General features: G+C 31.0%; 17 protein-coding genes and 2 long non-coding RNA genes across 24 annotated transcripts; 10 read left to right on the top strand and 9 right to left on the bottom strand.

Moving 5' to 3' along the window:
* Positions 1-14,938: 14,938 nt before the first annotated feature.
* LOC107928285 (uncharacterized) lies at positions 14,939-15,975 on the top strand. The gene is made up of 2 exons (XR_001692587.2): positions 14,939-15,044; positions 15,369-15,975. It is a non-coding gene; the product is annotated as an uncharacterized lncRNA (long non-coding RNA).
* Positions 15,976-17,947: 1,972 nt separating this feature from the next.
* Positions 17,948-26,751, top strand: LOC107928270 (very-long-chain aldehyde decarbonylase CER3). Its single transcript, XM_016859460.2, has 11 exons — positions 17,948-18,037; positions 18,143-18,360; positions 18,448-18,683; positions 19,672-19,891; positions 23,376-23,503; positions 23,759-24,015; positions 24,184-24,291; positions 24,647-24,853; positions 24,952-25,062; positions 25,381-25,554; positions 26,439-26,751. Exons 1-11 carry the CDS (start codon positions 17,984-17,986, stop codon positions 26,601-26,603), a joined length of 1,878 nt encoding a protein of 625 aa, XP_016714949.1. The 5' UTR covers positions 17,948-17,983; the 3' UTR covers positions 26,604-26,751.
* A 3,560-nt stretch (positions 26,752-30,311) lies between these two features.
* Positions 30,312-31,473, top strand: LOC107928278 (transcription factor IBH1-like 1). The gene is made up of 2 exons (XM_016859467.2): positions 30,312-30,561; positions 30,722-31,473. Exon 2 carries the CDS (start codon positions 30,723-30,725, stop codon positions 31,227-31,229), a length of 507 nt encoding a protein of 168 aa, XP_016714956.1. The 5' UTR covers positions 30,312-30,561; position 30,722; the 3' UTR covers positions 31,230-31,473.
* A 3,249-nt stretch (positions 31,474-34,722) lies between these two features.
* Positions 34,723-35,300, bottom strand: LOC107928329 (uncharacterized). Its single transcript, XM_016859517.2, has one exon. It carries the CDS (start codon positions 35,168-35,170, stop codon positions 34,919-34,921), a length of 252 nt encoding a protein of 83 aa, XP_016715006.1. The 5' UTR covers positions 35,171-35,300; the 3' UTR covers positions 34,723-34,918.
* Positions 35,301-41,294: 5,994 nt separating this feature from the next.
* LOC107928290 (putative RING-H2 finger protein ATL49) lies at positions 41,295-42,851 on the bottom strand. The gene has a single exon (XM_016859481.2). The coding sequence runs from the start codon at positions 42,790-42,792 to the stop codon at positions 41,497-41,499; it is 1,296 nt and encodes a 431-aa protein (XP_016714970.1). The 5' UTR covers positions 42,793-42,851; the 3' UTR covers positions 41,295-41,496.
* Positions 42,852-54,505: 11,654 nt separating this feature from the next.
* LOC107928255 (RING-H2 finger protein ATL56) lies at positions 54,506-55,304 on the top strand. Its single transcript, XM_041098973.1, has one exon. It carries the CDS (start codon positions 54,623-54,625, stop codon positions 55,160-55,162), a length of 540 nt encoding a protein of 179 aa, XP_040954907.1. The 5' UTR covers positions 54,506-54,622; the 3' UTR covers positions 55,163-55,304.
* A 5,745-nt stretch (positions 55,305-61,049) lies between these two features.
* Positions 61,050-62,408, top strand: LOC107928263 (uncharacterized). The gene is made up of 2 exons (XR_001692585.2): positions 61,050-61,775; positions 62,113-62,408. It is a non-coding gene; the product is annotated as an uncharacterized lncRNA (long non-coding RNA).
* Positions 62,409-64,883: 2,475 nt separating this feature from the next.
* LOC107928376 (protein SUPPRESSOR OF MAX2 1) lies at positions 64,884-68,592 on the bottom strand. 2 transcript variants are annotated; one of them, XM_016859587.2, is made up of 3 exons: positions 67,010-68,592; positions 66,650-66,932; positions 64,884-66,540 (listed from the first exon to the last, which is right to left on the bottom strand). In XM_016859587.2, exons 1-3 carry the CDS (start codon positions 68,173-68,175, stop codon positions 65,005-65,007), a joined length of 2,985 nt encoding a protein of 994 aa, XP_016715076.2. In that variant the 5' UTR covers positions 68,176-68,592; the 3' UTR covers positions 64,884-65,004. The 2 variants fall into 2 exon arrangements, with proteins under 2 accessions (XP_016715076.2, XP_040954906.1); XM_041098972.1 differs by having other exon boundaries at positions 64,884-66,537; positions 67,010-68,590.
* Positions 68,593-84,326: 15,734 nt separating this feature from the next.
* LOC107928256 (diacylglycerol kinase 4) lies at positions 84,327-90,192 on the top strand. Its single transcript, XM_016859440.2, has 12 exons — positions 84,327-84,767; positions 85,097-85,216; positions 85,563-85,700; positions 85,788-85,873; positions 86,090-86,177; positions 86,663-86,738; positions 87,151-87,233; positions 87,347-87,417; positions 87,966-88,043; positions 88,253-88,340; positions 88,937-89,053; positions 89,778-90,192. Exons 1-12 carry the CDS (start codon positions 84,420-84,422, stop codon positions 89,934-89,936), a joined length of 1,452 nt encoding a protein of 483 aa, XP_016714929.2. The 5' UTR covers positions 84,327-84,419; the 3' UTR covers positions 89,937-90,192.
* A 1,222-nt stretch (positions 90,193-91,414) lies between these two features.
* Positions 91,415-93,492, top strand: LOC107928261 (small nuclear ribonucleoprotein E). The gene is made up of 6 exons (XM_016859449.2): positions 91,415-91,606; positions 91,704-91,730; positions 91,854-91,916; positions 92,953-93,031; positions 93,109-93,154; positions 93,238-93,492. Exons 1-6 carry the CDS (start codon positions 91,565-91,567, stop codon positions 93,245-93,247), a joined length of 267 nt encoding a protein of 88 aa, XP_016714938.1. The 5' UTR covers positions 91,415-91,564; the 3' UTR covers positions 93,248-93,492.
* A 3,725-nt stretch (positions 93,493-97,217) lies between these two features.
* On the top strand, positions 97,218-102,033 carry LOC107928386 (TPR repeat-containing thioredoxin TTL1). 4 transcript variants are annotated; one of them, XM_041098971.1, is made up of 8 exons: positions 97,218-98,362; positions 99,534-99,729; positions 100,170-100,354; positions 100,435-100,768; positions 101,116-101,293; positions 101,386-101,477; positions 101,568-101,759; positions 101,901-102,033. In XM_041098971.1, the coding sequence occupies exons 1-7, from the start codon at positions 97,527-97,529 to the stop codon at positions 101,727-101,729; spliced, it is 1,983 nt and encodes a 660-aa protein (XP_040954905.1). In that variant the 5' UTR covers positions 97,218-97,526; the 3' UTR covers positions 101,730-101,759; positions 101,901-102,033. The 4 variants fall into 4 exon arrangements, with proteins under 4 accessions (XP_040954905.1, XP_016715089.2, XP_016715090.2 ...); XM_016859600.2 differs by having other exon boundaries at positions 101,386-101,492; XM_016859601.2 differs by having other exon boundaries at positions 101,568-102,033.
* Positions 102,034-102,430: 397 nt separating this feature from the next.
* LOC107928387 (olee1-like protein) lies at positions 102,431-103,340 on the bottom strand. The gene is made up of 2 exons (XM_016859602.2): positions 103,129-103,340; positions 102,431-102,885 (listed from the first exon to the last, which is right to left on the bottom strand). Exons 1-2 carry the CDS (start codon positions 103,298-103,300, stop codon positions 102,557-102,559), a joined length of 501 nt encoding a protein of 166 aa, XP_016715091.1. The 5' UTR covers positions 103,301-103,340; the 3' UTR covers positions 102,431-102,556.
* An 898-nt stretch (positions 103,341-104,238) lies between these two features.
* On the bottom strand, positions 104,239-108,562 carry LOC107928294 (phosphoenolpyruvate carboxylase). 2 transcript variants are annotated; one of them, XM_041098970.1, is made up of 11 exons: positions 108,312-108,524; positions 107,919-108,131; positions 107,434-107,825; positions 107,281-107,365; positions 106,969-107,191; positions 106,783-106,886; positions 106,622-106,709; positions 106,391-106,545; positions 105,293-106,291; positions 104,837-105,223; positions 104,239-104,750 (listed from the first exon to the last, which is right to left on the bottom strand). In XM_041098970.1, exons 2-11 carry the CDS (start codon positions 108,096-108,098, stop codon positions 104,454-104,456), a joined length of 2,910 nt encoding a protein of 969 aa, XP_040954904.1. In that variant the 5' UTR covers positions 108,099-108,131; positions 108,312-108,524; the 3' UTR covers positions 104,239-104,453. The 2 variants fall into 2 exon arrangements, with proteins under 2 accessions (XP_040954904.1, XP_040954903.1); XM_041098969.1 differs by having other exon boundaries at positions 107,919-108,562.
* A 6,114-nt stretch (positions 108,563-114,676) lies between these two features.
* LOC107928295 (protein LIGHT-DEPENDENT SHORT HYPOCOTYLS 10) lies at positions 114,677-116,489 on the top strand. Its single transcript, XM_016859487.2, has 2 exons — positions 114,677-115,278; positions 116,156-116,489. The coding sequence occupies exon 1, from the start codon at positions 114,734-114,736 to the stop codon at positions 115,271-115,273; it is 540 nt and encodes a 179-aa protein (XP_016714976.2). The 5' UTR covers positions 114,677-114,733; the 3' UTR covers positions 115,274-115,278; positions 116,156-116,489.
* Positions 116,490-120,809: 4,320 nt separating this feature from the next.
* On the top strand, positions 120,810-122,487 carry LOC107928385 (multiprotein-bridging factor 1b). Its single transcript, XM_016859598.2, has 4 exons — positions 120,810-121,056; positions 121,208-121,291; positions 122,057-122,139; positions 122,243-122,487. The coding sequence occupies exons 1-4, from the start codon at positions 120,915-120,917 to the stop codon at positions 122,360-122,362; spliced, it is 429 nt and encodes a 142-aa protein (XP_016715087.1). The 5' UTR covers positions 120,810-120,914; the 3' UTR covers positions 122,363-122,487.
* On the bottom strand, positions 122,455-126,285 carry LOC107928384 (tubby-like F-box protein 7). The gene is made up of 4 exons (XM_016859597.2): positions 125,769-126,285; positions 124,973-125,060; positions 123,371-123,500; positions 122,455-123,180 (listed from the first exon to the last, which is right to left on the bottom strand). The coding sequence occupies exons 1-4, from the start codon at positions 126,126-126,128 to the stop codon at positions 122,604-122,606; spliced, it is 1,155 nt and encodes a 384-aa protein (XP_016715086.2). The 5' UTR covers positions 126,129-126,285; the 3' UTR covers positions 122,455-122,603.
* Positions 126,286-129,114: 2,829 nt separating this feature from the next.
* LOC107928281 (protein DOG1-like 4) lies at positions 129,115-130,758 on the bottom strand. The gene is made up of 2 exons (XM_016859471.2): positions 130,243-130,758; positions 129,115-129,548 (listed from the first exon to the last, which is right to left on the bottom strand). Exons 1-2 carry the CDS (start codon positions 130,623-130,625, stop codon positions 129,251-129,253), a joined length of 681 nt encoding a protein of 226 aa, XP_016714960.1. The 5' UTR covers positions 130,626-130,758; the 3' UTR covers positions 129,115-129,250.
* Positions 130,759-136,705: 5,947 nt separating this feature from the next.
* Positions 136,706-137,497, bottom strand: LOC107928332 (B-box zinc finger protein 22). The gene is made up of 2 exons (XM_016859518.2): positions 137,204-137,497; positions 136,706-137,107 (listed from the first exon to the last, which is right to left on the bottom strand). The coding sequence occupies exons 1-2, from the start codon at positions 137,387-137,389 to the stop codon at positions 136,922-136,924; spliced, it is 372 nt and encodes a 123-aa protein (XP_016715007.1). The 5' UTR covers positions 137,390-137,497; the 3' UTR covers positions 136,706-136,921.
* A 974-nt stretch (positions 137,498-138,471) lies between these two features.
* Positions 138,472-140,302, bottom strand: LOC107928320 (furostanol glycoside 26-O-beta-glucosidase). The gene has a single exon (XM_016859510.2). It carries the CDS (start codon positions 140,125-140,127, stop codon positions 138,583-138,585), a length of 1,545 nt encoding a protein of 514 aa, XP_016714999.1. The 5' UTR covers positions 140,128-140,302; the 3' UTR covers positions 138,472-138,582.
* Positions 140,303-142,518: the final 2,216 nt, after the last annotated feature.

The following is a 142,518-nucleotide window of genomic DNA, read 5'->3' as shown; positions in this document are numbered from 1 at the left end:
TGGGTGAGGATCGAGGAATCTGTTGGTTTAGGTACCTTTGCTCTAAAAGCCAAACCTCATGTAGTGAACTTTAGGAACTTGCCCTAGGTAGAACTATACCAAACCCTAGTAGATTCCTGAATAAGTGCTTTATTATTTCCTGTTTGTGTTGAATTCTATTTTTTATATATGACACTAACTTTTTTTGTGTTTTGTTTTGATTGTATGCCATTTTGATTGCATAGCATTCATCATAAAAGGCGTTGGTTCATATTCGGTTACTAGATAGAGAGCTTATCATGGAAAAGAGATTTCTTGATAAGTTGGAGGATAATGCGACTGTCCAAACTTGGTCAGAGACAACACAGTGGAAAAAAGGTGATAGTTTGGTCGAAGGATATGTATTAGAGTCGTAGGACTTCACTCGTATTAATGTAACCCAGAATCGTCTGCAAGAATTGAAAGAAATCTAGGATAAGTGGAATAATGAGGTCAAGCAGCTTTTTTTACTCTAGCTATGGAGATCTGCCTTATATGCTTGACATAAAGGTGGATAAATACTTGATTCGCGCCCTCGGCCAGTTTTGGAATCCTGCTTACAGTTGTTTCACTTTTGGGGGAGTTGATCTGGTGCCTACAGTGGAGGAATACATGGCCTTACTTCATTGCTCGAAGATTCAAGTAGACAAAACATACTCGAGAGCTGTTAATGTCCCAACCTTTTTGAAGAAACTGATGAATATTACCGGGATGAGTGAACAATGGGTTGTAGCACGGATCAAGTAGAAGGGGGATAGCAAATGTATTCCTTGGAAGAACTTGAAGGATCTAATTCTAGCACACCCAGATACGAAGAAGAAAGTTGATGTCTTTGCCTTGAGTGTCTACGACTTAGTTGTCTTTCCCAAAGCCTTAGGACACATTGATGAAACAGTCATCGATCTCTTTGACCGACTTGATAAGAGGGTTACACCAATTCTGACAATTTTAGCAGAAACTTTCAGATCACTGAACGAATGCCGAAGAGCGGGTGATGGTAGATTCATTGGATGTGCGCAACTCCTTTTAGCATGGTTCTACAGTCACTTTTGAAAAGTTGATAAGGTTTCTTATTGAGTCTTCTCCGGAAATTATTCGCCTTTGAAAGAGATAGTAGCTATACTGAGGCGGGATGATATCTCGGAGGAAAAATAGATGGCAATTCTTCAGAATCTTCAAGAAGAGGATATCGAATGGATAGCTCATTGGATACTTCTAGATGAGATCTTATATAGATGTGGTGATTTCGACTGGGTCCCTCTACTTGGGATTTGGAGAGCTATTGGCTATGCACAATTGCTAGTACTAAGACAGTATAGGCCAAGGCAGTTCGTACCCGTAACCCAAGGACTAGCTTACTGCGAATTCTCGTATAAAGGCGATAGTTACAAGAAGAAGATTCGAGAGATGTCTAATGCTTGGAACCAGACTCGACAGATGAAGAGATTGGCAGTAGGTCCGATGACAACCCCTAAATATATAGAGTGGTGGGGTAGGAGGATTAATGATAACATCCCTGAGCCAAGTCAAGGAGACAGTCAGCCAACGGGAAAACATTTGCGAGTTGTCCCCTCTGAGCTAGAAATTATAAGGTAGGATTTTGAAAGAAGAAATTCAGAGTTAGAAAAGAATATAGAACAAATGGAAGAGGAGAAAATGAACTTGAGACTAGACATGGATGTTCAGAAGCTAAAAACCGAGAAATTAATAAAAGGGAAGGGTAAAGCTGAGGGAGATTTGAATAGTTTGAAAACAGACTATAAGAAGTTGCATTTCTCGATTAGAACTGCCGAGTTGGGGAAAAATTCAGAGCAGTGGTGTCAAGAAATTCAAGAGGAAAATATCAAGGCAGATAGATGAGAAAGGAAATTCTAAGAGGCTCAGGTGCGAAATGAGACCCTAGAGAAGAGTTTGTCAGAAAGCTGAAATGAAAAAGGTGAACTAAAAGCTAAAATGGCTGAACTTGTGAAAACTCTTCATCAATATCGAAACCGTAATTCTGTGATAGAACTAAGAGCGAGATTAGACAAGACCGAGCAAATGAAAAGAACAGTGGAAAAATTAGAAATGACATTACAGAACTGTGAAATGCGGATTGAATTCCTTGAAGCTAGTGAAGAGCGTCAGAAAGAACAGCTCCTCTTTTGTCAGAACCAAGTTAGAAACAGAGATCTCTTTGTGGGAGAGGCTGTGGCTCAGATCGAGAGGTAGCCGATTACTTACAGACTTTGGCGGTACAAGCTGATATACTAAGTGTAAAGTACGAGCTGGAATCAGACTAGGGACAGGAGTTAGCTTCACTACTTAGGAAAATTAAAACTTTGAGTGTTAGGGCAAAGCCATATATGTAATCTGTTTTATGCAAATTTTATTTTCTGGTAAATTTTTCTAAATGGAATTGAATCAAAATCGACGCCTTTTTGCATTCATTTCATGCATTTGCATTACATTATATCATATGCATTAAAGTCCACCAAAAGATCCTATATGCATTAAAGTCCACCAAAAGATCCTATGGTTAAAATCATTTCAGTTTATCTGAAAACCGACAAAAAACTAACCAACCAAATATCATTACGGTACCCGAGCTCAGATAAAAGACATGGACCAAAGATTAAAAAAACTTGAACAACTTCAAAGTGAGATGCAAAACCAACTGCAAACGCAAATGCAAGAGCAGCTAGCTAAGATCCAACAAGACATGATGGACAAAATGCTAGAATCTCAAAGAAACATGATGACCCAGTTGACCCAAATATTGGCTGGGAGAATAGATAAAGGAAAATGCCCCATGACCAACCCTGGTGAGGATAATGAGGAGTTACTCTATCCTCCAGGTTTTACTCCACCAAATATACAGGCCCAACCTGAGATGTATCGGCAGAGACCATTCGTCACAATTAGGCCTTAACAATCTCAGGTTGGTGCTTCGATGCCAATGAACTTTCAGGTAGATCAGGTTCAAATCCAGGAGATAACCCAACTAATCTAGTTATCCCCGATTTTGATGAAGTGGTAGAAAAGGAAAAAGCAAAAGCGAAATTACCAAAACAGCTAGAGGACAGGTGTAGATGGCTGGAGGAAAAATTCAAAGCAATGGAAAGTGCTAATGGTCATCATAGAATTGACGCTTAAGATCTGAGTTTGGTTCCAGATTTGGTTCTTCCTTACAAGTTCAAAATGCCAGAATTTAAAAAGTACAACGGGACCAGTGATCCTGAAGCTCACATCACCGTGTTTTGCAAACGGATGGCTGGATACGTTAACAATGACCAACTACTAATACGTTGCTTCCAAGACAGCCTGGTGGGGACAGCGTTCAAATGGTACAATCAATTGAGTTGTACCAGGATTAGTTCGTAGAGGGACCTAGCACAAACATTCATGAAGCAATATAGTCATGTAACGGATATGACTCCTGATAGAATTACTTTACAAAACATGGAGAAAAAACCTAGTGAGAGTTTTAGGTAATATGCACAGAGATGGAGGAAGGTTGCCATCCAAGTTCAGTCGCCGCTCCTAGAAAAAAAATTACGATGCTCTTTATCAACACGCTAAAAGCCCCATTCATCACACACATGCTAGGAAGTGCCACAAAAAGCTTTTCAGATATAGTCATGAATGGCGAGATAATTGAGAATGCCATAAGAAGTGGGAAGATAGATGCTACATAAAGTAACAAAAGTTCAGCCTCGAGGAAAAAAGAAAACAAGGTGAACAACACGAGTACATACAAAAAGGTTATTCAAAATCGATTACGGTAAATCAACCAGGAAAGGGGTTTTCCAATCAGTAAGGTTCATCAAGGCAATAATTTGGTACAAGACAAGACAATGAGAAGCTCTAGTTCACGTCAATTTCAATGTCGTATAAGGAGCTATATCAAAGTTTGTTCGATACACACGTCATTTCCCCTTTCTATTTCAAGCCCTTGCAGCCTCCGTACCCTAAATGGTATGATGCAAATGCACAATACGATTATCATGCAGGAATTACGGGGCATTTTATAAAAAATTGCACTGCCTTTAAAAAATTAGTTGAAAGGTTCATCAATATGGGTATTGTCAAATTTGATGATTCATCCAATATGAAAAATCCGCTACCCAATCATGCTGTTAATGGGAAAAACATGATGAGTAAAGCTATGAGGAGAAGAATCAAGACAGACATTGCAAAAGTAAAAACTCCTCTGAGAAGGGTCTGGAAGGAGATGATTAAAAGGGGATTAATTGTTTCAGATTCAGAGAAAAGATGTGAAAAGACGAGGAATTACTGTGAGTTCCACCATGAGGAAGGGAACGAAATCCAAGAGTGCAAAGAATTCAAAATCCTAGTTCAAGGCATGATGGATAATAATGAAGTGGAATTCTATGAAGAAGTCAAGGAAGAAGGAAGTATATGTGCATCCGAGTCTACGATGAAGGTTTTGAAGGTAAATCATCCTATGGTTATCATTTTAAGACCAATGAATAATGACGCCGGAATACTAGTAGCACCAAAAATCATAATTCGAAAACCCGCAACCTTCCTTTACAATGATATCAAGAAGGTCTCGTGTAACTATGAGTGCAATGTAACCATCCCGGGAAGAGAGACTTCAGCCAGTGCTTCGAAAGAAGATCAGGGTATAGGTTCTCATACACGTAGTGAGAAACGTTACGACGTGATAAGTCCCCAAATAGAACCTATAAAAGGACATGCAATGACAGAACAAAAGAAATGAGAAGCAATCGAGCCTGTTAACGAGCCAGTAAGAGAGGAAGAAGCCAAGAAATTCTTCAAATTCTTAAAGCACATCCAGTACAGTGTTGCGGAACAGTTGCATAAATAACCAGCTCGCATATCTGTGCTAGCTTTGCTATTGAGTTTAGAAGTATATCAAAGCGCGTTAATAAAAGGGGAAAGGATCATGTACTGTTAAGATTTGTGGACGCTGTGAAAGATAAGAAAATCTTGGAGGAGCTCAATGAGGGTATTTGCGAAACGTGTGCCAGTGGTTTCACAATGGCTAGACAGATTATGAGATTCGGGTACTACTGGTCCACCATAGAAGAAGATTGCATCAATTATGCTAAGAAGTGCCATAAATGCCAAATTTATGGAGACAAAATGCACGTACCTCCTTTACCTCTTCACGTTATAACTTCTCCATGGCCTTTCTCTATGTGGGGTATGGATGTCATCCAACCAATATTACCGAAGGCTTCTAATGGGCATTGTTTTATCTTTGTGGTTATTAATTACTTCACTAAATGGGTAGAAGCTGCTTCATATGCTAATGTCACAAAGTCAGTAGTCAGCATGTTCTTGAAAAAGGAGATCATATGTCGATATGGAATGCCTGAAAGAATTATATCTAACAATGCGTTGAATTTGAACAATAGCTCAATAGCGGAGGTCTGTAGTCAATTCAAGATCAGACACCATAATTTGTCATCGTATCGCCAAAAATGGATGGTGCAGTGGAGGTGGCCAACAAAAATATCAAGAAAATTGTGGGAAAAATGACGGAGACTTACAAGGACTGGCATAAAAATTTACCATTTGCCGTAATTACTTATTGAACATCAATCAGGACTTCCACCGGGGCAACGCCTTTCTCCTTGGTTTATGGTATGGAGGCAGTTTTACCTATTGAAGTTGAAATTCCTCCTCTCCGGGTATTGGCTGAGCTAAAGTTGGATGAATCAGAATGGATCCAATCTCGATATGATCCGTTGAACCTAATAGAGGGAAAAGGCTAAAAGCTATTCACCACAGTCAGATGTACCAGAAACGAATGATGCGAGCCTACAACAAAAAGATTCATCCCAGAGAATTCCACAAAAGGGACCTGGTGTTGAAAAAGATCATTCCTCTACAAAAGGATTTTAGAGGGAAATAGGTGCCAAATTGGGAGGGACCTTATGTTGTAAAAAATGCATTTTCTAGAGTAGTATTGATTTTTAGCGAAATGAATGGTAAAAACTTGCCTAATCGTATAAAATCAGATTCAGTTAAGAAGTACTTCACTTGAAGAAGGGGAAGAGACCAAGGTGAAAACCCGCAAAGGGCGCCTTGAGACCAAAGGGGATTTGAGTTGAAAACTTGAAAAAGGCGGCTTAAATATTGATCGAAATGAGGCATGCGGTGATCTTGCTATACCTGAATTAACAGGAAAGGGGTATGCGACGTCTGGAGCATCGACAAAGCACTGTAGATCTCCTAAACACATGACAAACTCAAAATGGTTCTTAGAAGTTTGTACAGAGAAGTTCAAGCTGTAATATCTAGGGCACCTAGTCTTCATATTACTTGTATTGGATTTGTCATTCTTGGAATACTTTATTCTTTTCAAGATACGTGTTCCCAATCAATTCCCTTTGTATTTTTATTTTTTTGTATCATTCTTGATAATTTATTCATTCTGAGCTATGCTCCAAATCAATTTTATTCTTATCCAGTGTTATGATCTTTTGCAAGCATGTTGCATTAGAATAATGATTAATGGACTAACAACACTTTCATAAAGGAAGTTTTGCATATTACTCTGGAAGTTTCTAGATAATACAAGAACTTGAAGTAGGACTATTGTTTAAAACACACTAGGTTGGAAATATTTGAGAAGGATGAGTCTAAATTAAGACTATCCCTTCGGATTTTGTTGGCAAAATATTGATTGAACAAAACGAAAAATGTCGTGTCGACGATAAAGCTTAAATGAACAGACAAGCAATGATTGCCAAGCAATAAAAATAGGTTTTCTTGTAAGAGAAAATTCTACATTGGTACGACACCCTAGGAGTGGTGTAAATGACCAAAGTGATGGGAGAGAGGATTCACATCCTATACTCCTAAATTAGAGTGGGAGGAGGATGGTTCAAATTTTATGTCTCAAAATTATAGTGGATTGAACCTTGAAGATTACAGTAGGGCAATCCGATTAAGTAAAGATATGAGTGTTACCAACCGGACAAGATAACATTCTGACGTGTTGGTAATAAAGCCTTATTGAACAATGAGCAATAACAACTCAAACATTAAAGGATTATTTTCATGACATTTTGCATTCATGCATGTACATTTAGTTAGGAGATTTTGATTCATTCCGATCATAACATCCTAATCACTAGGTATAAATAGGCCCATGAAAGGGATTCTACAGGTCATGTTCCCCAGAGAACAGATCGGTGAAACCACAAATCCTACTTCCCTGAAGTTGAAGTGGAGTGGATTGAAGACACCAGTCTTATCTCCTTGAAGTTGCAGTGGAGCAGACTGATGGCAGCGAATCTTATTTCCCTGGCATTACAGTGGAATAGATTAAAGCTGAAGTGGAGCAGATTAAAGCTAAAGGTAGCGAATCCTATCTCCTTGGCGTTATAGTGGAACAGATTAAAGCTAAAGGTAGCAAATCTTGTTTCCCTAGCGTTGCAGCGGAGCAGATTAAAGCTGAAGGCAGCGAATCTTATTTCCCTAGCGTTAAGACTGAATACAACAAATCCTATCTCTCTGACGTTACAGTGGAGTGGATCGAAGTGGCAACTCATATACCTTTGAAGACACAGTGGGTTGGAGTGAAGCTACTCACCAAAAGAAGTCAAGACTCGACAAGATCGGGCAAAATTGGCCTTGTTAAAGTCTTTGTTTCATTCCCGTTACACGACAATTAGCAAAGAGGGGTAGCTGTACAAACCCAAAATTTTCCCGGCCCATATACAAATATTAAAACCAAATAAAATATATAATGATAAAAGCCCAATTTAGCCCAAATCGTTTTAACCCAAAACTCACTAAACTAACCCAAACAGCCCAAATAACAAGCCCAAACTCAGTATGGCCCAAAACAATTTTTTTTTAGAAACAAAAAACCCTAACAGCCTAAATCTCTAGCCGCCGCAACAGTAGCCAAAAATGCACCGCCCTTCGCGCTCAATTGTTAAATGAGGAGGGACATAAATTGCAAATAATCCCAAAAGGAGATATTTTGGGCAGCATAAGCTGAGAAAAATCAGGAGAATTGGTAAAATAAGTGTAAAATGGGAAAATAACAAATTTTACTAACATAAAAATAGGACCAAATTGGAATATATAGAATTCTCTTCATATTTTCTTCATTATCACCAGCCAAAAAAGTCCTAGGTGTTTATTCAAGCTGGTACTTCATAATTTTTCCACCAAGTGAGTTAATCCTTGCCTTTTTCTTGTAATTTTTGTGTTTCTAAGACTTTTACAACTAGGTCCAATTACTAAATTCATTAGTTTTTGATTTTATGAATGAAATTGAAAGTTGCTATGAATATGTGCTTGAATTTTATGATGAAATAGAATGAAATTGAAGCTTTAATTTGTTTATGGGATGATTTTATTAGGTAATTTCAATAGAAATTGATTTGTAGGACCTAATTGTGAAAAAGTTTAGAATTAATATCTAGTGCTAAAATTCTAATTTCCAAAGGTTATAAAGTAGTTTAAAGTGATAGAATAAAGTGTTAATTAAGAAAAATAAGCTCAATTGAGAGGTTAATTGAGCAGGGATGAAATTATCATTTATTGAAAGCTTAGGGAAAAATGGTAATTAACATCATGCACTAAAACAATTTTGGACAGCAGCAGTAGTCTAACTTTGAAAAATCACCAAAAATTGTAGATATCGAATTAGAGGATGAATCTTATTGAGTCTAGTTTCTTATAAAAGAAATGTGTAAGCAATGGAATTGTAAATCATGAGATATAATAGATTTTGTGAGACAATGTCAGAATGAATTCGGGTTCCCCTGTTCTGACTTTGGAAAATCATAAAAATTTGGATAAAAATAATTAGGGGCTTAAATTTTTATGTTTAAAATCCTTAATGAGTCTATTTTCAAAAGAAACAAACGATAACATCATCCAAATTATGTGCAATGAGATAATTAATTTTTAGCAAAGAGGGGTCGGAACTGTTAAATAGTGAAACAGGGGAAACTTTAAAGAATAAACTATACTTATTGGATAAACCAAAAATTCTGAAAATTTTATGGTAAGAAGATATGTGAGTCTAGCTTTGGGAAAATTAGCAGATCTTAATTTGGAGTTCTGTAGCTCAAAATATAAATAATTTAGTAACTATGACTCAATGAGACAGCTTTGAATGCACTATAAATAATAATGGAATTATAGAGAATGTTAAATATGAACATGAAATGTATTAGATTAATGATTAAATTTATTTATTTAGATCTAGAAAATTCAAATACGAAGCTAGATCGAGGAAAAGAAAAAGTTCGAGATTAGTAGATTTTTGTTTACGAACAAGTATCGAGGTAAGTTCGTGTAACTTGAATTATATTCTTAAATGCTTGAAATGTTTGTTATTGATGTGAATATGATTTGAATGTTCATTATATGAAAATTGATGAAACATTGATATATTTGATAAAAAGGGGAAGAAATCTCGGTTGAATAGAAGGAAAATTCGATGGATCTCTGAAAATGAATTGACGGTAAAAAAGATCTAGCCCGGACGGGTGATCCTATCCTGATATAGCCTTCCTGAAGAATATGTGGAAAATGGATTTAGCGTAGACGGGTAATCCGAATTAGGGTCTCAATTTAGCCTGGACTAGTAATTCAGATCCAAGCTCATTAGAGTAATTGTCATTGCAGGGGATTTAGCCTGGACTGGTAATCCCGCTGTAAGGATGAGGTTCGCGGGGGTGTGCTCTTTGAAATGGAAATGTGCGCACATGAATATGAATTGACGGACCCGGATTTGTACACTAAAGTGTACCCCTGAAAATCCATCGAAATTTCGAGAAATTCAACGGGATAAATATGGAAAAATAACAAGGAAATGGAAATTATGGTATTGATGAGCTCATCAATCATGGTATATATTATTGATACATGGAAATTATTGGACTAATTTGAATGTTGAGTTTGTGCATGATAGGGGAATAATGTATTGAATAGGTGTATGAATGTTTATTGTATTGTATTGAAAATATTTGGTAAGTATAATTCTTGTTACATGAACTTACTAAGCACAAAGTGCTTACCCTGTTTCTTTTTCTCTTGTTTTGTAGTGTTAAGAGCTCGGAGGTCGGATTCGGTCAGAGACGTATCACACTATCAACCTCAAGATCTCGGTATATAAAGAAACTTTATTTTGAAAATCAATGGCATGTATAAGCTAGTAAAGTAAATGTTAATGTGAAATGAATGTATGGTTAGCCATTGGTATGGCTAACAAATTTTGGTTTTGGTATGTAATGAGGTTATCTTATGAATACGTTAAATCTATCTTGAAAATATGTTGAAATGGATTGATTGTGTTGGATTGGTCTCGGTTTAAAATTGCAGGGAAGATTAGATATTTATAAAGGGGTTATATTGAGTTTTTAAAAAAAAACTTTGGGATTTTGCGAAAAATTTCTTATGGTTTTGATTTAATCTCGGTTTGGTCCCGATGTATGTTTTGGGCTTCGGAGACCCATCTAAGGGATGTCATGACATGTTTCGATAAATGAATAGTATTTAACTCGTAATAACGAAAAATTTATTCGGTAAAATCAGGTAATGCCTCATACCCTATTTCGGCGACGAATATGGGTAGTGGTTTTATAGTATTAATGTCGAAAAATTGAAAATTCGAAAAGAACTTTAAAAATATGATCTTTTTAAAATCACTCAAAAATTTAAGGAATGGTGTATTTCACATTAATCAAGAAAAAGAGTTATATTTCGTGGGTTAGGACACAATACCTTTAATCCCGATACGAGAATAAACACAAAAAATTTATTTATTTTTTAGAAATTTTGATTATCTCGGTTTTAGAAAAGACCATATTCTGTAAGTTAGAAAACAGTCATTTATTAATCCCGAGATTATTTTAAAATTTTTTTTGAAAAGTGGTTCGTATATTCGGATTTTTCAAAAAATCGAAACCCCGTAAGTTAGGGAACGACTTCTCGAATTCCAAAAATACGAAATATTATCTTCGTTTTTAAAACTTTATATTTTTGCAAATTTGGATATAAAAAATATGTGATATTTGATACGCTATATGAAAAAAATGTTAAATTACACGATGAATATAATAACATCAATTTACGAAAATCAAATAATATATACTATTTTAACATTAATAAAAAAAATAACAATGGTAATAAAATCAAAGCATGCATATAAAAAGACAACACCAATAAAACAACAAATAAATAAGTAAAATAAATACATAAATATTGAAAAAGGAAAATAATTTGTGAAATATTGAAAGTGGGAAAAATTAAATTAAAATACAAACAAAATCTAAGTACACAATTTGAAATAAAATATGCAAATACGTGAAATAATGGAAACCATAAACTAATATTACTAATGATAATAATGATAATAATAATAATGAAGCTCAAGAATAAAAGTAAAACAAAATAAAAGCAACATTAATCGTGACAATCATGATAAAAATAATAAAAATAAAAGGGTAAATAAATAAAAGAAAATAGATGAAACACAACAAAAAATAATTAAAACCAAAACAGAGATAATAAGGAGACTAAATTTACATTGTAATAAAATTAAGAGGACTAAACTAGATTTTAAAACATAAATTCGAGGCAAACCTGAAATAAATAAAAGGGATAGGTACCCAATAGAACGCGCAAATGACAAGGAGGGGCCAAATGGACAATAATCCCCACCCTCCAAAACACGCACTTCCGATATGTACCAAAATGAAACAGGTGCAAATATTACGGGTAAAATTAAAAAAGAAAAAAATAAAGAGGACTGAATTAAAACAACCCAAAAATGCGGAAGGACCGAAAGCGCAAATAACCCATCGCAACAAAACATGCGGATCCTTCCCCTGGGTCCGGTCTACGCGTGGGTAAAGAGGGAACTAAGGCCAAAACGGCGTCGTTTTGGCCTCTGAGCTTAAAACTCAAAACGGCGCCATTTTGATATGGGTATTTAAGCACAAAATTTTTTAAAAAACTTCATTTCATCCCCTTTTCAAAAAAAAAAAACTCAAAAACACTCTCCCTCTCTCTCTCAACTGCCCTCTCTTCCGGCCAAGCTTGGCCGGCGACGGTGCCACCATCCGCGGTGGCCGAAAAATAAAAAAAATATTATTTTTAGGTATTTCAGACTCCCGACCCCAAAAACTACCGATTTTCATCGGAATCGGCACCTCCCTCACGAAAAGGTACGATTTTTATCCTTTTCTTTTTGTTTTCTTTTAAAAAATAAAAATAAATAAATAAGCCGAAAAAAAATTTGGCACAACTACCTTTGAAAACGATCTGTATTTGAATTGATTTTTCTCCGTTTTCTTTTGATTCATTCGTAACTCCAAAAACATAAAATCGGGGCTCTTTTTATAGCCCGAAAATACCACTTATTTCTCTATTTTTTCTTTTTTTTTTACATTGTTTTTTTGCTTTTGGACTCTCCTAGCCTGTTTTGGACTCTTCTAGTAACTTTTACACCTTTTTCAATTTAGTCATTTTCACTTAATTGACTACCCAAACATTAAAATTTTCTAACGAAATTTTAATACCATATTACTAAAATTTCCTAAATATTTATAAAAATATTTTTGACTCGGTTTTATGAGATCTAGGTCTCGATACCTTATTTTTACCCAATTTCTTCAATAATTTCTTTTTCTAACTAACCACTAAATCGGTTAAATTTTTCTATCTATATTTTCATACGATTTTCCTATCATATCAATATTCATGCAAAAATATTAAAATAAATTTATCTTTAAATCAGATTTGTGGCTACGAAACCACTATTCCGATAACATTGAATTTAGGCCATTACAAAGACATTAATTAATTGATCAGGTGCCAATTTTGGGCATGACGAGGGTGCTAATCTTTCCTCGCATGTAACCGACTCCTGAACCTATTTTTCTTGAATTCTGTAGACCAAAATTATTGTTTTAGTAAAATCAAAATGTTTTATTAAAACGATTGAATCGCAAGGTGATCCGATCACACCTAAAAAATATCGGTGGCAACTCCTTTTTTTTGTTTTCGTTTTTCAAAATCCAAGTCGATCATTTTATTAAAAAATGGTTTCGACATTGGTCACATAAATTTATTCTTTGATGGCTGAATATGACAATTATAGATCATATCGATTCACCAACTGTATGTCATCCAACACCAAATTAAGGATCCCTTCTCAATTGGACATTAAAATGATGTTGAGATGATTGAGTCTACCTTCTAAACCAGAAAATTAACAAATACCAAAGGGGAGAGTATAAATGAAATTTCAAAGTCTCATGTGTCGAAACTATTTTTTTTTGAAATTTGAAAAATGGGTATCGATTTTGAAAATGAAAATTGGGAGTCGCCACCGATCTTTTATTGTGGTGTGATCGGATCACCTTGAAAATAATTTTTAGGTCTGCGAATTTTGAGAAAATAGGTTTGGGAGTCGGTTACGCACGAGGAAGGGTTAGCACCCTCGTGACGCCCAAAATTGGTACCGAATTGATTGTTTAATGTCTTAGTGTCGAAATTTTGAAAAGATTCTAAAGTACGATTCTTTTAACCTGAATAAATTGAATGATAAAACACTCTTATATAAAATGTCACATCCAGTGAGTTAGGGCGCAACATTTTTAATCTTCAAAATTAAGTTTATTTTTTAACTTTTAAAACCTATGCATTTTTGAGAATGATATTTGATTCTTTAGGTCAAATGAGAAAATCGAAACCTAGTGAGTTAGGGTTCGATTTCACAAAATCCTAAGTATCGAACATTGCCTTTATTTTTACTCGTTAGAAAAATCCTCGTTTCGAGAAAATAATACGTCATATCCAATGCGTTAGGACACAACGTGTCAAATTTCCAAGAATGGGTTTTTATTTATGTGTTTTAATTAAAGAAAATTTGATTATTTAGATTCAACGAGAAAAATTAAAACCCAATACGTTAGGGCTCAATTTTCTCAAAGATTCCAAATTTCGAGTATTGCCTTTATTTCCAAAATTTTCCTTTTTTTATGAATTTAGGTAAAAATTGATGTAATGTTAAATTTGATGTATGAATAAATGGTTACGTTAAAAGATGACAACAATAAGAAAATACGAATAACAATTCAACACACATGATGGCAATAATTGCACAATATACATTACTTTAAAACTAACTAAAAATAAAATAAAAACTAATGGAATGAAATAACATAACAACAATTTAAAATAAATAAAAGATCAAAAAGTAAATAATACGAAAGGTTCAAAATTAGCAATGTAAAAATTTAACATAAATAAAATATAAAAATAGTTTGAAATAAACAATTTTAAGCGATTTAAAATAGACATTACACAAAAAAGTTTAAAAGAAATGATATGTAAAAAATCTAAACTAAATCATATACATAAAACAGTCTAACATGAATAATATAAATAAAATGTAAACCGTTTAAATAATAATAATAATAATAATAGATATACAAATTTAAATGAAATAATAAATAACAAGTTAAAGGATTAAAATAAGGCAAATTAGGGGGCTAAATTAAAACTAGGACGAAATTAAACGGATAAAATTAAAAAAGTGAACAAAGGATTAAACTGAAAACGCGCGGAACAAAAGGGGACCGAATGGGTAATAACACCCAAAATCGGACACGTGTCCGTCTTTCAGAGTATCAGTGGATCAAGGACCCAATTCAAAACCAGACAAAATTATGGGGCCAAATTAAAAATAAATAAACAAGCGGAAGGGTAAAATCAAAACAAATCAATAATGCGGAGGAGCCAATGGCGCAAATATCCTATTTAACGAAAATGTGCGGATCCTCCCGGGTCGGGTCACACGCGCGGGTTACAGGGCCAAATACGACGCCGTTTTTGGGGCCACTGAGAAAGATCTCAAACGGCTTCGTTTCTGATTCAATATAAAGCAAAAACAAACCCTAAACTAAACAGTTTTCAGCCACTTTGGAGGCCATAGTCGCAAGGCTCAGAGGGGAGACCTCTCACCTTTCGCCAGACTCCGATTACGGCGGAGTTAGCGGAGGCGCGGCCACCAGGTAAGCCTCTCCACCTCGACTCCCCCCTTTTACCCCTCTTTTATACACGAATAATAATACAAAATAGAAAAGGAAAAAAAAACACAGACAAAAAAAGGAAAGACTACCTTCAAAAACACTTTGATTTTTTTTTTCTATTGATCTTCTTTTATTTTTTGAGTTTTCTACAATATGCGTGTGCCAATACAAAGGGTCTTTTTTGGTTCTTATATCCTTATTCGATTAAGAACCGAAAAAAATCAAATAAAATCAACAACGAAAATATAAAAAAAATCCTCATTGGCTTGCTTTCTGTTGTATTTCATTTGCGTGTCCTTCTTGCAGGTACGGCACATGGGGGCGCGGACGTAGCGTGTACGGAGGCGGCCGTACTAGGGTGTGCGTGGCTGGGGCAGCAACGGCCGCTGAAGCAGACTAGGGTTTCTTTGTTTGCACTTTAGCCGGGCTAGGCTAATTGGATTTAGGTTAGGCTTGGGCTAGGGGTTTTGGGGTAATTGGGGTTAATTTTGGTTGGGCCACTTGGGCCTATGTATTTGACTGTTTATTATTTTTGGGTTGGTTGGGTTTGGGTCACATGGGCCCCAGGCAAAAATGAGTCACTACATCATGGTTAAAGCATTGAATTAATTATCGACGCTAAATCTAGTGACTCATAATAAAAAAATAATTAAAAGGCAAATTTTATTTAAAAGAAAATAAAAATAAAACAAGAATAAATGTTTGGTAGCTCAGGCCTTCCTGTTCATTCACCTAATGTTTACCTATATCTTATAATAAATAATCATAGTAAAACCTAAATCCTAGAGAGTGAAGGAGTTTAGCACCTCCGAGGACTGGAATTAGGGTTGGCAGGGCTGTATTTAGATATTTATAATTGATAAAATTTTAAATAATAATAAAATTGTACTTTAGTTTTTAAAAATGATAAAAATTTAATTTAAATTTTTAAAAATTATAAAAATATAGACTATTAAAATAATAAAATTACCATTTTATTATTATAAAAAGATATAATTTAATTTCGATCCTCCCAAAAAAATTATCTGACTTACCCTTGACACCTCTTTTGCTAAAAAAGAAAAACCTCAAAAGATACGCAAGGATAAAATAAATAAAGGTAAAGAAAAAACTTTTCACTTGTTATTAAAGATGAATCTAATCTAATCTTAATTAATTTCTTAAAAATACATCTTCCCAAATAAAGGTAATAAAAATAAATAATTCTAAATTCTAAATTCTAAATGTCAAAATTAATAGAACACATGTATAAAGTTAATTAAAATAAACAATAAAAATATGTCAATTAAGCGCATTACTTTACTTACCAGTAAAGAAACCTCCAAAATCAGTCCATTATCATAAAATTTAAGATAAACTATGCTTAAGGTGATTAAATTATCAATAAGTTTACGTTTCGGTCATTTAGCTACTTCAAAAAGTTAAAAAAGGGTCACTGAACTAATCTAAAATTTTTATTTAAGTCATTGAACTATAAAAAAAAGTATTTAAGTCGCTGGGTTATTAAAAAAAAAATTTGGCTAACGAGCTCCAAGTGACGATTCGATAGCCGATACATTGTATCAATAACCATCGATGAGTAAAAGAACATAACTTAAATCCAAGTTGATCGGATTATCAGTGCCAGAGATTGGAGAATAAAGCTATTTGGATTGATGCGCAGATTGGTGATATTCAAAGTTATTTCATGAAAAAAATGAACTGTAGAAGAGAAGGGAGGGAGAGCTTTCGATTGGTGCAGATGGTGCAAATAAAGAAGGTCATACAACGACGATTTTAATAACACAATGACTTAAATGAAAACTTCCGAATAATTTTATAATCATTTTATAATTTTTTTTTAAATTTAGTGACTAGAGCATAAACTTGTTTATTATTTATTGAGGTCGTATGTAGTATACCTAAAATTTACATTAACTATGCAAACTTATGGTGACCATAATTGTTGAGCTCCCATCTAATATCCCCTTCTTCCCCAACCATACTAGCCATTAATGAAATTTCACACAAACCATACAGCTGTCCCTTGTTGAAACCAATGAAAATCGAAAACTCAATGATGCCATCTTACCCAACTGTTTGGTACAGTACCAATATCATATAAATGTTAAAATTTTTAAAATAAAAACCAATCTATAATTGTTTATTTATTCAATATCATCCTCTAAACATAACTTACATGAATCAAGTCGATGTACGTCACCTAAACCGTCTTTCTTTTTGGGATAAATTAACATTTAGCTCACAAACTTAGCATTTTCCCCAATTTAGTCCTTCAACTATTTTTTTTGTCCACAACAGTTCCATAATTTGTCAACTTTTCCCAACTTTGGTTTATATTTATAATTTTTATAAAAAAATTAAGAAATAACGTGACATAGTCTTAGGGTGTCATATCATCATAGGGATCAAAATTAAAATTTTTTTACCAAGTTTCAAGACTACACGTTAGTCTCGAAACTTCTCAACTTGTCCTAGTTTTGGCCCATATTGTACCATGTCATTACAGAAGAAATTATAGTTTTTATTGAAAAAAATTAAGTGATGACATGGTACAATATTAGAGTGTCATGTCATCATAGGGATCAAAATTGAAAAAAAATGTCAAGTTTCAAGACTACACATCCATCTTGAAATTTGTCAACTTTTCCGAGTTTTGGTTCATGTTGTACCACGTCATTACTCAAGAAATTATAATTTTTATAAAAAAAAATTTAAGTGATAACGTAGCACAATCTTAAGAAAATTTGCCAAGTTCCAGGACTAATGCAAACAAAAATGGTTGTCAATTCAGGTACTAAATGTTGAATTATCCCATTCTTTTATCTGTCATCACCATTTTCGTTTCTCCTTGCAGCTATAAAAACCCTCAAAGGATTTCAAAAACATAGTGAGCTAAACAAAGCAAAAACAAGTTAAAAATGGCTAAAAAACCTCTTTCAGCTTGGCCATGGGAAAACTTGGGGAGTTTCAAGGTACGGAAAAGGAAAACTATATTGTGTTTAAATTTTTTTGTCATACAATACGTTCAATATTGATATCAAATTTTTTTTCTTGGAAACTCTTTGATAATGGCAAAGTATGCGATGTATGGTCCATTAGCTGCAAATGTTATGTATTCATGGATCTATGAAGATTCCTATAAGCATCCATGGTGTGTTCATATACTCATTATATGTGCTTTGAGAGGTTTCATGCACCAACTATGGAATTCTTACAACAACATGCTTTTCCTTGGAAATTGTCGGATTAAGCAACAAGGAGTTGAATTCAAGCAGATTGACAATGAATGGGACTGGTAAAAACAAAACATTAAAAAAAAAACCATGAAGTTTCTGTCTTGTAATAATTCAAATGATTTGATTATTATTATTTTTGTTTGAAGGGACAATTTTATACTTCTTCAAGGTCTGTTAGCTACCATGGCTTGCCTGATGTTTCCGTCCATGGATGATGAGTTTCCAATATGGAACACAAAAGGGTTTATTACATTGATGTTATTGCATGTAATGGTGTCAGAGCCATTGTATTATTGGATGCATAGGTTCTTCCATGGAAGATACCTTTTCACCCATTATCATTCACTTCACCATTCATCTTCGGTGCCCCATCCCTTTACAGGTCGGTAAAAAAACCCGATTTTCTCTTCGTTTTGATTTCCATTTAAGTTTTTTTAATATGAGATAATTGTAATTTTAGTTTCTCCTAAAAATAAATATTCAATTTAAATCTTTTTAATCCTTTGATTAATTTAAAAAATTAGGTTAAATATGCCACAAGTCCCTATACTCTTTGTAAATTAGGAATTTAATCTCTTTATTTTTCAGATTTTAAAATTTAGGTTCAACTGCTAACACTATTAAATTCATCTTCATTACAACTTCGTATATTTTAGTTACATTGCCACCAAGTAGACCTAATCATGCCCAAAGGTCCGCTCGAAAAGTGGGAGAGTTTGAAAAAAAATAAGGGCTCGGAAAATGGGATTGGATAAAAAATAAAACATGTTTTCTAAATGGGCTGGTCCTGGCCCTAATCAGCGTAAACTTTCTTTTTTGCTACTGTTTTGCGACCATTTCACTATTATATTATTGTAATTTCGTTGTTATTATTTGAATATTATATAACTCTTGTTTTATTATTAATTTTACTACTGTTTTAGAGACATTTGCTTGTTAAGTTGCAACTATCTTAGTATAATTTACTTTTTTAGTGTATTTTCAAATTGTTGGGAAATAATTGTTTTAATGTTTTTAGTTTATTTGATGTATTATATATTTTTTTTAAAATTACTTTTATATAAAAAATAATCTAAAAAATTTAATCTGGGTCGGCTTGGGTAGAATTTTAGGCCCACTTTTAGGTTGGGCCCAGAAAAAAGGCTTAAAATTTTGCATTGGCCCCGAAGCCGGCCCAACCCATGATCAAGTCTACTACCAAGTGAGTATTTTTTTTATTTTAAAATGCCACACTAACAAATTTAAAAAAAAAAAAGAAATGTTGAGGGATTAAGAGACCTATGATATATTTTTACTAAAAAAAAGAGAAAGCCATCTCCCTCGTAAACTACTTCATGCATTCATTCGCTTTCAAGTTTTTGTTTTTGCAGCTGGACATGCAACATTTTTAGAGCACCTTATATTATCTATGGTGATTGGAATTCCAATAATGGGGTCAATTCTAATGGGAAGTGGATCAACAAGCATGATTTATGGGTATGTTTTGGGGTTTGATTTTATGAGATGTATGGGACATTCCAATGTTGAAGTTATTCATGGTGCAATCTTCAACAAGTTACCTTTCCTTAGATATCTCATCTATACCCCCACGTAAGTAAATTTTACCCTTTTTTCAGTTTAGGGCTTATTACTAGAATACATGTACCTCCAATTTAATATAAAAGTATAACAAACTGATTTTGAACTTAAACTAAACTAAATTTAGATGGCAAAGTATCATAGAGGTTATTGTACTAAAAATCAAACTGTATTTTGCACATTCTACTAAAAAACTGACAAATTAGTTCTTATATGTTAGATTAAAGAGCAAATTGGTCCTTGTGTTAAAGAATCCATCTATTTCTACTATTAAAAATTGGTCTCTGTACTTTGGAATGAGGTACATGAGGTTTAGTTATTCCATCAGCTATACTAGTTTTTAAGTGTATCAATGGATATTTTTTTAGCAAAAAGGATCAATTTGCTCATTTTTTTAGTAAAATGGATAACATGCAATCTGACTCTTAGTACAAGGATCTTTATGGTACTTTTATCAATCTAGACAAGATCCAGACATGATGGGACGTGAGTGGGTTTTATTCTTCTATACCTAATTTTATTTTAAGAAATATTAAATTTTGTAGGATTATATTTAATACATTATTTTTATTTAATTAAAATATTAAAGCATTAATTGTACTTTTTCTTTTACAGCAAATAATGAACAATACTTTTCTTTAATTAAATAAAAATAATGCAACAAAACAGAATTAAATTATCTTTTACTAGTTTATTTATGCACTTATTTAGAAAATCCTTAAACAAAATGTAACTAAAATATATTTTGAGTTTAATAAAACTGATGTAAAAGCTTGTCTAAAATAATAATTTATATATTTGTTAGTGAACAAAAGATGACAGCTTTAAAAAAAACAAAAATTATATTTGGTTTATTGACAAAAATATAAATCTATACACCATAAATAAAACATTTTATAGAAAAAAAAGGACTAAATTGACTAAAAATGCATAACACAAACCTTTTATAAAAGTTGAATTTTAATAAATATATTTTTAAAAATAAAAAAATTATTTCATTTTAATTAAGTGACAATTGCCATATGGATTTGTTTATGTGTTAATATATGAAATATAAATCTATTAAATAGTGCTTAATTTGTGTCTATAATCAACTCATTGTTTTCAATTTTAGTTAAATTATGTTATTAATCCTTGCACTATACCTAAGTTGTTTAGTTTGGTTATTTTTAATTCTTATACTTTTCGCATTTTAAAATTTCAGTCCTATCTAAATGGTAGCTGCTAAATTCATTAAGTTATGATTTTCTCAAAAGTTGATACAATAAAAATATTATCACATATGCAATGCTATATGTTATTTTCTTATTTCCGCATATTACTCATTAAGAAGTCAGTGAATGGATTTAGTGATTGTCGTTTGTGTCAAGACTAAAATTTTGAAATTCAAAAAGTATGAAGATTAAGAATGGTCTAATCACAGAATATGCATTAAATCTACAACTGTATACATGTTGAGCAAACACTGAAATTTCAACAATAAAAAAGTATAAAAATTAAAATTGATCAAATTAAAATACATGGACTAAATTTATAATTGATACAAAATACAAGGACTAATATAAAATTTTGACTTGGAATTAGGTAAGAATTAATTTAGATCCCTTTTCTTTTTAAATTTTTAGACTTGGAAATTAGGTGTGAATTAATATGGGAAGAAAATTTCATTTATAGCTTTAAAATGGGAAGTCGGTTCTGTTATTGCTACTTATTTATACTGATTTTAATTGCATTTAGTGAAATCATTAAGCCTTAAAAACTTTAGGTTCTTTCAAAAGAAAAGAAGGTATAGTTATTAAATGATTCTACTTGAAATTGATGTGAATGTACCAAAGATTTTGCTTTTGTTCAAAAGATTTGTTAGTGGGCAGCCACATGTTGACTTGTTTATGTGTACGGGTGGGGTCGGATTTGAGTTGAGTCAGGTTGTAATTAAATATTAGGTTCATTTGATAGGTTCGGGTTCGATTTAAAAAACGAGCTTAAATCTTTATCCAGGTCCAGCCCAAATTATAGATGCTAAACCTAGGCTAGCTCGTATTAAAATTTATTTTATTTTATTTTATTTAGAAATTTAATACATTAAAAATACTAAAAATATTAAAATAAATATTTCCTAACAAATTAAAATAAATTAAAGAAATCTTTATACTTAAATAACACTAAAATAGGTGCAACTTAACAAGCAAATTCTTCTAAAATAGTAATAAAATTAACAATAAAGCAAGAGTTTTACAATATCCAAACAATAACAACAAAATAGCAGTAACATAATAGTTAAATGATAGCAAAACGGTGAGAAAATAACGACAAAATAACAATTTTTTTTGTTTTTGCAAATTAGGGTTGGGCCCAAGCAAAAATCTTACTTGAGGCTTGACTCGTTTAGAGGTGCCCATGGGGCGGGCCCAACCAAAATTTTAGTTCCGTTTGCTAGGCCCGGTCTGAAAAATGGACCTAATATTTTTCCCAAGCTTGGCTCGAATAAAAATGTTAAAACCCGGGTCGGGCTCAACCTGCCCGTATTAATTTTTTATATTATATTTTAAAAAAGTTATAATACATCATAAATACTAAAAATATTAAAATAAATGTTTCCCAACAAATTGAAAATAAATAAATATATATGTATACTTAAATAACATTAAGATAGGTGTAATTTAACAAGTAAATGCCTCTAAAATAGTAACAAAATTAACAATAAAACAAGAGTTATACAATATTCAAATAATAACAATAAAATAGTATCAACATAATAGTGAAATGTTAGCAAAATAGTGAAAAATAACAAGAAAATAGCAAAAAAAAAAAGTAAAAAAACCAAGGAGAAGCAACAGTTTTTTTTTACATATTTGGGCTTGGCCAAAAAAACTTTACCTGAAACCGATCCGTTTTCTAATGGGTTTTATTTTTTTTGCCCACACCCTCCCACTTTCTGACGGGCTTGGCCCGACCCATGGATAGGTCTAGTCACAGGTACTTATTCAATAATTCATGGATCATAAAACGAATATGTAGGATACTTTAGTAAAAAAGAAAACATCAAATGAATTTCATATATGTATCATACTAAAATTAAAAAGTTATATTCAAATTTGAGATTCAGACTTCATATTTTAATTTCCATTAAAATGCTAAATTTGATTTCTTTTTAAAAGAATTCCTTTAAAAAAATCGTATCAACATGGTACGTTGGAAGGAGTTTTTTTTTTTAATTCACATCAATATTTTAATTGGATAGTCTACAATGTTAACTATTTGGAGAAATCAATGACATTATGTCAAACTATAGGAACAAAATCATAAATTTGAGCATAGAAGGATCAAAATAAAATATATCCAATTAGGCAGGATAAAGCTAGAAATTTATTTTAAAGGGGTTAAAAATTAAATTATAAATTTTTAAGGGGTTAAAGTATAGGTATATCATTGTATTAACTTATTTTAAAAATAAAAAAAAAGTTTATTAATGTTTGATGTTTATGCAAATTGTCAGGTACCATAGCTTGCACCACTCAGATATGGGGACTAATTTTTGCCTCTTCATGCCCCTGTTTGATGCAATGTGGAATACACTTAACAGGAACTCATGGCAGCTTCACAATAAAATTACTTCGAATTCAGGTAAATTTGATTGATTCCTCGCTTAAATTTTAAAAGAGTTTAAGCAAAAATATTAAGTCTTGAGAAATAAATTTAAGTAAAATATTAAATCTATTTAAAATTGGATCAAATTTAATATCATATACATGTCATATTATATAGATTCAATCCAATCCGATCCAACTAATGAGTTCGGTCAATGTTTTAAATATAGTTGGTTTTTTGTATTTATATTCAACATCCGAATACGAATATGATATATAATTTTTAATGCAGGGGAAAATGGGAGGGTTCCGGATTTTGTGTTCCTAGCCCACATAGTGGACGTAATGTCGGCGATGCACATTCCGTTTGTAAACCGATCCTTCGCATCAATACCCTTCTCCACAAGGATGTTTCTGCTACCATTTTGGCCTGTAACTTTGATGATATTGCTAATGATGTGGGCATGGTCCAAGACCTTCCTCCACACTTTCTACAACCTTCAAGGCCGTTTGTACCAGACATGGGTTGTTCCCAGATTCGGTTTTCAGGTATATGCGTAATTTTAAATTATGATTATTGATTTTATTGACGTTTTGTAACGATTCGAAGTTATCGTAGATGAGAAGTTGATAACGTGATTGGTATAAAATAATTAAGAGATGATGTAAGTGCACCCAGAAAAATTTAATGGTGTAGAGCATTGCTTGTTTTTGCAGTATTTCTTACCATTTGCAGCTGATGGCATCAACAAGAAAATAGAGGAGGCCATTCTAAAGGCTGATAGGATGGGGGTCAAGGTCATTAGCCTTGCAGCATTAAATAAGGTTAGTATTTTTCATTATATAAATATATATATCAGTTAGGATTATAATCGAATTATAAATATTTGGAGGTAAAATTTAATTTTATTATCATTTTAATTTATAATTTTATAATTTTTTAAGAGACTCAGAAATAAAATTTCCTGATTCATTTTTTCTTCTTACTTTTGTAAAATTTTTAAATTGGGTATGATTCAGACAACATATTAATAAATTTTGTTATTATCCAAACGCAGTTCGAAATATGACTTATTCTTATGTTCAAATTCATTTTCAAGCTTTTCTTTTTTAATTTAAAAGTTCTCAAACTTTAAATAAATCTTTAAATTTGAGGAATAACCCAATCCTTAATCTACAGAATGAAGCTCTAAATGGAGGAGGAACCATGTTTGTTAACAAGCACCCACAACTTAAAGTTAGAGTTTGCCATGGCAACACATTGACTGCTGCAGTTATTGTAAACGAAATTCTCAAAGATGTCAAAGAAGTGTTCTTAACAGGCTCCACTTCAAAGCTCGGTCGAGCGATCGCCCTCTACCTTTGTCGAAGGCGTATTCGTGTTCTCGTAAGTCTTTTTCAATTTTCTTGATCATCTCTTTTGACACATTTAATACATGTATCATATTTGTATTGAAAATTTATATATATATATATATATTATAGATGCTAACTTCATCGACTGAGAGATTTCAAAAAATACAAAAAGAAGCCCCAGCGGATACCCAAAACTATCTTGTCCATGTGACCAAATACCAAGCAGCTCAAAATTGTAAGGTATGATACGTTGTCTTAGATTATTGAATTGTTTTGATCAATGGCGGCACTAAGGGACTAGCAGGGGCCAGAGCCCCCTAAATTGAGAAAATATCACTTTGGTTATAAATATTAGTAAATGGTAAATTTGTATTTTGTCTCTCAAAAAGGATAAAATTTTAATTTAATCTTTTAAAATTATAAAGATATAAGCTAATACAATGATGAAATTGTATTTTAACTCTAATAAAATTAGATAACTGAAATTTGACCTCAAAAAATAATTTTTGATTTCACCCCTGATTTTGATATTTCAATTATTATATGATCGTGTTGTAGACATGGATTGCGGGCAAGTGGATAACACCATGGGAGCAAAGTTGGGCTCCAAGTGGAACACATTTTCATCAATTTGTGGTGCCTCCCATTTTAGCCTCCAGGAGGGACTGCACTTATGGTGATCTTGCAGCCATGAGGTTGCCTGAGGATGTTGAAGGACTTGGGAGTTGTGAGGTTAGCAATCTTCTCATTAAGCACATCCTAATTTTTAGTAAAAATTATAGGGTCAATTATACCAAAAATCTCGAAACTATCGTCTAAGATTCTAAATGGGTTCATAAAGTTTAAAATATTTTAATTGAGTCATCAAGTATTAGTGTTTTATAAATAAGGTCCTTCCATCAACATAACCATCAAATTAGTGTTAGTTTAAATTTGATTTGAATCATTTTTAAAATTCCTAATCAAATTGTAAATACAAATGTACCTATCATATGGATAATTTAAATTTAATGTGTTCAATAATCAAATGTCATTAAAATTTAGGAGGGCTATTGATTTATTTTAACACGTAAGGTCAAAGTAGTACATGCAATAGGGATAGGCGAATCTAGGGAGCAGCAAGGGCTTAACCCCCTAATGGAAAAATTGCGTTTTAATCCCCTCATAAATGATGAAATTAGATGTTTATATAAGATAAATTGCATATGGATCCCTCAAAAATGAAAAGATTTATGTTTAGTCCTTACAAAAATGATGAAACCATAAGCTAATACATGATAAAATTATACTTTGACCTCCTAAAAATTTATAATTCAATTTCCCCCCAAGAAAAATTTGATAGCTTCGCCCTTGACAATACAGTAGGTACACACATATTTACAATTTGACTCACACCTTTAAAATGCACTCTATGTCTGACTCAATTGCCATTTTCATGTTATTTTATTTCAACCAAAGGGTAAGTAAGTACTTAAGCACTGCTAGTCTTTTGCCACTACATTAATGACTGATTGATAGTTTAATTAGCTAAAACGATACGATACGGAATATTTTGTGCGACCTTTTTCCATTCATATGATTTTTATGTACTAAGTTTTGGTGGATGTTGGGGGCAGTACAAGTTGGAGAGGGGAGTGGTGCATGCATGCCATGCAGGAGGAGCAGTTCATCAACTAGAAGGCTGGCCTCACCACGAAATTGGGCCAATTGATGTTGATAGAATCGATCTCGTATGGGAAGCTGCACTCAAGCATGGTTTCCGGCCTGTGTTTCAACCTTAAACCTTAATAAATAATCGATATTAATGTATTTTGATAAACATATTTGGACAAAAACAATAATTAAGAATTATGTGGGATTTGTATTTCTAAATTCCTTTAAAAATAGGGTTAGTATATACGGAATTATTTAAATTTGGTAATTTATATTTATTTGGTATTAATTTTTTATTGATATTTAAGTTTGGAGACCGTAAGTTAATTTAGTACTTTTTTATGTACCTTATTAACACTTTTAAAATATATTGACGCAACGTTGACGTGACACGAACAATCAATAGCATGGTGGCACATAATAGTCTCACATTTTAACAAGTGGCAAAAATATTTGTTTATCAATTTTAAATATTTTTTCCTTTTTTCCATATGTCAAAATGTGAGGTTGCCATATGTCACAATGCTATTGGTGATCAGTGCTACATCAGCGTATTCTAACTAGTATTAGTTACGTACCTAAAAAAGACATCAAGTTGACTTATGGTTTCCAAGTTTAGCTGACAATTAGGTCTAAAATATGGTTTAGGGACTAAGGGTTAGTTGCCATCATTGTTAAAAAGTGTTTTTGAGAAGATTTAATAGGAGATAAAAAGGTAATTCATTGAAAAATATTTTTCCAAAAGTCAAAAGCTAAAAATTTTGACTTTTTAGCTTGAGTTAAAATCTAAGTTTAAAATCAAGGTTTTGTTTGAAAAGTACTTGTTTACCAAATTTCTTGGTTTGAAATCAAGGTTTGGGTTGAAAAATATATTTCCATCTCAATGGTAAAAAAAAACCTAAGTAGGTACAAATTGTCAAATTTAGATACCTCTATATATATTAACCCAAAATATATGCTAATTTATTTTATTACCTTCAAAAAAATATTTATTATATATATAAATAATATCAATTCCAAACTAATGTTAACATAATGTATTCTTTATCGGAGATTTAGGGATGGGTAAAAGTGTTTATTAGCTGAATCGAGTGGATGCATGTATAGCATTAATATTATACATAATTTCCAAGTTCGATTCAACTCAAAATATAAGCTTTAAATTTTGCTAAAATCCTTTCATATTGTAAATGGTTAACTCAAATCCGTTTAGGTCCGTCCATATATATATTTTTAATTTTAAAATATATTATGTTTCTTTAACATTTAATATGATTCTTTTACTACCGTTATATATATTTTTCATTAAATTCCTAAATATAAACTGAATATTGGAGCCTAAGTCCGACCCGTAATTTAATCACACCTGAACTTTTTGTTTTGTGCAAACTCGTTTTTCAAGCTTAATATTTTGTTTGAATCCTCTCAAATATGAAGCAAACTTTCGAGTTTAGATAGATAACCCGACCCTTAAATATATCTAGAGAAGGAGTGTACAAATTTAAACTCGAAATCATCAATATCAACAAAGACTTAAACAACACAAGTAATACTCTATTTGTATGAGCATAAATTAGTTTGAACATAAGATGTTTATTACAATGCCATGTGCTAACAGATTGGACAATCACCAAGACTTAAACTTTGTTGTACAATAAAATTATGGGCAAGGCAAAATATTCAGACAAGGCATTTGGATAAGTCATATTATTGTGTAAAACTTAAATGATAAAACCCAAAAAAATAAATAAATTGCATGAAAAAGGTAAGTGAGGGGGGCAAGCGTGCATGCAAGCAAGCATGCGCCCTGTGCTACTCTTTAATAACCCTCCCTTGATTTTCTCCTGAACATCCATTGTTTAAAGTAACCATTTATTCAACATGGCCCTACACCTCAGAAACCTTGTCTATGAATATAAATATTGGTTTAATTTTGTCTTTGATCCTTGTACTTTTTGAAATTTAAAAATTATCATTTTATTTTTATTTCTAGAAATTCAATCGTTCTACCAGTTTAAGAATTGATGAAAGTTAAAGCTCAATTGATATCACATATACAAATTTAACTAATGTTAGTTAATAGTGTTATCAATTGGATTTTAATTTTTAAATCAGACAAGTAGAGGGACTAAAATTTTAAAATTAAAAGCCAATGGATGAAATTTCAATAATCCAAAAAGTAAAAAACCAAACAAACTAAAGCTAGGTTTTTTTTTAACGATCAAGTATGCTTTATATTCGTTTTTGTGACTTTTTCTCTTAACAATGTCATATCTAAAATTTAAACTCGAGTACTTTTCTAAAAATACAATATATATTACCATTACACTTAATTCTTATTAAAAAGTAGAGGAAGAACTAAACCATAAATATTCGGGGAAAAATAAAATTAAGGGGACAATAATAAATTAAAAGAATTACTTAGTTAAGATCCTTAATAAACCCAAAGATGACTTATTTAAAGTTTATATTTATAGTAATGTTTTAATTCTGAAAGTATTTTTTTTAATATATTTAAAATTGCTCATAGCCCTTCATCAACCCATAAATAGGAGGATAATGCGCTTCAATGCACTCGAACTCACATCCTCTTGCATTGGTAATAATATCCATACTAATCAAACTAAAACTCAATCGACATGAAAGTAAAAACTAAAAACGCAAAAATCTTGAGATTTTATTCGAAAAAAGAGTTATATTTATTATAGATACTAAGATCTAAATAAGGGGGATATAATGTATATATGTATAGATGTAATGATTGAAGGAAAGAACCCCATGTGGAGACCATGTGGGAAGGAGAGGAGAACGGGGGAGAGGCTTTTAAGTGCTTAACTCCTTTTTTTCATTGCCTAGTCTTTTTAAAACTTTTGGTTTCTCATTTTATACATGATATATAGATAGATAATTATTTTGTATATTGACACTAAAATTAAAATATTATAGAAATGAGTATCTTGATATTAAATTTTAAGACTTAATTACAATTTTTAAGAAATTTAATAATAATTTTTAAAAATTTTGAGGGTTTAATCAAAATTTTAAAAACTTCAAAGTGTTAATGATAAAGATCTGTCTTTGGTTAAGAATTTATTAAGTATATTTAGTTGAATTGATGTAATTATTATTGTAAAAATTAAAAAAAAATGAATTCGAATACATTCAAATATATATATTATTAATTTAAAAATATGGAGGGTTAGGGGTTGTAGTAGGGACTGATTGTACAATAAAAATATAACTTAATATACTTATATGTGTGTATATAAAATAAGGTTAGGTAGGTGGAAGAGAGGTGTTTTTCATGATAACTCCAATTTAGGATTTTTGTTTATATTCGTAACCCAAAGTTTTTTTATCTCTCTCACTACACATAAAAAATGGTGAATGTACCTTGGAAATCACTTTACTATGGGGATCTAATTAAATTAGTCCCTTTATTATTAAATGGCTCAATTTAGTCCTAATATTATTAAAAAGAATCAAATAATATCAAATTAGAATAAAGTTAGCGATTACTGTTTATAATTTTTTATGGTTTCTATAAATGAAATCTTTTATTTGGAATTAAACTGCAATTGAAAAAGTAATTTTTAAGACATTTTTATACAGTAAATGGTAACTCTGTTATAACTGAACTTATTTGATTTTTTTTAATAACATATGAACTAAATTAATCCATTTAATAATAAATGGACTAATTTAATCCAATCCTTATAATAGAGGGACTTTCGAGATACCTTAACCCATAAAAAACCCAATAATAATAATAATAATAGAAACAAAAGAAAAAAAGGTTTTAAAATATATCCCCTAGGTTTATGGGGTGGGCCATGAATTGTCATGTGCTTGCATGTGCATTGTCTTTCCCTCATAGGCCCACCACTTGTTTTCCCATTGAGCAAATAAATGAAGTTTTATGGTACATTCCCTTCCCCTCTCTATTTTCTTGGATTCTGATTCACTTTCTTGGATCTGTTTCACTCTCTCAGACTCAGTTTTCTGATACTTCTCTCATCTCAACAATAATTTCATTAAAAGAAAGCCATATATATATATTATTTCCATAGAAGAAGCTTAACCAAGGTATGTACATGGTAACATGTATAATAACAATCTTAGTCCCTTGCTAAATTGCTACTAATGCCATATTATTGTCTTCTTTGAAACCCTAAGTTCCATTTTTGTTTTACTTTCAATAAATTACAATATTGGTCCTTGAACTTTTGTTTGTTTTTTTTTGTAGGATGCATCTTCCTCATAGTCCACTCAAGCAAGAGTTTGTCAAGAAATGGATAATGGGTCTTCAAAGATGCAAGTTTTCAAACAAGAAGATGAGTATCTTTGAGAGAAAAAAGGCCATAAAGTTATCAGCTGATACAGCCATGGCGTCTGCAAGAAAGGGTCTAACCTGTTGGAGCCGAGCACTCATTTCGAACCCCGACCGGCCGGTGCCGACAACGACGAGACGAGCTTCGTCGGCGTGTAAGAAGATTGTGAAAAGGAGCCGTAGGATCCGAAGGACAGCAAAATGTGGTGCTGCCCGAAAGGGACAAATAACAAGGTCTATTGCTCAATGTCTGGTAAGGAAAAGAACACAGATTTTGAAAAGTTTAATACCAGGTGGAGAGTTTATGAATGAAGTGTGTTTGATTGAAGAAACTTTAGATTATATTACATCTCTTAGAGTTCAAGTTGATGTAATGAGAAGCCTTGCTAGTGCTTCAGCTAGAGCTAGTGAACCCCATAATTAAGAGCATCAATGGTGTTTTTTTATTATTATTTGGTAAGGGTATGGGTCGGTTGATATTAACTGAATATTTTAATATAAACCCTTTGCAACTCCGTCAATGGTAGGGTGTTTTCTTTTTGCTTTTGGAGCCATTGTTAAAATGGAAGTTGGAACCCATTGAACCAACCATTTACATATCAACTCTATCTATCCATGTATGTTTCTTTTCCAATCTTTATATAAACTTAAATTTCATTCTTCAGGAATCGATTCTCTCTTATCTTTTTTAGATTTCAAAATTTATATTCAGTATGATTAACGAAATGATCTTATAAAGAATATGAATTTAACAAAATGATTTTAATAGTATGAACATTTGGATTTATAAGTATAAAAACATATTGTAAGTCAATCTTTCTATACATAATTTTCTCTCCCAAGCACATGTTTCTTATTCATTATATTTACATAGATTTCAACTTTTTCTTCTCTAAAAGTTTATCTGTTTCATATTTAAACGAGACTTTTGACACTTACTGTAAAGGTTTTGAAATTTTGAAGCCTTAGAATCTTTTCTATAAATATTTTAATTTAGCCTTGAATATTTCAACAATTAATCTTAATATATACTTTATTTTAATTATAATTGGAATGTATTTAGAATCAATTTGGATCATTTTTATTCACAATGAGATTTAAAAATTCTTATTATATTTTTAAGAAAAGCATTAAATTATTAATATTATTAGGAAAAAAAAAGTAATATAGGTTTTCTAGATATGATTTGATAGGTCAAATTGTCCTCAGAATCTGTGTACCAAAAAACACCAGCAATGCCATGATTTGATTGATGTCTTCATTAACTTTTTACTTATGTTTCCAACTCAATCCACTCGGGTTTTACTAATCACCCAAAGTGCTTCAAATATATATAAAACATAAACTCTTGTGTTGATTTGATTTGATGTTGAATGTCTCAGATATAATATATATTATATAAAATAATGAAGAATTTATCATGTTCGACTCTTATGAATGCATTCTTCCCACTACTTTTAAATTTAATTTATTGTCAATTCAATTTTTGTTTAAATATTTAAATGATACGAATTTAATTTTTGTCATTTTTTTATTTTTATAATGATAAAAAATTTAAATATTAAAATCTATTTGATTTGCTTGTAATAATTCATTTATTACATAATTATGGTATGAATTGGGTTAATAAATAGTAAAGTCACGTAAATTTTTTTACTTAATGGGAATGATAACTCTCACTGATGTTAATATATATTTTAAATATTGTTGTTTTCAACTGAATTTTTGTCTCATATTTTTATTTTATTTTAAAATATTTATCAATATTTTTTTTCATATGAAGTAAATGTACAAGTTATATCAAAATTTAATTTGATGAAATTTAATAAATTATATAATTCGACTTAATTTCTTTTTAAATTTGACAAAAGTAATACATTATTTTTAATCAAATACATGAAAAAAATAATAAAATGCATGCTAAAAGTGGGAAAATATAAAAAAAAAATGTTAAGGGTAAGATTATATAATAACAATAATTTAATGTATATAACAAATTTCAACAAAGCAATAACATTTATCTTTCATCAAGTGTTATTTAACATAACATTTCTCTTTTCTATTGACTCATCAAACGTGGCGTAATCATATATATACATATTATAAAGTAATACACACAAATCCTTGAAAAAATAATTAATTAAATAATACTTTATTTAATTTTTTATTTATAATAAATATAGAATAACTTAATATATTTTAATTATTAAATAGAATAAAAATGTAATCGTATCAATCATATTTTTCCACCAACTTCACCGCAGCTTATATATATATATTTATTAAAATTTTATATATTTATAACTTAACATTTTTTAATGTTTACATTATAGTATTATATATATTTATTATAAATTTAATTTTTATATGATATAAATTGCATAATATATAAAAATAATATGTTATGTTATATTACAAACTTCAAAAAGGGGTTGGGTAGGGCTCGAACCTTGAATGTTTGAGCCGAGCTCGGTCTATATTTTAAAAGGGCTATTTTTTTTTTGTTCAACTCCACTTTTTGAGCTTAATATTTTTGTCTAAACTCTCTCAAATTTCAGGCGAACCTTCGGGCTTGGGTTGATAGGTCAACCATTGAACCGGTCTACTTTATAAGAGCTATTTCTTCTTCTTTTTTCTTAAGCACGTTAGAACCAATTATCCATGCAATAAATAGATATGTCTAAAATTTGGTCCATGTATTTTAAAAATGCTCCATTAAACAAGCTAAATTTAAAGCCCAAGCTGATTGAAGGATCTAATTGAAACAATACTAATACTATGAGAACTCAATTAAAATGTTTAAAAATTCAAAGATTAATTTAGAATATGGATTGTAGTTCGAGGACATAACATGAAATTAACCCGGAACATAAATGTTTGGTCCTTGCACAAAAGCATGGGACACAAAGTAAAAAAGAAAAAAAAAAGAGAACATATTAAATAAGTCATTTCCAATATCATCATATCTTGAAAACATTGATCTCATATCAATTATATAGTTGAAAATCAAAGTAATGGTTTATTAGGATTTTATGTTCTTTTTGTTCGTCTATTTGATTTGGACCCCTCTTTTAGCAAATTGACAATAATTTTGCTTTCTTGTGACTTGGTCGGGAGACCACAAACCAAAGCCCTTTTTTGATGAATCTAAGTGCTTTCTTAATCTTATATTATGCAGGCCAGCTAATCTTCTTCCATTATATGCATTCCAAATCATTGATTTTGACTCATCTCCCTCTTGCATTTTCTTGTTGTTAATTGGATATATAGATAAAAAGGCTTAATGCTTGATTTACTCCTTAAATTATATCAATTTTTCACTTTAGTCCTTATTAATTTTTCCCAAATCAAGAACTAAACATTGTAGAGCAAAAGTTATAGCTTAAATTCTACTGCTAGCCTTGTACTTTACAAAAGTTGTGGATTTAATTTCTGTACTTTTCAAATTGGTCAATTTTAGTCTCTGTACCTTTTAAATTTTAAAATTTTAGTCCTGACTCAAACAATAACAATTAAATTTGTTTGTTTAAATTCAATTACTAGTCTTGTACTACGCTTAGGGTTGTAGACATTCGTTAATTCATTAATTGGATTTTTAGTGCGTAATATGTGAAAATAATAAGCTGACGTGACATTACACATATGATAACATATTTGACGGATCAGATTTTGAAAATAGCATAACTTAACTTAATGAATTTAATAGTTATTGTTTGGTTTGGATTGAAGTTTTAAAATTTAAAAAGTACAAGAACTAAAAATGACCAGATTAAAGTGCATGGATTAAATCCACAACTTTAACAAAGTATAAGGACTAATAGCATAATTTAACCAAAGTTATACTTACCCTAATTTTTAATGGAATTGTCAATAGAGTTCGAGATCATTAAAGGGTAATTAAGACATTGTAGAGCATACATACATACATACATATATACATACCGAGGATTTTCAAAGATAATTGATAATATGCCTTGACGTTTCCTTTGTAAAAAAAAAAATACATTAAATAACATTGCTTAGCTTAATTTAATTTTCAGAAATATAATCTACTTGGTCATCTCTATATGTTGCTGAAAATGTAGATAATAATACACAAAGGAACAACTGCAGTCATACACCATAAGAGTTTGCCATACTTTTGAGAACACAAACAAGTGACTTCAATCCGATAATGTGCTCGATAGACCTCCGAAACAGCGTCTCCAAATCGGCACCGACACAACCCGGGACTATCTTCCGCAATGTACGGAGATTCCTTCGCGCAGAAATTTTCGCAAACTTCACCTTTTTTCTCATCACTAGGCGGTTCATCCTTGTCCTTTGGTTTGCTTGGTCCATGGACATAAAGCAAGGTTTCCCCATGGTAAAAGGCAAGGGAAAATTAAATACTTGCTTGGGGTTTTATAGAGTTTAGAAATTTATTTTTCACTTGCTTGGGGCATTTTAGTAGTTCAAACTTTTTAAAAGCTCAAGATGGGGTAGATATGGAGCAAATTTGTGATTGAAGACTTATTCAATACTTGTCAGTTGTCACCTAGTGAAACATCACTATATATATATATGCATATAGGGTATTAATACAAACTTGTAATTTCCAGCTCAATCTTATGGTTAAAGAGGTGTAAATCACAAGGAACAAAAGAAGATGGAAGCCTGGAAACTGGTCTCAGGATTTTGTTTTTGGAAGTGAATTTGATCGACAATGAAGCATGGTGCATGAACTTGGAACTGTTTAAATGTTTTGTTTAAAAAAAATTCATTTTCATTGCAGTCCCTCTACTATGTTTAAATTCGAAATTTAGTTCCTATATTCTAATTTGGTAATGAACTTCTATACTTCTTTAATTTGTCAAAAATAGTTGACATCATCTAATTCATCATGTTTAATTGGATTAATCAAGGGTGAAGCTAAAAAATTAGTTTAGGAGGATAAAAAATGTATTGTAAATGAGGAGTCGAAGTGCAGATTCATTATTATATTAATTTGTATAAGTTCACAAAACTTGAAGGGTATAAATTATAATCGCACTTGAGTTAGTGTCGTATATGAATATATTTTATAAAATTTATTTCTAAAATATTAGAATCATATTCAAGTAATTTAGAAGGATGAGGGAATGATATGGCAAGCATGTATGGGCAGGACCATATTCATGTGTTGGTGGTCGGCATGAATGTTTCCCTTAGACCATGTCTCTTCCATCTCAATTTCTCATATTCTGGAATTCTTGGGATTGGTTTTCCACTGCAAAAAGTGCCAGTTTAGCCAGATATTATTCACCAACCAACCATCCAATAAGGGTTTTTTTTTCTTTTTATTTTCCGAAATAAATGTATTTATCATCTATAGCAACGATAATTTTTTGCTGTAAATATTCTTTGGAGAAATAAACGAAAACACCCGACTACATGGTTAAGGGATGAGGTCAGGGAGTGAAGCTAAAAATTATTTTTGGGATGGCTGGAATTGAGTTATGTATTTTTTTTTAAAAGTTAAAATGTAATTTCATCATTTACTAGCTTATATATTTATAATTTTTAAAAAATTAAATTAAAATTTTATCATTTTGCGGGAAAACGTAATTTGACAATTTACTCATTTATAATTTTATAAATATAAAGTAGTCAATGTGATTATATTTTTCCATTTTAGGGGCCCTAGCCCTTGCCAACTCCAAATGAGGTGAACAACCACCCCACTATACCTCATGGTTTTCTTGTAAGAATTAAAATATATTTCATATCTGCTTTACGGTTGTTTCATTTATCAATATGAATTTTTCATGATTAAATATGTCCAAATTCAGATATTTATAAATATTTAATTTTTCTATAAAATTGTAAATTCTAATTACTATTTGCAGCAAATTTGAAATGAAAAGAGATGTCAACCCTCAAATTTTCATTATCTAAATATGCTCTCTTTTTGTTGGTAATGAATTCGAATATCTAATATCATTATCCATTTTGCTTCTTTAAAATTTTATTTTAAATTTTCACTTATTAAATACTTCATTTATAGTACTTATAATGTTATTTAAAGAAAACTAGATCAAATATTATAAAATTTACACATATCCAATTTGCTACCATTTCTTTCTGAAATATGACACAGATCATAGCATGTAGAATCGTCTACTTTTTTCGAAAATTCAGTACCAACTCATCAGCTTGTCTTTTCTCTTAATATATATATATATATTTAATACACAATATTTTTATAAACTATCAATCAACCAAATAATGCAAGAAGTTAACTTTTTTAATGATATATCATCATCTAAATTAACTGATATTGTGTAGATATATAAAATAGAAGTTAAATCAGTGATAAAGAGTTCGATCTTTGTTTTGGGTATAGAATAGTTTTAAAACCCGTGATCAACATCTACTCTCTTAATAAACCTACAAAATATAGAGAATTTATCATTAGACTCGCTTCGATAAATACCTTAAAAAAAAACATTGAGAACAATGTGGTCCTTGGATTGCATATCTTTTTTTCTCCCATTTGGGGTATCTAATGAAAAGCTGCAATGGATTATGTATATCCAAACCCACCCACCCACCAACAAGAGATTGATTGAATGTAGATTCGCCGAGAAAGCTATAAAGCCTATAAGAAATTGAACAGGAGGTGGCAAATCAGATGAACATAGAGGTTTCCCATTCTGGACCTGCATGCAGGGATGTGGTTTTTGGGGTTCAAAGAATGTAGACAGTTGGTGCCAATTAGGCCAACTTGCAATAGGACAAAGCTAGCATTTCATCTACTCAGTACATTGCATTCGACTTCATTTATGATAACTCCCCTGATAGATCTGGTAGTAAAAAACCTGTTTATCCATAAAATTTATTCAAATTTGAGTTTTTATTTGAGCAAATTCATTTGGATATAGTCTGCACTCTGCATATGTGTGATATGGGTATGTCTTTATTATGCGTGTCAATATGTGATTACTAATCCTCTAATTGTAGGTAATAGTAGCATAAATATCTTTATACTAAGAGGCAGATTGTATTTTATATCCTCTATAGATTATTTCTGTTAAAAATTTTATCAATTTGTATCGTTATAAACTGGCTTGACTGACATAATAATCAGACCACGTGTACCTCATGATGATGTATAGAGATTAACTTTGAACAGTAAAAATGGAAGAAATTTTTAATAGAAAATCCAATTTACTCTTTGATCCAATGTATAAAAACTAATTTATTCGTTTTTTAAATAAAAAGAGCAATATACCATCCAAATACTTATACTACTATTCTTGTACCCTAATTGTACAATAGGAAAATACAAATCATCTATGATATGTTATATGATTGTTGATGTTAAAATATCTATGCAGGATAGCTAATTGGATGGGATAGCCTCTAAAATGTTGATATGGTATTATTTTTGTTGATAGAGGACTTGTTCAATGTGTCTTTTTATTAGGTGATACCATCCTAGTGAAGTCATTATTGTCTTAGTGTGGCTAAGTGTTTGGATTAGCTGGGATCTCTTGGCAACTTGATTACTTCAATGGTGGAACATGATTTTCGTTTTTATGCCTTTATTTCACCAAACATTTATTCTCTTTTGTTTAAAAGAAAACTAATCTGGTCTTGGATTGGGTTGCACGTGTTGTTAGACTAAGAAGTCTTGGTTTTTACCAAAATGGCACATCCACTATTAGAGTGTTACTCTTAATAATATATCATTTGGGACTCGAGTTTAACACATTTTTTAATATGGTATTTGTGTTTTTTTTGTCTAAATTAATATATGTATTTGACAAAAGTTATATATTGTGATTCCTAAAGAAAACAGTGTTAATTTTTTTGTGTTTAATTTGTCAAATACAGTTTGATGAATATGATTTAATCTGAGTTTTAAGGTGGATCTAATTGCTAATAATAGTAATTAAATTCATCAGATCAATCATAATAGCAAACTGAAACCTCCATATTGCAAATGTACATGATACAACTATTTACTGATTTGAATTGAACTTTCAAATGATGGAGATTGGATTAGGGTAGCATGCAAGACTTGGACAAATGCTTAGTGAGATGGGCTGAGATTACATTTGTAACCCATGAACTGTGCTTTACTTGGGCTAAAAGGTGAACAAGACTTGCTGAGCATTATTTGGATCAAATTCATTTTAATTGGATTTTATACAACCACCTTAAATTGCTAAATTATAAGAGCATTTAATTTTTTGGGGAATATAAAACCTACATTTTCATAATCTATTCGTATAAGTGAAATTTTTAATCGAATTTCAATTCAATTGAAAATTTGTTAAAAATTTATTAATTTTTTTTTACATTTTAATAAATCTAATGAAATATTTACTTATTAAGGAAAATGAAAGGTATTGCTCCACTCAGAGTTTTGTCTCCCGTACTCTAAATAGAACTCAATCAAGTTCATAAAATTTAAAGAGCGCCTCGGTTGATGCAAATACGACCTACAAACTCATACAAAAAGTGTCAGTATTATTAAAAAAATTAATTTTAAAATTGAATGTTGAACAAAGATTTGCTTTGTTCATTGATGTTTTCATATTTGGGAGAAATTGCAAAAGTAATAATAATACTTGTCCAATTATGTCGGGATCATGTTTTTATATATTCTCGAATGTTGGATATATATTTTACCATTTTCTTATTAGATGTATTTATATTATAATGCATTTACTATTTAAATAAAAAATTATGTAAAATTATATCTATAAAATAGTTTTTTTTTGCAAGATAAATAAAACTGTAATAACGAGTGCATATAACAACTGAAGAACAGGAACGCAAAATAGTTGGACTCGTTGTTGATCTAACCTGTACAAGTTTTTAAATATATAAGAATTATTAGACTTGGTGATATACAGATCAATTACTGTATCAATCCCCTCATCAAAGTAGACAACAAACCAAGACTACTATTAACTATCCAAGTTAGAGATATGTTTAGGGATGAAGTCAAAAATTTATTTTGGAGTGGTTAGCAATAAATTATAAATGTTTTTACGACAAAAATGAAAATTTGTCACCATACTAATTTGTATTCTTAAAAGTTTTAAAGGGCCTCCAAAGCAATTCTATCATATTAGGGGAGGGACAAGTCTACTACAACTCATTTCTAGTTTCACTACCGAATATATTTACAAGTCATTCAAGTTAATCTCTACGAAAGGGATAACCTGATTTGTTTGATCTGAATCAATCCAACTTTTATATATCGGCCAACGTGCATTCATAATATAAGTTATGGCATGACTCGGTTGTTTTGGTTCAAATAATTATCAACTTCGAATATGATAAGTTATTAAATTTAAGCAGTTATAAATACAATTGTAACGACTTTTATAAGAATTTCAACAACTTTTTTAATCAATATTTTTTAATCATTTCTCAGTTAAATTGATGTTAGATTGATATTATTTTAAATATAATATAAATTACATGGTGGACAACAGAACACTTGTGAAGAAGTGTCCATGTCCATACTTCATAATCACTTCCTCTATTTGAGGTTAACCTAAAATAGACATCCAACAACATATGTCCAAATCTAATTTGTTAGCACCATAAATGATTAAATACATAATCTAAAGCTACTCATTGGGGAAAAAATAAATCCATAAAAGGACACCAAATTTGTTCCAAGTTAAGTTCTTTTCTTCAAATGTAATAATTTCTGTTTTGTAAGATTGTGATGTTTGGGTCCTTTTGGATGAGCGTTTATTTTTAGTGTGGTGCGTTTAGTTTTCTTTTTGTCTCACGTTATAGTATCTAATCTCATTGTCACCACCACTTTTACACTAATCACGAGTAATTGCATCACCCCTTCAAAGGGACCCGAAAATTATTCTAGACTCTTGTAACGGGCAAAAAGAAAGCAGACAAACAATGAAGAAATTATCATTAAAAAGAACCCTTTTTTTATCTTTTATTATTACTTTTTACTTTCTTTTTCCTACAACATGATCATGCAATTTTGCCTTCCAAAACAAGCAATCAAAAGTGTGTTTTCCTAATTTATAATTTTGGTACATTAAGAAGGGAAAAGAAGTTGTTTAAGTTTGACATCTGAATTTAATGTTAATATTGATTTGTATTTGTACCCTATACAATAATTGTAAAAATATAATTATTAAAGAATAATTACATTAATTACAATGCTAATATAGTATAATCAATTCATTTTCTAATTAATTTTGTTACTTTAACCTTAATTCTTTTTTTTCCTATATAATTTTTTCCCTCAATCATTAAAAATTAATCAAATTACTTTGTTTGGAAAGGAAAATTATATTAGTCCCTTTTTTTTAAATATAATAATTTGGGCAACAGTTTGCATATATTTTTTTGAAATTTATTGATTTTTAAATATTTTTTTGAACTGGTATAAAGTATGTGAATTGTCACATAAATTATCACATTAATATTGTTAAAAAAAGAAATAAAATCAAAATAACAAAAAGAGGCATCATTAAAAACTAAATTTATCATTATCCTTTGTAATTCCAATCGATTCTTACATTCTCATGTAATAATGAAGGGTGTCTAAATACGCTCATTTCATTACAATTCACTAATTACAATATTTACCCGTACATATAGCTCGCATTAATTATCTTCAAATTTAATTATTATCAATTTTCAAACACATTGTAAGCAACACAATTTTTTCCTTACATGTTTGGGCTAAAGGACGAATGAACAACCTTGTTTTGTCTCCCACCTAACCAAAGCATAGTTCTCCTTGCAAAAGATGGTGTTTTACCTTGTGAATGATCATCTAAGCTATGGCACCTCTGGTTTTCTTCATCAAGCCCTAATTCTTCACTCCCTCCTCCATTTCCCCACCTTGAAGAACCCATCTCAAACACATCATCCCCACCGCCACCGTTCTTCACCTTCAACCTAAACGAAAAGGCCCTCCTAGATGAATCCATTTGCCTCCCTTTCTTCCCTCGAAGCCAAATTTTCGATATTGAAAAGCTTTTTTTGTTGCTTCTCCTAATAGACTTGCTGCCATTATCATCAATGGTGGTGGTCGTAGTTTCAAAACCATTGAACCCTCTTCTTGATTCACAATCACATTCAGACATTGCAAGGTGGTGACCAGGTGTTAATGGCAAACAAAGCTTTTTTCTCGGTGGTTTCTTCAATGGTGTCCTTATTGGTACTTGTAAGAATGAATTTTCATCCATTACATATTCAAATGACCCCATTGAAAAACACCTCCTTGAATCAACATTACTGTTGATACCACTACAACCTTCAATGCCATTATCAACATTTCTAAACTTCCCTAGCTTAACAGGCACAATGTTTTCATCCACCATTAAAGTGGGGTTGGCTTCCACATCATCAACAATGGGTGGTGGTGGCAGCGGCGGTGGTGGGGGTGGTGATGAACAGCTATCAATTATTAAACTAGCTCTACATAAAGGGCAAGTAGAATGAGACAAAAGCCAAGTATCAATACACTCCATATGGAAAGCATGGCTACAAATTGGTAACAATCTAAGCTTATCTTCAACCTCAAATCCACACAAACAAACAGCACAATCAAATGGGTTGTGTTTCAAGCCTATGATGGATTTGTAATGAAAAACAGGGAGATTATCTATTAATGATTGGTCGACACCAGCATCATGGAGATGGAACAGTTGTTGCAACTGTCCTTGAAGGGCTGTCACATGGTCTGAATCACCGGGTTCTCTATTTGAAGGTCTTAAAAGGAATCTAATTAAGAGATGAACCAAACCAGAAACAAAGAAGATGATAGCTAGGATTATGATTATAAGCAATAAACTTGGACTGACCTTGTTTTTGAAATTTGAACCATTGGACTGTAAGCTTTGTGGTGGTGGCTGTAATGGCGGTGGTGATTGGGGAGGAAAGTAAGGTGGTGGTTGCTCTAATGGAGAAAGATATTGGACCAACATTCTTTGCTTGGTTTCATGGAAAATTGGTTCCATTGTGTTCCAAAAAGGGGGAGAGAAAAAGAGAGTTTAATATGTGGTTTTTAAAGGGTAGAAATAAAAAGGTGGTGGTAGAAGACTAGAAGGAGAATTTTAAAAAAATTTGGTAGCAATAATAATAAGTCTACCAAATAGTGGTTAAATAGTGTAGAGTTAATCAATATTTTTTGGTTTAATTATTGTTTTAGTCTCTTTACTATGCTAAAATGTAGGAAAAAATCCACCTACTTTTTATCATTACAATATTGGGCGCAGGGGAAAGGGGAATGACAATATTTGAAATCGTTTCATTCGGGTGTCGAAGGCCAAGAGGTAGGCAAGACTTTGACCCCCGCCCCAAAATGGTAAATTATTATTTTAGTCTCTTAATTTTTTTTAAAATTATAAGTTGATTTAATGGTGAAAATACATTTTGACCTTTTAAAGATGAAAAAATTTCAATTTAATCTCTTTAAAATTTTAAAATAACAAATATATACGAAGATAAAATTATACTTTGACCCCTTTAAAATTTTATAATTTAATGTTGACCCCCAAAAATAAGCTTTTCGCTTCGTGCCTAGAGAGAAGTTTTAACCATGGCTCCAAAGGATTTTTTTTTTCTTTTACAAAGTTAAGTTATAAATGTTTAAACCCATTGGGGTGCCAACAATGGGCTTTAAGCCTTTAACCATTACTTTCTTGTGTTCTTGAGTGTTCTCTTAAATTTTTTACTATGTTATTAATAGATTTAAATAGATAACGATCAAATTCTACTATTGGCCTATGTATTATGCATAAATTGCTGATTTAATCCCTTTATTTTAATCTGATCAATTTTAATCCTTATATTTTATTGACAATCCAGGTCAAAATGATTATAGTTAAATCTGTTAGGCTCTATTATTAGTCTTGTACTCTTCATAAGTTATGGATTTAGTCACTATTTTTTTGTCCCTATTATTTTTTATCAGTTTTAGTCCCTGCACTTTAGTCACGTGACATTTAACTAAGTAAAATGGTTATCAATTTAGACATGATAAAATCAAAGGATCAAAATATGCCAAATCAAAAAGAATAAATCCCTAATTTCATAATAGTAAAGGGACTGATATCATAATTAAACCATACATGTTTGAAAACAAAAACAAATCCATAATTATTTGGGGTGAAGAGAAATTGAAGAAATTACATTTTGGCATTATTTGATGTATTTTTTGGCATGCTGTCTAAAAAGTGAAGTAAATGATGGAAACAAAAACACCAATTTTTAGGAGAAAAGAAGTCTCCACTATGAAATGAAATCATATTTCTGGATTTCGTGCACTACAAAAAGAAGAGAAAGCAAGAAATATTTTTACTACATTTTTTGAATTATATTATACTTTATATTCAATTTTCTTTTTTTTTCCTGCTTTTAATTCACCAACTCCTAAAGTATAAACTTACTTAAATATAGTTCCCGGGGTGGATCCAAAATTAAATTATAATTTTTATTATAGTAAAAATATAATTTTTAAAGGATTAAGGGTTCAAAGTGTAATTTTATATTTACTAATATAAATTTTTTAAAAATTTAAACGTTCAAGATGGAAATGGAAATTCCATTTTAGGCTTTTGGGTATAATTGTTGCAATTATATATGTGGCGTCTCGAATTAAATATAATTGGAGATTACGTTAATTACATTCCAATTCACAGAGGGACTAAAATATGAAAGATAATGTGTTTCAGCGCACTCAAACCCACGATTTCCTACACTAGCAACAATGCTAATGCCAATCGAACTAATGCTCAATTAGCATTGTAATTACTCAGGGACGAAATTAATTGTTTTTTTTAAGAAATAGAATTAAAATTTAATTTTTTTTTACACTTTAGGTGCTAACCCCCTGGCCTGCCTGCTCCTTCTAGATTCACTTCTGACCCTAAATGTTGAAACTATACTCTAATTTAATGAGGAAAGATGTGTGAATAATATATGTATATATATGAGCATGCAAAACGAGGTTTTCTTTGAAATGAGACAAAGACAACTATATTAAAATACGCATGCTGTGCTCCTTTGCAATTCTTAGCCATGAAAGTTGGGTCACAGTATCAAAATATCTGTCATTTTTGCTCTAAAGGTAGAAATTGCTAGAAAATTATTAGATTATTAAAATATATTTTATTATTATATTTAAATAAAAAAATTTGTTGTTAATCCAAATTTATAAAATAATACGACAACATATTAAAATTTATTAATATAAATTAGTATATATTTGTTGAGGGGAGGTTGGCCTTATTTTGGGATAAGTTTTTAAAATGTCGTTTGTTAAGAGTTGACGAACCCCCACAATGATAGAGGTATTGTGTTCAAGGTGTTTGTGTTCGATTTTATCTTCGGGTTTTGTCTCTTGATTTCGTGAAGAGCCCTCGACGAGTTTCCGAAGTGGGAGCGCCTCGCAATTAGTTGAGATGGTATCATTCTTAGCCACTAATGCCATATAAGTAGAATGACAAAACTCGAACTGCCCAATAGATTCCAAATCGATCTGCTCCAAATGGAGCGGATTTTTGTTTGAAAAATGGGTGGGAGGTGGGATGAGGTGGATTTTTTCTTTTTGATAGTGGGTATGGAGCGATTATTGTAATTGTTTGTCCCACCCTGACCCGCTCCACTATATAAAATTATAGTTTTATCTTTGTATATATAAACTATTATAAGGGTAAAAATGTAATAACGTAATATAGAAAAAAAAATCATATAGTTCATGTTTAAATGTTTACTTGGTTTTAAAAATATTAAAAATAAGTAGCAAAAATTAAAATAAAGTGATCTACGGTGGGATGAGGATGGATGCATCCAATATCCATAGAGGTGGTAGTGATTTTCAATATTATATGTCCATAGTGGAGTGGGACGGGTGGTGGAGTAAAACATACCAATTGTGGAACAAAAGTGGATTTAGCAATATTCTCCTTCACTCCGCTCCATTGCCATCTCTACATATAAAGGCATGGGTTCGAACCCCACCAAGACCAAATTTTCATATTTTCTTGGTGGGAGAGGTCTCCCACTATGTGAATCCATCAACGGCTATCCCTAGAGTAGAGAGTCAAAATCTAGGGATAAAATCGAGCACAGACACTCCAAACACAATACTTCTACCATTGAGAAGTATATTAACTCCCGACAAACGACACTTCAATACTTCTCCCAGAACAAACTATACCTCCCCTTAACAATATCAAATATTATATAAATATATAATAATTTAAATATAATTATAACATATAAAAAAATATACAAACACCAAATCTAACTACTAAATTATGTGTTAGATAAATAAGAGTAAACAAAAGAATACGAGTTGTTGAACCAAATAAAATCCATCAACTTTTTCTAGAAACCTTTTAAAGTTTCAAACGAGTAATTTAGAGATAACCTAATTAAGACTTAATGAGTGAGAAACAATATTTTTAAATGAATTAAACTCTGCATGAGTTTGGTTTTTTTTTTTAATAATCCAGATTCTGATTTTTTTAATACAATATCTAAAACTATCCATAGCCCATTTCCAACCCATAAATAGGAGGATAATGCGCTTCAACTCATTCAAACCCACAATACTCCCGCATTGACAATAATGTTCAGCCAGTCGAGTTATGACTTAATTGGCGGATAGCTTACTTTATCTGTATTAGGTTTTAAGTAAAAAAAATTTAACTTCCGGTCAATCTAACTCACTAAAGTAATTTTAAATTATATTTTTATTTAAGATTTGATTATAAAAATATACCATTGTTAATATAAAATTATTTTATTACTTTTTAAATAACAAAAAAAAATTATTTAGATTGATGGACTAAAGTTGTAACCCAAACAACCGGATCATGAACAAATCATAATTAACAATTTTTTGGTCCCATTTGATGTTTTCTTTTTCTTATTTTACTCCTTTTGTCAAATATTAGCTCTAATATACAAAACTAAAATGTCAAAAGGTTAGGGCATACAAAAAAATTTATAGAAAAAAACCCCTCAACCAAATTTTTTTAATGGATAACTTAATTAAACCCCAAATTTCTCCCCAAGCAAGGCATCCAATGGCATATAAAAATAGATAAAGTAAAGCATGCTTTTCACAAACTTGTGAATATAGACTTCTCAAAAAGAATTATCTTAATTTTCTAAAAAAATTACTTAAGAAAAAGAGCTTTCACATGCATTTAAAATGAAAAATAAAGAAAAAAAGATAAGGAATAATTGTCAAGCCTTCAAATATAAACACAACATGGAATGAAAGATTATAGTTTTTAAAATAATATATATAACCTCATATCTACATAGAAATGTTCGTGGGTCAAGTTCAGACCGAGTAATATAAATTGTTTAAGTCTAGTTCGATTTGAATATGAATCTTAATATCTGTTTAAATTTATATTTTTTTATTTAAAAAATTTGAAGATATGATCAAGTTAAGCATCCCAAGGAATTTTCAAAATTAAGCAATCCAAAGTTTTAATTAAAATTTTCAATGTCAATGAAAAAAGGGTACTAGAAGATAGAATAATTAGGAAGGGACAACTAGTTTGATTATTGTTAAGTGTAGGGCCACATGGCTGGTACTACATTGGTTTAAAACTTTAATTTCACACCCAACAAATAACAGGATTTTACGTAATATTTTTTAAGAAGAAAATTATTTTGATAATTTTTATGAAAGTTAAAAATATAATTTTATTACTTTAATAGTTTATATCTTTATAAGAAACTAGAAAGTTTATCCTTCCTTTGTTTTCGTTAATTTTTAGCCTAATTTAAAAATACATGACATAATCACGGGAGTTAGGTGAGATGACAAAGGTCTCTCCTACCTTAACTAGTGGTCAAGAGTTCAATTATTGCCTTGAGTATTGAGTAGCTTTAAAACCCATAGCCAACATCTACCCCTTAATGGGTCTATCGAATGTGGAGAATTAATTTTTGGGCTCACTCCAATAAACACCTTTTTTTACAACATTTGTATAATCTTTTAAGTTAAATTGGTCTATCCACTTTTTAATCGGCTCATTTTCTATTTTTAAAAATTAATTACAATTATAAATTTAAGCGCTTAATCTTTACAATTTTAATCAATTTGGTTTCTGTTTTTTGCTTTAATTATAAAAAATTTTAGAAAAATTAAAATTATTCCAATTCTTTTAGAGAGATCAATTTACTCGATATCATAATTGAGAAGAAGCCTTTTACCAAAAATAAAATTTAACTACTTTTTCTATAAATTAATTACGAAATAAAAATAATACAAAGTGATAATGATATATGTGATTCTTAGATGTGATCATGGCCCGACTCGGCCCGGCCCGACAGCTCGCCCGAAATATGGGAGGGTTCGGGTAAAAATATAGGCCCGAAATATGAGTTTGGGCAAAAAAATGAGCCTGTTTAGAAAACGGGCCAGGCTTCGGGCACCACTTTTTTTGCCCGGGCCCGGCCCGGCCCAACCCGAATATAATAAATATATCTTTTTTATTTTTTTAAATTTTAAAATATTTTAAAATACTTTTCTAAATAAATTTTTAGTGTTTATTAAAAAAATAGGTCGGGCCGGGCAGGGCCGAACTCGAGCTTAGGATTTTTTCTCAGGCCAGGCCTAGACAAAATTTCAGGCTCATATTTCGGGCCGAACCTAGGATACGGGCCGAAATTTTTTTGGACCCAGCCCGCACATGATCACCTCTAGTGATTCTTTCTTCTTCAACAAAATGCGTCAATATAGCTGCATTTAAATCACCTAGACAATCAAAGCTTTACAATGTAGAATTTTAAGTATATAATAATATACATATAATTTCAAATATGACTGTTCAAATATCGATTCATTTGACTCAATGTATCTCGAGCCTACATTAAAGGTTCTCCCAATATTGTCCGAGTATAATGGGTTATATTAGGATATTCTATATGCTTGATTAGCTAATTTTTAATTAGAGAATTAATTGCAATTAATCTAGTACGGTAATAAATTTTGATGGTTTATATTTCAGAAAGATTTGTATATGTTTTGTATTGATAGTTTTTAACACTTATCTGTCCATCGAGAAACTTGTAATTGATAGTGCGTTGAGAGTATTGCTTGATTTACAACTAAATTTTTAAGAAGAAAACTTAGTTTCTAGTACAAGAGTAAGGCTGCTATTTCGGATTATGATAAGACTTAAATCACTTAATTTATTAAATTTTAAAAATAAATTAATTATATATTGAGATAAGGTTCACAAATATAAGAAAATCAAAACCTGTGTTATTTTCTCTTTATTCTTGTCGCAGTGCACATTGAAAATATAGTTATGCTAGATTAAATATTAAAATATTTTGATAATTATCTCGGGATAAATTAACTTTTTTCTAAACTCGATCTTAATTTCATCTCAACTTGACTAATTGAAAAATTAACCCCACCTCCAAACTTTTTTAAAAGAAATCAACCTTATCACGTTGGGTCGAGTCGAAACCCGTGGGTTCCAAGTTTTTCCTTTTTGTCATCACTAAGAGAACCTCATTTGTCGTTTGATAGACGTGTTTGAGTCTTATACAAACAGATGTTTAGTCATTTGTCCTTTGGTAAAGGTGTTTGAATCTTTACATTGACGATTTTGTATGTATATTAAGACAATAAATAAATAAATAAATATTGGGATAATGATTTATTTGGCCCTTCAACTTTATATAAAAAATTATTTTAGCTTTTTTTTAACAATTAAACTTACATTATTTGTCAAATCACTCCAAAATTGATGAAAAATTAAACACTTGTTAACTTTGTTAACTTGACATGCACGTGCATTGCCATATGAATTCCATATCAACAATTAATTAATTGTTTTAAATTTTAAATTTTAAAACAATTATAAAAATTATTTTTTAAAACTATTTTAAAAGTATAAAAATTATAATTTTTTCAAATATTTTTTAATTTAAATATGACATTCATGTGGACTGCCACATTAGCAACGTTAACAAATATTAACTGATTTGATAAACAATGCAAGTTCATAGATTAAAAGAGGCAAAAAATTCAATGAATCGCTAAAATAACTTTTTTATAAAGTTAAAGGGCTAAATAAGTCATTATGCCTATTTTTTTATAGGTGTTTGAAATCAGATTTATTCTGCCCAAAATTTCATCTTTATATATTTAAGATGTCTTAGACAAAAATATTATGTTCGGAAAATGAATTTGAGGAGAAATAAATCTGATTAAAATATAAGCAAAGTTTGGACTCTAACATTTAAAGTCAGAGCACGGGCTAATTCGGCCAATTTTCTAAGTATATCTTATATCACATTAGTAAATGTTGTAATAAAATTAAAAATTAGAATAAGTTATTCTAAAACGGGTTAGAATTAATTATTTACAAATACGAGTGAGCTTAAGTAAAATTTAATGCTCATAGTTGAGCCCAGGGGTGAAGCTAAAAATTTTGTTTAGGGGGGCGAGATAAGGTTATAAATTTGAGGGGGCAAAAACTAAAAATTTTGTATTAAAAAAGTTTAAATTAAATTATTAACTTTTCAAAAGGACTAAAATTATAATTTTATCATTTAATTAAAAATTAAAAATAACTAAATTGAATCTTTTAATTTTGGAAAGAGGCCACAAAATGATTTTTCCCATCGAGTCAAGGGGGACCAAGGCCCTTGCCTGTCTCTTTAAAGCAAATTAACAATGTTTTTAGAAAATAATTAAGATTTTAAGAAATAGACTAATTTAAAAAATAAAATAAAAACGCATCTTACAAAATACGTTTTCGACGAAATATAAGAAAATATCTTATTATACATCATTTGAATGTCAATGTCATATTAAATTCACACCCACCTTAAAGCTGATAAGTTTTTAAATTCCATTAAGGATAAGACTAAGAAATATATTTTAATACACAAATAAAAATTATTTTTAAGATTTTCATTATAAATTTTTGATCATGTAATATAATATCTAAAATTATTTATAGTTTTTGTCTAACCTATAAATAAGAAGACAATACGCTTCAGTATACTTAAATTCATATCTTCCTATATTGACACTAATATCTATATCAATCGAGTTAAAACTTAATCGGTAAAATATTATGTTTTAAAATTTAAAAAAAAAACAGTAATTTATGTTTGATGTGCTTGTCCTATACCTGCTGAATCGAATGCATACGTGCTAAAGGCATATGTTGCATTAAAATTAATATATATCCTGTCTAAATTTTAATACATTTATATATTTAAATATATAATATCTTTTTTTCATGTTTTAATTATTATTTTTAGTATTATGCATATCTATTTTACAATTTATATTTGAGATTCATGGTTACCCTTCTCAACAATGTTGTTTTCAAACTTCGAACCTACATTTTTCTCTTAGAAGTACAATATGTCTTACAATTGCACTCAACCACTTGTTTTAAAATTATTAACTCTATTTCAAATCATACTCTTAAATGTAATTAGAAAATTATCATTAAACCTTAACTAAGCCTTTCATAGTTTTTAGAAATTTCCATTACGCTCCTCAAAACTTTTGAAAATTTGAATTTGGACACAACCAAAATTTTGGGAAATTCTTATTTAGTCTCCAGAATTTTTGAAAATTTTAATTAGACCATCTAAATATTTAGAAAAAAAATCTTAAAGAAGCTTTTTTTTAAAAAAGAATTAATTAAAGCCCCAATTTTTTTTAAATATTTAATTACGCCCCTGTGATTTTTAGAAAATTTCATTACGTCTTTCAAAACTTTTGAAAATTTGAATAAGGCCCCACAAAAAGTTTTGGAAATTCGTATGAAGTCTCCAAAACTTTTGGAAAGTTTAATTAGACCCTTCAAAATAGTCAGGGCAATGCTAGGGGGCTAGCAGGGCCCCGACCCCCTAAAATGGGAAATTTAAATTTTGACCCATTATAATTTATAAAATTTTAATTTAATATATGGTAAAATCACACTTTAACACCCAAAAATGATAAACTTTGATTTAATCCTTTAATAATTATAAAGATACAAAATATTAAAATGATAAAATTGCAATTTAACTCTTTTAAAAACATACAACTTAATTTCAATCCCCATAAAAACTGTTTGGCTTCACCCTTGAAAACAGTTAAAATTTTAATTAAAACCCTCAAATTTTTTTAAAATTTAATTAAATCCCGAAAATATCCGTCACTTATCTTAGGATAAGTCCTATAGTTTCCGGGTGGTTTTGAATACTGCTAGTTGTATTGTAAACGATGTGAAAATGAAATATTGAAACGGTGCATGAATACTGCGTGCCAAATAACCCGGCATGTCAAATAAATTGGTCTAATTTTGTTGCCCGGCACAGTAGTTGTTCCAAAATTTAAACTTAGTCCATCTACTAAAATTTTGAAAAATTGAATGCTCTTACCACATTGATTTACAAATTCTACTCCAAACTGATAGCGGTGTTACTTTTCTACCATTAAAAATGCTGACGTGGACGTGAAACTGCTGATGTGACATTAACTAATATCCTGAACTTGGTCGACGAATTTGTTGGCATTAATGACATGTAATTTTTTTAGTTATATTTTGGCATAAGTTGCATAATTTTTTGAAATTCTAAATTTCAATTTTGACCCAGATACTATATGTTAAATTATGATATTTTCAAAATATTATGCGGTAGACATATTATCACATGTGTAATGTCATATCAGTTTGATAATTGCACATAATACTCATGAAAAAGGCCATCTTATTTCTACTTAATGAATTTAATGACTAATTTTTAAGTGAAGAGTGAAATTTAAGGACTAAAAATGAACGAATTAGATAAATATTATGCATTTTTATTCTTTTTTGTCTTTTTTTTTAATGTGCAAAAATTGTTACGATGTATATACCACATCATTACATATTTAAAGAAAATCACGTAAATTTATTTGATAAAATTAATGAAATTTTTTTTCTTAGAGTTGAAAATACACATTTCGTAACCTAAAGCATTAGAAATGACCAACTTATAATAAAGAGACTAAATTTACAAAAATGAATAGTGTAAGGACCATTTATAAAAATTAACCAAAAATATGTCACTTTCAATGGAGTTGCAAACTTCTTGATTCCATCCAAAGCAAATGGAATCTTTACCATCAATAGTGAAGAATATGCTCATCAAGTATGATGGGAGAAAAAGTAAGAAAAGACGTCCTTTTCTTATCTTTTATATTTAAAATATACCCTCATAATACTCTTTATAAATTTAAAATTTAGTCCATATATTTTTATTTTTGAGAATTCAGTTCTTTTACTTTTCAGATTTTAAATTTAGGTCCAATTGTCAACCCAATTAATTTCTTTTTATTAAATTTGTTGGTGTGACATTTTAAACTAAAAAATACGCACTTTGTAGTTATGTAACTAAAAGATAAATGTTGTAATGAAGTTGAATTTAATAAAATAATTTTAATAACGTTAGCAGTTGGCACCTAAATTTTAAAATTTAAAAAGTGAAGGGACTAAATTACTAGAAATAAAAGTATAGAGACTTATGGTATATTTTAACCATAAATATTGGGTATAGTGGCAAATTATGTTGGAATTTCAAGGAAAGAGTAGAAGAGACAACGCTATAAATACCAAAATGATTTATCTCCATAAACCATGAATCCAAAAATAAATTAAAACCGACATGGATGATACCTTCATTTTTCCAAAAAGAATATTTAAAGTATACCCACTAGAGCCTTAGCTCCCAAAATAGAAAATTTGTGTTTTAACCCTTCTAAAATCTAAAGAGTTATAAGTTAATACATAGTAAAATTATATTTTGACCCTTTCTGAAAATTATAAAGTTTTAAGCTTACAACTATAAGATTTACATTTTGGCTCTCATAAAAAAAATTAATTTAATTTCAGCCTCTCCAAAAAAATTTCTAGCTTCGCCCTTGAATGTAGTTACCGAATATTGAAAGTTGTAAAAATTAGGCATAATAATAAATATAGCCCTTAATGTTTACTCATTCTGTCACTTTGACCTTGATTCTTTTTTTTTTTGATCGCTTTGGTCCTCAACCTTAAATTTTTAGTCAAATTGCTTTATTTTTTTACTAAAAAATTGATTGAACTGTTAATATTTTAATGGCACTGACATGGTAAACTACGTAGCGGTTTACTTGTACTTCATTGCTAACATGGATAGCATTTGAAGAAGTTTTATGAATGTTTTGAATTTTGTCACATTTTTAAAGATTTTTTTTTACTTTTTATGAAGTACATGTAAACTGTCACTCGAATTGTCGCGCTAGTGTTATTAAATTTTTTAGGAATCAATAAACTTTTCCATATTATAAGAAGCAATTTGACTAAAATTTGAAGGTTAAAGACCAAACTAATAAAAAAGAGAGAGAGTAAGGACCAAATTGATCAAAGAAGTAAGCATTAAAGACTAAATTTATTATTATACAAAAAATTATTAAGTATAATGCCTAAAAAAATATTCATCTCTATCCTAGAAAAGGCACACTTTTCAACACTTATCAAGTAAAAAGCCCATAGGAAAAAAATAGAAGGAAAAAACCAAAAAACAGTTATAAATAAATAAATAAAATTATAATTCTAATTTCCTAAAACAATGAGCGCAAAATAAATAAATATTTTTTTTGTTTTCATTAATAAATTAATAAATAAATAAATTTTAAAAAATAATGTTTGACCATATCTTTAGCCCCTTTAAAATTTATATTTAAAGTTCGTTTCTTTTATTTCCAATAATTTCTCAGTTTTCACATTTACCATTTCAATCTCAAAATCCCCAGAAAAAGAAAAAAAAAACCCCACCATGCCGCCGCCGCCGCCGCCGCTACCTCCACAATCCTCCCCAACCGGTGGTTCAACGTCGACGCCGTCGAAATCGAAGGAAAAGTTCCTGTCTTTGATCTTAAAAGCCATAATTATGATGCTTCTCATCTCTTTCTTCTTCCTCATTTTACCTTTAGCTTCTTTCCTCCTCCTCCTCCCTCTTCTCCTCCGCCACCGCCGTCACCGCCACCGTCGTCACCATCTCCATCCCTCCTCTGGGTTTTCCTCGAAACAGCTCAAAAAGCTTCCCCAATTCAGATTCTCTCACGAAACGGAATCCGTCGGGTCGGATTCGGATTCTTGTGTGATTTGCTTAGATGGGTTCAGGCAAGGTCAATGGTGTAGAAGCCTCGTTGGGTGTGGCCATTTGTTCCATAGGAAGTGTTTGGATGGTTGGTTAATCAAAGTTGCTGCTTGCCCAATTTGTAGAACGAGGGTTCGATTTGAAAATGAAGATAATTGCAATTCCGGTCCTTGTTGTTCGAGGAGAGCAGAGTTTCAGGGCTTGTTTGATTTGTAAGTTTATTGCAAATTTAGTCCCTCTTTTTTGTATTATAAAATTGTACAGCTCCCTTTTTCTTAATAATCGTTATGAAGAATTCCTGCAATTTTGATTCACAGTTTGTATTGCTCTTTTAATAATTGAATTGCCTTTTATTTTATTTATTTTTCCTCATGAATATGATGAAGATTGCTGATACCTTTATTTGAATTTTTTATTATTATAATGAGGAAATTGATTATAATTGTTATTTTTTTGAAGTTTCATTAATTTTTTTTAATTTTGGCATTTTGTTTTTTGTTGTGATTATCAAAATTTGAAGGAATTGTGTTTATGTTATTGATTTCATTTACAATCATTTTCTCTTGAAGATTTTATCTTGGTAGCCTTTGTGTGATTATAAATGGTGAAACTACCTAAGAAATCCCTGGATCAATTTACTGTTTAGAAAATTGACTTTATTCTCTTAACTCGAAATAAAATATTCCAGTAGGAGAATCATAAAAAACTTAAATATGATATTATATTGGTAGCTTTTGTGTAATTATATGTGAGAATGAATCTTTACTGTCCCTAATTATCATGCACATGAATTAGAGTTACTCATTTTTTTTATTTTAAATGTATGAAGAGTATTAGGATTGAGAGCATATATTAATCAAATAATAAAATGCATGCATCTGATACATATAGAAGCTCATGATGAATCTCTGTTACATAAATATGCACAGAAGAAAATGTTAGTTAATGCCTCTCTCTTTGTGTTTCATTGTTTTTCTATGATGCAGCGACATTCATAATTAATTCCATCATAAATATTACTTTGATGTGTCCATTTCCTTAGTGTCGATTATTACTCAAATGAGATGAAAAACAAATATGCTAGCCTATAATGGTCCAATTGACATCATAAGCATATCATGAGATTTTTTTCTGGTGAAACAAGCTTGAAATGAGCTTGTTACAATGGGATGGTGGCTACACCCCTCTAGTTCCCCCTTCTTCCTCTCTTCGGGACACAAACATTGTTTTGTTAGGACATGATAAATCAAACCACTTTTGACAAGACAACTATTACTTGTTACGAGCATGTTCTACACTACTGACCTAACGAAGGTACCATGAAAGTGACTAGTAGGCTCTATCAAGAGGTGTTCACCCATAAAAACATATTCTTCACTCCCAAAGAGGAGACTTGCTCATCAGCTCCAACTCAAAGTCCCATCGTACTATGACCCCAAGTGGTACGGCTATCCGCCCAAACAGGATGAATTGTCCTCAATATCCACCACATGTTCCTCCATGTCACCTTTTGGTATCAACACAGCTAGAATTGTCTTAGCAAATTCTAGGATGATGGCTCCGCCTAATTAGTTTCCCCGGCTACACCTCTTTGGCCACAAGCATTGTTTCGTCGGGACTTGAGAAATCAAATCTTGACAAAATAACCATCACTTACTAACAAGCTTATCAAGAGGTGACACATGGTCTAAATAGGTCAAACTCATAAAAATACCTTCCATACCCTAAGGAGGGGCATGTGCAGCTCCAACTCAAAATCCCTCCCTTCCTCATCTCCTCCTACCACCTCAAGTGGTACTACTCTCCGTTCAAATAGATTGAATTGTTCTACTATCTTCCTCAACGCCACCTTTTGGTATCTACATAGCTTAGATCCTTTTGTACCACCATAGGTGAAGGGTGATTGTGCTGCTAGAGGGGGATTCCATGTGTGTGTTTTCACTTCTTCAGGTCGTACTTGACGGTTTAGCATGCTATTCATTTCACATATTTAATGACACATCACTTTAGGGGAGGGATTATGATAATTTCTTTGTGAAAAGTGAATGTAGTAACTGGAAATCATCTATTGCACCATATGTCTTTGAATGATTAATGCCTGCGGACACTTCACTCTTCTCAAGTATTGATAATCTTATCTGCCATTCATTAAAATGGGAACATCATGAAAGATATTTAAAATATCAAAATAAGATAGGACCACACAATAAGGGTATGCGATATTGTAGGTTTTATATTAAGAAAAATCGAGAATTAATTTGAACCAAAGTGTTTAAATTTTTATCCATTATTTAAATTGAACTTTTATGATATAAAAATAAATGAAAATTAAAATAACTTAAAAGTTTTATTTTTCATAAAAATACATTTGTGAAAAAGACTATTAAATAATATCTAAAAAATACAAAACAAAGGTCAAGTCGGGAAAATTAACAAACTCAGGATAATTAAATAAATGTTTTTGTTTTTATAACATCAAAATAAAAAATGGAAATAGTATTAATTAAAATAAAACTAACCGGCCGGCGGTGCTGCTTTTCAAAAATATACGCGGCACGACACTGTATAATAGTCGGTTACAGCGGAATTTAATCCCACGTTCTAGATCTTAGTAGATAACGATGAAGACTCATCCAATCAGAACCGTCCAAATCACTTGTCATATATATAAATATCTTTTCAACTTTTCCAATTTCTCATATGATATTATTTATTGGGGCAAATGACCAAAAAAAAGTTTTTTTTCAAAAATTATTGAAATGGGCTAATTATTTAATTATTTATTAGAATGGTCTATTTTTCGTGAAATCGCGTCCACGTCAGCGCGATGTCAGGGTACATGCCAGGAAATCGCGTCCTAGAGGGCGCGATTTGTGTCCACATAAGCAAATCGCGTTGACGTGAACGCGATTTCCTGGCGCGTACCCTGACATCGCGCTGACGTGAACGCGATTTCGCGAAAAATGGACCATTCCAGTAAATAATTAAATAATTGGTCCATTTCGGTAATTTTTGAAAAAAGAGAGCTTTTTTTGATCATTTTCCCTATTTATTGTACGAATTGCACTTAGTTTTTCTCTTGAAATTATATTTTATTTTTTTAGTTTAATATTTAAATTATTATCCTATTATATTTTATCGAAAAAATTAATAATGTTAAGAAAAACACAATCAATCAAAACATGCCATATGTTCAATATTGACCGATAATGTGAGAGCTGTCACAATGAAGTAGAGCTGCCCTGTTTTGGACAAGGCATTGGGAGTTGATGAGAATTTGAATCCAATGAATCATGTTATCTTTGCCTCTGCTTGCTGACAGGGTAAATTATAAGGCTAAAAGGGATTCAAAATATTATTTTTCAGTTGTTAAGTGGTTCGAAAAAATAATTTTTTAAAACTTTTAAAGGTCAAGAAAAAAATTTTACCAACTTTTAAGGGCCTAAAAATTTCTTTTTAGCTTTTAAGGGGTCCAAAAAATTTTTACCAACTTATATAGGAATTAAAAGATTCTTTTCTAACTTTTAAAAAACTTAAAATCCCGTTTTATTATTTTGCTTAGGGCTCCAAAAATATTAAAAACGGACCTACTTGCGGTCTCTTAATAGGGCAATTCAAGTCAGTTCATGGAACATTATAAATACATTAGCACTCATAATGTTGCGTACATCATTGTCACAATGAGGTATTCTCCATTGGAGAATTGGATTTGGTTTAACATTAGAACTTGTTGCTTTTGAATTGTGATGGCATTATGAAGCCTGATGAAGTTATTTCGGTGTTGAATCGACAATGCGATGACACGGAAAACATTCTTTTCGTTGTGAGCGATTGAGATTGGGAGCCATTGAGTAAGTGGACTTGAGTTGATGTTGTTGAACCTATAATTCAACTTTACATGAAGATTACAAATGGCTGTCGATGGAGAATAAAGAAGCCGCAATCGTCTAGCACCATCGAGACGTCGACCTCGATCACAGTTTATGCCATGCTAAGGATCTTCATGGTCTCTTTGAGAATGATCAAAGACATAGTTGTGGAAAACCTTATATCAAACATGAAAAGCGGGGTGAATTACTGGATTTTATGATGTACATCGGAGATGATCGGTTGAACAAAGACACATTTGAAAGCATCGTACAATTGTCAGCCGACCCGAACTTATCGATTGTATTGAAGTTTCTTTTAAGGTAAACTACACCATTAGTCACAAAATTCCGTCTAAATTTTTATTTTGGTCACTTAACTAAAAAAGTCACAATCTGGTCATTGAATTATTCAAAGTTTTCATTTAAGTCATTAGACTGTTAAAATTTATGCTATATGACTTTCTTTATTCGTATTACTTGCACTAATCGAAAGTTCTCTTAACCCTTCTTTTCTACAATTTTGTTTTTTTTATTAAACAATTTTAAATGTCACAAATCTACGAAGTAAAATTCAAACAACTTTTTTCTCCAATCTTAGGCACTGACTATTAGATCAACTTAGAACTAAAGTATATTCTTCTACTCGCCAATAAATATTGATCCACCACACTTGTTGTCAAATCGTTGCTTGGAGTTCATTGGCGGAACTTTTTTTTATAAAATAACAATAACTCAGTGACTTATATAAAAACTTTTGAATAGTTCAGCGACCAAATTGTAATTTTTTTAGTTAAGTGATCAAAACAAAAACTTACCCTAATTTAATTACTAATGATTGTCTTAGACATTTTCTAATATCATTTAATTTAACCCTTAGTCCAATAAAAAGTTTGGACAATTTCAAAGATGGGTGTGGGTCCAATTACTAGTACAAATGGAATTAGAACATTATAATCTAATTGCAACCACCTAAAGTGAAAAATAAATGGAATCAATCAAATGCAAGACCAATATCTTACACAAATTTTGCAATGTTCCAATGCAATTTAATATATATACACGTTTAACAATCTAATTTGTTTTATGCAAATAGAAAATTTCATCAATGTGTAAAAATAATTTATTAAGAATGTCGAAACCGTTTTTGAAAACAAAAATTTTAGTTGTCGATTTTAAAAATAAAACTGGAGTCGCCACCGATCCTTTATTAAGGTGTGATCGGCCCATCTTAAAAATAATTTTGGTCTGCGAAATTTGAGAAAACAAGTTCAGGAGTCAGTTACGCTTGAGGAAGGATTAGCACCCTCATAACGCCCAAAATTGGTACCAAATTGATTTTTTTTAATGCCTTGGTGTCGAAAATTTGAAAAGATTTTAAAAGAACACTCTTTATTTCATGAATGAATCAAAATAATAAGACATTCTTATTTCAAAGAAATAAAACACCACACCCAGTGAGTTAGGGCACAATGTTTTTAAATCTTCAAAATTCCCGAATATTACCTTTTGTTTCTGAAAATTTTTATTTCGAGAAGTTAAAATATCAGGACTAGTAAGTTAGGACCCAACATTTTAAATCCCCGAGAATAAACTTTTATTTGAAATTTGAGAATTTATTGCAAAACGAATACTTGGCTTTCTAAATTCATCGAAAAATAATCGCGATCCAGTAAGTTAGGACACGACCTTCCTCGAGAATCATGAATCCCAAATATTTTGGAATTTATAAAACAGGATATTTAAATACTTTGAGAAAATCAAAATATATATATTTAAAATGGATGCTAAAAAGGGTTAAGGTACAACATGAAACAAATACTCTAATTTAAAATGTATATGTAAATTGTAAAAATAAAATAAAAGTATAAAGATATGCATATGTGTATATATTTTCCGAAATAAAAAATGTATAAGTATATATATGTAGGTAAACCTTGAAAATATGTGTACATTTAAATGCTTATGTATATATGTACAATATGTATATATAAAATGATAAAAAATATTTACAATGATTTTAAAGAAAAATGTGTACATAAATATATTATAGAAAATGTATGTGTATTTTAAATGTGGGAGTGGTGAAGATAAAATAATAATAAATAAAATATGTACATGTGAATCAAATAAAATAAAAATATAAAATTATATATACATATATATTTACAAAATAAAGAATGTGTAAGTAGGTATAAAATATGAGCATGTGAAAGAAAAATAAAAACTATAAAAAAGGAAACTTTAAAAATGTGCGAACGAAATGTATGCATGCATGTATAAAAGCTTAAAATATATATTAAATATGCATGTATGATATACATAAAATATGCGTATGTATGAATGAAATAATAATAATAATAATGTTAATAATAATAACAATAAATAAAATAAAATAAGGGTATAGCATGATTATGATAAGAAATTAAAATGGATTAAATTGAATTAAAAACGGAAAAAAATGGGGCAGATTTAGAATAAATTTAAAAAGAAAGGACCCACTTGAACGCGCGCGCGACAACGGAGGACGAAAAGGGGAATTATCCCATCCATCCAAAACGCAGCGCAACGGGGGACCCAATTGAAACAAAAATAAAAATGCGGCCCAATTTCTAAAATAAGTAAAAAGGATTTAATTGAAAACCGTTGCAAAAAAGGAAGGGCCAATTGCGAAAATAGACCATGTGACGTCAGAGCGCACATATCCTCCCCTTCGGGTCGGGTCACCGCGCGAGTCAGGGCCTAAACGAAACGGCGCCGTTTTGAATGTTATTTAAAACAATTTTTCCTTTCAAAATCATTCGAAACTGAATGAGGAGAAAAAATAATAATAATAATAATAAAGCTCTCAACAGGTGCTCTGTTAGGGTTTAGTCCCTAGCCTCCTTGCACCATTCCTCGCCCCATGCCGGTGCTCCGATCGCAACGGATACGGCGACGGCCCGGCGGCTTCGACGACAGAGGTAAGATCCCTCTTTTTTCTTTGTTATTTTAAACAAAATAATGATGAAAATAAAAGAAAGAAACCTGAAAAATTTTGAAAAAAAATAAAACAAATGCTGTAAAATAAAAAGCAAAAATCACCTTTGAAAAACAAGTTTAATATCTGTATTTTCGTTTCAAATCTTTCTTTCTTTTCTAGTCTCTCTTTTTCTCTCTTTTTCCCCCAATCCCCCCTTGTTACAGATTTTAATCGGCTTTTATAGCCCGCAAAGTCGAAAAGAAAAAACAAATAAAGTCTGCTAATTGTTATTTTTTTCTGTTTTATCTCAATCGGACTCTTTGAGTCCACGATTGCAGGAGTTCGTGGAGTGCACGGCGTGGGGAAAAGGGGTGGTTCCGCAACATGCGCTGATCGGATCTGCTAGAGGCTGCTGGAGACCTTGCTGGATCGGCGCAAGGAAAACTGCTAGGGTTTTCCATTTTTGGGGCTGATTTGGGTCAGAAAATGGGCCTATAATTTGGTTATTGGGTCAGGGTGTTATTGGGTTTGTTTATTGGTTTGGGCCCGGGCATATTTGTGCTTGTACAAAGAAAAAAATTAAACCTTTTCTTTAATTTTTTTATTAGTTAAATCAATTTTTTTAAACATTTAATATGGTGTGCCAAATTGGTTAAGTTTTTATTTTATTTTATTTTCAATTTAATTGGTTCAGTTTAATTCGGCTTTTATGGTTTGATTTATCGAAATTTAATTATTAATATTATTAGTTAATTATGATTTTTCATCAAATTAAATTTAAAATTCGAATTAAATACTAAAAAGTTAACATTTTCATCTTCAAGTACCAAAATATATAAATTATATTAAATACATGTACCACATTAGAGATGCCACGTTAAAAGAATGTCGAAATCAAATACTAAATTATATATTAAGCCCTATAAATAACAAATTGTTATTAAATGGTTTATTTTCTTAATATAAAGTGTAAGCAAATTTGATCCAACATTAAAGTCCTCAAATTTACGATTAATCTCGAGTTCGAGTTTAAATCTGAACAATTTATCCCTTCCATTCTTTTTATAAAAAAAATGGATAAATCTCAAAAAATATAATGTCAAATTTAGCTCTCAACATTTATATTTTTATTAATTTACCTTTATTCTTTTTTGAGATAAATTTGGTCATTAATCTTTCGAAAAGAGTCAAATAATTTTTTTAATGATATTGGCATAGGAACCCGCGTATCAGTCCTAGTATGACATGACACTGTTTGTCTCATATACCACGTCAACCAATAATTTAAAAATTATAAAATATTTAAAAAATTAAAAATTAAAATTCAAAAAAATTATAAAAAGATTATAAACAAATTAGCATAGAGTACATGTGGATTGCCATTAGGCTGAAATATTTAAAAATTAATATTTTAGTGAGTATTTTCGTTAAAAACAACATTCAATTAAAAAAAAGAATAAGAGCCAAATTGACAAAAGATGTAAACATTAAGTGCTAAATTTGACATTATGTCATCTTAAAATTATATATTTAATGCACAATTTCATACATGGACTTTGATTTGGTGCAATTATGCACAAAGAACTTCGATTGTGCTTCAAATGTATATATGAAACTTTAATTTTGATTCAATCGTACACAATTAAAAAAATAAATACATTAATTTATTTTTTATATGAAATAAATATAATTATTTATGTACAAACATAAAATGATATATCAGCTTTTAACTTGCTTAACCCAAAAAATATTAAAATAATTTTTTTTAAGAAAAAAAAACCCCAAATTTATGTGGCTAATATGTAAAATTGGATATTATAGAATGTGAGCTTTGCAATTGTATGGCAATTGGCTCTCCCCGGTTAAGTACGTAACCCTATGCCCCCTCACGTTTTCATGCTTTACATATATTTATTTTATAATTTTATATATATCTAAAATTAATTATATATTATTACCAATATATATATATTCAGGTGGAAAGTCAGATATTTTATAGTAGAGGGCCGGAATTGAATTGAAAATTTTTTTGAAGGTCAGAACAGAAAATTTACCAAAATTTTAGAGTTTAAAGAGGCAAATAGGTATCAAATTAAACTTCATTTAAACGAAAGTTTTTTGTCATTATACTATAAGCTCGGTTCATACATGAATATAGAAAATTAGGTAAAAGCACCTTTCAATTTTGATATTAAGCAAATTGGTCCATCTAAAAAAATTAGAGCAGTTTAATCTCTATTAAATTTGAAAGTGAGCAACTAAGGACAATTAGCCACGATGTTATCTGTACATAATTTTGATTGGTATAATAATAAATTTAGCTCTTGATATTTATATATTTTATGTAAAAGTTGACATAATGTATAAACGTTGCAAGCTAAATTTGTTAAATCAGGATTAAATTGATAGAATGTGTAAATTTTGTACGCTAAATTTGTTATCATAGCAATAGAAAATATGTACAATTGAAAAAAATCATTAACGTTGTAATTAATTGTTCTTAGTTACTCACTTTTGAAATTAACAGATTAAATTACTCTGATTTTTTTAAAAAGACTAATTTGCTCAATATCAAAATTGAGAGGGACTAGAGAGATCTTTTTACCAGAAAATTATTATTTAGATATATATGGTAAAAGTACCATAGGAGTCCATGTGCTACCATCTAAATTGCATTTTGGTTATTGAAAAAATGAATAAATTAATCTTTATACGTTGGATGAAGTACCAAAATCGTTCCTCCTTTAAATTTAGCCGCAAAATGCTTGTTTTAGTATATTATAAAAATATAATAACAACTTTAGTCCTCAACTTTTACACATTTATTTAATTTGATTCTTATTCTCTTATTTTAGAAAAATTCATCTTAATATTTCATTTTTTATAGCACCACATTAACAATGAAACATTGAGCCCCAATTTGTTCCAAATAAAAATATAAAAAAAATAAAAAACAGAACATTTCTTATAAGTTAAAATTAAATGGAAAAACAATTAGATTGTTTTATATTTTTGAAAAATATAATAAAAAATAATGAAATAAAATAAATGCTATATATATTTATATATGTTTTTAACAAAAAAAAGAAGAAGAAGAAGAAGAAGCGAATATTAATAAGTATATACCGTTAAATCTATCAACGTCTCCCCGCCAAAAATAGTTTGAGTATATTTACATTTCTATCCAACAAAAGTAACAAAATACCAATTGTATCCCCAAATAGCTCTCACTATGAGAACGCATCAAGGACCACCTTGACACTACCAGGCAGCCAATCTCCATGGCTTCGTTCACAGGATTCGTCATCGAGTTCAAGTCGGACAACTAGAGACTCATCTGACACGGGAAATTGTGTTTTCAACCGTTGCAAGCTCGGAACCAATGTTTTCTCTATCCATTCTTCTAATCCGGTTCTACCTATCCATACACCACTCATAATCTTTTCTAGAGCATCATCTATGATCTCGATCGATACCCTTTCCCCGATAATGCTGGAAAATCTTTTTGTTATGTTGTTTGATATATTGCGTCTAATGGGACCGAAGTCGACGGGTTTGAAGACGATTGCATCGTTGACAGAATCAAGCAGTTCACGGGATATTGATGATGTTGAGTTGGATGATAGCCTATTAGCGAGGCCATGTTCTTCGTGGTTGACCGTGAGATCGCTCGAGTGGTGTGATCCATCTTCCACATTAGTCGCTTCATTAAGATCAAAACATAGCGGTGAACCGGTATCCTTTCTTGGCTTTGTTGCTCGGCTTGCCTCATGTAGCCAACAAGCTCGACGCTTTGAAGTTTTCTCCAAAACAGATAACCTTAATTGCCAACCTCCACTTGCGATACAGGTGAGCTTCTTTTCATCCAGGGAAATACCATTTGATGAGAATTTGAGATTATCTGGCAACCAATTTGCAGTGAGAATAAAAATAACATTTCCGAGACTGATCTCACGACCGTGAGAATCAGTGAGTCGGCCTCTCTCCATTGCTTGTTTTATGCCACCTCTAACTAACATATTTGCTTCGTCTATGTCTTCAAGCATTACTACCGAGAAAGGATTCCTCTTAATAGCCTCTGCTATTCTATCCAGCACAGTTTTACCACGGAAACTCAAATCGGATTCCCCATCATCACGTCTTGAGCCAAGACCTATCACCACGGGATCAGCCCCGCATACTTGATTTGAGAGGACCGACGCCATCTTCTTCTTGCCAACCCTGTCGGGACCGGAAAACAATAACCAAACATCACCCTTTGATCCAGCACCCCGTTGTTTTCCATTGTCTAGTTTACACCGCGTCACTGCTGCAGCCACCGCAGATGCTGCATCCTGCTGCCACCACACCTTCTCAGTTAGACCTTTAAGGAGTTTCTTGAATGAATCAGCATCTAACGCGTTTAACAGTTTGTTGCTTTTCAAATCCTGTAACTTGTTCCATGGTTCGGAAGGTAGGCAGCCCAAAAAGTCCCTCACACACTCTTTATGTGTTCTTTCAAGTTCGGTCTCGGTTACCTTTGGCCGTCCGAGAACAAGGTCTGTTCTTACCGGACTTCCAGGTTGGCTAGCTACAAGATTTGGGATCCGTTGCAGTGTCTCCCCACCACACCTGTTTAATGTTAGTTTGGGCTGGAAAGGCACCAAACTCGTCATAGAAAGAGCCATAGGAGCAAACTGGTCAGAGCTTAAACCGGATTGATGAAATTTCGGGTTTAGATGCAAGCAAGTATCATTCCATTTCTTCTGGAGTTCTTGAATCTTCTGCTTCAAAAATCAAAAGTATATGTATACATATATATATATAGTTGTTATGCACATATTTACATAAAATATTCCAATAAGACTTGTTTTTTGTTTAACTTGAGATTGTTACCTGTGCCTGATCATCATGGACTCTTGCATTCTGCAACCATTGCGGCAATGCCGGCTGAGTTGATTTGGAATTAGCATCAGACAATGGTTTCTCGAACTCCTTGGCTGCTAAAAGTTTGGCAACCTCTTGTTCGTAATTTTGCATGCACTGTGGACAACATCCTTGTTTTCGGGTAGGGTCGAAGTTCTCCGAGAGTTGCCTAGGTCGAGCAGCTGTAGTCACAAACCCATTCATCGAGGATAAGGACTCAACAGAACCGTTAAGGATCCCATTGCTCCCAAACCTGCGATCAAGCATATTATCCAAGTTAATATGAAGATTAAACCTAAAAAGGGTTCAAAATTTGTAAGAACAAATGACCTTGAAAGCATTTTAGAAGCAACAGGAACTGCTTGCAAATCCCAATCATTCTCCATTGAAGGATAATAAACTTGGCACCTCAAATAAGTTTCACAAGTAGCTGTTCCAATCAACCACAGTCTCCCATTACCTTCTCCGAACCGCTGCAACTTCGCCATCTCCGCCACCGCAGCAGCACCGCCTGGTTCCAGTAGAGACAGCCGTTGAGCCCCGATCGGCTGGTTACTCTCTACTAGCCATTTCAAGTCACCCAAATCAAGAATGACCCCTCCAAAATCCAAATTCCCAATCTTGGCTCCAATTTGAGTGCCTAATTCCTTGATTTTTGCAACCATTTGGGGTTTATCCAATGCCAAATCCTTCCATAAATGAACCACTTCAACGTTTTTAAAAACCCCATCAATTTCTTTACCTTGAATCATCCTTAAAATCTCTTGAACCACCGATTCCGGCGCGGGTTCGCCCACCAAAACCGGGTTCCTTTTCTTTCTCTTCGTCAAAATATCAAACACCTTTTGGACATCTTCATTCCTTTGATGCCCTGACTGGCTGTCTGCCTTTTGTTGTAACCTCGGGTTCAGATACAAATTCCGGTTAACAGAAGGGGCGGCAACGGCCGGTTTGAACCCGAGACGGATTGTCCCGGTCGGATTCTTTCCGTTCAAGGATTGTTCAATGGCGGATTTAACTGCTGGACTTGAAAAACTAGCTTCACTCATTACTCTACTAACGCTTGGATCATCGAGGATCGATATAATCAACTGTTCTAATTCAACTTTAACAGCCAAAAGCGGTTGCTGTTGTTCGGGACACCCACGGCGTTGATGGGCTTGAGCGCGTTTCAAAGCAGCCATCAAAGCGTTTGAAATCGGCGGGTCGAGTTCGGTGCCGCCATTGTCGGCGCTTTGAGAAGTTGGGAGACGTTCCAACGCCACACTGAAACAAAGCTCCAAAGCTCGACACTGTAACGGGTGGGATGAACTCGGGTGTGATTTAATACACGCTTGGCGAAGGAATCCGGCGGGAGACGATAGAAGCATTGCCGCCACATGAAGCGGCGTCGTTTGGCCGTGATTCCGACGGCTTGCTTCGGCTATTGAATGGTTTAACACGGTTGCCGCCTCCGGCGTAAGTGTTTGTTGGATCGTACTTAACCCAACTCTCATTTACGTTAAAAAGAATTGAAAGGAATCAACAAATGAAAGGTTTAAGCGATTAAAATCTTTGGGCTTTCTTTCTATTTTCACAGAAAATAAGAAAAAAAAACAACAAAAAATCGATCTTTATTTCAAAAAAAATCTCCATTTTTCCTCACCCATTTTTTCTTTCTCTTTGATTCATCAATAACTAAAAATATCAAGCACAATTTAAGTGAAAAGATTTAGACTTTATATCCTCACCACCATCCATAACATTGGGTAGAAAGGTAAAATTTGAAGAGAAAAAATTGATCTTTTTTTTAAAGGGTCGGCTGAAAGGTGCATGAAAATATGTTTGTTTTTATCAGACAAAAAGAAAAGGTAAAAACGAAATTCTGGAAAATTGAGAATTGGAAATACTTTTTCACTTTGCAACGATTTCTCAAACTATACTCTTTTCTATTTTTTATTAATTAAAGTTTCAGGTTTGAACTTTTTAAATATAAAAAACAGGTTTTAGAGAGTTTGACTTCTGTTTAGAGATCCAACAAGATTCATCTGTGAGCTTTAATTCACATCATTTTTTACTTTTCTTTTATATGTTGTAATGTTTTTATTTTGTTTTGCATTCACTCAAATATTTTAAGAGACCGATTATATTTTGTCTCATTTACTCGAAAAATAAATAAATTAATCTATATATATTAGATCAAATAATAATCCAGCTCTTGATACCAAAATCTTCGTGATATTTTATTGTTGAAATTTAATTTAATATCCAACATGGGGAAGTTTTAAATTCAACCAAAAAAAACTTTTTGTTCGTGTTAAATTAATTAATAAAATTAAATGAATATATGTTATGTAGAGTGGTATGAATAGAGAAAATAATATTATAAATATTTTATTTATTGTGTAAGGGTTCAAAATCGATATTCTATAATTTAATCTCAACTTATTCGATACCTAAGGGAAAAGCTAAATAATAAAATTAATGCATATGGTTTGGTAAAGAATTTATTTATAAATATTGATTAATAATTATTTTAATTCTTGATTTAATACATTGTTTTAATATTTATTTATCTATATTTTCTGATATCGATTTAATCCACATCACTGCAAACAAACAAATTCAACATTTTCTTACAAAGAAAAAAAAAACAAGAAATTCGATCCCTCCATTCATCTTGAGTTTTTTTTTTCTTTCAATTTTTATTATAATTAATACATCTAAATAATTAGAACTAAAATTAATATTTCAATGTATGATTGGATTGAAAATTAAAATATATAAAAAGTTTAAAAAATAAAAGTAAGGAATAGATCTTAAAATCGTATATAAATATTGATCAAACGTGTAATTAGATAAATAAATTTTAATTTAGTATAATTATGTATATGAAATTTTTATTGTAGTTTAAAATATACATAAAATTTTAATTTTTATTCAATTCTATAATTTTAAAAAATATATAATACATCAGCTTATTTGTATATCGGCTAAATATAATTATTTATGTATATAATCTATTTAGTTAAATGATGCTTGATAAATACGTAAAAATTCTTAATTTATTTGTGATATTTCTCGTCTTCAATTATGTTATTTATGTTCCTAATTGTATTATTTATACTTATATTTGATTTAGGAAATAATTAGAGAAAAAATAATTTTATTTTTGGCAAGTTATTGTGTATTAAATTTTCAACACGGTGCAATTCTAGTATTTTCACCATAATTTGATCTACAAACTTCTTTTTTGGGCTCATAATATATTGATTCAAAGGGCAATAGATCTAGCTAAAGTTATTTCATGGCTTGAGCCCAAAAACGTCAAGAAGTCACTAAAAACTGCTTGGAAGTTTGACGCCAAAATTGCCAAGAAACCTTGAAAATTTCTACTTTATGTAGTTAAGAGCATTTTTGTACTTTCTCCATTGTATTATTTTTTTCATTTAAATAGACATTGTTATGTTAAGAGATGAGGGACTTAGACTTAGCCGTTCTTAGTTTTGTTTTGTTTTCTATATTTTATGAGTTTATAAACCTTATTTTCTAGTCAAAGGTTTTGTTTTCTATATTTAATAAATTCTTCTTTGTTCTTTGGTATTCATGCATCTTCTGTTTTAATTACAATTGCTCAAGCTTATCAAATATTTGGTTAGCATTTAACCGCTTAGACTAGTTGTCGAGTCAATTAGAATAATTAAATATGTAATTGTTTAATTCATTCTAATACTCGTGACAAATTGCATAATTCGTTTGTGTCATAATTTACAATTATGTAGTGTGAATGTGTGATCTAACTTAAATAAACCTCGTTGAGGTGAGTTTGTCGGTTAGAATTAAGTCTCTTTAATTCTTAATGTTGTCAGTAAGTTCAATATTGGGCATTGAGTTATAAAGTTATTTATTGTTTAGGGAAGTAATTTCAAATGAGTTACCTCTTGGTTACCGAATAAGTAAGGATAGATTAGTTGTCCAATGTTGAGTCAGCAACTATAACTAATTTATTAAAGGCATTGAAGTTATATTTGTGTCGATGACCAAATCTATAAATCAAATGGAGATTTTACCCCTAGAGCTTTTCCCCATTGATTGTCCGAAACTTTTAATTGTTACTTTCTTCATTTTAGTTTTTAATTTGAATTTTGTTTTTGTTTTTACAAGACCCCTTTTTTATTTACTTTACTTGTTTTTGTTTAAGGAATAAAATCATTGTCTATCTCTACTTGTTGCTATCTACTAATTTATATTTTCAAGTAGGTTTTTATTTTTGTAGGTCTCGACAACCTATCAATGCTATGTTGAGAATTATGTTAGTATAGTTTGTAAAAATTGAATCAAATTAAAAATTTATAAATAAAACAGCACAAAATTAAGGATCATGTATCATTTTATATATTTGACCAAAATTCATTTTCGAGATTTATCCCCAAAAAAAAAGACCAACTTTTAAACATTTTTCACTAACACAAAAAATAAAAATCTTGATTTTTGTCATGTACATCATCCATGATATTAAAAAAAACAAAAAAACTTTACAAGCAAATGAAACAATATTCATGTTGTGGTTGCTTAAAGTAGTTTGAATGAACCAAGATAACTATTTTGAACTTTGTTTTTTAAATAACTACTTAAAAAATTATTTGTTTTTAAGATTTTTAATTTTTTTTAAATATTTGTTTAGGTGGTAAAATGTTATGTCAATCACATTAAGAAAGCTTAACAATCAAACTCGGTCAACATTTTACGAGAGGTTTGATTGAATTATTCTTTTCAATTTTAAGAGTTGAATTGGAAGTAAATTATGTATAAAGAGTTAATTAATTTTTTTAATTAAAACTTTTTATTGGTTTTTTTTCCTTTTCTATCAAAAAGCTTAAAATTAATTTTCATGATATAAAAAATTATAATAATCAATCAAATTGTATATATTGGGAGAAGGGACAAAATTATATTGAAAATCAAATATATAATATTTTTGCCAATAAAATATCAAATAATAATCGGTTTTGAATATGTGGTTTTAATTTTCAAAAGACTTCTATGCTTTGTCCTTAAGTGTAAACTCAACCTAAAATAGATAGTTTGTATTTTTTTTTCAAAAAAAGAAAGTATTATTATATATATTTTTTGGGTAAGGAATTTGTTGATATTGGTTATCAACAAGGAGAAGAAGATGTTAGAGAGGAGAGTCGGTTCACGTATACTAGGTGGTGAACCAGTGAAAGGAGAAGGAAAAGAGAGAAGAAAAGAGATGGATGTCTTAAGGTTGGTCTTTGATACCCCATGCACTCAGGTTTATGTAAGGGGTCTCTTTTTATCTTGTAATTGTGTGGGCGGTCAAGTGTTAGTGTCTTTACCAGTCAGCTGCCGCCATGAAGTGTACTATGTGATATTGCTTTGATATTCTCATTCTTGAGGTCATATAAGGCAGTTATGTCTAAGTGCTCTTAGCGAGGGGTGCATGACGGACTATCTCTAAGGTAATTCCTTGGGCCCGTGGAAGGTCCCTAACGAACCGTTCTTCACAAATAATTTATCGTGGACTGTTCGATAGCTTGTCACATGTCGTGTTTTGGTAGGAGTATAATAGAATTTAAGTAAAAATTCAATTTCGAGTATTGTGATGAATAAAATAATATTAATTTTATTTCCAATTAAGAGATTTAATCTAATTCGATTTCAAATTTAATAAATATTTAATACGAAAAATACCGAGAAAAAAGAACTTTTAACACCAAGCAAAATTGCTTTATAAGTACAATGATGGCATTTTTTTTGGTAAGATAGCCAAAAAATCAAAAGCTAGTGCAACTTGTCTCAAATTATACCTATGCTATACATCTAAATATAGCTTCTTCTTTTTTTTCTAAGTAGGTAATAATTCATAAAAACAAAAAGCATAAATGACTTATTAATTGGTCCAAAGATACCCATAGTTGGACGGTGGCAGAGGTTAAAATGATGCAAGTACAATTATTTTTTAGTCCCTATTGAAAATTAAAAATTAAGAATTAAACTTTAATCTTTGATTTTTCTTTTGTTAAATAAAAATTTTCCAATTTTGGTTCTACCCAAAAATTAATAATTCTATTTAAAATTATCTTAATTTTTTTAAAAATTTATATAATTTTTAATTTTTTTAAAAGGAGGAGGAGGGTATTCCGGTGGAGAAGCATAGAAGAAGGAAATTATAAGGTAAAGTGTCTAGAGTGTCATCCTCCAAAAAGCATCTTTAGAAATATATAAGGAGATTTTCGGGTCGGACTTCGAGTCAGGTTATAATATATTTTATTATAATTGTATAATATAATTCATGTATTTATGTTTTTTTTTTCTAATTTTATGCATAATAAATATGTTTAAGGTATTTTTTTATATAAATTATATGTACCTCTCTTTTTAGACTTTTAAGATTAGTTTATATAATAATGGAAAGTGGCTTTGTCTTAATGGACGGAAACTAAGGGCACGCCGGTGGCCGTCCTTCCAAAGTTCTTAAAAAGTTAAATCATACATTAATTTATGTAAGTAAAAAAAATTACAACTTTAGAATATAATGATTAACTCCACTATAATTAAAAATTATATTTAATAAGTATGAAATTCGATGGATGAGGACTTCGATCCAGAGGTGAAGTCAGAAATTATTATTTAGGGGCCGGAACTAAATTATGTATTTTTTTAAAGTTAAAATGTAATTCATCATTATATTAGTTTATATGTTTATTATCTTGAGAGCTAATGTGCAATTTAATCATTTACTCATTTATAATTTTATAAAATGTAAAGGGATGAATGTGATGTTTTTCAATTTTAGGGGGCCTTCAGCCTTGGCCCTGCCATCCCCTTGATGTCGCCCCTGTTAGGTCAAATCAAGGTTCAAGTTGTGGCAATTAAGCATTTATAATGTTTGACTTTGATTGGACTAGTAATATAGTTGCAACTTCAAAAACCAAGTATGAAATTTAGCCCATAAACTGCTTTTAATTTTGGAATTTAGTCCCTAGACTCTTTTAATTTCATAATTGAAATCCAATTAATTACGTAATTGGCTCACATGGCTAACTTAAAACTTTGTTGAAGCCGTGTGAGCAAATATATATATGTTGACTTGCAATCTGCTTCATTGACACAACGTCAAAGAAGCAAAAAACCCTAGATTCAAAATTGGCAATTGCACAACTCGAGATTCAATATTTTTATTTGATTATTCAATCAATCATGCATGTAATATTGATCACATGAGCAAATTATTCCTGAGGTTAAAAATAAAAACACCAAATTTAAATATACAAAAAATACAGCAGAATTAAACCAAAAATTAAGTAACATATTTTTTCCTCCAAATGGAAAAAATAGTGGTTTTGTCACTATTTTTCTTATCAGATGAATTTTGTAAAAGCACCAATTCCCAAACCCCTTTTCACAATTTAAGAAACTTTCTAAAAGAAAGCAACTATATAAGAAGGAAAAATAATGTTCTCAAACTTTTTTGAATCAAAAGTTTGATTATTATTGGTACATTGATAACGGGATTCTAACCATATATATTTGAGCATATTAAGAATCGGAATGATCTGAACTAAAATCGAGTAATCAACCCATCAGACTAAAACTCACATATGATAATATGATCAATAGAGGAGTTTGAGAACCTCACATGACAATTACATACGGTGAAACTTGAATTTAGATATTCAAAAACCCAAAACCTCAGCTTTTGTCAATAATACTATTACCCCATTAAGCATGATTAAAGTAAAATAATAATTATTTTTAAATATTAATTAATAGGATTTAAATCATGTCAATGTAATCCTTCCCAATTTGTAATTTGACTCGCTAGAATAGTCCTTAATGATTGTATGGTTAGGGAAGTATGGCCCCATCAAAAGAACCCTCCAGTATTCACGAGTTTAAAATATGTTATAAGTCTTTACATTTTTCATAAATTTAAAATTTAATACTTTTACTTTTATTTTTAGGAATTTAGACTTATTACTTTTTAAATTTTAAAATTTAGGTTCAATTATGGTCACTGTTCAAATAATTTTGTTAAAATTCAAGTTCATTACAATATAATTTCTTAGTTAAATTTATGAAAAGTATAGGGACTTATGGCGTATTTTAACGTATTCACAAAAGAAAAAACGACAAATTAGAAGATGTTAAATCCCCACTTCAAAAAGCTTTATTTGAAAGCATGTGGCATCTATATTTTCCCCTTTACAACTTGTGGAATCCTTAAAAGGCTTAAAAGAGTTACCAACAATGGAAAATCCCACTTTGAGGAAGGTGAGGAAAAAGCTACACTTTTCCCCTCCCAATAATGGTGTTGAAAATTAGGGTTTGTAGCACTCACTAATAATGGTCTCTTTTACTTTACACTCAAGCATACATTCAACTTTAACTTTTGGAGATATCAAGGCAGCTGCTTTCTTAGAATGATTAACCCTTTTGGGGTACATATGTGCAAGTAAAAGATGGCCTACGTGTGCATTGATGTGTGATTTTTGGGAAATATTAACCAAGACACATGTTAAGGCATATATGGGAAAATTAAGCGAAGGTTAAATAAAATGAAATTTTAAATACTGAATTATAGGGTATCCATGATGGGTTGATATTAGTAAGAAGAGTGATATTAGAAGCAGACAGCTTGGCAGCATTAGATCTTGTTCGTGGAAAGAGTGTGATGGATTATGATGTTATTGTTATACAAAATGTTAAAATAATAATTGCTAGTGATTGAAAAATTGATCTCAAACATGTGTTTCGTGAAGGAAATTAACTAGCGGATAGTATGGAGGCATGGCTTTTAATTTGGAACCGGGTCTTATTGTCTTCCCACAGCTACCTGATGCAATTCTTCAAATTCTACATGATTATTTAGATGGTTTTGTAGTGCTTAAAATGGTTGTAGTTTAAACACGGGTGGTTTTCTACATTTACCAAAAAAAAATAATACCGAAATTAAGTTATAAAATTCGTTTGATTTATTTCTTAAAATTAAGTATGGAATATAATTAAATTGTTTAATAAATATAAATTTTAATATTTTAAAGTTAAAGAATTTAAAAGGATAATGTTAAAAAAATACTTTAAAAATAAATAGCTTCTTATCTATTTATTATTTTTCACACTTTTTCGTGATTACATTAAAAAATTAAATCATTAAAAATGTTAATTTTAAGCTATTTTAATTTCTTTTTCAATGGTTATCAAACAAAGTCTTATTTATGAACTATTAATGGAATTTCTTTTAGCAGTGATGATATTATTATTATCCCATTTAAATATTGCTTGTGAAATTTATTAGTAGTATAAAAATACTAACCTTATATATAATAGGTAAAATCTTATATAAATTCTATATACTATGCATTTTTTGCATATTTAGTCTCTCTATTATAATTTGATAATCTTTAGTTACTCTATTTTTTTAACATTAATCTCATTATAAATTTTTATCATATCTGTTCTTTTTTTATACAATGCCTACAACTATATTCATAGTCCCTCCCTAACCTTTAAATAAGAGGATAATGTGCTTCAATCACTTTAATCCATGTCCTCCTACACTGGTAACAATACCGATGTCAATTGAACTAAGACTCAATCTGCAATCACTTTATCTTTTTAAATGTGTATTTTTAATCTCGAGCTCAATTGTTTCCTCTTGATTTTGTCAAATAATCTGGCCTAATATATTTCAAAAAGATAAAAGAAAAAGAAAAAAAGACATCCCTCTCTCTAGAATAATTATTGGGAATGGAAATCATGAACTCCAAAAGAAATAATTTTCCTAACAGGAACATGATTAGTGCAACTTGAACTCAGGTCACGCCTAAAATGATAAACACCCTAACCATCAAGCTAATACATGAAGTTCCAAATGAATCAATTTTTATACACCATAAAACCAATATAAATCATACTTTAATTTTTTTTTTTTTAAAAAGTGAATTGAGTGTGGTTATATATATAGATATTATTTTCAAATGAATGGAGGGTTAACCATATTACATAATTACAAATCATAAAATTTATGAAGGGCCTACCAATACGAGTATAGTCCACTTCCAAATTTCAACTACAAATCATAAATGCAAATTTGGTTTTCTTGCATGAGATGAGTCATTGTCTCAAACCTAAATAAAATTAAGTACCATTGAAAATATTTGAGGCTGCATTTGGAAGTATGGGTCGTATTCATGTGTCAAAACTGTGATGAAAATGAGGGGTTTTTTTCCATCTATTCACATGAATTACATGAAATATCATAAGGGGAATCATATTTTTTAATTAATATGATCATTATTTTGATGGTTTTTTTTTTACTAACCAATCATGTTAGTTATGTTGTATATAAATATTTGTAAGTGTTAGTTTAGTATTACTTCTAAAAACAATACTAATTTGACCATTAATCTTTAAGTACTCAACAATCGCCTTATACATAATAGGTTATTATTGCAGAGGCCCCACAAAAAATCATTTTACTTGCCCTCAAATAGAAGAGGATTTTCTCTCTCTTGTTTTTTCCACTTTCTTCTCCTACTGAAGAATCCCCATATTTTGGAGCCTTGTAAGCACCACGAGGAACTCATCTTCTTAGAGAGGTTTGCAACTTTTCTCCCTTTTGAAATCATTTGATATTACGACTCTTCACTTGTTTAAGATGAATCGTCCCCAAATTCTTAATCAATATATTATAAATTAAAAAAAGAGATGGAACTCGTGAATTAAATACTAGTAGCATGATAGATATTGGAAGCTTAAGTTGATTTTCATTAATTGAATTGTGTTATTTTATTTATTCTTTCTAGGTTTCAATCTAGTTTTGATTAGTTTATCATGTTTAAAATTTAATTCTTTTACTTTAATTTCATATAATTTTATCCTTAATTTTTAGTTAATTCAAATATTTTTTAATACTTAATTTAATAAATATTTATGGAAAAGCATAAAAAGGGGTAAAAGAAAGAAAAAAGAAATACATACAATTTGTGGTGGGCTAAGTTGTGGTCATGTCCACCTTAGCTAATTTATTGGGCTTGTAGGTTAAGGCCAGCAGATTTAATGCAAATAATATGTCAATATTTTTTGGTGTCTTTGTATTTAACATAAGCTCCCGAATAAATTTAAAATAAATTGAATCGTAGCACTCAATAAGCTCTTTTAATGTTAATTTCTTCATCTAAAAAATTTAAGATCAAAATTTTATGTAAACAACATCATCGAATTCTTTATCGCTCGATTCATTTTACGTTAGTACTATGCTTTTAATATTAAAAAACGGTTCAGGAATTTTATACTAATTTGAATAATAATAAAAAGATGTTAATGTCAATTCTTTTTCTAAGGTCGAAGTTTAATTATAATTTTTTTACATATCAAAATATAAGTTTATCATATATTAATTTATAATTTCATAATTTTTGAAGGGACAAAACATTTTTTTTTTCATTTTTAAGAGAGGTAAAGTGCAACTTTATTAAATATTAATTTATAATTTCTTTATTTATAAGAGGATTGAATTGAAAAGTTTTCATTTTGGGTACCAAAGTGCAATTATACTATATATTAATTTATAGTTTATCTATTTATAAAAAGACAAGATTGAATTTTTTTTTCATTTTGGGGCCCTAAGGCTCCTATCTATCTTCATTTAGATTTACCTCTAATCTCGATCTAATCACATTAGGTCACCTTATCGACCTAATAAAGAGACCATTGAATAACAGATTCGTCTATCAAAAGATGACACATGATTAAAAAAGTCGACCCCATATGCAGATTGCTTGACTCTATAGCAAGAGACTCTCTTCTTCTAGCTTCCTCTTCTTGCAAGAACTTCTTCGACCTATTGCAATACCTTAATCACTTCCTTCTCTATTCACGACTCTCCTCTGCGGTGTTAGAATGAACCACCTTGTCACACTATTGTATCAACAATATTATAAATTGTTATTATCTAAAACGAATCAAAATACACCAAAATAACCTAAATGCACCAAAAACTCCTATTAAAAACTCTTAAAAAAAACATGTTGGGCTGTTCGTCCAATGTGCTGCAAATTTGCAATTCACCTTGCTCAATATATATAAATTGACTCACTAATAATTAAAATAATTCGATTGAATCTTAATTAAATTGATATTAATGTTGTTGTCAGTGCAGGAAAACGTGATTTCGAGTGCGTTGAAGTGCATTATCCTCCTATTTAAGGATTGAATAAAGATTATATAAATAAATCTAAATATAGTATAAAAAGAATAGATATTATAAAAACTTATAACGAAATTAATATTAAATAAATTTAAAAACAAAACATTTGTCATGTCAAATTTGACATTAAATCTAAAACCCATGACTTGACAACTACGTAGCAACCCACTGTTTTTCTTTAATGGATCCATTTTATAGTGGTTTTTCTGTATACAGCAATTTATGGGTGTCAGTTTATAGGATAAAATGAATTTATTTATTTTTTGAGTCACTCAAGGTGTTCATGGGTCGGGTCGGGTCAGGTTCGGGATGGGCCTAGAAAAAATTTTGGCCCGCGTCCAGGCCCAGAATATGGGCCTGAAATTTTGTCCAGGCCCGGCCTAGGAAAAATTCCTAAGCCTGAGCTCGGCCCAATTCTTTAATAAATACCAAAAATTTATTTTAAAAATATTTTAAAATTAAAAAAATATTTATTATATATTTGGGCCGGGCCAGGGCCAAAAAAGTGGTGCCCGAGGCCGGCCCGTTTTCTAAACAGACCTCATTTTTTGCCCAAACCCATATTTCGGGCCTATATTTTTACCCGAACCCTCCCATATTTCAGGCGGGCCGTTGGGCCGGGCCGCCCGGCCAATGAGCACCTCTAACCCAAAGTTGACTTAAGGTGTCTTAACAAAGAATGATTACGAAGAAAACAACCCCACTTTTTTATTGGTTAAAATACGTAGGAAGTCCTTATATTAGAAGATCTGGATCAAATTAGTTCATTTATTATTAAATGAATTAATTTAGTCTTTATACTATTAAAAAGAATCAAATAAGTCTAAAGAGTAACATGATTAACATTTACGGTTCGACTACAGTTCAATTTCAAACAAAAGATTTTATTTATAGAACCATAAAAACTTTAACAATATTAACTTTATTAAATAATAAATGATATTTTTTAAACAACAAATGTTCCAATTTGACCTTATTTGATACTTTTTAATAATACAATGACTAAATTAATCCATCTAATAGTAGAGAGATTAATTTGATCAAATCCTTATAATACGGGGATCTCTCAGATATATTCACCCTTTTCTCTCCTACGTCTAGCTTCAATCACGCCATTAGTTGTATTTTTTAAAACTACATCAAATGGGATTCAACTATTAGTTAATTTATGTTTTGGTCATTCAACTTCAAAAAGTTAAAAAAGTAGTCACTAAACTATTCAAAAGTTTTCATTTAAGCTGCTGAGTTGATAAATCATTGTTGTATGACCTATTGTGTGACATTTTCTGTTCACATCGATTGCACCAATCGAAAGCTCTCATTCCCTTCTATTTTACAGTTTAGTTTTTTTTAATGAAACAACTTTGAACTTTACAAAGCTGCTGAGTTGATAAATCATTGTTGTATGACCTATTGTGTGACATTTTCTGTTCACATCGACTGCACCAATCGAAAGCTCTCATTCCCTTCTATTTTACAGTTTAGTTTTTTTTAATGAAACAACTTTGAACTTTACAAATCTGTTAATCAAAATCCAAATAATTTTATTCTTCGATCTTGGCACTAATTGTTAGATCGACTTAAAATTAAAGTATTCTTTCTCTACTTGTTAATGCATACTATTCAAGGGTGGAGAGCCAACCCCTTAAAATGGAAATTTTCTATTTTGGTCATTTTATGATTTATAATATTTAAACTAGTAATGGTAAAATTGCACTTCGTCCCCTAAAATGATAACATTTTGATTTAATCATTTAAAATTTATAAATTACATAGGCTATTAAAATGATAAAACTACATTTTTACTATTGTAAAAATATACAACTTAATTCCAAGCCTTAAATTTTTTTTTTTTGGCTTCGCTCCCGATGCTAATCCATTATACCAATCGTGGAATCGTCTTTTGGAATTCGTTAGCCGAACTATTTTTATATAAAAATACTTTAATAATTCGATAACTAAAATAAAAACTTTTAAATAATTTAATCACTATTTTATAATTTTTGAAATTAAATAAATTTATATTTATAAAAAAATGTTTAACGACTCCCAAATTCTAGAGTAGAGAAGCTGGCGCTCTCATGCAAATTGGAGGAATTGTCAATATTCTATTTTGATTTTAGAAAAAGCCAAAATAAAATAGAAAATATATAAAAGAATTCCGTCACATGGCCAGCGCAGAAAAATACCAAAGAAGACAGCAGTGGAAATTCCAATTATGTTTCTAGAAACAAAAAACCAAGCCGACATTCCGGATATGTTAATAAATAGATAAACAAATTCTTTGGTGCTCCAGTAACGGAATCAACGGTCATTTAGCGCGTGGACCCACCTTCCCTCCAACGCCCGCCATTCGGTTTCCTTAATTACCCTTAGACTAGAACGTCTTCAATTAATAAAAAATAAAATTCAGAATAGGAAAGTCGTTATTTATGAATATGTTTATGTAATCTTTTTGCTTATTTTAGATTTTTCACACTAAAAAAATGGTTTTTTTAATTTTTTGCTGACACGTCAATATTATAGCAGTCAACATTGGTTAAATGGTTTATTTGGTCAATTTTGTTAGTTTAAGAACTCGATCGGGTGTAAAAAGGTCGTAGGAGTTTAATTGATATTTTTAAATATATTTGAGGGCCTTTTATACCATTAAGCCTATATTTATTTATCGGGTTAATATAATATTCTATCCATGAACTTTATAACTAGGTCCATTTTAGCACCTATATTTTACAATCATATCTATATTGGCACCTAAACTTGGAAAATGAAAAAGTTAGATGACATGACATTTTAAAATTATACCACATCATTAGTTAAAAGTTAATATATATTTAAAAAAATTTGATGATGACATGGCATAATATTAGAGTTTTGCATAATCAAATTTTGACGAAATCAAAATTCAGATACCAAAAAGTTTAAATACTAAAATAAACAAAAAAAATACAAGTATCAAAGTGGATCTAGTTACCAAGTTAGAAGCAAAAAAATTATATTAACCCTTATTTATTTATTGTATTGTTTTAATTGTTTTAGAATTTATTTAAAATTTAATATAATAATTTATATTATAAAAAAATATAATTTATTTATATACATTTTTAAATAGATTTACTTGCTCCAGACGTCAGCAAACTATGATATTGATCTTCAATCTTCAAAATAGTCTATATGAGTTTTAAACGTATTAGTATTGTTATATCCTCACCATAGTATAACATGTGGTAAGTTGGTAGGCAATCTGAGGACAACTTTCCACTAGAAACAATATGCATACAAGCCCCCACGAGAAATAGTCCAAACACAACTATTTGTGTGTGGGATGGTCCTTAGATGACCTTTTGCAAACCTTGCCTGAATCAACATAGAAATAGCTTGCTATGAACCACCTACTAGGACCGCTCAGGTGTAACTATCTCGTACGACCCTAAAGATGAATATGTCAAAGTAGGATCACACAACACACTCTATGGTGACAATTGACCTGTAATATCCCTATCATCTGGTCAACATGCACAAGTGTACAGAGCACTATGCTACTGACTACACGACACTATAAGATAAAAAAGTCACTCTCCTATATAAGTTTGAGTGCTCAGGAGACCAACGATCGTCACCTTCTCCTCTAAAAACCGTACATAGCAACCTTAGCACACCATTCCTCTCTTCCTTACATGGGCTCTCCACCTATGACAAATGAACACACACTTGTCTCTACCAGATTCTCTTCATTAGTATTGTATTATTCATATCCTTCTATTAGTTTAGCCATACTTAAACATTAAATTTGAATTTAAATCTAATGTGGAATATACTTCAAATATATGGACTGATTTATAAATATATGTGATTCCAACTAACATTTTAACACTTAAATTGACGACAAGACGTACAATATTGATACTTTAAAAATGCAATCGAAATAGGATATCGTGTGCAAGTAACCTTTTAAAACATTTTTTTTTTCAATGGTATTCACGTGATGCCATGTTTGAACTTGAAGAACAATGATTCCAAGCTTTAGGAGTGGGAGAAGGAATCTCATGTAACGCACATGCAACTGTAGAAGAAGAATCTATGCATCTCATTCGCTAGTTTCATCTTAATGTTCCCCATGTGCTGTACGCTACTCCCTTTGCTAATTGTTATCCACTAATCTCACTTTTATACTTATATTTCGGGTTATGTTGAAAATATCTCATAAATTCATGTATTTTTAAAAAAATTAGAATTTAGGATTTAACTTTTTATTTTTAACAATTTATATTTTAAATTTGAAAAAAATAGAGAGATTAAATTTTAGAAAATAAAAATATATAGACTAAATTTTAAATATTAGAAAAATATAGAAACTTCCGACGTATTTTAACCATTTGCAATTACGTCTACTTTAGTAATTGTATAATTTTTTCATTACAAAAAAAACAAACAAACATAATTGCCAAATTCAAAAGCAAAAATTTATATGGTTAAAATATGCTCTATACTCTTCACAAATTTGAAATATAGTTATTATACTTTTATTTTTAAAAATTTAGTCCTTTTACTTTTTAAATTTTAAAATTTAAGTCTAATTATTAATATTATTAAATTTATTGGTGCGACATTTTAAAATAAAAAAACTCACTTAACAGCAATGTAACTAAAAAAAAGACGTAATGAACTTAGATTTAACAAAATAATCTTAACAATATTAACAGTTTTGCTTGAATTTTAAAATCTAAAAAATAGAGGGACTAAATTTTTAAGAATAAAAGTACATAGATTAAATCATAAATTTACGAAAAATATTTGGATTATATTAACCCTAATATTTTAAACATGTTTTCGATATTTCATTTCTAGAAATCTAAGTCAATCATGGTCGTAAATGAGCTGTTTGATGGAAAAGACAAAGTCAAAGCTTTCAATAATTTTCCAAATTAGCTTTAAATATCGTAGATGGCAATTTTGTAATTTATCAAAACCCAGAAGGGCATTTCCCTTTCCTCCGCCCCTCCAACGACTCCACACTGAAAACAAACGAAACAATCCTAACTAAGAATTTTAATATCTTACCATTAAAAGATAATGGTCAAATTTTTTAATAAGGCCCTTGAACTATATGTTTTTAACGGATTTAGTCTCTATAATTTCTAGTCCTTTAGTTTTTGAAATGTATATTTTCAATCACATAGGTTTTTCTTATTTCACAATAAGTTCACCAAATGATGTGATGACGTGGTATACAGTGGTTAGTATTTTAGACAATTGGAGAAGGTTTTTTTGAAAATATACATTTTAAAGAGTAAAGAGAGTAAATGCATCTAATAAAATTATAAATTTATGGACCTTTTAGAAATTTGACCAAAAATAATTACAATTAATTAGTAAAAAAAAAACCAACTTCATAAAACAAAAATTCAAAACCTCATCCTTCTTCCCTGACACTCAATCTATATTTATATAAACATTTTCATATACACATTTTACTTTACATATTTTGGACAAATACAAGAATTATTTTTTTTTGAAAAATAAATAATGGCTAAGCCGTCGTCGGAAGGAGATTCTTCGACGGCATCACGGACCGGTTCACGTTCCACGATGGGGGAATCATCGTTGAAAGGTTGCGGTTTTTCGAGTTTTACCGGTTTTAGGGCTGAGAAGGAAGATGTTCTGAGGCTGGCGATGCCTCTATATCTACGCTTGGCTATGCTTGATTGTATTAAGAAAAAAGACGTCGACGCCGGTGACCAGCATTTTCAAACGAGCAGCTCCGAAGATGATCCTTGTGAAAATCCTGTCGTCGTTTTTATTAACCCTAAAAGCGGCGGCCGGAATGGTTCCGTCCTTCAAGACCGTCTCCAGCATATCATTAGCCAAGAGCAGGTAATACTTTTCAATTTCCTTATGTATATTTGAATTTGTGGTAGCCTTGGTTTTATATGTTGATTGAGGTAAAATAGTCCCTCAAAGAGCAAATTGATCCAAAATTTTCATATATTTGTATTGTTAAAAATGCACATGGCCGACGGAATAAACAGAAAGTGGCATGTCGCATGCCATGAGTAAGTCAGCAAACGTACAATGGAATTTTTAAGAGGAGGAGCAATTTGCTCTTTGATTTATCTACAGGGAGCAAAGTCCAATCTGATTCTACTAGGGGCCTCCATGTTACTTTAACAGTTTGTTGATGAATTTTTAATTTGGAAATGTAGGTATTTGACCTCCATAATGTGAAACCGGATGAATTTGTACGTTATGGATTGGGTTGCCTTGAGAAGCGGGCTGAAAAAGACAATTGTGCCAAAGAGACAAGGAAGAACATCAGGGTTGTGGTATGTTTCTACTTTCTACCAACCTTTTTCTATATGTTGGCTATATATATACATATATAACTTCTGAAAAAGTTAAAAAGGTTATTAGTTTAGATTTACAAGATAATAAATTTTTTTTGAAGTGTAAAATTTAAAAAATATGACTTTTCTGTAAGAAATATAAGTACACGACTTTACTTTTATGCAGAACTCCTAGAGTTGGTGTTTTATTTCATTCATGGTTTTTATATCCGATCATTCGTGATTTGTTTTTTTAGCAATTTTTACAAAGTTAAGAACAAATTACAAAATTAATTTAAACCCAATATTCCAAACTGATGGTTTAAAACTCTGGATGTATGGGCAGGTTGCTGGTGGTGATGGTACAGTTGGTTGGGTGCTTGGATGTCTTGGAGTGCTTCATGAAAAGGATCAGTTTCCAGTTCCTCCTGTAGCTATTATTCCTCTTGGTACAGGCAATGACTTAGCTAGAAGTTTCGGTTGGGTAAGTTAACCCCTTTATAAATTTTAAAATTGATGTTGTCTACTGTTTTCTTTTCTCTGTTCCTCATGCTCTGAATGTGCACTGCAGGGAGGTTCATTTCCTTTTTCCCGGAGATCAGCTATTAAGAGAGCTTTGCAAAGAGCTACTAACGGTCGAATTTGCCATTTAGATAGGTAACTAGACATTTAGTACTATCTTTTGCTTATGGGGCGGCATACTGATGGTTTTTGGGTGATTGCCTTTTGTTTTATTAGTTTATAATCCTTTGTTGAGGACTCATTGTATGTATTAGTTTCTTGAAATTGAAACATGGGTTTGCATAAGACATCATTGTTGCATAAATCCTACTTTTTGGTTATGTTATATCAATAATTGTTTCTTTGATGCAGTTGGCATGTTGTGGTGCAAATGCCTGGCGGAGAAGTTGTTGATCCTCCCCATTCTTTGAAGACTACCGAAGTGTGTGATGTTGATCAGGTAGTGAATTTCTCTGCTCTAAATCCTCTGTTTTTATGCAATCAACTTCTACTGTGTGGCTAGTTTTGAACAAGTGAACATTCATGCTTTATTGAGTCTTTTGAGGGTTTATAAAGTTTTATCTACTCTATTTTATAAACTTTGACCATTAGGTTACTTAATTTGGGATTATTGGAATTCACCATTTATAAGCTGAGAATAACTTGCAGTAAGGTAATTATGTAAAAATGTGTTTGACTCTCTTTATTGAGATTATATTGTAGAGACAAATTTCTAAAAACAGAGTACCTTTTAGGTAATAGATTAAGATATTGTACTGTTTCTTTCTAAGTATTTGTTGTGGTTTACCATCTGATTACTTAGATATGACGCATTAGTGTTCTTTTCTTTAATTAAAAAATCGAGATTTCTTCTAATCGTGATTTGATGATCTTGTGATGTGGAATTTCAAATTTAAGTGGGAAAAATCTTGTCTGTGACTGCAGAATTTGAAGATTGAAGGGCGTGTTCCAGACAAAGTAAACTGCTACGAGGGAGTTTTCTATAATTACTTTAGCATAGGTATGGTATCCCAGTTTAACTTCAGGGTCTAGATTCTTCTAATTTCATGCATCTGGGAATTCACTTGGTGGGTAGCTGCATACATTTTCTTCTTAGAACCAGAATAGAGTAGCTGCTATTTTATTCAAGAGAAACAGAATAGAGTAGTAGCATTCTGAACCAAATTTGTAATAGAGTCTGTAGATGATCAAACTTTTGTAAAGATTCCTTTGCTTTATTAAAATAACTTTTAAATCATCTAAATACTATTTTCCTCTTACAATTGCATAAAGGTTCTAGTAAGTCCACACACATATGAGCAGAGTTGTCTTCCTAGGAACAAATCTGTGCACATTCTTGCTTATGGTGCTTTTTTATTACTATTACAACCATATTTGGTTCGTAAGAATCTTTATGTTTTCATTTAATTCAGGAATGGATGCGCAAGTGGCTTATGGATTTCATCATTTACGTAATGAGAAACCTTACCTTGCACAAGGTCCTATTTCAAACAAGGTATTTGTTGTGCTAAGTGGTTATATTGCCATCTACCAAATATACATGCCCCATTCAATGGTTTGCTTTGCTGAAACTAATATTATATTATAATTGGTCCATCTTTGTGGTAGATTATTTATTCCGGTTACAGTTGCAGTCAGGGTTGGTTTCTCACACCTTGCATGAGTGATCCAAGTTTAAGGTTAGACATTATGATAGTTGTTTAGTTTCTATCTTATTTAATGACGGACAAATTCCGTTTTCGAAGTAACAATGTTTGAATGTAATATCACTCAGCTAATGTTTGAATCGTCTGGAGAAAGTGTAGCTAAAGGCATTCTTGGTGCCGAAGGCAAGGCTAAAAAGTGCATTTACCTAACATAAGCTTTTGATGCTTAGATACATTAGTTTGAAAGGTGATGAGTGCCTAATAGACATTACTCCATGAAGTTTTCCTCTATTTTTACTTGGAATTTGACAATATATGTATGTTTTATATTTGTATTATATATGCACCTTGCTTTGATTACGAATGTCTTTTTTGTGCATGTTAATAGTAATAAAACATTACCGCTGTTCTGATGCACATGCTTTTCAAATGTTTGTTCAGTCACACCAACAAGTTTTGTTTACCCGGGAAAAAATAATCTATGAATCCATGAAAAATTCTCTCTTTCTTGTTAATGGTGTTTTGCAGTCAACAATCATTCCTTTTGAAGTAAATATAATTTTAAGATGTTTTAAATGCAGGGGACTCAATAACATTTTAAGTATCCACATTAAAAGGAAGAACTCCTCAAAATGGGAGCCGATCGAAATCCCTAGAAGGTACATTTCTAGTATCAATTTTATCTTGTTATGCATAAGCATCCTAATTGCTGTATTCATCTCTTTTTTTTACTGTCATTGTGTTTACTTATCAACTGTTCATCTTCTCAATTCTTATTTAACCTTATCGTTTACCTACGATTTCTATAAATATTTATTTTATTTAACCTTCTGCATGACACCCTTAATATTATGCTATTTTCTTTTAGTGTGAGGGCCATTGTTGCTTTAAATCTTCATAGTTATGGAAGTGGGCGAAATCCATGGGGTAATCTAAAACCCGATTACTTGCAAAAGGTATGGTAAATCTCTTCAGATTGCTTAGTAATAGTCTTTGTTTAGTGTTCATAGTACAATCTCTCTCCCCCCTTCTGCACTTTTTGGGTATACTCGAACTGTTTGCTTATATTTGATGGTTGGATTTAGATTTAAAAGGTCGAGTGATGAATGTGTATGTTATACGGACTCTTCATTTTCCCTAAAGTACTCATCTTTGATATGTGTGTGACACATTTGGACATCCATGTTAGTATTATCTTCCAAATATATGGACAAACATTTAAAAGAAGAAAATATCCATGTCACATACTTATATCAGACACTCACCCCTATCAAATGCTGAACTTTTGTTGGTTTAACCGAAAAACATTCGGAAAGATGTTACTGCTATGTTTTTCATTCAACACCATGCATGCTTTATTGATTATATTTAATTATTTCAACTTTGTGGTCTACGCTTATGGTATAATATCAATGTTCTGAGTTATGATTTCTAGGCTGGTAGCGAGTTGCAAGTTACTCAGTCTTTTCGGTTTAATTTTAAGCTTTTATTGAGAAGCTTGTCAAAATCCAAATCTAATAATAGTTGCCTTCAATCGTCGTTTATTTTTCAGAGAGGCTTTGTCGAGGCCCATGTTGATGATGGTATACTAGAAATTTTTGGCTTAAAGCAAGGATGGCATGCATCGTTTGTAATGGTTGAGCTCATATCTGCAAAACACATCGCACAGGTACCGTACGAAGTTTTCATCATAACGAGTTGAAGGTAGTTAAAAAATTATATTGTAGAAGTACAAGATTAGGATGGACTGAAATTTTTTTCCTTGGCCTAAAAATAGGTATTTATATACCATATGCCTTTGAAAAAGTTGTTTCCATTGTTGAGAAAGCCTACTACTAATTACTAAAACTTTATTGGGATAAAGCAACATTTAGTCCTTGAACTTGGCTGTTTTCCCAACTTGGTCCCTCAACTGTTTTTTTGGTTCGCATTAATCTTGGAACTTGACAACTTTTTTCAGTTTTGGTCCATGTGATGACATGCCACTTTTAGATTGTGTCATGTCATTCCTTTTACACAATCTTAGAGTGTAACGCCATCTAATGCACTTAAACTAGGAAAAGTTGTCCAGGACTCATGTGGACAAAAGAAAAAGTTCAGGGACCAAATTGAAAAAAAATTCCAAGTTCAGGGACTAAATGTTGTATTTTGCAAGAAGATGGATAGTTCCTTGAAAATACCTTACACACTCATAGGTGAGAGATGCCCCTACTTTCAAGATACTTGAATTCAGCTTAGTAATTGTTGAGCCTGACTCAAGTTATCGAACAAGCTGAATTGAGTTGAGCATAAATAATCGAGTTCCTTTGTATACTAGGTAAACAAACATAATCGAGTTATCTGGAAAACGGGGTAAATTGACAACTTCTTTTACGGATTTCATTTTTTTCCAGGCGTCATCGATTCGATTGGAGTTAAGTGGTGGAGATTGGAGAGATGCATTTTTGCAAATGGATGGGGAGCCATGGAAACAACCCATGAGCAAAGAGTATTCCACCATTGTGGAAATTAAAAGGGTGCCATTTCCGTCAGTAATGGTCAATGGAGAGTGACATTGGGCTAATCCCTTTTCTTTCTCTCGTGTTTTGTAAATCATTACGGTTGGCTAGTGGTTAAGCCTTTTGTTGGCAGCATCATCACCGAAGTGTGTTGTAAATTATTGTTCTTTTACCCCCCAGTGAATAGGAGCTAATCGGTGAACTTCATTCATAGAATACGCCGTGTTCTATTTTTTTTAATAGGAATGTAATTTAACAATATTTTCCTACTTCTATTTTCAAAATGTCCAATTTGATACTTGAAATTTAACTTCTGTGTATCAATTTGGTATTTCCTTTTAACGGTGTTAATTATTGAGATTTTTGACTTGTGGTCTAATCATAGTCTGCCATGTGGCATTGTAAGTTAGAGAAAAGTTCAACTGGTCAAAAGAAAAGAACCTCAGAACAATTTTCCCTTTTATTTTTAATCCCAAAAAGTAGGATGAATTAGTAATATATGTCGTTTTTAGAAAATAATTAGGGTTTTAGGTTGATTTTTTTTATATTTAGAGAAATAGGTCAGAGAAACAAAATTTTTAGTCTGTCCCTTTTCTATGGTTTAAATTTTCCTCTCTGATTGCAATGCCACATGGCACCTCGTGATCAGGACACGTATCAAATAATGTCAAAATTTGACATCGTTACAAATAGGTACCATAATGATAAACAAAATAAAACTACAGGTACCAAATTGGACAAATTGAAAGTAGAAGTGCTACATTGATGATTTTATTAAAATATAAGAAGATTTTTTGTCATTATCCCTTTTTAATATTATATTTATCATTTACATATTTATAAATGATTCATTTTCTTTCATTAGTGTGATGTTCTTTAATTTAATTACTCAAAAAATAATTGAAAAAGGATTGCTTAGTTTTTAAATTAAAGAAATATATGTCTACACCTTTTTAAAAAATCTCATATTTTTAAAATTTTTCAAAATACAACTATTAAATATTAGTAAGTTTATATTTTGATCATTCAACTTCAAAAAGTTAAAAAATGATCACTGAACTATTCAAAATTTTTTATTAAATTCACTAAAATATCCAAAAGTTTTTATTTAAGTCGTTGGACTTTAAAGATTTTAAAAAAAAGTTTGACTAGCGAGCTCTAAGCGATGATTCCACGACTGGTATAGTGAAACAATACCCATCAACGAGTAGAAAAACATTCTTCAATCCAAGTCGATCTAACGATTAATGTCGGAGATAAGAAAAGAAAACTATTTGAATTTTAATTTGCAGATTCATGACATTCAAAACTCTTTCATTAAAAAAAATTGAATTGTAGAAGAGAAATGTAAAGAAAGCTTCAATTCGTACAGGCGGTGCATATAAAGAATGCCATACAACACTTATTTTAACATCCCAATGACTTAAATGAAAACTTTTTAATAGATAAATAACCATTTTATAAGTTTTTGAAGTCGAGTGACCAAAACATAAATTTACTAATAGATCAGTGACCTTGGTGTAGTTTAGCCTTAAAAAAAGTGTCGGACCCGGCTGGCTTTTGATCCTCCTTTAAAATGATCTCTTCTATTTCAAATTAGGGTTTTAAGAGCTCATTTTTTATCTGTTTAAAACCTTTCGAAAAAGAGGGAAAAGAAAAAAGCGGTCGAGATTTTCACAGCCATGGCGAGCACCAAAGTACAGAGGATTATGACCCAACCCATCGTATGTACATCTTCATTATTTCCTGATTTCTTTTTTTCCCCTTTTTAATTTTTTTTTCTTACTCGATTTTTCTGGGTTTTTTTTTGTGCTGTAACAGAACCTGATCTTCAGGTTTCTCCAAAGTGTAAGTCTCTATTTTTCATTCTTAATTCCCTTGAATTTTCTTTTCTGGGTTTTGCTTGTTTGTTAATGAATTATTGTACTGTTTTTTTTTTAAATTATATTTTTTCGATTTGGAATTATCCAGAAAGCTCGCATTCAGATTTGGCTTTTCGAGCAGAAAGATTTGAGGATTGAAGGCCGAATCATTGTAAGTTTGTGTATTATTTCCTTTAAATTAAGTTTTTTTCTACTTATTTGGTAAAGATTTTAATTTTTTTTAAAATTGAGTTGTGTCAGGTGTTTGGTCTAAGCTTATACTTGAGGATTCGAACTCGTATTTAAGATCGAGTTATATGCTTTAGTCGGAGTGTCCTCTTAGGTGTTTAGTCCTAGCTTATACCCTGAGGTTTAAGGTTTTTTGAAACTGGACCCGACTGACCGGTCCAACTGGTTAGGCAGGGAACCAGCCAGGGTACCCTTCCGGAGAAGGTCATTGAACCAGTTGACTTGGGAACCGGTACAGACTGGTTGAACCAGCTATTTGAACCTGATTTTTAATATTTTTATTTTTTTATGAACTTTTTAATGATTTAATTAATTGAACCGATCGGACTTGTTGGACTGGTGAACTGGTAAGAACTGTGTTATTTGTTAACCTTGTTTCAAATAGTTAGAATGTAAGTTTTTTTTTGTGGTTTTGCATGATTCGCACCGGGTTATGTTATTTGTGTGTAATTTGATATTAATGCGAATATGTTATGGTTTTCCGTTCCTTGCTCTGATTTGTACATATTTTTTGTTGATGAGATTTGGGGTTTTCTTTGCTTTTTCTCGATAATCGAGAACATTCTCTATTTTGGATCTCATTAGTTGACAACCATTGAACAAATCACAAAAACATTCACGGGGCAACCGGTCCTAACATCTTTAACTAGTAGAACACTCTTGAGTGTTTATTCAGACTGTTGCTAGTGTAACAACGAAGGCAAAAAAACAGCAGTTCCCTTGGTCCGTTTTAATGAATAAAATCTGTAGGAACTAAGAATCTTTAGCTCTATTATTCGGCAAGTTTATATTATTACAAAGAATAAGGCATGAAGTGTAAATTTTGGCCCATTGTACAGCTTGGGAAAGGAAATAGGCATCTATTCAAGGGATTTCAGTCACGTCTTAAAAGCATTTTTTAAAGAATTTTATGACTAAAAGCTCATTTCATCTTACTTGCCCTATTTGGCATTTTGCAGGGTTTTGACGAGTACATGAATTTAGTTCTTGATGATGCTGAAGAAGTTAACGTCAAGAAGAAAAGCCGAAAGTCATTAGGTTAATTATCTTTCTCTTATTGTCGTTCTCGTCCCTTGTTTTATGTATATCATCTTATTTGTTCATTTTTTTTCCAGGAAGGATTCTTCTTAAAGGAGACAACATTACTCTTATGATGAATAGGTAAGTGAATCGAAATAAACTCCGTGTCTCTTTCTCTCAAACTTGACACTCTCACACTCACATTTTTTTGTTAATTTCTACAGTGGAAAATGATTGTAGATCCAGCAGTTATTTGGACTCGTGAATGCAAAATCTTCTTGTCATCGTATAGGTCAATCTACTATGACAATATCGTGCTATCTTTAAAAACATGTCTTCGTGTTAGAACATTCACCTTCTAGGAGGTGCTTCTAGTATTTCGGACAGTTTACTGATGCTTTTGCTTAGATTAACTAATGATTTGACATGTATGATTCTGCCCTTTGATCTGCACTATAAGATTTCTGATTAAGCCTGCATTCTTCTCGTTTTCGTTAACCATGCATGTGCTGCTGTTCGGTTTTGGATTTCATTTATTTCTGGTACGTATTGGCCTCCTCATTTATTTAGAAGATCTAGCTAACTACGAGTACATGTTAACTATGTTACTCCTACTCGTTGTTTGTTTTTCTTCAAGTATAAAATGTCTGATACTTGTATTTGATCCATGGATTTGGGGATATGACTTCTAGGAATCCTCAAAATACATAGAAAAACTTGGAAAAATCAGACCATACCTAGTATCCTGTACTCAGTCTTCACTCAAATCCAAGTAGCATTATCCTCCTAAGTTTTTGAAGCTTATTGTCGAAGTCGTCGATGATTTTGTTTGTGTCAATTTGGCTTTAGTCATGATCTAAGTATTGCTATGATGGTAGATTGTCTTGAACCTAAAAAGTCTATTTGATTGTAGTTAATATAACTTGGAAGTTGAAAATGACCCTAACTAGAAACTATTTGAATATTAAGTTGCCTTTGGGCTTCGGGTTTAGCATAGTTGTAGCCATTACCAGTCTAATGCATCTTTGGTCGTCAAGTGATCTTACAAAAAAGAAAAGAATCCAAAGTGTATTGGGAGAAACTCAAATACGAACCAGATTGGTTGTCTGGATCGGAAATCAGTCTGTATATCCCTTTGTACATAAGGGTTGAATTGATCTTTGACGAACTTCTTGAAACTGGTTAAAAATCAGAGATTGGGGTAAACTACTCTAATAGTCATTCAACTAATAGTACCTTTTTTGTCACTTACTATGAAAAGTTGCAAAATGATCACCAAATTATGTAATTTTGTTTTTCTATCACCTGGCTAATATAAAAATAGAAACACCTAAAAAATTCAAGATAGTTGGGTGACCAAAACAAAAAAAATCAAATAGTTATCATTTTGTGATTTTTCATAGTTAAGTGATTAAAAAAGAAAGGTGAAATATTGCTATTAGACTTGTACTTTAGGAAAGTTGTGGATTTAGCCCTTGTATTTTAATTTGGTTATCTTCAATACATGGACTCTAGAATTTGGAAATTGTAGTCTTAACCTTAAGTTTTGTTATGTGTAAAATTTGATTTGTTAAACATATTACTGTGTAATGTTATGTTAACTTGTTATTTCTCATCATTTATAGAAAGTCAATTAAAATATTTAACGACTATTGTTTACATTAAAATTGAAAATTGAAAATTCAAAAATATATTGATTAAGAATGCAGCTGGAGAAGGGGGATTAAATTTATAATTATTTATAATTTTATGGGTAATACATGATTAATGGTATAATTTAATTAAACATATTGAACTGCTACCTAAAGTACAAGTATGTAGAGTATAGGTGTGATTATTTTGTAATTTTTTTATAATTGGGCGATTATGAGGGATTAATAGAGGAATTAATTGAGTTGAAAAATCAATGATGCAATTATTAAGGAGGAATCCAATGATGACATTTTTAGTAGAAATTGGAGGGCTTTGTGGTCGTATGGCATTCACCTTTCTCAGTGTTATCTTCAGACAGTTTCTGTGAATGGACCCCTATATTCAGTAATGTTAGCACATAATCACATGATACCAACCTCTTATTTAAAAATAAAAACTATTTCAAAGATTAAAAAAATAAATACATATATTTTGAAGAAGATACAGGAGTCTCCATCCTGTTATTTGAATGAGTAAATAATGGGTAAGTAGAGTATCTATTTCCGTTTGTTCTGAATTTCTTTTCTTATTTACATCGTTATGAATTTTAGCTGTTTATACGAATATTACTATTTTTTAACTTTATATGTAAAATAGTGGATTTTCCGAATTATTGACCCATAATTAGAGTTTCACTTAAACCCTAAATACTATACTCTCACTTAAATTTTGTCTTTTTAGACAATTGTTCATTTCTCAAATAAAAACCCTCTTATCTCTTTAAAAAAATTATTTTTTTAAAATTCGAAATTAAATTCTAACATAGATTCTAGAATTACTTATTCAATTATTAACGTGTTTCTGTTTTGGTTACCCAATTAATTTGGTCATTAACATTTCAAATCATTTTTTATTTTGGTCTGTTGAATAGTTAACGGGAATGACGATGTGACTTTTTTTAATTGGTATAATAACACATTTAGTCTTTAATATTTGCACATTTTTATCATTTTTGTCATAATTTTAAATAATTTGATAAATTTAATCTTCCACATTTATAAATTCTATCAATTTGATCCTCAAATATATAATTAAATATAAATTATATATTATGAAAAAGTACAAAATATAATATTATTTATATAAATATACCACATGTGTTTATATTTAATTATAATTATAAGGCTCAAATATGCATTTAGCGTCTCCCGAACTTGACACATTTTTTCAAGTTGGTACTTATGATTTTTTGACCCAACTTGGTACCTAAATTTTCATTCCATCAAGAGTTTTGGTATTATTTTATAACAATGTTAGTAGCAAAAGTCATGCTTATTATGTGTTCGGTTTAACGGTAACATAGCGTATGTTGTACGTACAATCACTTATATGAATATATGTTGTACGTACAATCACAAAATTATATAAAATTTTAAAATATAAAATAAATTATAAATTATAAATTATAAAAATATATGTATATAAAAGAATAAAAAATATGACAAAATAAAAAATATAAAATTCAAATTTGAAAAATTAAAAACCTATAAAATTTACATATTTTTCTAAATAAATTGCAAACAAATTAGATGAAGATAAATTTTACAATAAATTTTATGCTTATAATTGGGGGAAATTATTACACGATTCTTTAAGTTGACAAGAATGTAAAGATGATTAGAAAAAGGCTTGTAAGAAGCTTTTTCGTTTTATTTGTTAGGTTTCACAAGAAAAATTTGCGCTCCTTTGTTGAGAATGCTATTAACATGATCATGAATGAAGTTGATCAAAATCACAAATTTACATATAAGTTTATCCATATTTAATTATATGTGTTTGAGGATCATACTGATACAATTTGTAAATGTTATTGAATTATTTAGAATTAGGATCAAATTGATAGAATGTGTAAGCATTGAGGACTAAATATGTTATTATACTGGTTGAAAAAAGGCTGTATCATCACTTCCGTTAACCATTTAATAGAGAGTAAGTGACCAAAATAGAAATAATCTATAACATGAATGACCAAAATAAAAATGATTTAAAATGTTAGTGATTAAATTGAAAATTTTCATAATTGAATGACCAAAATAGAAATACATTAATAGTTGAGTACCTAATTTTATTATTCACCCAAAATTTTATAACATCGAAAAAGAATCTAATCCTCAATGAGCATCATATCATGCTTAATATAAATATTATCCACCAAAATATCTACTATCCAATTAGATGGTTAGAAATTTTTGTTAGGAGAGATTCAAATTAAATTATAATTTTTATGATAAAAAATATAAAATTTTTATTTTAATAGATTATATCTTTATAATTTATAAAAGATAAAATTAAAATTTTATATTTTTAGAGATTAAAATGTAAATTTATTTTTATTAATTTAAAATTTTAAAATTTTAAAGGAGATATTAAAAAATTTTTGATTTTAAGGGCGTCTATTCTCTAAATAATAATAATAGTAATCATAACTACTCCTCAAAATATAGAGAAAATTTTTTCCAAAATACTTCAAATTTACACTTTAAATTGTTTATTTTTTATTAAAAAAAAAGAAGATAAATAAAATGATGAAACGAAACCTGTCTCGTGAAGCAGCAGGACCAACACTCTTTTCTCTTCCATTTTTCTTTTCTTTTCTTTTCATTTGATTTCTCTTTGAAAATCCCTTCCTTTCTCTCTCTATATTCTTTGCTTCTTTCCGTTTCCTTTCCCTTTAGATGTTTAGTTCAAAGTGTTTCCTTTCTACATTCACCTCATTTCACTCACATTACCAATAAATAACCCTCCACAAAGTCCCGAAGGTGAAAGCTAGAGGTAAAGAGAGTAGAATTGGAGTAAAACCCATTTTTAGTTGAAGGGAAAAATGTCGGATTTAGGTAAGCCGGTGACGGAGAGAGGGGGTTTCGAGAAACTTCCTGATCAACTTCGTGACTCACTGAGTTACGATTTTAACAAGCCTGATTTCCGTGAACTCGATCTGGGTTCACCCGTTTCGCCGCTCCGAACTCGACAATCCGGTCTCACGATGACAACGACTACTAGTTCGAGCTCGAGCTCATCCGGATCGGTTTCGGGTCGAAATGGATCCATCGTGACTGGTAGAAGATACGAGTCTCGTATAAATAACAATTCCGGCGAACTTTCCGGGTCAAACGAAACAAGCCCGACTGTTTCGACGCGGATTTTAAAACCGGGTCAGATAAGATCCGAACCCAACATCCCCGTCAGTTCTCCGTCTGTCAATGTTCTTCCGACGGGTAATATATGTTCTTCAGGGAAAATCCTAAAAACCGGCATGGCGGTGAATCGGAGCTCAAGGCCCGACGTTTTAGGTTCTAGGTCCGGTAATTATGGCCATGGCAGTATAATGCGGGGCTCTGGAATGGGAATTGGACACATTACAGCTTCCAAAGGTGGTACCTTTGATCACAATAACACCATGGGGAAAGCAATGGAACCTGATGAAGTGAAGAGAATTGGCAATGAGATGTATAAAAAAGGACAATTTTTAGAGGCTTTGAGTTTATATGATAAGGCTATAGCTTTGTCTCCAGGTATTGCGGCTTACCGGAGTAATAGAGCGGCGGCATTGACGGCGTTAGGGAGATTAGGAGAGGCGGTGAAGGAGTGTGAGGAAGCTGTTAAGTTGGATCCTAACTATTGGAGGGCTCATCAGAGATTGGCTTCATTGTTGTTAAGGTATAAAATAATTTCGATTATACATTCCTTTTGGTGTTTAAATGGTTTTCTTAGAGTGTCGGTAGAAATATTTCTGTATAGTTCTTTTGATGTTTTTAATCTAATTTTGTTAGAAAAAATCTTGGTTTTAATTGTTGCTAATGTTGTTGATTGGTTTTGGTGGGTTGTGATGCTTTTGATCTACATTGTTGGACTTCTTGTTTTGTGTTTGTGTATGTTCGTGTGTGTATGTATGTGTGTATGTGTATGTGTGTGTGTGTGTGTATGTATTATGTGTGTTTCTTGTATTTCCTTGTTCCTTTAGGTACATTGTGGAGGCTCCTGTTAATACAGATTGCATTTTGCCTTTTTACTAAAAAACTGGACAAATTAGTCTATGTATCTTAGATCAAAGAGCAAATTGGTATTTTTTGTTAAAAATTTCACCAATTTCTACTGTTAAACACGGGCCTAGTTGATGAAATAATCAGATAGTTACACATGGCGTGACCTTATGTTTTCCTTTATGTTGTTAGTGTGTATGTTTGTATGTATATGTATGCGTGTTGTATTTCCTTTTTCTTTAGTTGCTTTGTCTTGGAGGTGGTCCCAAAATTTCGATTCGGTGAATGAATTTGAGTAATGCATTGATGAGAGTAGTCACTAATATTATTGATTGTTATATTTATTTATATATATATATATTAGTTACTTTTCTGTTTGCCATATTTAATATTTATCCTCAGAACTGTCTGCTCTCTATCTTTTCATTTCTGATCCAGGTTTCTTCAATTCTTCGTGCCTGTACCAACTGTTGACTTTTAGTTATATGGTTCTCGTGTTGGTCGTAGTTTGTTTTTGTTAGATCACCTTACCTAGGTTTATTCTTCTTTTAAGTATTTCTCAAGTTGTTTGTTGATATTCGATGTCCAGCTTCTCTCAACCAATCTGGTCAAATGTTTTACGGTTTTGTGTTCAATCTACATATATCCTTAAAATGATTGGCTATTGGATATTGGTTAGCTCATGAGTCATGAGCTTGTCGGCTATGTTCTCTATCGTCTATAAAAGATTTTGTATCCATCTGTTCCATTGTTTTGCATGTTTACGTTACTTCTCTCGAGTTGTTCTCATTGACACCGATGTACCTATAATATTTTGGTTGCTTCGATTTAACGCCGCTGCACTTCAGGATCGGGCAGGTCGAAAACGCTAGGAAGCACCTATGTCTTCTGGGGCAGCCACAAGATCGAACTGAGTTACAGAAGTTGCAGGCTGTGGAAAAGCATCTTTGCAAGTGTACAGATGCTCGGAGAATTAGGGACTGGAAGAGTGCATTAAGGGAAACCGATGCTGCCATTGCCTCTGGAGCTGACTTCTCTCCTCAGGTAAAAAAGCGGTAAAAGTATCATGGAAGCCGTTGTACTTGGAGTCAGATTGCATTTTACCCCATTTACTCAAAAAATGAGCAAATTAGTCCTTGTATATTAGATTAAAGAGTAAACTGGTCATTTCTATTAAAAATTTCATCCATTTCTACTGTTAAAAATTGAGTGGCTGACAAAATAACCAAATAGACATGTACAGTAAAAATGAATTAAATTTTTAACAGGAGGACCAGTTTGCTCTTTGATCTAATGTACATGGGCTAATTTGTCAATTTTTTAGTAGAGGGGGCAAAATGTAATCTGACTCATAGTATAAGTGCCTCCATGGTACTTTTACCATAAAAAAGCTCAGCTAAAGTTTTTTCTTCATTAAATTACGAAGAATTTGTGCAGTTAATGGACATGGAAAATGGCTGAACTGATTCAAATTGAATTTACAGCTTTTTATGTGTAGAGTGGAAGCCCTTTTGAAACTCCATCAACTCGATGATGCTGAATCAAGCCTTTCGGTTGTTCCTAAATTAGAACCATGCACCAACTCCTGTTCACAGACTAAGTTCTTCGGGATGTTTTCTGAAGCATATCTCTTCTTTGTCCAAGCACAAATTGAGATGGCACTCGGAAGGTTAGTAAAAAAACGATTCTAAGCTTAATCTGATATCAGTTATTTGCAAAATACAAAAATTGATAGCGGATATATTACAGGTTCGAGAATGCTGTTACAGCTGCTGAAAAGGCTGAACAATTCGATCCCCGAAATGTTGAAGTTGCTGTACTGCTTAACAACGTGAAGTTGGTTGCGAGAGCACGGGCACGTGGGAATGATCTGTTCAAATCCGAAAGATTCACTGAGGCCTGCTCAGCGTATGGGGACGGTCTTAGGCTCGATCCATCAAACTCTATTCTTTATTGTAACAGAGCAGCTTGTTGGTTTAAGCTCGGGCGGTGGGAACATTCCGTTGAAGATTGTGACCAAGCTTTAAGCATCCAACCAAATTACATAAAAGCCCTTTTACGAAGAGCGGCATCTAATAGCAAGGTATAGAAATTCTTTAAAAGCTTTTTTTTAGGTAAAAGTACCATGGAGGCCCTTGTACTAGGAGTTAAATTGTATTTTGCTCACTTTACTTAAAAAATGAGCAAATTAGTCATTGTATGTTAAATCAAAGAGTAAACCACTCCTCTCTGTAGAAATGGATAGAATTTTTAGTCGGACTGATTTGCTCTTTAATCTAACGTGCATGGATTAATTTGCCAATTTTTTTAGTAGAGGGGGCAAAATGCAATCGGACTCCTTGTGCAAGGGCTTCTATAGTGCTTTTACCCTATCTTTGATCATAAGAATAGCCATCTCATGTATATGCTATTTGACATTGTGAACTATAGCTAGAGAGATGGGCTGATGCGGTTCAAGATTACGAAGTTTTGCGAAGGGAACTTCCCGATGACAACAAGATTGCCGAATCTCTATTTCAAGCACAAGTCGCATTGAAGAAATCTCATGGCGACTTCGGCGAGGAAGCATGCAGTATCAAACAGTTCCGAGCTGCAATATCTCTGCCAGGTACATTTTTGCCCTTGCGTTCACCAAAATTTAAACTATCATCGTTTTTACCGTCTCGAATCCCCTCTTGAAAGAGTTAATTCAATCAACAGGCGTCTCCGTAGTCCATTTCAAGATGAGTTCCAACATGCAATGCAAACAGATATCTCCATTCGTGGATTCACTATGTGACCGCCATCCCTCCGTAAATTTTCTAAACGTAAAAGGCCCACCTTTTATTTTTTTTTTTCTGATACTCGTTTAGAAAATAACAGAAATGTGTTCTTTCGAATAGGTGGACATCGAGGAGAGTCCTGGAGTTGCAAATGCCGAAAACATAAGTATCTTACCAACATTCAAGATATACAAAAACGGTTGCTGCCTCAAGGAAATGGTGTGTCCGAGTCGAGAAATGCTTGAACACTCAGTGATACATAATAGCTCTTACAACCCATGATGGCACCGTTTTCCACTATAATTTTTTCCGGTACTTTCTTGCTGCCCAAATCTCCATTTTTGTTGGGAATTTACACAAAAACCATTGTGCCATAGGAACCCAGAAAAGTCACAGCTTTTAGTTCCCTTTTGCAGCTTTTAAATTTATTCATTCATTTCCTCATTGCTTTAGGGTTCAGTTTAAAGATGCAATGAGAGGATTTGCAGGCAGGCTGTTAGTAGATGATATGTGCTTGTGTATATATATGTGATGATAAATATTGTTTCTTTTTTATTTCATCAATAAGGAAAAAAAATTCGTATTATCTATAAATTTGTGCTAAAAATAAATTGAATATAAATTATAAATACTGTTTTGTTTCTTTATTGAGTGAATGCACTTTAAATTTATACATTGAATAAAAAAATTAACATTGCTGCTTTTATTTTCTTAAAATTTCAAACACTACAGGGTTTTTTTTATGGTTTATTGACTATATATATATATAATTATGGTTTCTAATGTTTCATTGTCTTAACATTTATTTAGGGAAAAATACTATGGAGGTATTTTTGTATTAGAAGTTAGATTGTATTTTGTTCTTCTGAAAAATGGGTAAATTAATTCTTGTATATTAGATGAGATTAATTTATCTATTTTTGTGTAAAATGGATTTCGACTTTTAATTCAGGGGTCTATTTTTGTGTAAAATAGATGCTAAATTATTGAATAAAGTTCAATATATGATGAGTACGAGTACATATATATATATATAAGTTAAAATCATATCGAGATTATGCTATGCTCGCATGATTAAGATTCGATATGATCTTGGGATTTAAAAATCCTTATTCGGTAAGAGGGAAGCCCATTTCTTTAAGAACTTGAGCACATCCAGGGACAGCTACCTTCTTCTTGAAGCCAAGATTGTTAGCCTTTCTGCTAGGCTCGGCTAAGCCATCATCGCTAGTTAATTCCACTTGTGCCTTTTCAAATGCTTCCATCTTCTCGTTACAATCCGCCCTTGGACTGCTCACCGTGCTCACCTCGCAAATCTGTTCCTCGTGGTTGCCTTCCACCGGGATCTTGTACACACCGTTTGCGTCTGTTTCCGCTTCGTGGCTGTACGTAACAGTTTCGTCCCCTTGTTTCCTGCACTCCAACTTCACCTTGGCACCTACAAGAACATTGAGTTAATGAGCAACGGTAAGAGGAAAGAGAAAACCATGAGGGATTTAATAAACGAAGATTTCTTGTTCCGCAAGCAAGCAAAAGAAAAAGGAGTAAGAAAAAACATAAAGGTTTTAATAATCAAAGGTTTCTTGTTCCACAAGCAAGAAAAAAAAGTGAAACTATAAGGTATTTAATAATCAAATGTTTCTTGTTCTTCAAGTAAGTAAAAAGAAAGAGAAAAGAAAACCTGGTATGGGTTCGCTGAGTTTGGTTTCGAACTCTACGCGGCAAGTGTCACAATAAATTTTGCCGAGTACGACGAACTTGTTGTCGAGACTGCCGGCATAGGCGAAGCCAACGAGGGAAGACAACAAGCAGATTGCCATTGAAACCAGGGCCCTCTGTGAAGCTTTTGCCATTTTTTCTTATTTGTTCCTGTTTTGGGTTGATGAAACTTTTAAACAAGGTGAATTTATAGGGATTTAATTTTGTTTCAACCCCTTTTTCTTCGCCATTTTTAAAGTATTTGCAGAGAAAGACTCATTCTTTTTTAACTAAAATTAGTAATATAAAAGTAACAATAAAATCATGGGTAAATTGCACCAGTAGTAACTCAACTATTAGACATTTTCTTTTTTGGTCACCCAACTATTAGTAAATTTCTTTTTTTTCACTCAACTATGAAAAGTTACAAAATGGTCAACCAACTATTCAATTTTGTCTTTTTTGGTGACCAGGTGGGTAGCTTTTAAAATTAGCATGATAGTAACTTTAATCCTCAATATTTCTGCATTGTTTCAATTTAGTCTTGATTGTAAAAAATCTAACCCTTAACATTTACACATTGTGTAATTTGGTCTTTTTTGCAATTTTACTTTTCTTTGTGACCCTTTAACCTAAAAAGCTAAAAAAAAAATTATCAGCTAAATTTGATTGAAAATATAAAAAAAATGGAAACACTAAAAAAATCCAAGATAATAATTTTTATTTTTTCCCATTCTTTTAAAATTAACCCTCAATGTTACAAAGACAAACTAAACTGCAAAAAAAAAAATTAAACATTGTGTAAACGTTGAGAGTTATTTTTTTAGAATCAAGACTAAATTGACATAATGTATAAATGTTGAAGTTAAAATTGCTATTATGTTAATTTTAAAAGCTATCGACATTAGTCAACTAGTCACCAAAAAAGACAAATCTGAATAATTGGGACCACTTTATAACTTTTCATAGTTGGATGACCAAAAAAGAAATTTACTAAGAGTAAAGTTACCATTTTATAACTTTTCATAGTTGAGTAACAAAAAGAAATTTTTTTAATAGTTGGGTGAATGTATTGCCACATAAGTGGCTATAATTAGAACCAAACCAAGACTTGCTTACATTATATATATATTGGCCAGATTGCTTACATAATATTTAAAAAGCATATAATATAATAAGTTTTGGTGCAACAATAAACACTGTAACTAGGAATTTAAATAGCATCATCCACATTTTTTAACCCGTCGTCAATGTGTGTAATTCTTATTCTCGGGACTAAATCGACTTAAGAGTTAGCCGAAGTGGGGTTTAACCCGTGTTTTGCAAGCCGGCAGCAATACCCTTCATGGTCAAGATGAGGGTGTCTTCTAAACCGGGGGCGTATTCACTTGTTGGGTTTAGTTTCACGAGTTCATCCGCGGATTTGTTTGATTCCATGATCTCTTTGGAGATATGTGGACGGAACTTGACATCGTAGCTCGGGTCACGGATACGTTTGAGTGTGTAGGCTTGGCAGACATTTAGTGTTGTTATGTATGAATCTCGGAGCCGTAGTCTTTGCTTCAAGTACGGATCACCTTCGAGAAGATCCTTGTGCCCAGCAATCTGGAAATAGCATCAACATTCGTTAGCCAAATACGTTGTTCGAAAGAAATAAATCGAAGCAGGGAATTGTGTTCTAGTGAGTTTACTTGTAGGAGAAGGCTTTTAGTTTCTTCATAGTTAGTCCTCAACCGCTCTCCAAATGACCATAGTTCTTGAGAAACAAGGAGATTATCATATAAGGCGGCGATCCCGGGATCTCCTTTTGCGAAGACCATTTCAACCAAATCGATCGTTACCCGGAAGAAAGGCCATTCGTTGTACATCTGCCGCAGCATATGGAGATTCTTAATGTCCTTTTGAATGGCATGTTTGAATGCTGCTCTAAAACCGAGCCAAACAGGAAGATGAAATCTCGTCTGTGTCCAGGCAAAGATCCACGGGATAGCTCGGAGAGATTCAATGCCCCCACTTGGCTTCCGCTTCGATGGTCTGCTACCAATATTCATCCTACCGTACTCTAACTCGGGTGTAGCCTACAACCAAAAGAAACAGTATTATTCAATCAAAAACTGCTAAGAATGTGAGTATGCAAGTTCACTTACGAGGCGGAAATATTCAACAAATCGAGGTTCTTTGAAGACAATGGAACGGTACTCCTCCGTAGCAACGACCGCCATTTCATCCATCAAAGCACGCCATTCAGGTTTCGGTGAAACCGGAGGGTGCATACCATGCTCAAGTGTGGCAGCTGTAAAACGTTGGAGTGTTCTAAAGCACAAATGCTCTTCTCCGAACGATTTCTCAATAACTTCACCTTGAACTGTAACACGAAGTGACCCGTGAATAGTTTCCGGTGGTTGAGATAATATAGCAAGATGGGTGGGACCACCTCCTCTTCCAACAGTTCCACCGCGACCATGGAACATCGTTAGCTTCACACCGAACTGCTTAGCTACCTTTATAAGCTCCTCTTGAGCTTTGTACAACTGCCACGCAGCAGAGAAACGCCCAGCATCTTTGCCCGAATCTGAGTACCCAATCATAACTTCTTGTTTGCCGTTGATCCGGTTTCTATACCAATCTATAGAGAAAAGTCGAGCCAATGCAGCAGGTGCAGCCTCTAAATCCGCAAGCTTCTCGAAAAGTGGTACAACTCTTAATGGTTGCTGCACATGGCATTCACGCTGTAGGAGCTCAACAGCAAGAACATCCGAAGGTGTAGTCGCCATTGAAATGATGTATGCTCCGAAGCTGTCTGCCGGGAGTTCCGCTATGACATGGAACGTGTCCAAAACATCGGCAATTTCTTCGGTTTTAGGAAGATCGAGACCAAACAACGGGCGCTTGCCATGCAGTTCAGATAACAACCATTCCTGCTTTTGTTCTTCAGACCATTCTCGATAGGAACCGATTTCCAAGTACTTGGTAATGGCATCTATGACATCAGTGTGGCGATCAGACTCTTGCCTAATGTCAAGTCTAACAAGTGAGAGCCCGAAAGTCGAAACTTGCCTCAAGAAATCGAGAAGGCTTCCATCAGCAATCGGTTGGTCACCACACGAGCAAAGAGATCTATAACACAGTTCGAGCGGCTCCAGGAACTGCATAAAACTTACGACTTTCATTAGCATCGATGCCACTTATGAAGAGGCTACTAAACTACTGATACAACGGAACTACATAACCAGGTTTGACGAGACCTGCTCAATGTTGGTGAAAGTTGCTTCCACTGGAATATCGGAGATACCGTGAGATAACATTTGACGAGACCGTTCTCGTGTCTGATACAGCTTGTCCCTAACATCACCGAGAATAACACGGTACGGTTCATTCGGAGGAACTTGTTTCCAGAACTCTGCAATACAAGTAACACCAATAAGAACTAAACTAATGGTACGAGAATACGAGATCAGTTGAACATAATAGTATACCTATGTAATGTTTAGCATCTCTCCTTGATGATCTATGAAGTCCTTCAGCACGAACACGAAGCTCATCGCTGCAACGCCACATCGACAACTAAACACACAAACATCAATAAGAACCGAGCCTCAAACGGGAACTTTAAGTTAAAGAATGGAAGCTAAAATACCTCGAACATCAGGTCCTCGATTTGGGAGTAGTATAAATTAGCAGCCATCAATCTAGCCAACAAGCAAACATCCCTTGTGACCTCGGGCGTTACCCTCGGATTACCTGCATTATAGACCAAGAAAACGATATAAATGCCCCCGAATATATACCATCTTTTACTATTTATTTACTTGTGTGACCATACCATCACGATCACCGCCCATCCATGAAGAAAATTGAATAAGCGGAGCATTATAAGGAACACGTTCATTAATCCCGATATTCTTCAAAGCTGTATCAACTCGTAATAAAAATTTAGGGACACCCTTCCATATCGTTTCATGGAAGTAACTCATTCCGGCCCTCATTTCATCTTGAGGAGTCGGTTGTGTCCTTCGAATCTCGTCCGTACGAAATGCGGCTTGAATCTACACATAAAAGACAAGCAAAAACAGAGTTGCAAGACAGGGGATCACACATGTTTATCAAACGAATATCACGAAAACCCGACACGTACCTCGCGCTGTAAAGCCTCGTCGAGCTCTTGCTTATCGTCCGGAGAAATATCTTTACCATACAACTGCGCTAAACAATTTCTTATCCTGCCAGAAACCGAAAAACTTAGGCATTGAATTGAAATTTTCTTGCATAGGGAAAAAACCACACACACCTTCCATGTTTTTGCAACAACGATCTACGAACCGATTGCGTAGGATGCGCAGTAAAGACGAGATCAACGGTTTGATTCTTAAGAGCATCGAAAACTTCTTCCGGTGACTTATTCAAATCAACCACAAGTCTCTTTAAAGTTTCTTCGATATCGGATTCGGTCGTAGCCGAATTCTCGTCAACGAAATCGCCCTTTTTCAACTCAATCCTTCGCCGATATGCAATTTGAACTTCTTCGGCGAGGTTAGCTAAGTTAAGCATATGTGAAAAAGCTTTAGCTACGACAATGGAATCACCTGGATCTAAACTGGTTAATACATTCCCTAATTCCTCAAGTTTTTTGGGATCATTTTTCCCTTCATATTCAGCTGACAGTTCATAACACTCTTGAACCTAAAAGTTTTTTAAAAAAAAATCCCAAACATTAAAAAATAGTGCAAAACAATCCCAAAACAGATATTGATTAAAAAAGGAAGAAGAACATACAGTTTCTTTAAGATCTTCGCCATGTAAATCTTGAAGAATATCAAGGAATCGATCTAAAAGCAAAGCATCGTATTCAACTAATTTATCATCTTCACTTACTTTAGAAGGAACCAATAGTCGTAACTGTGCATCAATGGAAGCTAATTTTTGCATCTTGTTTGAATTACTAGTACTCGCCATATCTCACTTAAAGATTGGAACTTTAGCCTTTTTCTTAAAGAAGAAGAAGAAGAAGAAGAAGAAGAAGAAGAAGCAAAGATCAAAGATTGGATATACGGTAATAGATATAGAATCTGATTAATACCCAGAAAATAAAATCTATAAAAAGTTTTGATTTTTGAGAGAAAAAAAAAGAGACCTAGATTTGGGATTTTTTTTCAAGAAATGAATTACCTTAAAAACTGCTAATGAGAAAAACTGAAACTGTGGATCAAAGAGAAGGGGGGGATTGTGAGAAGGACTGAAGAAAAATAAATTTTATTTATAGAAGAGACAAGATTCTGATTCAGCTATATTAAAGGTTCAATCTTTATTTATTTTTTTTTTCAGGCGGTTTTATTGGCAAAAACCAGTGTTGGAAGTTGAAGTAAAAAGGCAGCGAATCATAGTTTGGACTTCGTTCTTTGTTGCGGTCTTTACATTCTCTCTCTCTCTTTTGACTGCAACATAAAAATTTTGATGAAATTGATTCCGATTCAAGGTCACATTGATGGCACATGTGATGTGATGTGATTGGATGTAACGATAAATCATCTCGAAATTTAAAAAATTAAAATTAATGAATCAATAAATAATTGAGTGTAATAATAAGATAAATTGTACTTCTAAAGAGAAGATTCAGATTTAAACATTAGAGATGATACACAAATTTCGAATATTAACAACAAAAAAGACATGAATAATATATAAATATATATAAAGAATTGATGGAATTTAAATTCCAGGACTAAAATAATTTTAATTGTCAAGTTCAGGCATCAAAATAGATAAAAAAAGTATAAGTATCAAAGTAGATCTAATTACTAAGTTCAAGTTCATTTTATAATTAAAAAAAAAGATATTGGAAGAGTTGGTCTTGTTCCATTCAATTATGAAGTCAGGAAATTTTGTTTAGGGAGGACCGAAATTAAATTTTAATTTTTACTATTGTAAAAATACAATTTTACTATTTTAATAACTTATATTTTTTTAATTTTTTTAATTTTTAGGTGATCAAAGTATAATTTTATCTTTACTAATTTAAAATTTTAAAAAATTTTAAAGAGTTTAAATAAAAAAAATTTCCTACCAGCCCCTAGCTACACCCCTAATTCAATTTAATGGACACTTAATATAATTATCCGTCACTAAATATTTTTAAATAAAAAGTAAACATGTTTTTCAAAAAGAAATAGTTGAAGAGAATAAAATATATTCTTCAAAGATGCTTCTCTTTTACTTTTTATTTAGCGAGAGTATGTTTTTTTTTTTAATATATATTACAAAGTCTAAGAACTAAAATTCGTGAAGTTTGTGTTAATTGAGATGTGAATAATTATTATTTTTAAAATTTTAAAATAAATTTAGGTAAAATTATCATAATTATTATTTAATTATTAGAAAAATAAATATTATTTATTTCAATGTTTAAATTTGTTATAATTATATTTTTAAAAAAATTACCATTATAATTTGATTTAATTTTTTACATTTTCTAAATTATTTCATTATATTTAAAATTTTAAGATAGATGGATAAGTAAATTTTAAATTTTTTAAATAAAAACTATATATATGTCCACAAACTGTTTTAAAGAATAGTATTTTAAACTTTTTCATTTTTTAACATATCTTTTAAAATATTCTTACTTTCACCTTTGTCTGTCATCATTTTTATTTTTATTTTTTAGCATTAAATTAAAAATAAATTGTATTTTAATTTATACATACAAGTCCGTACACTGCCCAAGAAAGAAATTAGTTTATAATATTACCACTACTTTTTATTGTAATTATGTAAGATTTAAAATAAAATTTATTAATTTATAGAAAATGTAAAACAAAATGTTTATTTTTATTCTTAGAACAATATATTCATATATTTTACTATTTTTTAAAATAAAAAATACATATTCGCATTTTTTTAATCACCATTTAGAAATGATAAAAATTATTTAAATTAGATTATAAAAATATATAAATAATTTTTGTTTTTAAACAATAAAATAATCAAATTAAGCCAATCTAAGATTGAAAAATATAAGATCAAGCCCACCTTAAACCTGGCTAGATCGATTGGATAAATAAGTTGCTAAACTCGTAAACATTTCTACTTTTTACCCACTTTTAGTTTTTTATTTTAATTCTTTTTTAATTTGGATAATAATTAATTGTTTTAATTTATCTTAGCAAATTATAATTGATAATTTTGATATTATTAGCCTTGTACTTATTATGAAATTAACAAATTACGTGGGTAAACCTATCCGAAAATATATTTTAAAATTGTAGAATCTCTTTCATTTAAGATGTAATATATAAGTAATTAATTAAGTCTTAGCTGGACTGGTATAGGTATTATTATCAATGTACGTGGACATGAGTTCGAGTGTGCTGTAACACATTATCCTCCTATTCATGAGTTGGGAAGGAGCTACGGGTAGTTCTAGACATTATACAAAAAAAATATTTCAAACAAAAATGACTATTTTTATACTTTACCCATTATTATATTATAAATTTATATTCCGATCTCTCAAAAATTTATTATTCAATTCCACTAAAAAATGAACTCACCCTTGATATTATGTCCTATCACATTTTAATTATTATTATTTTCATGCCATGCAACATCTTCGTATTGGACAATTTTCTTAAAAAGTTATATGATGAGAATGATGGTAATTTCATTAATAAATTAGAAAATGACCATTTTTAATTACATTAAGGTTATCTTCATAGTTGAGCATGCAAAAGTATGGAGTAGCTTTGGTTGACTTGAAGGGTACCTTTCAATTACACTTCATATTTTCTTTGGATTATGCATAATTTATTTATTTTATTTATTTGACTTGATGTGAGACATTTAATATCTGAAATCCAATTTCACGAATCAAATTTAAAAAGAAATTATTAAATTTATTTATTGTTCCATAAAAAAAATTGATATTAATTAAAAAACTAAATACAACTCTTTGCGACTCCATTATAAATATAAACATCATCATCATAATGATAAATTATAAAAGATGGGAGAACTGCTCGCCACATAATCAACTACCTAAAACAATATAATTATGATATTAAAAAAATACAAATTGATTAATTAAATGGGAATTAACTCACGTCAATGCTTCTGCAGGTCCAATCGAGTTAATATAATTACTTAAATTACTAATAACATGATAATAATATCAATCTCTCATTATTTCTTCTATTTTAGCCTATCTATATTATTCATAAGGTTAATTTTACAATTAAATTTAGGGGACAGACAGAATGGTAAATTTTAATATAATTCCTTTAAAATTTATATAATTATAAATTAATACATTGGTATAATTATTTTTTATCCTTTAAAAAATTTAAAATTCAATTTTGACCTTCTTAAAAGAAAGTTTTGGCTTGTCTCTCAAGTAAAATAAAAGTGTAACATCAAATTCATTTATAGAAGTGAAAGGACAAAACGTATACAATAAAATTAGAATAATTATCCCTTTCAATATTTTATATATATTACTCATTTAATGACTAGGCGGACTATTTTTTTTCAATTTTATTAACATTAATTATTAAAACGAAATTTTTGAAAGTCAAGTGACCAAATTCTAAATCTTCGAATACTCGGATTACTATTGTTGTAGTTTATCCATTTCAAAATAGATAATAATTCTTTTAATATATTTCAATTTACTTAATATACAATGTATTCACCAAATGCAATAAAAATTAATAATTTTAAATCCATATTTTCAAATAAATTTTCTAGAGATAAACTTTTAGGACAAGTTTTTATTTTTATTTTTATGAATTTAGACATTTTACTGTTCAAATTTTAAAATTTAAATTCAATTATTAACATAATTAATTTTATTAATAAATTTATTGATGTGATATATTGAAATAAAAAAAAAACTCACTTGACAGACTAACCATGTAACAAAAAAAATATTATAATGAAACTGAATTTAACAAAAGAATTTTAACAATATTAACAATTGAATTTATATTTTTAAATTCAAAATATTAAAAAAAACTAGAAAATTCTTGAAATATACAAAGGTGCCTTTATTTTATTTTATTAACAATCTTTATATATAGGTTCTGATAATATCTATTCTTTTTGACATAATGCCTAGAACTATTAATAGTTTCTTCCTAACCCATAATTAGGAGGATAATGTGCTTCACCACACTCCAACCCATGTCTTTTTATATTGACAAAAATATTCATACTAATTAAACTAAGACTCAATCCGTAGAAAGTGTGTTTGTTTACCTTCATGTAAAAGTGGTGATTGAAATAAACAAATTTGTAGTACAACATTAGTGCATTCAAGTCCACGATTAGGCTATAGGGCTCTTCGAAATGGTTAAAATTATAGGCCAAACTACAAGCTTGGTTGCATCACTAAGCCCAAGGGATTGGGGCTCTAAGTGGAAAAATGACATAGCTTACCCATCCCAATAACTATAGCATAAATTTTCTCCATGCTAGATTTATTAATTCCACTAAGAAAGTATAATAGACCAAAAATATATGTTGATGAATCATTGGCATCTTAGGATCAGATTTGAGTCCTATCATTTACAAATTAGATGTGGGTTTTTTTAAAAATTATTTCGATTCTCATTCTCAATATTTAAAAAATTGGGGAAATAGAAAAAGATAATAAAAAACCCCCCAAAAAAATCACAATTTTTTTTTATTTAAATTGGGTTTGGGCCAATTAGTTAATGAATTTAGGGGTAGTTTGATTTTAACAAATCTAATCCCCCTCTCCAAGTCAGTATCTTGACCAATTGGTTGTGTCCAATATAAACAACTATGAATTTCTGTAGAACTATTTTGATTTGATTTCAGATACATAATCCAATTGTGCTTTATTTGAAATACATAATATAGTATGCGAAATCTCAAAAGAAAACCTTAAATCTTTCAAGGATTTGAATGATAGAAAAGGTGGAATACATTTGTAAGGCAAGAATATTTTTAAAGCCTTCACCACCTGAAAAGGGAATAATTAGCCTTTGATTTTTAGGTTTTATTGAAAGAGGATGTTGACAAAATTTCCACTTTTTTAATACCACAAGTTTTCCTTTATAGATTTATTAATTATTACATGGTCAATAGCCAGCTTTGAGCCATTATTTCTTTGGAATTATTGGCTTTTGCCTAGCTTCCATTCCTTAACATTTTCCTCTTTTAACACAGTGTAAAGCCATTGATTCTCCAACACCAAAACCACAGTAATTTCTTTTCATGTTTGCTGCCCACAATTCCTTTTTTTTCATCAAAACTTTTAAGGTGATATCTTATTATAGAGAAAGATGGTAGCGGTTATGATAAAAAGATTACAGTCGTTTAATTAAATTGATTAAAAAATAAACTCACATTTCTTAATACATATTTTACGTGGAATGATTAACGATAGATTGTTGATATATATTACTTTCTTGTACCATTTCTATATTCCTTTTATATGCATGCATCACTTGGAAATTGAAATCCCAACAAATACAAATAGGTTAATTATGCTATTAATCCTTATACTTTTCTCACAATTGAAATTTAATCCAAGAAATTTGGTTTCCTTTTTTGTTTTAATAATTAAAGTAGTATTGTTTGAATACAGATTGGCTAACTATATTAGGAATTGGTTGAGGGACCAGTCCGAAAAATTGTTTTGAACCGATTAGAATGGGAATAAATACAAACCGACTAAAAAACCAATTAAACTGGCGATTAAATCAACTAAAAACTGATTGAACCAGGTTTTTAGATTTTTTTTTTAAAATTTTAATAAAATTTTAATCAGATCAACAAACCTATAACCTAATCAGTTTGATCATTGGTTCAGTTTGAAAAACTTTGAATTAAAACATAATTAATTACACTATTATGGATTTTTCGATTATGTGAATGCAAGTCCTTTGACGATTCTTATGACTTCAATTCAGGATGTAGGTCCTTGATTAAATAGACTAATAGCTACTTTAGTCCCTCCTAATTAAATAAAATTTCATATTCAACCTCTAAACTTTTAAAATTTTATTTTAACCCTCAATTAAAATCGAAATTCCAACTTCACCCGAGGTGTACTGTATAATAAGTTGACGAATTATTTTAAACAAACTCTAACACATTATTATAATCATATACCCAAATTTCACCATGAAATCCTTCTTATCTTATAATCCTATCTTAAAATCATAGGCTCTCCGCTGTCCAAATTTTGTTAACCAAATTGGAAACTGCTCATTAATCAAACCCACTCAAATAATCAAAGTGGTTCAATCCACAAAGGAAAAAGAGAACCTTATCAAACCGTATAGTGCTTAATTAAGCTATAATGTACTCCAAAATGATTGCTTTGATGATGGAAACATAATTATCAACAAATACTTTTTTTTTAAGAAATAAATACATACTTAACGCTAATAGTAAATTAAAGAAAGGAAAAAATGTCGTATAGTAAAGCACTTTCAAATGGACCCACTGCTTGTCCTCTCATTACCTTACCTCCATTGATGTGATCTTCATTTTCATTTTTCACCTATTTTCTTTTACCTTAAAAAGAACAACAACAAAGAAAAAAAGCCCTTCATGAGAAAAGAATGATGTCTTTCAACAAAGGAAAAGAAATAATTGAAGGGTCTTCGAGATCGGTTACAGCCGTGGTGGGGGTTGAAAACCCGCCGCGGTTGAGCCGATACGAGTCACAGAAACGGAGGGATTGGATCACATTCGGGCAATACTTGCGAAACCGAAGGCCACCGGTGGCGATTTCTCAGTGTAACGCTAACCATGTACTCGATTTCCTCGGTTATCTAGATCAGTTCGGTAAGACTAAGGTACACTTACAAGGTTGTATGTTCTTCGGCCAACCTGAACCACCGGGACCTTGTGCTTGTTCCCTTAGGCAAGCATGGGGTAGTCTCGACGCGCTTATTGGCCGATTACGTGCCGCTTACGAAGAAAACGGTGGGTCGCCGGAGACGAATCCGTTCGCTAACGGCGCCATAAGGATTCACCTTCGTGAAGTGAGGGATTCACAAGCTAAAGCAAGGGGTATCCCTTATAAGAAGAAGAAAAAAAAGAAGAACCCCTTGAAGGGTAATGAAGATAACTCGAGCTTCCCTACACAGCAAACTTGAAACTGGTAATAAAAAATTACTTTTGTCTGCATGGAACTTTGTCTTCATGGAATTTTTTTTATTTGATACAAATATTTTAAGATCTGTGGTTTAGCTGAAAAAATAGAAGAAAATTGATGTTGAAACGAAAGAAGAACAGTGATTTTTAGTGACAATTTTTTTAATCTTTTTTTAGTTTCACAATAAAACCCTAGAAGGAAAGGATCTGGAAACCCTAATTTTGTATAGTAGTTTACTTTAAGAAAGACAAAATATTAACAGTACTGAGTAACTTTACCTTAATAATATCAATAATAAAAATTATTTTTCTATGATCATAATGAAAATATATAAAATTTCAATATTTTGTGATAATTTTTTTTCTAATTTTTGATATATAAAGATTAAGATAAATCTCAATTTTCTAACCTCCTTTAAATTTTCTCTGATGAATAGATTCTGTTTGTAGGCCATAAAATTAATATATATAATATGTACTTTTCATGATATTAAGGAAAAATTGTGATCGAAGTTACATGATTTTAAGTGTTAAGGTTGGAGTTTTACATGTATAAATTACACCAAAGTAAATTAATTATTTAAATTTTAATCTTTGTAATAATTAATTTTAATGATATATAAGTGTTGATTTAGTACTACTTAGTAACTTAAAAAAATTCTATAAATAATAAGGTAAACCCAAATTATTATTCATTTTCTTTTCTTTTAAATGGTGTTAATTAATAATCTTCATATTAACCCAGAAATGCTTTGCAGCTACTGTCAAGTTGCCCCAATTTATTAACAAAGTTGACCACCATTTATATAGTAGCTCTAAAAACCCTTCAAAAGCTTATTAATCTCATGATTAGGTCCTTTTCATTTCATTTTGTTTCATTTCAGGCCCCAAAAAAAATTCCAAGAGTTGCAATTACGTATCAGTACGCCAAGCTCCCATCTTTACTCAGAAATTGCTACCATTTCCTCCTTGGATATTCAACATAAATATTGGGTCTTTATTCTGTGTTTTAAAATGAGAAGCAAAGCTGGAAATGGGACTATATATATATGTATAGATGGAACCGGATTTGAAGAGGTAAGTTGCTTTTGTCTTTTGTTATATTTCCTTTTCCATGTCAGTTAATTACAAGTACAATGTTGTCCCATGAACTAGTACATGTTATAGTGTTGCAAATTAATCACTATTATAGTATATTCAACTTTTAGCTGTCTCAAATTTTGGTTTATGATTTTTGCATGAAAAGTAGAATGTTACTTTTTATATATATATATATGAATTATAACGTATATTTTTATGTATGCTTACAGTTTATGAAAACTCTTTCGAGGTTCATGGTTGTTCCTCACAATAATATATACCATTTCTAATATTCGAATTTGAGTTCTCTTTGAGAGTGCAATGTGCTTTACCATTACATTCGATATTTATTGGTAAAAGTATTTATTAAGGGATAGTATCTTAATTATATTATTAGCATAAAAATGAATGAATGATTGATTAGGTCCCTAGTACATATCTTATAATATTGAATAATCTACTCCACATTTCTAAAAAGGATTAATTCCACCAAAAATCCCCAAAGCATGACATAAATTTTAATGTGGTTTCTAAACTTTGAATTAAGTCTTTAAAGTATTAGCGTTGTATTAATAAAGTCCTATTAGCCCATTGTCAACTTGTGCATCAAATTTTAGCTTAGATCTAATGTAAAATAAATTTAAAACACGTGGATCAAAATATTAAAATGTTTGTACCTATTGCATGAACAATTTGTATCTAACGAGTTAAAAGAATAGACAACGCCAATCTAAATTTAAGAGGATCATTTTTTTAATATGTTATATCTGAGTTGTTCATGCAATAAATACAAATGTGTTTAAAGTTCAATCCACATGTGTTCTAAATTTGCTCAACATTATATTCAAATTAGTATTTACACGTATAGAAAGAGTTGATTGATATGATATTAATAAACACAATATTCAATTAGAACTTTTTGAACTTTGAAACCAATTTAGAATTCGGATCATAGTTTGAAGATGTTTGGTATACATTTTTTTTGTATATTGAAATATCGAGGAATATAAAGTATTATTATAGTTTTTTTTATATAATGTCTAGAACTACCCATAATTTCTCCCTAACCTATAGGAGGATAAACGTGTTTCAATGTGCTCAAACCCACATCCTCCTACATGAAAACAATAAATTTAAATTTTCGAATTTTGATATCTACAATCCTTTCCTTAATATTTAGGCTACAAACTCTATTCCAAAGAAAAAAAAAAGACATTAGGAGGACTATTGTATCCTATATAAGTTTATTGGTGACAAATTTTAAAAAATTTCCCCTATTTCATAGTTACCAATGGCATCCCCCACTTATATAATATCTTGTCCCACCTCTTCATAATGTTCTTTGATTTATTGAACATCATTTGGCTTCCTCTTCCAAGGTTAATGAATAATTACTGAAGGTATTAATTAATTACTATAATTTCTTTTTCCTCTCAATGGTTCATTTTTTATCTTTTACATTGCAACCCTTTGAGCTTTTGGTTATCCTAGATAAGTCTTATCATTTTCCATTCATTTGTTATTATTATAAATAATATAAGATTATACTCTTATTATATTATTTGGTATTTGAAACTTTTTTTAATGAGGTACTTATATTATTTTTTGGTTCAATGTGATACCTATATTTGGTAAGATTTACATTTTGGTATCCAAAGGTAATAATATTGACTTGTTAGTGTTCAATTCGAGTTTTAGGATTGATTTGATGAAAATTACTTGTTAATATCATTATGTTTGAATTTTGTTATTTTGTTAATAGAATAAATTTAATGTTAATTATGAATTTGTTTAATTTTGGATTTAATTTGTTAAATACAACCTAATGTTTCGGCTTTTAATTAAGGTTAATTTGATGAAAGTTAATTACGATTTTTCATCAAATCAACTATAAAACCCGAACTGTTAACTTTAGGTACCAAAATGTATAACTTTGTCAAATATGAATATCACGTTGGACCAAAAAATAATACAAGTAACATATTATCAATGAAGTTTTTAGACTTAACGAGCACTATTAGAAAAATGATATATATTTAAAGTATAGTAAAAAATATATAAATGAACATATAGTAGTTTTTTAACTCCACCTGGAATTAAAAAAGTTACCATCAATATATAAAAAACGAACCCAGATTATTATAAGGTGCACTATTAGTGCAAATTAAAAATTCATAACCATTTATATTAACTTTCATTTTACTTTTTATCAACTTTTAATGATTTATTCAATTGAATCAGACAAATTAGACTGATTAAATCGATCAAATCAACAATCCAATAATCTAGCCGGTTTAGTTTGATTTTAAAAATCTTGATTTTTTTAAAAATTTTTGCTGCGTTACGGGTACAACTTTTTTTTTAAATTTATCAGTCGGCAGGACTTGATTTTAATCATATTAACATATGAATTTGAAAAGCATTTATTATAATTTGATTCTTGATTTTGGTTTAATGTTCAATTTGATATTTATGTTTTTTCAAATTGACACTTAAATTTTTTTGGCCCCAATTTAGTTTCAATTTTAATTTGATACCTAAGCTTTCCTTTTACTAGAGCGCAAGTGTCAAATATTCATTAGATCACATGATGTAATTTGATTTAGATATCAAATTAAACATTGAAACTAAACTCAAATACCAAATAAAAAATTAACCCGGAATTCTATATCTTTCATTTTCTTTTCGATTCATGATGAAGATGACCTTTGCTCGTCCCTATTCTTAAAAAAAAAGTTTCATATATCCATGTAGGACATATACCAATATCCGACATTTTGATTTTGGAACCGATGCAATTGCATTATGATACTACATTTGTTTAATTCTTAGCCCTAGCTAAGAGTTTTATTTTCGAGTTTGCTTAAGTAACGTAAAATTCAACTTCTTTCGGATATAATTTAATTCAGTTAGTACATGCGGTATTAAACATGGCATTAACTTTCGTACTCTTCGTAAATTTAGAATTTAGTTATTGTGCTTCTATTTTTAGGAATCAAGTCCCTTTTTTCTCAGATTTTAAAATTTAAATTAAATTATTAATACTGTTAAAACTATTTTGTTAAATTCAAGTTCATTATAATATTATTTTTTTAGTTATATGGCTACTAAATGAATATTTTTTTTATTTCAAAATGTCGCATTAACAAATTTAACATAAACACTTTAATAATTTTAACAGTTAAACTTAAATTTTGAATTTTAAAAAATAAAAAAAAAACATACAAAGTTAAAAAAAGAAAAGAAAAGAGGAGAACAGATAACAAAATGGAATCTTGATTTGGCATCCATGGCATGTTGAGCTAATTTACAGCATTTAAGCTTGCAAGCCAATGAGGGGTCTAACTATAGGAGAAAGAGGAAATCTAGTGGTTTGTTTTTTCTAAGCTTAATTATTATTGTTATTATTAAAGAAGTTAGTATTATCTATTTATTGGGGAATATTATTTAAAATATTGTATATTCATATGATTCAAATATCTCATTCAATCATTAATCTGTTTTATTTAAAGTATATTTTATTATAATAACCTAAAGTAGAATTTTGGGGCATTCTGAATGGTTTTAACTAAATTTGGAAGTTTACATGTCGAGATGTTTTGTTAGAAACATATTGTTTGAAAGAGCTGCACCATATTAAGGGGAACCTAATGATAAATTAGTCGGAATCGCATATAGTTAATGCGATTCGAGATTTGTTGAGCCGTGATCAGCATACTATCTTAAAACATGTGTATTGAGAATGAAATAGGGTGGTTGATTGCTTAGCAAAAGCTGCAGAAGGAATGGACATTGATGTTCATTGTTAGTCCCAACTAGACTTGTTCATGGGCTGGGCTACGCACCCAAGCCCGAAGGTCCGTTCAAAATTTAAGAGGGTTTGGACAAAAATATTAAGCTTGGGTAAAAAAAAATAGGTCCGTTTAAAATATGGGCCGAACTTAAGCTTGAATGTTCAAGGCCCAAGCTCGACCTAACTCATTTTTAAGTTTATAATACTTTATATTATGTCATTTTTATATATATTATGTAATTTAAAACACATTTAAAAAATAAACTTATACTAAATATATAATACTATTCTAATGTAAACATTATTTTAATGTTAAGATGACTGTATAAAAATTTTTAATAAATAAAAAATGTATAAAATATTAAATATTAAATATAAAATAAAATAAAATAAATAATTTTTAAAAAATAATATAGACGGGTCTAAAATAGGCTTAGGTTAATCTTTTACAAATATGTGAGGGTTTAAACAAAATTTTAAATCCATATTTTAGGTCAGGCGGGACTAAGATAAACATAAAGTATGTCAATATTATACTTAGACCCGATCCAAACATGTCGCTTCCCAACCCGACCCATGAGTACTTCTAGTCCCAATACTTAATATTGCTCTCAATGTACTGCTCTTTAAAATTCTTTTTTGTATTTTACGGGTCAGCCCGGATCTAAATACCATGGGCCGACCTAGGTTTTAATATGTTCACCTCTATATATAAAGCTCATCACTGTTATAAGATTCCTAAAAACCTTACCTTTTTCATTTGACAAGCAATGGCCGGAATCGGACCTTTAACCCAAGACTGGGAACCCGTTGTTATTCGTAAAAAAGCCCCAACCGCCGCCGCCAAGAAGGATGAGAAAGTCGTAAACGCCGCTCGTCGTGCTGGTGCCGAGATCGAATCCGTCAAAAAATGTATTTTTTTTACCCTTTTCATTTGAAAGGCAATTTTTTAAATCAATTTAAAAGAGCATCGGACCAAAGCTCCCAATATGATAAATCTCAATTAGGGTTCTTTTGTTTAATGATAAAATAATATATTTTTTGTTTAAATGGAAATCTGCAGCAAATGCTGGGACGAACAGGGCCGCATCAAGTAGTACATCTCTGAACACAAGGAAGCTTGATGAAGAAACTGAAAATCTTGCTCGTAAGAAATAATTTCATCTTTCTTTTGTGTTTTTATATATATATATTCTGTAGATAATATCTAAAATATAATGGTTTGATTGATAGCTTAGCTCAGCTAGCACAGTTGCCATTGCAACAAAGAGGAGGGCGTGGGGTCGAGTACTACTTTTCTTGGTTTTAAGGGTTTGAGGTTACGGGTAGTAATAGAAATTGTATTAGAAAAACCCGAAATGGTTTAGTCCTTATGTATGAAGATCCTTTTTTATATTTCTCAAAAGGAATTTGTGTGTATGTCTTTAGATGGGATTGGTTCGAAGTTGTTTTGTTCGTAAGCGATCGAAAATACATCCATGACAGTACTCTAATTTCCCAGCTTAATCTTCTATAGCTAGTAGTTTTTATTGAATGGTTTTGGTGTCGATACGGAGAGGTTTTTGAATTCAGTTCTTCATTCCCCTAGGTTTAAGAAGCAATACAAATTTAAATATAGTGATATGTACTTAGTTGCACACCCTGAATTACTCTTTCTCTCTGTTTGTTGTCCTGGATGTTGGAGTGATCTTATATGATTTATCCCACATTACACTGACTCGGCACTCGGGTATGGGTCGGACATGGGTATGTGTTTGAATTAGTATTGCTTTTGTAACTTGCCATATTCTTTTATAACAACCTTGGCTAACCTTTTTAAACATTTCTGTGAATCTCCGCCATAACGAGTTTTTAGTTTTCGAGAATGATGATTCCATTGTAAATTCTTATCATTGTTGAAACTTATGACCAGATGATCGAGTGCCAACCGAACTGAAGAAAGCGATCATGCATGCTCGAGTTGAAAAGAAACTTACCCAAGCACAACTTGCTCAGGTATTTTTCCCTTCTCTCTCCATATGCTTATTCCCCGTTTTCCTGTCGATGAACTGATTTGATCTTAAATTTTTTCACTGGATCTTTCTTCTCGTTCTCACAGTTGATCAATGAGAAACCTCAGATCATACAAGAGTACGAATCTGGAAAAGCCATTCCTAACCAACAGATAATCGGTAAACTCGAGAGGGCTCTTGGTGCAAAGCTGCGAGGTAAGAAGTAAGGCGAGTTGGGTCTTTTTTCCTTTTGTGGTGTAAATGAATGTTCTCTACCATTATGGTTTTGCTTGTAAGAACAGTGTTTTGGACTTTGTGGTGACCATGAAATGAAGTGTGTTCTTCAAAAATATATATAATTTGCAGCCAATAGTTACAGAAACTTAAAAGGTGATATTTAGTGGAAAACAAAGATATGTTAAAGCTTGTTACTATGGAATATAAATACTGTACGTATCAAAAATAAAATCACTCACAAGCCAGTTTTGTACCAAAGCTTGTAAGGCAGATGGCAAAAGCAAGAAAGGCTGATAAAGGCTGCCTATAATCCATGGTGAATGTATGATCCCCTACTTTTCCGAACTGGAGGACAACCGTTTCGTTGTCTACTTCCCCTCCCGAGTTTGGGTCTACAGTAGCAGACAGTTGAAAGTTCTTCACCGATGCTACTGTTACACGTCCATGGAAATTCAAACACCAGCATTGTAAATGTTCATGCCATCTTGGAGCTTTGTTCTTCAAAACTGTATGGCTGGAGGTGGTGTTTGCAGGCATTTTCATCTTGCCGTTGTCCAAATGCTTGTATTCAGCAGTGTTTTCTTCCGGCAAAGGGCATTTTATCGAGCAAACCATCCTCCTAGGACCTCTTGATTTTAAGAGATTGAACTTGTAAGACAGTTGTCCAACCTTGAAATTGCCGGCTGGGACTTGGGGACTGATTTGCTTACTCGCAAATCTCCGACTGGCTCTGCTACTTCCAGGCTTTGCACCACTGTGAGGCGGCTGACTATCAAAGATCGTAAAGTTGGTGCCTAGAAAATCCGAACTGCAAAGATTTTAAATGTATTTAAGCACTCGCCAAAAAATGCTTTCCAATGCACAATATAAGTAGTTTTTTAAAGAACAAATAAACACATTCACTAAATTCAAAGAGCATATTGTTAACCGAGTTCCTACATGTCAGCAAGAGAAAATTCATATTACAAAATACCTCATCCGAAATTTGAACCCCTTACCTCAACTTCCCAACATAGGCATTACTGCCTTGAGATAGATCATCCGCATCAAGGGATATAATATACTCGATATGAGCACCTTGTCGATATCTTCGTGCAGCCAACAGAAACTTCCCCTTGTCGGTAAATGCTGCAAATGATCGGGAAAATAACTCAACTAAGCTAGATTTCAACCACAACCACCATCCGGTTGCATGATGACAATTTACAACAATAAAAAACGAGAACTGCTATAGATTGGATAATAACAGTGAACACTATTTGTTCTTAAGAATTCAAATCACATCTGGTAACAAACTTATATTATAATGGTATTATACAGGCACAAAGCATTACTAAAATATGAAAACAAGAAAAAGAAAAGCCCAAATGCATGTAGCATCGGTCCATTAGTTAAAGATATTAGTGAATAAAATTGGGTAAAGAAGCATAGAGGCCTTTATACTAGGAGTTAGATTGCATTTTGTCCCATCTACTACAAAATGAGAATATTAGTCCCTATATATTAAATCAAAGAGTAAATTGTTCGTTTTGTTAAAAGTTTCATCCATTTCTATTATTAAAAATTGGTTCCTATATGTCAACATGAGGTACCCGTGGCACATCATGTGTAACTATTTGGTTATTCCAGCAACGCCAATTTTTTAACAATAGAAATGAATGAAATTTTTAACTAAAAGGACTAGTTTGCTCTTTGATTTAACGTATAGGGACTAATTTGCTCATTTTTTGCATAAAACGGGGCAAAATACAATCTAACTTCTAATATAGAGGCCTCCATGATACTTTTACCAAAAAAATCATTCGTCATAGACTGGATAAGGGAAGACTAGACCAGCTCTAATAAAATAACATCAGCAGCTGCCACCATACATTGTTCTGAAGTGAAAGGGGTGGGTGGGCACTAACTCTAAATCTAAGATAATGATATCCCATCTGTAGTATAGACAGGTCCAAAGGACTAAATCATTACCCTTCTATAATCAAAGGGCGTGCAAGACCATTAACTCAAGCAAATTGATAGTCAACCATTCTAGATATTTTCAAGATTTAGACCAAGTCAAGCTGACTTAAGCTAAGGTATTAGGTCAGCACAGTTATGGCCTGCCTGTACAAAAAAGTCAAATGTAATTTAAAAGCTTTTTTTTTTGGCCAAAAATGTAATTTAAAAGCTTTGACAAAAAGAATCATATGTCCCTTTCGACCTCCCCAGCTCTCCTTTTCACTTCTAAACATAGCATGTAAACAGCTGTAAAAGGCTCGAGGTCGAATCAAAATTCAAGGGTTGATTGATGCTCGACTGAATTGCACTAAAAGGTTGTGCTGAATTTGAGATAAAAATCAAATTACTTAAGCTCACTCAATTAAGCTCGTTTACCTAGTAAAAAAAGAGCTCATTCCCATGCTCAACTTGATTAGTCTCGTGAGCTACTTGAGTTGAGCATTAGGATGCTCAAATTCAGCTTGCTCAATAGATCGAGCGGAAGCTCAACAATGACCGGACCAAATTCAAGCCAAACCCAAGTAGCTTGGGAGCAAGTATCTTTTTCACACCCTAAGTTGTCATCATGTTTTACCGCTGAACACCAAAATATCACTTACATGGTGAAAGAGCAAGGTAAAGGTAGAACGTTGAGTTCTTTTTGTTTCGGGTTATAATACACTGGTTTGGTAAATTACGCGGACCAGGCTGCAATAAGAAAAAAAAAACAATAAAAAAATAAGCCAAAGAACTTGAAACAAATCCATTGATCGGTAACTGTAAATTCTAAATGCATTCCCGTTCCAATAGCAGCAACCACAAAAGCAATTCATCTTTGTAGCAAATAGGACTTGAAGATCACAAAAGACAGCAATTCTAAAAGCTTTATTTTGTTTTTGAATTCTCTTTTGTACTACTCAAAGCAACAGATCATGTTGTGATGATTGGGATTTGGGGGGGATAATCACAAGATTTCCAAGTTGCTTAGAAAACAATTCTAGCCCTCAAAGCATAATTTACTTACATAAATGTTCAAAAATGTCATTTGATTCAAAAATTTGAACCTCTTCGCCTCATACATTTCCTTAAAATTACTTGATGCTAAGAAAAAAAATTGCATCGATAAGATCTAACTATAAAGGACATTACCGCAAACTAAAATCCAAACAAATGAACAAAAAATGAACTAATTTTTCAACACTAGAGCACAAATTGTCGAGCTGCAAGAAATTTGAAATCCTAAAAAAATTTAAAATAAAAAAACACTTAAAAAAGCCTCTAAAATTACAAATTCTTAAACCTTTAAAGATATTTCTATATATTACCTGATAAAGCAATGCCGGATTAAGAAAGTGTATATATCAAATTCAATGACAGAAATAAATCAAAGAAAATTAAGAGGAAAATTCAAATTACCTGTTTAAGACAAGAAGGGAAAGTGATTTTTCCACTAGCAGGAGAAGCCTTAACGATTTCTCTCGCAACTTCTCTCCACTTCTTACACACGCAAGCGGACGCGACGACGTTTTGCCTTGAAGGCCACTGATCTTCACTCGCCTCTACGCGCTCTAGTATATCGCTTAACAACTCCGGCAGCATCGTCGACCACGATTCTCCTCCCTCCTCTTCCTCTTCCGCCGAAGCCAAATTAAATTCCGGTTGACTCGCCGCCGTCGAAATTGTTCCTGACGACGCCGATTTCGTATACGATCTTAACGATCTCGACAACCGCCGCGAAAGGCACGATGATTTCTTGAAAGACGAAGAACACGACATCGTTTCGAAGAATAAATTTTCGCTTTTTGGTGCCTAAAAAATTTTCTTTTGGAGAGAAAAAAAGATTGAAAGATAAAAAAGGAGAGATGGATGGGGGATTTTGTTCGAATTAAAAAAAAATTGGAGGAAAAATTGATGATGGTCGTTAAAATGAAGTGGCGGTGAGATAAAGGGAAGAAAGACAAATAAGAATTTAGAGTTTTGAAACGTGGCAGCACTTGATTGGTGGTGATGGATATTTTTATTTGTTTTCGGTTTTCTTACTTTTGAATCGGTCGCTAATTCGTTATGATGAAGACTTGACTGTTATATTTCCTAAAATGAGTTCCGTTTGAGTTGTCGTTTTATTTTTATTGTTTAAATTCACCCAAAATTCTAAAAAAGGAAACTTCAAATCTATTAAATATTTAAATTTATTAAAAAAATTATTTCCTATTTTTTATTTATTAGGTCAACAAATTTATGTTAATTTATGTCCGATTCTGCAAATTTCTGTTTTCAAATTATTGTTTAAAAAATATATTAGTTGTTTGCAAATAAAAATAATCTTAAAATTTAAAAAAATATTTCTTTTATTTTCTTACTTCTATATGTATATAATTTTTTAATTAAAAATAAATATTCAAAATTATTTGATAGAATTAGTGGAAAAATGTTGGCCTTGGAATTGAAAATATATATTTTGAAAGGTAACAGTACTATGATAGTTAAATCGTAGAAGAGGAACTAATATCTAGTTCTTCATTGTTTTTGAAAAATATTTTTGAAAAATGCTGTGAAAAATGATTTTAAAAAGTGTTTTTGAGAAATTTGAGTGTTTGGTATTGTTGTCAAAAAGTACTTTTGAATAATAAAATATTTATTTTAGACATGATATTATAAAGTAACAAATATGTATTTAAATAATGTTTAAATTAGTTAATATTATGATATTTTAGTAAATATATAAAAAATAATATTAATTTTAAATTTTTAAGTAATTAATATTAATTATTTATTAAATTTAATTAGAATATATAAAAATGATATTTAAAATATTTAAATATAATAATTAAATATTATATTTCAATAGATGAAAGCAAAGAACCAAAGATGAAAGCAAAGTGCTTTTTGCATAATATTCCAATAGATTAGTTATCCATAAGAACAAAGATGGTTATGGTCAATTTTCTAGGAGAAAATATAAAAGAACTAGCGTGTGTGTTGGCTAAAAAAGTAAAAAAATCAGCCCAAAAACACTTTTTGGCTGAAAAAGTTAAAAAATTTTGCGTTTTTATCTGCCCCAAAAGCACTTCAAATAAGTTAAAATTTTACTACCACCGAAGTTTGTTCTTTATTACTTTTCACCCAAAAGCATTTTTATATGTAAAAGTAATTTTCAAACACCCAAAAGAACACAGCCTAAATCAATCAATAACACATAATACAACGACTTTCTATAGAACTCGATTAAAATTAATCTATAATGGAAGATACATTTAAAGGTGGTTGAAATATGTTACAACTTTTACGCTTTTTATATATTTGAAATTTAGTTTTACTGTTTTTATTTTTAAGAATTTAATCTTATTACTTTTTAAATTTAAATTCAAATATAATTATTAATATTGTTAAATTAATACTCCAGTTAAATTCATATCTATTACAATACCATTTTATTGTTTATATGACTAAGTGACAATTTCTTTAATTTAAAAAATGTCACACCAATAAATTTAACAGGATAGTTATAACAATATTACAAAAATTTGAAATTTGAAATTTGAAAAATAAAGAGATTAAATTTCAAATATCCAAAGGTTATAACAAATTGAAGAATATTTTAACCTTGAAAATTTTTAGAGTACTGAAATATTAAGTAATTGCATGTTGAGCATTTATGCGCAAGGAAATTCCTCATCGAACTAACCAATTCATGCACTATAACATTAACCTTCCTTGAAATTTGTTGTATGACTACCTACTAATCTTATCTACAAAAATTCTAAATTCATAGGATCAAATCTTTGTACAAAACTATATATTTTAATCTTAATATCTCGGAAAAAAAAACTTTGCTTTTATATGGTTAAACGTCGAAACATAGAAAATAATTGGGTAAAAGTATTATGGAGAATCCTATATTAAGATTATGATTACATTTTATCTCTTTTATTTAAAAAATAAGTAAGTTAATCTTTGCATATTAAATAAAATAGTAAATTAGTTATTTTTATTAAAAATCATCCATTTGTATTATTAAAAATTGACATAGGTAATGAAATAATCAGACAATGACATTTGGCGTGCCATGCTTAGCTCATGTTGACGTATAATGACAAATTTTTAACAAAATGACCAATTTACTCTTTGATGTAATATATAAATGGATTAGTTTACTCATTTATTAAGTAGATGAGCCAAAATGTAATCTATCCCCTTATATTATATACGAGACTTTGGTATTTGTCAAGGCTTAGGAATTGGGTACTTGAGCATTCATATTTACTATTGCTACGTGTGCAGGGGTGATGTCAAAATTTAAATTAAATTGTAATTTATACGAGAGTAGAATTAAAATTTTATCAAAAATGGCTGGACTGTATATGTGGGTATTGTTTAATTATATTTTAATTTTTTTTATCCATCTTTACTTTGTAGTTACTCAAACATATTCTAAGAAATACTTAAATATTAATTTTAAAATAACATATAATACTAACAACAAGTGTCGCCATGCATGCTGCAATACACTCACAGACAAGACACGTACGGCGTAACCTTTGGCCACAAAATAAGCTGTGCCTCAACTTTATTCATATCCTAATAATTATATCTTGAATTATTATTTTATTTTTTTAAAAATAAAGAACTTATAAATAAAATTCGATTTTAAACATTTATTTTGTCTGCATTTTAATATCTGAAGTTCCTTTTTATTTATAAATTTAATCAACCAAAAATAACCTTAGTAAAAAGATAATTAACCCAAATTTGAAGTGCAACATAAGAAATCCATTCTTCACATAAAAATTCAGAGTTAATTAACAACCCCACAAAATAAAAAAGAACATATCATAATTTACCCCCCAAACCCTAAATCAGTGGCACATTTATTCAGGAAAAAAAATCACTGCGACACATCAGTAACTGCATTCACGGTCCTGATTCATTCCCCACTCTCTGATCCCCTGCTGTAACTCCACCGCAGCAATCAAGAACTCTACAGCTTGTTGTGGGGTCAACAAGTCAACCACTCTCTTGAGCGTTCTCAACCGTAGATCATCTGCTTTTCGAACAACGGTTACCAACCGTTCGATCATTTTATCAACGTCGGTGGTTGCTCCCATTAGATCACTTACGCTGTGCTGCCACTCAGATAATTCATCAGTTATGGCATTCTCTTCCTTCACCGTTTCGCATTGTAGCTCACTCACTCGCCTGTTCCATTTTTATAAAGGGATAATACAACATTTAGTCCCGAACTTAACAAATTTTCTCAAATTAGTCCCTAAATTTTTTCCGAGAAACATTTTTTTCCACATTAAGACCTGTCATATTCTATTGAAAAATTATTTTAGACGATGTGACAAAGTATCAAAATGCAACATCATCACAAATATGACAAACAGAAAAATTGTCCAATTTTAAGATTAATGTGGAAAAAAAATTCAAAGACTAAATTGAAAAAAATGTCAAGATCAAGGACTAAATGTTGTTTTATCCCTTTATTAAGTTCAGTAAAAATATTAAATAAAAATAATTTTGAAATTATATAGATTTTATAATGACAGCATGCAACATTTTTTTCTTCTCTTTCAAATTTTACATTAACATTTTACTTCAATATTTTACATACATAATTAAATAAAATATTTTTTTGAAAGGATAATTAAATAAAACAAAATAATGAAAACAACTAAAATTGTTAAGAAAATTATATGTATGATGAAGTATGAACTACTAAAACTTGTTATGCATGCATGCTTGAGTAGGGCAATTTTACAAATTTTAAAAAAGGGTAAACCAAATTATAGTAAAAAAAACTATTAACAAATTAGTAGAGGGGCTTGTTATAGAATTTGACCCAAAAAAATAAAAACCATTGGTTTGCATGCAAGTACTTCGGCTTAACCTGAACTGAGTAGGCGATAAGTCACCAAGATCGCCGGTCCGAACACCACGAAGAATATCGACGATGTGGGATTCAAACAAAATACTTGACTCGGTGTAAACCAAATGGAAAGCCGTGGTGGGTCTCCACCCAGCGATCCAATGGAGGCTTTTCTCGAAAGCTGAAGCCCAGGGGGCGGCGAAAATGTCGAGGACGTCGCGTTCGGCGGCGGCGGCTTTCACCCTGTAGTACTCTGCGTAGTGGGAGAGGACTTTGTTCACTAAGTGGTTTAAGTGGTGAAGGTGATCTTGGGTAGTGGGTGGTTTTGGGGCTGAACAGAGTTGTCGTAGGAGTTGTTGGAGTTGGTCGCTCCAGGCGGTGTAAAAGGCGGTGAAGGTGCTCATTTTGGAGGGAATTTGGGTTTTTTCCGGCGGAGCTGTGGTGGTTTTTTGGGGGCACTTCGGGCTTTATGGGGGGGTTTGAACCGGTTGGTTTGTCTATGATCGGCGCGTGTCGGTTTACGTGGAAGAAGGTGATAGATTAATACAATTTTTTATTTTATTTCTATAAGATTATTATTTTATTAAAATACGTAACTGTTGAAACTTTTGTGTAAGAATTTAAGAGTTTTAACTTCCAAGGAATGAGACAAATATATAATAATATTTTTTTGAGAGTGACTTTTGGTTCAGAATGTTTTAATTAGTCAAATTCATTTTATTTTTTTTAATAAGATATTCATGTATTTATATTATTTTTTAATTTATGATCCTTTGTTTTGCGTTTTAATTATTTTTTTTGTCATATTTCTATAGTATAGTTGTGTCATATTTAATTTTTTTTAAAATTATAAATTGATCATTAAATTATTTTAATATTTTAGGGGTTTTGAAATATTGGTGGTTGTTTTCCAACAATCTCTTCACTTTTTGGTCTTTTTCTCCAACAAAAAGAATCATACATTGAATTGGAATTTCAACTTAATGGTTTAGTTTTTTTTCTTAAATGAACTTAAATTTCATTATTTAAACCTAAAGCCCTAAAGAAGAAGCTCTTTCATCTCTGTTCACGATCATTGAATGACTGGCTCATTTTAATATGTTCCTCTTCTTAGCGAGACTTTCTCCTTGACCTTTTGGATTGAGCCTTCATTGCTTAAAACTCTTCGACTAACTCCTAATTGAATTTTACATGTTTGAGTCTCTTTTTTATATCTTTATTCTCTTTTCTTTGATTTTATTTTGTCCCTTTACTTCGGTGGGCCCTTTTTGGGATCGTTGAAACAAGATCTTCCTTCTTTTTATTTGTATTTATGTTTGCTTTGATTTGTAGTGATATTTGGTTGTTATTTCGGGGAAAGGGGGTGTGCGTAACACCCTATATCCGACCAGATTGTCAAGTCTAAGCAATGGGATGACACATTCATTGTCGGAGCAACTGCGGTCAATTCACAATTTAATTATACAATTTATATGATAATTATCTGACAATAAACATTCCTTAATCATACTAAAGAAAATCAATATTTATTTTATAAAAGCACCTAATAACATACAATAAATCCAATATATATATTTTCTTACTAGAATACAAAGTATAACATTTAATTAAAACATCATCCAACTACCACGAAACTTAATCTATTAGGTACATGCCAACCATAAGTAACATTTGAAACAACAACATTGCTAAGGCCGAGACTGCGGATTGGATGCTCAAGTTGATGCACGAAAATCTTGCATTAAATCTAACTTGCGCATGGGAAAAACAATCCATATGCTAGGTAAAGCATTCAATGGTATTTCTATAATTTAAAAAGATAATATTAGCATTAATCGTTCTAATATAAGTAAATATGTATATCTTCATGCACATATCTACCATTTACTTATAACTTGAAGTTACCAAGCTTAACATTCTCGATATAAACATGTTAGGTAAACAAAACTTGTAAGACCCCGCACCCGATTCGGCCGTCAGACCTAAGCTATAGGACACTTCAATAGTTCAACTTGCACAAATACTTTACCAAGAGCTCGCTTCTACACATCATACCAAGTCAGTTCACATATAACAACTTTAATGAATATAATTAGTTTGCACATACTTGACAAAGCCAGTACGTGTATATATGACAAAATCAATTAGCACATGACTACTTATAGAATCAGTTCACACTTATGTTACAGTGATAGTTTGCGCCTTGACACAACTTGCACATTTACAGGGTCCACATATTGACTAAATTTGCATATAAACCCAGTTCGTGTAACACCTGCAAGGTATATACAAATATAGAAACAATTTATTCCATCATCGATTCAATGTATAAATTCATGCATAAATTAATATTCAATTAAAATCGAGCCTTAAACGAGTTTACGAGGGCTCTGGAGTTATCCCGAGCTTGCAAAAGGACCAAACTGAAAAAGTTTTAGAATTCAAGTGTAGGTATCGATACCAAGGCCAGATACCGATACAGGCCATATTGGCATTCTGTCGTTTTTAAAACAATGTTCATTTGGTAAAGTACCGATACCTCAAACCAATGTATCGATACCTTTTTCCCAGATGACCAACAATCACATGTTTTTATTACTTTTCATACCCCAAACTCAAACCCTTTGCAATTAGTGTCTTAGACACCTAAAACTTGCATAAAATCGTCTTAAAAGATACACAAAAATTCCTATTTGAATAACCTAATAATCAACTAACCAATGTACCTCAAAGCCACCGATTGACAATAACTTTAACATACCATTTTAATTAATTAACCATCCAATTCTTCATTTTATTTATGCTCAGTCATGTAGCTTAGAAACCGACATATATATATATACCACAACATGATAATAAACTTGTGCATATTGAACATCTGCCAATTACATTATAGGCTCAATATCAACTAAGTTTCCAACCAAACAAAGCATAACAAGATAATATGACATCTTCTAAATACATGCCACATATAACCAAGTTCAAGCAATTATAAATCTACAAAAATTTGCCATTCAAATTATACATATGTCATTTAACAAGCTACCATCACATACACATCTTCATTCATGCTCAGTCATGTAACTTAGAAACCGACATATATATATACACACCACAACTTGATAATAAACTTGTGCATATTAAACATTTGCCAATTACATTATAGGTTCAATATCAACTAAGTTCTCAACCAAACAAAGCATAACAAGATAATATGATATCTCCTAAATATATGTCATATATAATCAAGTTCAATCTGATTATAAATCTACCAAAATTTTCCATTCAAATGATACATATGCCATTTAACAAGCTACCATCACATACATATTATCATATATTCTTTACCATTTCAAAAGTAAACATTCATCAAGGGTCAAACAGAAACTATCATCCCAAAATAAACATATATATATTAGCCCTACATACATACGATTTCTGACCTACAACATTCTCATTTGTATAATCGTTCCAACTCACCCAACTCAATAAGACACCAATTATTTATACCACATTTCCATTCCCAACTTATATAATTCTAGCATATCATCTACTAATATTAAAAATATAATCAATTTAAGCCAGCATCCATGTGCCTATTGGCACTTGCCATACAATTCATAATTTATAGTTTAGTTCTTTATAAGCCAATATCATTGAAGTTATAATTAATATAACTAATAAAAATTAAATATAATCAAACATATCATAAAATTTACATAGTAATTTACATATGAACTTACCAGACAAAACATATACTAGCAAGACGTTGATGACTAATTTGTAATTTTTCCTTTTTCGTGATTATCCTCCGATTAGTTCAATTCCCTATATAAATAATAATTAATTTCAATTTATCAGTTCCAAATACCTTATAACAACCTATGTTAAGCATGTATCAATTCAGTTTTATATTTTAGATGTCTCCTAAAATTGTTCATTTTATTCAATTTAGTCCTTAAAATCGGAACTAACCTAGCTTTCAATGTAGAACTCAAATTGCAATCCGATTTCACTACAGTCTATTTAGAACCTCCTATTTTTCAATTCTACAACCAATTTCACAATTTATGAATTTTAGCCCCTATTAAACAAAATTATCAATTAACTTCACAATTTAGTTCTTTTTCACTTCTAAGCTTAAAATTTATCAATTTAATACCTAAAACTTCAAGAAATCATCAATGTAATATTTTCAAAACGTTAAGAGTTTTGAAAAATAACACACGAGTCAATAAAACTTAAATTCCCAAGATCTCGAAAACATAAAAATTACAAAAAAAAAAACAAAATTACACTAACCAATCTTTAAAATCTCAAAACCTTAGGGCCGAATGTGTTCTTCTTTCTTTTTTTCTCTTCACAGTTTGGTTGCATGGGGAAGAAAGGACTTTCTCTTTCATTCCACTATGTCTTGTTATTTTAACCATTTATCATTTATTTTCTTTTTATTTTTATTTTCAAAATTATAATGAATTTAATCCACTTACCGTCCACCTTATATATAAAATGGTATAATTTCCATTTAGATCCTTAGTTCTTTTTATTATTAAGAAAGTCCTTCATGATTGAACTTGTACTACTTTTACAATTTAGTCCCTATACCTTAATTAATCACTAATTTAATAAAATTACTTATCCAAAATTCAATTCACTACTAATATAACTCCCTAAATATTTAATAAAAATATTTATGATCCCGATTTATGGAAACGGGATCCTGAAGCTGAATTTTCTAGCACCACTGACTTAAGGATTGATACACTTGTATCTTAAGTAACTATCCAATTAAAAAAAATTAAAGGAACAAAATTTAATTAAATTTCACACTAACCTTCTAAATATTAAATAATAATATTTACAGGCTTGAACATTGAAAATGAGATTCCGAAACCACTGACTTTCAGGTCATTACAGTGTGAATAATTTGATTGTGAATTTTCTTAGGTTATTGTTTTGGCCAAAGGAAAAATGGTGAGTGGTTAAGAATGAATGTTTGTTGAGTTGGTTGAACTAGAGGCAAGCCATGGGGTTGACAGTGGCTTTGTTAGGGTTTGGGGTTGTTTGGATTATCAGGTTAGGCACTAATGGTTTAAAGATTGAGAAACTAAAATGTACACTTATTAAAAGTTCAATGACTAACTTATAATTTTTTTAAATTTGAGTGAGTAAATTATAAATTTACTAATAATTGAGTGATCAAATTGTAAATTTACAAGTCCCACATCTTACTTCCATTACCAAGTTAATGGGCTAGACTTTCGAATGATTCAATAATCAATTTGTAATTTTTTGAAATTAGGCGATCAAAGTGTAAATTTACTAATCATTGAGAGACTTTAATCTAGTTTACCCTAAAAAAATGTAACAATTTTTTTTGATAAATCAGCTATATTTCTTCATCTCGATACGAGGACCTTGCCAAGCCAACGGTATAATATTGACCTCACCAAATTAATCAGTGAAATTTTTCTATGAAATGTATCTCGTCTCATATGGCCATTGACATTTGTCCTTTGCATGCTCAACATGTGAATCTCGCTTAATCACATCAAAATTAATCTAAGACAGTCTACAAAGACAAGACCGCTAGTAACCTCCCACGACACGTACCAAAGACCTACCATAACTCAACAAGCTAATTACCTAGTGGCAGCTGACCTCATGGGAGCTTATGGTTCCATCTACTTAAAATATACATAAACACCTCATCATACTTCCTCCCTTCTACTTTTTTATATTAAAATGCCAAAATTTATAGATATTAAAAATCATTAGAGGCTATATTTAAAGAATTTAACCTCATTTGCTGAATAAGAGGCAATGGAAGTACAAGAGGTGGTTCTTCGACACATCTTCGATGTCCAAGTCCTATTTTTCTTTTAAGTAAGATACTCGTAACATGTGAAAAATTGAAACATTCTTGTATAGACACTCATCTTGATACACTCATCTTGAGTTTGAAAAAGTATTAACATAAAAGAAAGTAGCATAGTTGACATCGGTTAAGCAAGTTCTCAAACCACAAAAAGTAGTTGAAAGGAGGATACTAACAAGTGATTAGAAAAATGGGGTTCTGAATTTAAATCTTAGAATTATCATTGTTAAGAGAGTATTACCTAAATTCTATCCTTTCCTAAAATAAGATTAGACTCAGACCATAAAACCGATGGGATAGCTGTGATTCTACCAGAAAAAGACAATTGAAAGGATGGAGATGTTGGGTTAAAACCACACTTCAGAAGTTTGATGTGAAAACCGTGGGAAGACTAACTTATGTATTAAAGACTTTAGCGGCTCATTCATGGAGCCAGTTTACCGCACATGGAAAGGGATTTTTCACACCATTAGATTGATTGCGAGAAACTTTTTGTGCAATACAGTCCTTGCTCAGTTACACACACCATTGAAAATATTGGAAGCAAGACAGGTGAGTGCTTTCACTCACTGATGTCTGTATTTGTAGGTGAGACACACAGAAATGTTACTAAAGAAGATGGGCGGTGATCTCCACTCTCTAGTATTAGAACAAACAACATTAAGCATAGTACAAAAACTAGAACAATAAACCACACCTTAGATGTTCCATTTTTCCATTGATTAAAGCCAAAAAAAGAAGCATCCATTTGCCATTTGCCATTACTGAATGCTTTCCAGTTTTATTATATTTCTCTTCCAACATTTGGTGTATATTGAAAGGTCACTTAGCATTGAAACAAGAGGCACCAATGGTGTGATCAGTTTTGGTTCCAACATCAACTTCAACCCCAGTAAGCAAAAACCTCTGATGACATGACACAACTGAATTCACTGTATGGATAGCAACATCACATTTTCGACATAGTAATGCCCGGTCTTGCAAACAAAAGAAAAACCCAGATATTTCCTGTCCAAATAAAAAAAGGGTCGATTTTATCAACGTTACATGATAAAATTTTTTACCTTTTAATTCGATTTTAAAAAAAAAAATGGAAGTACTTACCTGACAAATGTCACATTTAGGCATTTGAAAAGAAGAAGAAGAAAAGAGAGGGAGGCGCTGGTGTTCGCTGACCAATTTATTGGCCGCGTGGACTTTCTCGTCGCATTCTAAACACAGCGCTGCCTCGTCGGCGCAGCACAGCACCTTCGCCACCGCCGCCTCACACAGGTTGCACTGTATCCTCATCTCTCTCTCGAAAATTTATTTATTTAATTTATATAATTTGTGGTTTAAGGAAGGCGCGAGCCAACGGATCTTTTTCTTTTTCTTTTTTGAATTTGAGAATGTTTTTTTAATTAAATTTTGGAATTTGATTGTGTTTATATAAGGAGTGTCGGGGGATGATATTTTTGAGGGTACACGTGGCGAATTTTCAATTGTGTCTTTGACTGGGAGAGCAGACCGGACCGCTTATCTGGCACTTTTTGTTAACTTTCTAATGGGCAATATATATTTATTTAATTTTTTAAATAAAAAAGCAAAATAATTTAGCAATGCAAAATATCTCCAGGTAAATATCCAAAATTTACGTGGTTCTCTTTTTGCATGAAAAGTTCAATGGGGCAAAACTCGGTTTAAATAGATGAATTCATTTTAAAAGCATTTGAAAGTTTAATTGAAGTTATTAAATTGATAAAATCGTTGATGGATGACGCTTATTTATACTATCTGCATCAATAGAAAGTTCTCTTTCTTATTCTCTTTTATAGTTCTATTTTTTTTATAAAACAACTTTTAACATCATGAATCTATGAACTAAAATCTAAACAGCTTGCTTATCTGATTTTTAAGATTATCATTAGATCAACTTGGATCTAAAGTATGTTCTTTTACTCGTCAATGGGTATTGGTCTATTGTACTGATTATCCAATTATCACTTAGAGCTAGCTAATCAATTTTTTTTTAAAAAAAAACTTAACCGCTACTCGTTAATAGGTATTGGTCCACAGTATCGATTGTCCAATTATCACTTAGAGCTAACTAATCAATTTTTTTTTAAAAAAATTAACCGCTTAGCGGGTTAAATAAACCCATAATTAAATTTAAATATAAATTATAATATATATTTTATTATTAAATATCAATCTAAATTAGTTGACAAAAAAATTATCCAACTATTGTATAAGGTCAAATCAATTTCGAGCTATAAAATAATTCAATTACTAAATAAATCTATTTAAAATGTATTAAAAAAAAGTATAGGGTTGATATAAATAGAGAGAGCGAGACTTGAATATATAAAACTGCATTAGAACAAAATACATAAACATAACTTATGTATCCATTATATTAAAATTGGAAGGCTTATAAGCTTACAAATATATTATCAACAAAGGTAAAATCTTTGAAAAAGTTATTTCCATCTTCGAAATATGTATTATTTTATACCTTTAATAAAATTATGGTACCATTTAGCAGATTCCTTACGCGAACGAGTAAAGTTCTTGAAATCAACATGATACAATCCAAATCCGATGGTGGAGGCATCTCCCCATTCCAAACTATCTAGTAAACTATAATAGAAATATCCTTCGACATTCACGCCATTTTTTATTGCAATTTGGAGTTGATGTAAATGTTTCTGAATAAATTCAATTCTGCTTTGATCCTTTAGTGTCTCGGAGATCGACATGTTGCTTTTCTCCGGATAACCATTCTCAGTAATGTAAATTGTAAGGTTTTTGCTGTAGTTTTTCTTCATAAATGTCAAAAGTTTATAAAGCCCTTCGGGATAAACGTAAATTACATTCCCTCCTGCATTTGGACCAATAAGGACTCCATCTTTGTCAACTGTGGCATTAACATTTGGATCTAGCAAGCAGCTAGCTGGTGCAGCATTTGGAGTAGATGGAATGCTTTTAGCATATCTTGAGGTGTAATAATTGATGGCGATGAAATCAAAAGATCCTTTGACAAGCTCATTTTGTTCCGGTGTGAAAACAGGTAGCCTATCTTTAACCAATCTTCTCATGCTTTCTGGGTATTCTCCGTGCATTAATGGTTCCATAAACCACCCCAACTCAAAATCCATACCTCTTTTTGCTGCCTCTTTATCAAGTGATGACTTTGAATATGGCTCATAATAATGGGAATTCAGGGCTATTCCAATTTGTCCACCTTGTGTTTCCTGGTACTCCTTTATGTAAAGCTTAGCAGCTGTTGCATGAGCAAGAAGAACGTTATGGGCAACAATGTAAGGTTCTGTGGCTGCATTACCATTGGGACACATTTTCCTATCTGAACATCTGCCTGGTGGAGCCACTCCCAAGCCATACCCCATTTTAGCCATAATTAGTGGCTCATTAATTGTAATCCAATTTTTAACTCGATCTCCGAATGTTTTAAAACAAATTTCAGCATAATCCTTGAAATCATTCACAATACTGTAATTTAAGAAGCCTCCATACTTGTTTTCAAGGGCTTCCGGTGAATCAAAGTGCAGAATTGTGACAAAAGGCTCGATGTCATTTTTAATCAACTCATCTATGAAACTATTGTAATGACTGATACCCTCTTGATTTATTCCACCACCCAAAGTTCCATCAGGCAAAATCCTTGTCCAGGGAATGGAAAACCTATAAGCATTAACGCCAAGATCTTTTAAAATCGATACATCTTCCTTGTAGCGATTATATGAATCAGCAGCTACCTCCAAGTTGCTATTATCTTTTATTTTTTCTGGGAATTCTCGAATAAATTGGTCCCAAACACTCGGTCCTTTCCCTCCAGATTTAGCTGATCCTTCGATCTGCGCAGCAGAAGTCGTTGCTCCGAAAAGAAAATTATTTGGAAAATCTGATCTTTTAATACTCACATATTCTTTTTGAGGTTCTTGAGTTGATTGGCAATTGGAACACAAGCAAGTAAACAAAACAAAGACAAAGATGCTTATCAAACACTGAGTTGCTGAAATCGGCAACATCCTTAAGTCCTTGTAACCTTGCAATTTCTGTAGCACTTACAAGATTAACAATAAATACAATCAAAGCATTCAAGGCAAATTGTGGAAGGATATGATACGATCTCGTCCAAGCTCGAGTAATTGGACCTGCAGTTGGTACTCGATTGATTTACAAACAGATTCGGTTGAGCCCTTGGACGAGATCGTATCAGGATACACGAAGGAACAACATTTTATACATACCCATCAAAACTATCTAACAAAAACCCTATTTTAGAATACAGTTGTTATTAACCATGAATGAGACTTTCCAATCATATGGTGTTTTAGTAAATTAATTTTCAACCGTTATCCCAAAATTGTCATTTTTAATATTTATATATAAAAATATTTTAATTAAATTAATAATATTTCAAAAAGTAAATCAAAAGGGACCAATTTTAGAATATTCCAACAATTTGTATCATATTTATCAAACTAAATAAATGGGTGGACTCTAAAAATTCAGCACACACAATTGTTTCAATCTAATAATATAACCATTTTATTTAAAACATAATTTAAAACACAATTGTTAGTGAATCTCGTATGTTGACCTGATGATAAAAGTATAATGTATAATATATTTTGTTATATTATATTTATTTTAACAAATTTTATATTTATATAAATATGTTTTAAATGGTAATAGTATCTCAGTCTTGTGATAAGAATATTGTATTGTAATGTATAAGAGCTTAGGTTTAATCTCTAGTAATCACACCCCTAAGCCTAATTATAAATATACATATATACTTTTTTTTTTCAAAATACTAACATGTATTTAGTAGCTTTTCGTTGAGAGAGACAAAATAATTTCAATTTGCCACTCAACTCCAAATGTAAATGAGATTTTGATGCTTGCAAATTACATAAGTTTTTACAAAAACAAAAACAAAAAAACAAATTCGATTAGTTATTATCGTGTCAAGTAGATCGAGTTATTGAGTGACCAAAACCTTCAAATAATTCAGTGGCTGAAACAAAAACGTAAACGAAAACTTTCGAATAGTTCAATGAATAAAAACTTTCAAATAGTTTAATGACTTAAATGAAATTTTTTGAATAGTGTAGTGACTTAAATGAATATTTCAGTGAATAAAAACTTTCGACCTATGCATTATATTAGTACACTTTATATTTACTGAAACTTGACCTTACTCGAAATGTAAACTTCAAAATTTACCCAAGCTCATCCATATTTATAAAATTAACGGCCAACCCCATTTTACTCTCATCCGTATTATTATTTTTTAAAATTTATACTATTTTTAATTTTCTATATTTTCTTTTATTAAAATGTGAAACACAGATCACTTAACATACTTTTTAACATTTATATTATTGTATTATATTTTTAATTTTATTTCATATAAGTTAGGTAATATGTGAAAATAAAACAATAAAATATATAGTATATAGTAAAAAATGTGTCGAGTTGGGCCGATCTTAAATAGACTTCATTTCTTTTACTTATGCTCATTTTTTTCAAACAATATACTTTTATTAAAATTTCTTATATTTTAAATAAATTTTTTTTACAATCTTTTTGTAGGTTCGGATTATATTTATTCTTTCTGATACAATATCTAGAATTACCAATAGTTCCTTCCAAACCCATAAATATGAAGATAATGTACTTTAACACACTCAAACCCACGTTCTCCTATATAAGCAACAATATCCATACCAATTGAGTTAATACTCAAAATAATATTCAATTTTTCGTTCAAATTTCATCAAATTAAATTGTGGTACGTCTAAACGTATATGATCCAACAATAGACATATGTTAAGTGTATGTGACAGATTTGTCGGGCTTTAGGGGTCTTGTCCCGACACCAGAAACCGTTGCTATGGAAAAGGAAAACATTTATATACATGACAAGATTTTGATTTTGTATCAAATGACCATTTATTCCAAAAATCATAAGTTGGAGCCAACCATGCTTTACCTTTCCCCTAAAATATCTTCTCAATTTCTTACTATTTCAACTGAGAGATAAGTTTGATTAATTATTTAGAATTATGATTAAATTAATAGAATGTATAAGTATTAAGGTTTAAATATGTTATTATATCAATTAAATATATATTATGTTATTATTTATGTCAACCATTTAATGGAAGATTTTGAAAACTTTAGTGGCAAATGATTAATTATGTAGTTTAACCAAAAACTTAATATTAAACACAACATACGGATTTCTAAATTTTTAGATGTTAATGAAGGGGGATGAGGATATACATATAAGATATTTTACATATTTTAGTCTCAATTTTATATGACGTTGAAAATAACCTCGTCCATGAAGGTTGATTACATCTTTAATCAAGGTTGTTTGAACTAGGTAGGTCGGTCGGTCGAATTGA

Source organism: Gossypium hirsutum, chromosome D08 (genome assembly GCF_007990345.1).
Source record: "Gossypium hirsutum isolate 1008001.06 chromosome D08, Gossypium_hirsutum_v2.1, whole genome shotgun sequence".
Taxonomy (NCBI): Eukaryota; Viridiplantae; Streptophyta; class Magnoliopsida; order Malvales; family Malvaceae; genus Gossypium; species Gossypium hirsutum.
Note: the sequence above shows the minus strand (reverse complement) of the source record. Positions and strands in the feature narration are given on the sequence as shown.

What these genes read in the sequence shown, in the direction of transcription:
- LOC107928278 (XM_016859467.2), top strand. Translation starts at nt 30,723, where the DNA reads ATGCATCTTCCTCATAGTCCACTCAAGCAAGAGTTTGTCAAGAAATGG.
- LOC107928270 (XM_016859460.2), top strand. Translation starts at nt 17,984, where the DNA reads ATGGCTAAAAAACCTCTTTCAGCTTGGCCATGGGAAAACTTGGGGAGT. An exon ending in TATCTCATCTATACCCCCAC is followed by an intron (nt 19,892 to 23,375) that starts GTAAGTAAATTT and finishes GCAAATTGTCAG; the next exon opens with GTACCATAGCTTGCACCACT. An exon ending in AAGGACTTGGGAGTTGTGAG is followed by an intron (nt 25,555 to 26,438) that starts GTTAGCAATCTT and finishes TGTTGGGGGCAG; the next exon opens with TACAAGTTGGAGAGGGGAGT.
- LOC107928281 (XM_016859471.2), bottom strand. Translation starts at nt 130,625, where the DNA reads ATGAGCACCTTCACCGCCTTTTACACCGCCTGGAGCGACCAACTCCAA. An exon ending in TTATCGCCTACTCAGTTCAG is followed by an intron (nt 129,549 to 130,242) that starts GTTAAGCCGAAG and finishes AAAATGGAACAG; the next exon opens with GCGAGTGAGTGAGCTACAAT.
- LOC107928386 (XM_016859600.2), top strand. Translation starts at nt 97,527, where the DNA reads ATGTCGGATTTAGGTAAGCCGGTGACGGAGAGAGGGGGTTTCGAGAAA. An exon ending in TTGGCTTCATTGTTGTTAAG is followed by an intron (nt 98,363 to 99,533) that starts GTATAAAATAAT and finishes GCTGCACTTCAG; the next exon opens with GATCGGGCAGGTCGAAAACG. An exon ending in ATTGAGATGGCACTCGGAAG is followed by an intron (nt 100,355 to 100,434) that starts GTTAGTAAAAAA and finishes GATATATTACAG; the next exon opens with GTTCGAGAATGCTGTTACAG.
- LOC107928387 (XM_016859602.2), bottom strand. Translation starts at nt 103,300, where the DNA reads ATGGCAAAAGCTTCACAGAGGGCCCTGGTTTCAATGGCAATCTGCTTG. An exon ending in ACTCAGCGAACCCATACCAG is followed by an intron (nt 102,886 to 103,128) that starts GTTTTCTTTTCT and finishes ATGTTCTTGTAG; the next exon opens with GTGCCAAGGTGAAGTTGGAG.
- LOC107928329 (XM_016859517.2), bottom strand. Translation starts at nt 35,170, where the DNA reads ATGGGGAAACCTTGCTTTATGTCCATGGACCAAGCAAACCAAAGGACA.
- LOC107928256 (XM_016859440.2), top strand. Translation starts at nt 84,420, where the DNA reads ATGGCTAAGCCGTCGTCGGAAGGAGATTCTTCGACGGCATCACGGACC. An exon ending in CGAATTTGCCATTTAGATAG is followed by an intron (nt 85,874 to 86,089) that starts GTAACTAGACAT and finishes TCTTTGATGCAG; the next exon opens with TTGGCATGTTGTGGTGCAAA. An exon ending in ATGAGTGATCCAAGTTTAAG is followed by an intron (nt 87,418 to 87,965) that starts GTTAGACATTAT and finishes TTTTAAATGCAG; the next exon opens with GGGACTCAATAACATTTTAA.
- LOC107928320 (XM_016859510.2), bottom strand. Translation starts at nt 140,127, where the DNA reads ATGTTGCCGATTTCAGCAACTCAGTGTTTGATAAGCATCTTTGTCTTT.
- LOC107928261 (XM_016859449.2), top strand. Translation starts at nt 91,565, where the DNA reads ATGGCGAGCACCAAAGTACAGAGGATTATGACCCAACCCATC. An exon ending in TCTTCAGGTTTCTCCAAAGT is followed by an intron (nt 91,731 to 91,853) that starts GTAAGTCTCTAT and finishes GGAATTATCCAG; the next exon opens with AAAGCTCGCATTCAGATTTG. An exon ending in GAAAAGCCGAAAGTCATTAG is followed by an intron (nt 93,032 to 93,108) that starts GTTAATTATCTT and finishes TTTTTTTTCCAG; the next exon opens with GAAGGATTCTTCTTAAAGGA.
- LOC107928255 (XM_041098973.1), top strand. Translation starts at nt 54,623, where the DNA reads ATGCCGCCGCCGCCGCCGCCGCTACCTCCACAATCCTCCCCAACCGGT.
- LOC107928376 (XM_016859587.2), bottom strand. Translation starts at nt 68,175, where the DNA reads ATGAGAGTTGGGTTAAGTACGATCCAACAAACACTTACGCCGGAGGCG. An exon ending in GCTTCTAAAATGCTTTCAAG is followed by an intron (nt 66,933 to 67,009) that starts GTCATTTGTTCT and finishes GCTTGATCGCAG; the next exon opens with GTTTGGGAGCAATGGGATCC. An exon ending in TCCATGATGATCAGGCACAG is followed by an intron (nt 66,541 to 66,649) that starts GTAACAATCTCA and finishes TGATTTTTGAAG; the next exon opens with CAGAAGATTCAAGAACTCCA.
- LOC107928384 (XM_016859597.2), bottom strand. Translation starts at nt 126,128, where the DNA reads ATGTCGTGTTCTTCGTCTTTCAAGAAATCATCGTGCCTTTCGCGGCGG. An exon ending in TCCCTTCTTGTCTTAAACAG is followed by an intron (nt 125,061 to 125,768) that starts GTAATTTGAATT and finishes TTCTTATTGCAG; the next exon opens with CCTGGTCCGCGTAATTTACC. An exon ending in TTACCTTGCTCTTTCACCAT is followed by an intron (nt 123,501 to 124,972) that starts GTAAGTGATATT and finishes GATCATTTGCAG; the next exon opens with CATTTACCGACAAGGGGAAG.
- LOC107928290 (XM_016859481.2), bottom strand. Translation starts at nt 42,792, where the DNA reads ATGGAACCAATTTTCCATGAAACCAAGCAAAGAATGTTGGTCCAATAT.
- LOC107928385 (XM_016859598.2), top strand. Translation starts at nt 120,915, where the DNA reads ATGGCCGGAATCGGACCTTTAACCCAAGACTGGGAACCCGTTGTTATT. An exon ending in GATCGAATCCGTCAAAAAAT is followed by an intron (nt 121,057 to 121,207) that starts GTATTTTTTTTA and finishes GGAAATCTGCAG; the next exon opens with CAAATGCTGGGACGAACAGG. An exon ending in AGAAACTGAAAATCTTGCTC is followed by an intron (nt 121,292 to 122,056) that starts GTAAGAAATAAT and finishes ACTTATGACCAG; the next exon opens with ATGATCGAGTGCCAACCGAA.
- LOC107928332 (XM_016859518.2), bottom strand. Translation starts at nt 137,389, where the DNA reads ATGAGGATACAGTGCAACCTGTGTGAGGCGGCGGTGGCGAAGGTGCTG. An exon ending in CTAAATGTGACATTTGTCAG is followed by an intron (nt 137,108 to 137,203) that starts GTAAGTACTTCC and finishes TTATTTGGACAG; the next exon opens with GAAATATCTGGGTTTTTCTT.
- LOC107928294 (XM_041098969.1), bottom strand. Translation starts at nt 108,098, where the DNA reads ATGGCGAGTACTAGTAATTCAAACAAGATGCAAAAATTAGCTTCCATT. An exon ending in TTGTTGCAAAAACATGGAAG is followed by an intron (nt 107,366 to 107,433) that starts GTGTGTGTGGTT and finishes GGTTTCTGGCAG; the next exon opens with GATAAGAAATTGTTTAGCGC. An exon ending in GATGGGCGGTGATCGTGATG is followed by an intron (nt 106,887 to 106,968) that starts GTATGGTCACAC and finishes TCTATAATGCAG; the next exon opens with GTAATCCGAGGGTAACGCCC.
- LOC107928295 (XM_016859487.2), top strand. Translation starts at nt 114,734, where the DNA reads ATGATGTCTTTCAACAAAGGAAAAGAAATAATTGAAGGGTCTTCGAGA.